General features: G+C 37.6%; 1 protein-coding gene across 2 annotated transcripts; it reads right to left on the bottom strand.

Moving 5' to 3' along the window:
• Positions 1 to 38,624: 38,624 nt before the first annotated feature.
• LOC142640461 (gamma-glutamyl hydrolase 2-like) lies at positions 38,625 to 105,059 on the bottom strand. Of its 2 annotated transcripts, XM_075814572.1 has the most exons (10): positions 104,550 to 105,059; positions 89,229 to 89,315; positions 56,848 to 56,937; positions 56,069 to 56,163; positions 54,289 to 54,349; positions 46,250 to 46,339; positions 46,092 to 46,154; positions 44,935 to 45,023; positions 38,907 to 38,999; positions 38,625 to 38,821 (listed from the first exon to the last, which is right to left on the bottom strand). In XM_075814572.1, exons 1-10 carry the CDS (start codon positions 104,991 to 104,993, stop codon positions 38,788 to 38,790), a joined length of 1,146 nt encoding a protein of 381 aa, XP_075670687.1. In that variant the 5' UTR covers positions 104,994 to 105,059; the 3' UTR covers positions 38,625 to 38,787. The 2 variants fall into 2 exon arrangements, with proteins under 2 accessions (XP_075670687.1, XP_075670688.1); XM_075814573.1 differs by lacking the exon at positions 56,848 to 56,937 and having other exon boundaries at positions 104,550 to 105,040.
• Positions 105,060 to 126,142: the final 21,083 nt, after the last annotated feature.

Here is a 126,142-nt window from a genome sequence, read left to right as displayed (position 1 = left end):
AAACAAAAAGGCTATTCAACAACATTTGAAAATTCTTGTAGTGCAAACTTTAGGCATAGGGGCATAAAAACACATGTCGATAGTATTACTAGATTCATAAATACCACAAGCTATTGCCATAAAGCCTTCATTTTGCGCTTCCTTGTCATGTCGGATCATGAACTTCGTCATCCCCCATAACATGGGCTACCACTTCACTAAGCATGTTAGTACTCAAGGTTGCAATCCTCCTTGCGTGGTCATTCTCCTCAATGGCAACGTCTAACTAATACCTCAACAATCTGTTCCTAACGTCTCCATCGCAATAGCTGGTTCCTTCGCTTTGAGACATCCCCCCTAGGCTTGATGTCGACATGGTAGGAGATGTCCACGATGGGGAAGCACCATACTGCACATTCCTACCATTATGTTGCAAGAACTCCATGTATGCATATTTTGCTTCCCGTCGATCTTTGTATGACCTGTGTTCGGCGTTTGCAAATTTATGAACTTGTCTACTTACTTCTGCCCAATTGTCGTATATGCCAGGAGCACGACCAATGAAAACAACATAGTATCTGCCACCCTAAAAGAGGAACATACAATAGGATTGTATGTTAAAACCGCATGAGCTATGCAGGGGTTAGAACTTACCAAGTTTCGATAATGAGCTATTAGATAAACATGTACCATGTCGCTCTACCAATAAGTGCCGGTGGACTACAGCAACCTTGACGTTGTTTGTTCCAAGATCTGACAAACAGTTGCATAATCTATAATTGTACAATGGTAAATTGATTAATCACAACTATAAAACTTGTGGGCATGTTACCTCTAGAAGCAAAGGAGGCTTCTCTTCTCCATGTCTGAATGTTTTCTTCAGCTCATACCCTCCAACCAGAATGAGAGAAGGCTAGGTACCATAACAAGGCCTTTTATAAAGGGAATAATACTCGACTTCTCTAGGGTCGAGTACAGTACTCGACCTCTCTAGGGTTGAGTTATACAGTCGACCCATCTGGAAACTCTTCGACCCATCGAGGATAGGAATGGCAACGAGTCGGGTTTGGGCTGGGTTTTTGCATACCCGGGCCCGACTCGCGGGCCAAGACCCAAAACCTGAACCTGGCCCGATTATTAATCGAGTTTTTTTCCCGGGGCCCATACCCACCCCGCCGGGCCCCATTTATCTTCTTGGGTCCAAATCTGGCCCAACAAAAAAAAAAATTTTTGAAGCCCATTAAATTTTTTTCCTAGATTCAAGTCCATTCAAGCCATTTAACATGCCCCAAATGCCAAAATTTGGCATTTAGGCCACATTATAGGGCAGCCAAATCAAACCAAATTATAAGTTAATCATAAATCAATAAATCACCTGTTAATTATACATCAATAAATCACAACTAAGATTTTAAATCAACAAATCACTTAAAAAGCTACAAAATAAATCCCACAAGTCTAAGAAATTACAAAATGTCTTATCCTCCAACCAACAAATGAAAAAGACTAAGAAATTCTTACAAAATGTCTTATCCTCCATAACCGGGTTTTTATCCGGGGCGGGTTTCGGGTCGGGTTTCGGATTTTTTTTATAAAACCCGGACCCGACCCGAACCCGCTTCAGGGTTTTTTTTTTTTTTTTTAAACCCATACCCGACCCTATTCTTTATCGGGCCGGGTAAAATTCGGCCCATTAGGGTCAGGCCGGATCTAAATTGCCATCCCTAATCGAGGAGTTTTCATTCCAACGGTCTCCCCACTGCCCAATTCGACTCCTATTCAACTCCTAAACGATTCCTATGTAGCTCGCCTGTGCAATTGGCGAGTATGTATAACTGCTGCCCACCGGTGGTTAGGGGGAAGTAAATAATACTCGATTTTCTTTGGGATGAGTTTTATCCTTGATTTTATCACGACTGAGTTGTTCTGGTAATCTATACTGGATTTAATAATACTCGGCATCTACATAATGGAGTAACTAATGATACTAGATCTTTGGGATTTCAATACTGTTAAATTATGTCATCTCTCCCACCCCCTACTCTCTGGGACCACTGACCAATTGTCATGCATGTACTGTGGGGTTCCAATCTGAACGTGTACCCTGAGTCCTCCAGTTCTATGTGATTTTCTCACAACTTCTACTGCTAGTTTCAAGTTCAATTGACTAGCTTCACCAGGTGTAATAATTGTTTGTTGTCCACATCTTCTCCATTTTGTGAACATCTCACCTGATAGGTAATAACTGATGATACTTGTAGTACAATTTATGATAACACAAACTTCTTTGTGTGTTGTAGTAGGAATGGGGGGTATCTAAACATAATAATGTAGTAATAACTGATAGGTAATAAGAAGAGAACAATCAAACACCTGATAGGTAATAACTGATGATACCCTCTAAAACAATTTATGATAACACAAATTCTTTGAATGTTGTAATAGGAATGGGGGGTATCTGGACATAATAATGTGGTAATAAGTGGTAGGGGCAAAGAAGAGAACAATCAAACACCTGATAGGTAATAACTGATGATACCCTCTAAAACAATTTATGATTACAGTGATAAATTCTTTGAATGTTGTAATAGGAATGGGGGGTATCTGAACATAATAATGTGGTACATGTTGCATGCTACGAATTATCTCCCTTATTTGCAATGCTTCTGAATTCTCATTTGTTTAACAATATCCTACATGAAACCTAAACACATTAATTTTACATTTTTCTTTTCAAAATCTCAGTCTGATGGACTAGATGATACAATTATTCAATAGTATTTTTTGAATGGGTTTTTTAGCTGCATGAACACCTAAACATAGGACATATATAGTTACCCTATGGTTTCACAATATTACATAGCATGATACAATTATTACTATTTGTGGTTCAGGTCCATTATGAGTCCGCATTACTTCTTCTACGTTTACTACGTTGGGGAGGCATATATTAATGATTTGCATGGGCTATCATACCAAGGTCCAAACCTAAAGCAAACGCTTATTGAAGTGAAACGTGGGATACACATGCGTAAACTGAAATGGAAGATAATGTCAGCTCTGGGGTTAGACAAGGATTCCTATGACATCTCCATTGTATTTCGGGCTCCTCAGCAACCGGTGGGTACCCAAGTTTTCTACAATTCAATTCAGTTACAATGCAACAATGATGTGGACATAATGTAGGGAGTGATAAAGCGGGCAGTGCAATTCATTGGGTTCTAAATTGTTTGTAACTGTTGACACTGTTGGGTTTAATGTCGATGGGGGTTCGCAGTATGCCAGTAGAGCTAGAGATCAAGAATCAGTTCTTGTAACCAACGTGTACCCTTCACTTATAGCTGAGACATCTTTGCCCTACAACTTTCGCCCACGCAATGCAGTTGCTATGGATAATATTGAAGACGCCGAAGTGTTACGGTCTATCCATACCTGTGAGGGTCGAGGGTATACTCACGGAAATGAAGATATTGAAACCTACTTGGACCAGGCAATTAAAATGGATGACAATCAAGATGTGTACGAGGAGCTCATTGATAATGATGGACCGGAAGACAATCTAGAATTTTTAGATGAACTACAAATTGAAAACAATGTGGATGCTTGCCCCAATCCGAACCCTAACCCCGAATGGTTCACATCAAACACATGGGATAACATTCATGACCTATCACCTTCTATGGAAACAGGTCTGATGAGTTGGTAACTGGGGGACGAACCGAGCAAGGGGATGGTATTCAAGAATAAAGCTACAGTTCAGCACGTGTTAACCATGTTCTCTGTGGGGCTGAATAAGAAATTTAAGTACATGAAGTTAGACCCCGAGAGACTGGTTGTAATGTGTGTACACAATGCATGTCTGTGGTCAGTTCGAGCTATCTGCAGCAAAAGGCACAAGACGTGGATGATCACAACATGTAAGGGTCCCCACACTTACTCATCACTCCAGGTGGATCATGATCAAAGGATGATGGATTCGAAGTTCATTGCCATCACACTTGAGTCATACGTACGGGAAGACATTTCAAGAACAATAGCAACCCTGCGTAGTCTTCTGCATGTGAAGCACGACCATTGGGCGTCTCACTATAAGGTTTAGGATGCAAAACAAAAGGCAGTTGTAGCTATCTATAAGGATTTCGATGAGTCATACGCAGAATTGCCTCTGTTTCCGGCGGCTTTAAAAGATGCAGATCCAACCACAGTGACACAGTTGAAGTGCGACAACCATGGTATGCTGGGAACTTGCACATTTAACTGTGCCTTTTAGGCTTTTGGTCCGTGTATCGAAGGGTTCAAGCATTGTAGGCCAGTGATAAGCATCAATGCAATGCACCTGTACGGCAAGTACAAGGGGAAGTTGTTGATAGCAATGGCAACGGATGCTAACAACAAGGTTTATCCGCTTGCGTTTGCCGTTGTTGAAAGTAAGAGCAAAGAGACATGGGGATGGTTCTTGGCATGCCTGACACAATTTGATACGGACCGAGCCAATCTTTGCATCATCTCTGACCAACATTCGGGGATAAAAGCTTGCTTTGATGACAGAAGTATGACTTGGTTGCAGCCTCCCCAGGCCCATCACCGGTATTGCCTCCGCCATGTAGCCAGTAATGTTAACACAAAATGGAAAATTCCGGAGTTGAAGAACTTGGTATGGAGGGCAGCAAGTGCAAATCAAGTCAAAAAGTTTGAAGCCACACTGGAATTAATTTGCAATGTCAAGCCGACAACACACAAGTACCTGCAAGATGAAGACAGACAAAAGTGGACCCTTGCACACGACAGAGGGCGTCAATATGGGGCAATGACAACCAACCTATCGGAATGCTTTAATGGAGTACTGAAAGGTGCATGCAGCTTGCCAATAACTACATTGGTGAGGTTCACCTTTTTCAAAGTGAACTCGTACTTTGACGCTCGTTATAATCTCACTCTAGATCAGTTGGAAGCGGGTCAAGAATGGTGCAAATATGCCATGGACAAGTTCAAAAAAAATCAAGCGAAGGCAAAGGACCATATGGTGACACGGATGTGCGCACAAGGGCAGTTATATCAGGTTGACACACCAGGTAATCCTCTGAGTAATGGGGGCGGACAACACACACATAGGGTTGATCTTCGGGGTATGACATGCACATGTGGGAAATGGGAAGCGTACAAGATCCCATGTTCACACGTAATAGCGATTTGTGCTAAGTATAAGCACGATGCGCAATAGTTTATTAATCCTTGCTATAACGTGACTCAACAGTACCACAGCTACGAACTGATATTCCAATCATTGAAAGACATTAGCATGGCCGGATCTAGAAGAAACTAGACTAGTGATGCCCAACCCACAATTGATCCGGAACAAAGTTCGGCCTGTATCCACACGAATCCGTAATGAGATGGACGAGGATGATAGGGAATTTCCGAGCTCCCTATGGATCAAGAATGGACTGCAGTCAAGATGTGGGTTGTGTCTTCAAGAGGGGCACAACCGTAGAACATGTCCTACTCGAAATGCGGAGTCAACGAGCGGTGGAGCTACATCATAGGTAAAGCTACCATTTCTTAACAACTTTTGTCATATAAATCGTTACGTGACTGTTAACAACTCAGTAGTAGTAAATTGTTCTCTATTGCCATAGTAAGTATTTGGTTTGAAGATGAAACAAACGTTGGTGTTCATGCATGGATAGGCGAATGAGTCCAATTGTTATTTAAATATGATGCTTGACTTTTAAAAAATTCATGAAATGAGGTTGTTCATGCAGTTCCATGAATCTGAGCATTGTTGTGGCTATGTTGCTTGTTAATAACTTATATAGGTCTATGAAACCTAACGTATTTGAAATTTTTACAGTAGGTATACCAGCCAAGGTGGATGGGTGATAACGGACGTACGTTGCGCAGCCAGGATGATCCCCACCGCTTGAGGAAGCACCCGAACCACACCAGTTGAACAGGCACATGACGAGAAGATGGTGTTATGTGACATTCTTTGCTTGGAAGTTGATACTAAGTTCTGTACTTTGTTATGTACTTATGTGGGGGTATTCTAGCCTTTTACCCCTATTTTTCAAAATATTTGGCAATATGCCCCTGTTTCCAAACTATTTAGGTTCGTGCCCCTGTTTTGAAACATAATTTTCTCAAAATCGAGTTTCAATGAAAAACTCGATTGATTTAAAATTGAGTTATGCATGATCAAACTTTAAAAAAAAAATTGCATGGAACTTGAGTTCCAAATAAAACACCGCTATAGGTCTTATAAAACGCAGCTATAGGTTTGGGGTGATCAAACTTAAAAAATAAAAATAAAAATGCATGGAACTCGAGTTCACGGAGCTCGAGTTCACACCGCTATAGGTCTTATAAAATGCAGCTATAGGTATGGAACTCGAGCTCCATGAACTCGAGTTCCATGCAATTTTTTTATTTTTATTTTTAAAGTTTGATCACCCCATACTCGAATTTCTACCAATCGAGTTTTTTTTATTGAAACTCAATTTTAATAAAATCGAGTTTCAAAACAGGGGCATGAATCTAAATAGTTTCAAAACAGGGGCGTATTGCCAAATATTTTGAAAAATAGGGGTAAAAGGCTAGAATCCCCCTTATGTGGTCATGAAATTTGTTAATGGCATTAATGTTATGTACTTTGGAGGTTTCACTGAGCTTCTCTAGCGAACAATTCAGTTCCATGTAAATTGTACTTATTACAAGCAGTGCATTCTGTTTAGTATGGTTTCCAGTGGTATTGCTTTGGTGGCAAAAATTATTTATAGCAGGGGCAATCTCAAAAGCAACTAGTTATTGCAACAAAAATTGTTTCATGAATTCTAATAAACATAACATAGCTGGCGTATTGATAAAACTTTTAGGTAGCTGACAACAAAAGAAACATTATTAGAGTAGTGATTAGTGTGGTAGGGTTTCCCAGAAAACTCGATTCTACGTTTATTGAGTTCGGTTATCGTAACTTGATAATACTAGGATCGAGTTATCGGTAATCCTGTGACGAATAATAAACTCGATACTACTACAATCAAGTTATGTGTAAGCATCATGAGTCAGAGAGTACTTGGTTTTAAAGGTAGCGAGTTCATAATCCTTAAACTCGATATTATTATCGACGAGTATTACCCTCCCTATCGCATCAGTCGAACCTATGGTCGCCCGATCGAAAAAAATGCATGACTAAGGCCAAACTTCTCTGTAACAATCGATTGGTATTCGACTGGTCGAATATCGGTCGATTATAAAAAACTCGACTTTTTGGGTATCGATTATTCAGATACTCGATTTTGGTAGTATCGAATTATTTGCATTCTCCATATTTGGAACTGTGGCACTATACACCATTATTTCTGGTGTTGGATTGCTGCACTCGACTCCCAACTGAAGCAGCTTCAATTGCTCTCGATTCTTGAGGTTCGAAAGCGACTTTCCGGACAAGTGACATCGATCCTCAACTGTAGTAAGGCTCTTTTACCCTTGATTATCATTCAAATTAACTGAAAATTCTACATTAATCTCCCTCAAAAAGCTGAAATTTTGAACCATTCAAGTTTGGGGATTTTCATGATTTTGGGTGGTGTGGTCTGAAATGGTTCATGGGTTTTTACGTATGCATGTTGTTCATATGATTTGTACGAGTTTGGTTACATAAACATAGCTAATTTGTAAAAGCTCATTGAATTTAGGGTTTATGTGTTCATATGGAATTTGGGGATTTTCATTGGTGTGGGTGTTTTGACATGAAATATGTAATGGGTTTTTTTGTATGGATGTTGTCCACACATTTTCTACCCTTTAATTGCAAAGAACTCATGATTTGTGAAAAAAAAGGGAAATTAGGGTTCATGTCTTCATATTGGGAATTTGGGGATTTTGATGAATAGGAGTAGTTTTGATCTGAACTGGTTCATGGGTTGTTGTGTATGCATGATGGTGACACGTTCTCTATTGTTTATATTCAAAATTTTCACATCTGGGTATACATGTTGGTTCATTCGCCAATCTTGTTCAGAGTGGAAATTGGGGTTTTGTTGAATTGGGTATAATTGCTTGAAATTGACCACCGTCTAAAGTTTGATGGATTGTTAGTCACTAGTTTTACACCCGCTATAGGATGACCATACGTGGGTTCGCATGTTTTTCAAATAACTTGACTGCATGGGTCAATGTTCATATATTTCCAGAAAATTGATCATTTCAATGCATTCATTCATGCCCCAATTGTATCCATGCATCATGTAGTCTTTTTCTCATGCATATGTACATTGTGTTTATGTGTCTCTAACGTAGTTCTGAATATTAGTTTTCTGTTGTGCTTTTGTGCCGTCTCTGTAGATCCTAGTTATGGCTCCTAAGAAGTCTAAAACCATTCAAACCAAAGTGAAAAAAGTGTTTGCGTCCTCATCTGAGCCTGCAATTGCGTTTGATCAAATAAGGTTTGAAATGGTTACAAACGAGAAAAGGTTTGAGAACTTAATTCAGTATAGGAATATTTGGCCAGAACGGCAAATCAACGTAGATGAATTACCTCTTTTTGTCCATAGGAATCTATAGTGTAGGAACTGGTTGTCTCCATATTCGTTCGGATGATAATCTGAGTACTTGGATTAGAGGTCAAAGTTTTGTCATAACTAAGAATGATGTATCCAATGCTCTTAATGTACCTCGTGTTTGTAGACCTACTTATCCAGACTCAAAGGGTGGGCGTCCTCCTATATCTGATGTTATGACTCTTCTTTGCGGAAGAGCAGTGACATGGGGATCTGACCCAAAATTTACTCGAGTAAGTTAACCGAGCTTAATTATATCTTCTTTAGGATAGCTTGTCACAACATCTTCCCCATCTCCCATGTCCATACTATTCCTATAGAGAGGTGTTTCTTTTTGTACGCCCTCCTCACTGATGCCTCCATTTGTTTTCCTTCCCTTTTTATTCAAACGCTTGCTAAGGTGCATAGGAGCAAGTGTAAGAAGCATGGTCTATTCTTTCCAGTTTTCATCTATAGGGTTCTAAACTTTTTACAGTTACAAAACTTTCCTTCCCTAGAGTTGATCCACATCACAGCCCCTATAGGAGCCACCTTTCTCAAACAGCGGAGTGCACAAAAGAAGAATGTTGGACAGAGTGTTGGTTCATCAAAAAGACCACGAGTACAATCCACCGCTGGAGATGTTCATGGTGAGGAGAGTCCTGTTGATCCTATAGTTACTGTTGCTGACGATGGTGACGATGAGGTAAATGTTGACAGCTCAGCTACGGAGCCCATCGTTCCTCCTCGTCTCTCTCTTCGTGCTATGATGGAGACCTTTATGACAACTCAAGTAGCTCATGGACAGCTTTTAGATGGGCTTATTGCTAAGGTTGCTGCTTTGAGAGTGGATTTTTCAGAGTATAGGAGTGCTTTTCCACCTCCTCCACCCTTTGACTCATGATGATTGCCTTTGGCAATACATAATAGACAGGGGAAGTAGGGATTGTAGCGTAGGGGGGAGAGTAGTTTTTGTAGCTTCCGTAGATTATATGAAAGTTATTTCATGTGATTTTCAAGTATTTGTATATTATTATATATACTCTTTAAGGTCCGCAAACATGGTTTTAATTTTATGATAATATGACCATATCCACAATGTGTGATGACTTTTATATTGAATGATCCTTTTCTTTACAACAATTTCTTAGATAACAACCACTTCATGTGAGGTTTAAATTGGGTAACTATTAACATGATACATCAAATATATAATAATACCCTCTAAAAAAAAGTGGCATAAATTACATTTATAAAAAATAGCGTAAATTACATGGAAAAACTTGTTTACATAATACCCCCTAAAACAGAGTAGCGTAAATTACATTAGAACAAAAGTAGCTTAAATTACCACTTCAAGCAGCTTAATTCCCTTAAAACCCAACACCAAATTGACCAATCATGCACACATTCGCTCCAGCCTGCAATGCCGAATAAATTCCTTGGTCACAAACCTCGCAATTGCACCCAAATTGTTCACAAATCTATAACCCAAAAACCAGAAAAAGTGATAACAATCTAAAATTACATTAAATATTTAGTTATTGGACCAAAATAGAGAAGAAGAATATATAAGTACCTGCACACATAAATAGAGAGAGTCTTGTTGAATCGAATCTTATCCAATACCTACACACGTAAATGCAAAACCAATCAGTCTTAATTCTCATACAACTACCTTAATTCCCTCAACAAAATACACTAAATTCCCAAAAAAAAAAAAAAAACTCAAAAAAGCAGCCAGTTCAAGCACAAACCCTCCTATTTTAAATCTCGAAGTCAACCACAATAATAAGCCATTGTGACAAGATAGAACCTAAAATGTTGTTGGAGCCTCTGACAGTAAATGTTTTCAATGTAAAGAAAAATAAAGGAGGATGTAGAGCTATATTAAGTGCCCGTTTGGTTCAACATTTTGAGTCCAAAAAGTCACTTTTTCAAAAAGCCAGCCCTTTATGTGCGTTTGGTTCAGCACAAAACGCAACTTTTTGGAAAAAGTTGCGTTTTGAGCCAAGGCATAAAACGCGCAATCCCTTATGGAGCTCTGGAGGTCCATTTTGCCAAAAGCCAGTGCGCATTCTAATGTATCCGTTGAACAATCTTGGGCAATTACCAAATTACCCTTCAACAAATCTGTCCATTCTTCTTTCTTCGTCTTCTTCAACGCCTCTCATCAAGCTCACTCACGCCTCTATCTCTTCCTCTGTATTTAAAAAAAAAAAAATTATTTGTCTAATCTGATCAACACAAAACAAATTAAAATCAACTCAAATCCCATTGGAAAACCCATCCAAAACCCAACTCAAAGTCAACCCAAAACAAAATCAACTCAAAATCAAACCCAAAATCCACAGAAAAAAAAAATCAACTCAAAATCCAAAATCAAACCCAAAATCAACTAAAAAAAAAACAACTCAAAATCAAACCCAAAATCCCAAAATCCTTATGTTTCAATCATCTTCATCATCATCTTCTCTGGAGTGTGAAAAAAAAAAAAGAATAAAGAAGGAAAGACGAAATAAGGAAATAAAGAAAAAAGATGAAAAAAGAGATGCAGTAGCTCTGTGGACAGATGAGTTCTTGCAGAAGAAAAAAAAAAAAAAAAAAAAAGAAGGAAGGAGAGCTCTGTGGAATGTTCTGGAGAATGGAAGAAGTGGCTGGAGTGGCTGGGAAAAGTGAGGAAAGAAGGAAAAAAGGAAAAGAGTTATACGTGGGTGGAGGAGAAAAAAAGAGTGGCAAAAAAAAAAGAAAACAAAAAAGGGAAAAAGAAGGAAATGCAGTAACGTGTGTGGAGGAGAAAAAAAAGAGGGAAAGAAAAAGAAGGGAATGCTATCACAATATTTTCACAATAAATTTTAAGTGGCAAATTATTATTAGCTAATATTAGTGAGAAAAAAAATAATTTTTATAGAAAGAGAAAAAAATAATTTTAATAGTATGGTCAAATTAAAATCAGTATCAATTTTTATCACAATATTTTCACAATAAATCTTAAGTGGTAAGTTATTATTAGCTAATATTGGTGAGAAAAAAATAATTTTTATAGAAAGAGAAAAATAATAATTTTAATAATACGGTCAAATTAAAATCAGTATCAATTTTTATCACAATATTTTCACAAAAAATCTTAAGTGGTAAGTTATTATTAGCTAATATTGGTGAGAAAAAAATAATTTTATAGAAAGAAAAAAAATAATTTTAATAGTACATTCAAATTAAAATCAGTATTAATTTTTATCACAATATTTTCACAATAAATCTTAAGTGGTAAGTTATTATTAGCTAATATTGGTGAGAAAAAAATAATTTTATAGAAAGAGAAAAAAATAATTTTAATAGTACGTTCAAATTAAAATTAGTATCAATTTTTATCACAATATTTTCACAATAAATCTTAAGTGGTAGGTTATTATTAGCTAATATTGATGAGAAAAAAATAATTTTTTTAGAAAGAGAAAAATTGATTTAAGTATATGAAGTAGTTAATTTAAATATGAAATAAACTCCCTTATATATACATTGTCCTTTTTGGTAATTTATCTCTCAAACTGTAACTTTTATAAGTGCTAGCCAAACACTCAGCTTTTTCAAAAAGCATTTTTTAACAGTTTTTACCAAACACTCAGTTTTTTGAAAAAGCATTTTTTCATTATGCACTTTTTAAAAACTCTACTTTTTCACTTTTTCAAAAAGCCCAACCAAACTCACCCTAAATGCCTTCAATTTGAAGAAGAGTGAGAGATAGAAAGTGAGAAACTGGCAGTGTACGTGAGTTTGTGGATCTTAAAGTGTAGAATTTTGAATTTACATATTTATCCCTATTAGTATTCAAACTTGTAGGTGGGTATGATGAGGGTATTTTGGGCAATGTATTAGTGAGAGTTAGAGTTGCATTTTTACCGGATTGTCCTTTAGTTTTGTCTCTATTTAAACATAAGGGTATAGAGGCATTTTTAAACTAAAAAATGAGGAATCCAAACAGGGGAAGCCCCTTAAATAATAGTATAGATAATAGTGAGCTCAAGCCACCAATAACAAAGTTATAACGGATTTAAAAGTCAGTTCATCGCTTTGACTAGCATCCTTGAAAATAACCAAAGATAAAAAATACCGTGAAGTTTAATGTTTTGTGAAGGACCAAACACAATTAAATAGATATAACAGTGAGCTCAAGCCTCCAATAACAAAGTTATAACCGATTTAAAAGTCAGTTCTAGTTGGGCTTGACTTCAAACTGGCGAGTCTTTGATTTAGCTCCCGTAATCGAACGTATATGACCATGATGTTTGATCGAATAGTCGAGCAAATATGTATTCAAAATCTGTAGTGTAACAGTAATTGGCTACGATCTGAAGAGATATTTTAGTGTTTCAGGTTGTGGGGCTGCTTAATTTATAAGAGTGATGGTTCTGAGAGTAAAGTCATGCTTTTAATGTACATATTTATGAGATGTGATTGTTTGATAGCTCAGGTTCAGGGTTGAAGATGGCTTTACCATGTGCTATTACTTCTAACCAGTAGTCTATTCGTGCTATGGGAAAAGTGCTTTGACTAGACCATAGATAATAAACACCGTGATGTTTAATGTTTTGTGAAAGACTTAACACAATTAATAATGCAGTAATTGTTTCAAGATGACCAAGTTCAAACTTTGTAGCACCAACTGTAGTTATACCGAACCACTTCAACGAACTACATGCGCCAACAGACGCCACATTGGATGCACAGATGACCCATTTACATCTAATGTTGCAACTACTGCCCACATTTGATGTGACATTGGGAACACTAAAAATCCTGTTCATATAGTGTTTTCCAGCCTGTATTGACATGACAAGCCCTGATAACTGAAATTGTAATGCTTGGACCATGAAATGAGGTTATAAATGCACCACAATAATGATCTTCTTTCTACCCCACTAACTTTGTAGATTGACTAAGCTATGAGTCGCAACGCCTCAACATCAAAGTGTACAATGCGAAACAAGTTTGGATTTACTTCAACAAATGGATCATCACAAGTTCGAGCAGATCAACAACTACAAACATACACGGACCACTATGGAGGGAAATGGGTTGGAAAGAAGAGAGATTTCTTTAATATGCCAATATACACGTTCGAGACTCTTGGAAGCGTCGAGCACATCATGGTCGGCAAACCTACAAAACTAAGTACCGATACCATCGCAATACAGTCCACCGTAGCAGAGCCACCATGGTCAACCCTGTACGAGAAGAGGTGTAAGTTGAAGGTGTATTGTCGATAGCACGGGTTACGAGTTTCTAAGGCACGCTCAGCCGAGTTACCTAGAGATGAACCTACCAACATACTTGCTCATTTTGAACAAGAGAACAATCAAATGCAAAGGCGACTAGACCGTTTTCACGCAATCCAAAAAGCTAGAAAGCATCTAAAGAGGAATGCGCAAGAGCGAGCCATCAAGTCTATTAATGAAATTACTGCGTTAGATAATGAAAGAGATATTTTTGACTTCTCAGATTCAAGCAATGATGATTTCCAAAAATTTCTACCTACGAACATTAGATATTGTTGTTAATGTCTACACATTCTGTACAATATAGAATGCTGTTGTTAATGTCTGACAAATGATAATTATGTACGTTCAACTTTTGCAAATCTAAAGATTAACTGTTCATTAGTTTTGGCTAAGTTTATATGAAATCAGTTTCTCATTTTTTCCCTACTATTCTTTGTTGCTACAGTGGGTTCTTGTGCTTTGGTTGGACAATGTCCTCTGCTTTGTAATGTAGGAAAAACCTTAGGATGTGAAATGCCTCCAGTTAGATATGTTAATGTTTCCAATATTCTGTTTGTGTAACTTGAAATGCTACACACATAACACTCATCACTCAAATTAGATTTATTGCATATTACTTGTAGAAAAGTTTAATAGATTCAATACATATAGACTCATCCAAACCACACAGACCAACCACACATATGATTCAATAATACGAATAATTCATTTATATGAGTTGTTTGAGTTGGTATATCATATACACGTATTCGTGTATCTTAGTTCTGCTAGTGTACTACCTTATATAGATACATTACATATAGACTCATCCAAACCAGACTAACCACTCACTCACTGAAAATCCATATGGCTCACACAACACACTGTCACAACGATATTTGGTTTACTTAGAAATAGGGTAAATGCCTCAAAGCTTGATCAACCTCTAAAATGTTTCATTCAAGTTATTGGTTTGTTGTAGCATTGCTCCAAAGCTCCCTAATGTTACAATTCTGATGATCGGAAGCCATTGATGTAAACCTTGGAAGCATAGTTTTCTTCATGTAATTTTACATTGATGTTGAGAAAATGTAACTACATTTTGTACCCGCAAAGACTCCCTGAAAAGATTGTAAGGGAATATGGAGATAGAACTCTCCAGTGTTGCTACACTCACTGCTCGTAATAGTAGCATTTGACTAGTGAGGTTGGAGAAGGCTAACACAGCTCGGCACTGTTCAACCAAGTCATGTTCGCAGTTCTGCATGTGCTGCTCAACAATTCGGAACTGTTGAACCCTGTCCAGTCATATCATCCATGCTCACGTGAATGCACAAATATGCACTATTTTCAAGGATGCAGAGGATCCCTTAAAAGTGTAAGCAAAATTTTGGAGGTGAGCTGTCCACCATTGCTACACTAATTTTCGTAGTACCCTGATCACAAGTACCCATCTCCTCTCACGTGAATACACAGATGTGCAACCCTTTGCAATACAACATTTTTGAGGAGACAGAGCATCCTTGAATTGGTTATGCATCAATTTTGGGGGTGAGCTGTCCATCGTTGCTACACTGATGTTTGTAGTGTTGCATGTGCTGCTCAACAGCTTTGCACTATTGAACCCTGTCTAGTCATATAACCTACACGCACGTCAATACATAGATATGCACCCTTTTGCAATGCACCGTTTTCAAGAATGCAGAGCATCCCTGAAATTTTATGATACATTTAACACAACTCGACGCTGTCTCATCATGTCATGTCAGATGAAGCACAAGAATACTGAATAGTCTTCATGTGAATAAATATGCAACCTCTTTTGTAGTACACATCACCAACCCACTGCTATAGCATAAGCTATAGCCATATCAAACAGCTGCCTCAGCGAACCACATGCACCAACAGATGACACTATACATCCAAGTCATGTTCACAGTTTTGCATATGCTCCTCAACACGTCGCCACTGAACAATACACTGTCTAGTCATATCATCTTTATTCACGTGAATACTTACCCTTACATATAGTCACATCCACGAGAATACTTGCCCTTGCAAAACCCCTATATAAAGTCCCATTTACATCTACCTTTGCAAAATTTCTACACATACCGAAGTCCCATTTACATCTACCCTTGCAAAACATCTACATATACCGATCTGAAGTCACATTTTCCAATGTCAATGCGTAATTGGATGCTACCTTGTTTTCCAGATAACTATAGAAGGGAAAGAGATTCCGACGAGGGAGAATACTATGCCAGACTGCGGCGGGAGTGGGACTTTCGTGTGAACGAGTCCAACGCTTTGCACGATGATCCCGTGCGACTTAGAGCGCCTCTTGTCTACCGTAGCTCGCTCACACTGCCACGGCAAAACATGCACCAATATAAGCATGCAATGACTAAAATAAAAGAAGAGAACAATCTTATGATACTCTGTAGGTCCAGGTATCACATGCTACAACTAGTGGAGGAGCTGGCCGCTGCAACAAACAGGCAATTCACTCCGGCGAAACGTAACAATGTCCTCAACTATGAGGACTACCTGTCAGAATGAATGTCTATGTGGTGTGTGTCTTATGTTTACGAGTTAAGTTAATAATGTTAGTAGCGTTAGTGTTTGATATGCAATGCATGCATATTGGTGGCATCATGTAAGACTATTTAAGTTTTCTGTGTTATGCTGTACATGCAACTGCCGCAGCCAACAGGTAACTCACTCCGGTGGAACATAACAATGTTTTCAACTACGAGGATTACCTGTCTGAGTGAATGCCTATGTGGTGTGTGTGTTATGTCTAGGGTTAAGTTAATAATGTTAGTAGCGTTAGTGTTCAATATGCAATGCATGCATATTGGTGGCATCGTGTAAGTTATTTTAAGTTTTCTGTGTTATATCGTAGGTGCCTATTGAAAAAGATCATGTGTGAGAATATTTAACTTTTATGCATTATGTGGGAATAATCTAGATTACGAATAACATGCATGCTCCTCACAGTCAATAATAAGGTTTACGTAGTACAAATGCAACAACGGTGACACACATACATATAAAACATAGTTAAGCAAAATAGTTCTCCAACAAAGTCTAATTACACCACGACACGATTACTCTTCATCTGACATCTCCACGTCTGACTGATACATGGGATCAGCAAGAAGTGATTGCATGAATTGTGCATGCTCGTACCACCCTCCCTCCACTAACTCTTGAATCTCGATTTGGGTTCGATATCGATTAAGACGTATCTTCATTCGATTATTTTCTTCTCTTATGCGGTTCAATGCTTTACGAAGTTCGTCGATCGTGTCTCTGGGCATTTGCGATGCGAGTCGCCGAGGCACTGGCAACTTAAAACCAACCAACTCATCATAAAACATTTGCTGTTCACGAAATAACGAAGCCCACTCTTGTCTTATGGTATTGTGAATGTAAGCACTATTTCACAAATTCGGATTGATTGGATAGCTGAACTCATCTTCCAATACCAAGCAACAACCCATAGTAGTGAACACATCGTGAGGCCTATAGAGTTGTGGGTTGCCAGAACCAAACATTGACACTAAATACAATAACATCAAATGATCAAGTTAACAGTGTGCATCAACTGTTGGTAAATAATGTAATGCTGCATAAGATGGTACACGACAAAGACATTCATAAATTTGTGTACTATTACATGCTAAAAATGAAATACTAACACTCAGATTTGACCATAAACATTAGACGTTGTTGTTAATGTCTACACGTTGTGTGGAATACAAAATGTTGTTGTTAATGTCTGACCAATGATTATGTACATTCAACTTTTGCAAATCTAAAGATTAACTGTTCATTAGTTTTAGCGAATCTAACTTATTTCATTTTTTGTCAATAAAATTTACACCGGCAAAGACCCAATGTACACACATAACACTCATCACCCAAATTAGATTATTGTACATTTCTTGTAGCACCAAACAACACCAAACAACTAATATAATCCTAATGTGCTCACATAACACTCATTCAAGAAAATACCAAAGCACAAGTAATACAACCTATCAAATGAAAATTCTTCTCTAAAAAAAACATACATTATGGTTGATAAACTTTTGTGATATCTACAACTACTTTTACCTACACAATAAAATTCTCTATGTACTTCAAAGAAGAAAATGAGTTTTTCACCTGAGATGATAGAGAGATAACATCAACTTCCAGGAGAAAATTCTGAAAATGAGGAGCAGCTGATCTCAAAATGAGGAGATTGGTATTGATGAGAATCTAATGTAATGCTGCATGAGAAGCTGATTTAAGTAAAGAGCAAAACAACTCGATTATCACAAAATCGAGTATAGGTTACTTAACTCGATCTTTCTTTCTTCAGGGTAAGCACGCGACAAGAAAACTTCACGTGCAAATAGGGAATTTGAACCCGTCAGCAACTCGATTTCTAGTTAATCGAGTTTTATCTAGTAACTCAGTTTTTTTATTGCCGAGTTCTAAACAGTGACGCGGGAATATTTTAATGCAGAAAAGCCAAAGTGGCGATCCAGCGTGGCAAGCACCTGACTAGAACTCGGCTTTGTAATAATCGAGTAGCATAAGTAACTCGATTTTAAGGTAATTGAATATTGAAACAGGGGCACGTCCCTATATAGTTTAGAAGCAGGGGCATATTGCCAAATATTTTTCCCAATAGGAGCAAAAGGCTAGAATCCCCTCCCTTGGTAAAAAGACTGAGTGTCTAACATAACATTTTCCTTAAGGCATCAACGTAATCTGTCACTCCCCACACTAGTTGGAACTCGAGAGTAGATAAAGTAAAAAAAAAAAGAGAGAAGATAATCAATCATTTAACAAGCTCGAATAGCAAGCAAGCTGACTTTGAGCCCAAAAGTGGGCTACTGGGTTCGTAGAGTAAGTGAGATCGTCAACTTACATAGGCTTGGCTCATGAGCTGATGAGCTTTTATATACTAAGAAAAAATTAGAAATATAACTTTTGAAGGGCAAGTGCCTAGTATACATACAGGATTAGATTAATTGACTAATATAAATACAACTAGAAATAAATCTGTAGGAATTATTTCCTTTTCAGGACTAGCTAAAAGGGACCCCCCCAAAAAAAAAAAAGTGCTTGTGGGAAAAATTGAGCTCTCTAGCTAAAGCTTGACAAAGGCTGATCAGGTAAATCAACCAAGCCGAGCCATGTTAAACCAATCTCAAACTTGGTGAAGAGTGCTTGGTCAAATCAGCTCGTTATACTCCTTGTCTGGAAAGTGGACAATTGCTGCCTAGTTAACATCCAGCCTTTCCCTGGAACTGGCAAGACACACATCTTCAGAAATACCATCAGTTTTATATGAACAAAATGTGAATCATCGTTTAGGGAAAACAAAGAAAAGTGAAATTTCTTGGAAGATAGTACTAAAATCAATCTAACATGGCCAAATAACAATCACAAATACATTATTCAAACTTTCATCATGATCTGAGAGACTGGGTTGGGATGTACACCAAGACTATAAAGAGAAATAAATTCACTTGTGTGCATTTATCAAAAACAAGCCCCATCCTCCATAAAACAGGGTTGGGATGTGCGCCAACATTAATGAATCAGCATGGTTCGATCACAGTTTTTGGTTTCTCTAAGGGAAAGAGGTCAGGTCAGTCCAAATATTTACAACCTAAGGGGTTGGGTCAGAATCTAACTAACCAACATGCTTGACTAAAATTTGATTGAATCCAAGTTATACATTTAACTGTTATAAATATGTGGCAATGTTTTAGTGGCGTGTAACCATGAGCCTGCACACACATGGTTAGCTACCCAATAAAACTTCATCAGTTTACCCTCATTCCCCATTCAATAATCGATGCCCTCCTGTACATCTCACCTCCTTCAGCCCTTCTCAACAGCACTGCCTTACAACCTCACCCATTGCCGCCAGAACCCAATCCTCTGTCTTTCATCTAGTCTCCTTTGTCTGCCAACTTTTCTTTTTCTCTCATCTTGTATTCTAACTCTCCAATTGCCTCTATTGTTCTGCCACAGAGGTGACTTAAACATTCTGCAGTGTTGCCATCATCATATTTATCAAGATCATCCAGTAATCATGGGAGGGACGAGATTGTTGATCACTTCTTCAATGATCACCACTGCCACCACATTGCATATATCCACTGAGATCGTCACTGTGCAACCAACTGAAAAGGGCTCAAGATGCTTTGGTTTTGGCTGGTTGTTGTACTGACTCAGTTCAGTGCCATTTTTTTTTTCTCTTTGAAAAAATAGTAGTGATAATGATAGATAAATAAAAACCTGACTGCTTCAAGCCTGGTGAGGCTTTTTACCCTCAAATCTGAATTGACTGAACCATGCACAGCCCTACACCATGGTACTGCTGGCACACCACCTTCACTACCACAACCAATGGCAAGTTAGCAACAAACCAACTCCAGTTCCTGTGGGAGCAACTACTCCATATGCTTTTTAACCAATGTTTTCTCAAGCAATTAGATGAACTTAAATCTTCTTTCCAAATCAAATGAGTTTCAAGTTTCTCTCTCCACATAGACTCTTATCTTCTCAAACTCCTTTCACTTATTAGCAATCAGTACTTATAAAAAAAATAAAATTATTCCCAAGAAGTGAGAGTAATAAAGCAAGCAAAGGAATCAGTACCTAATAGGCAGTGCTGTGTTTGATTTACAACAGAGCTTCTCTAGAACTTTTAGGGCCTCATCAACTTGACGTCCAATCAGCAACAACTGAAATTATGGAACAAAAGAGCTAAGAACATACATGAATTTAAGGACAAAATCAGTGACCGTAATTATTATATTTACTTTATTTTTATGATGTAGGAGAACTTTACTCAAATTAGTTGCACATTGTAGAGCATACTGTACAACAATCCTCACTGTTAATCTCACTCCACCCACCAGAACTAGTTGCTGAGTAATCCGAGGGATTTTAACCCCTGACAGGCTAATCTAAACACTCAAAGAAGTCCAAGGAAGCAAGGTGATCCACAGCCTCCATCCAATTAAATAATGTCTTCAAAAACAAGGATTGCAATCTAGCTATGGGCATCTCACTTCAATGTAGTGATTAAATTAGATTTTTGAGTATTGAATATTCCAAGTCTAAGAAAAGATAACCTAGCATATTTCTCTCTCTCTCTCTCTCTCTCTCTCTCTCCTTATTTTTCTATTTTTAATTAGCAGAATACACCATGATGGAAATAGTAAAGAGTTCAAGAAAAACAAGAATACAGATTAAAAGATTCAAAAATTGTGGTCTAGTTTCACCATGGGGCCTTCTTGGCAGCTTTCATAGGCTACTTTAATTATAATGATTCTTATTATTAAATTTCCATAGGTTAGAAAGTTATTTTTTCAGTTTTAATGAAGTTTAAAATACAGGTAGTTTGGTAATTTCCAGAGTTTTGGGAATATGTTGTAGTGGGCTATTCTAGAGGCCCATGAGTCCCGTTTTTATTTTTTGAGTCTTTTTATTTTTGGTTTAGAAATTTTTAATATTCTTTGTTATTATTAGGAGTCCTAGTCTTTTTAGGAAAAGGTTATTCATGAGTTTTAGTCCTAGTCCTAGAGCATATTGGCAATAGCCTATGAAGTGAAAGTGTGTTTTATGTATCCAATAAAAGATACAGATAGAGAGATTGAATTTAATAAAATTCTAACAGTATATTTTAAGCTTAGAGGTGTGATCGCATAGGTTTAATCTTGAATTGTTTCTCATTCAATTAACCATTTTAACCACAAACAGACATCAAACTCATTCAAGATCCAATCTTTTATTACTTGACCCTACATAAACGCTTAACTCATTCAAGATTCAAGAACCCTTTACGTGATCTCTCTAAGAACCTAAATTTAGTGCTGAATTCCTAATTGCTCCCTAAGCTGCAATAGTTTCATTATTGATATATGTTAGACTAAATTCAAGTATGATATCTCATTACTTATCAAAAAAAAAGTATGATATCTCATAAGGCTATACAAATTTACTAGCAAAAAATATATGTATAGGAATAAATGTTTACATACCAGTACCAAAGGAAGTAAGGCTGCCAATAATGGCAGTGTTGAGTAAAGAGCAAGTTGAAAATACTTAATTGCATCCATATAATAATCATTAAGCATTCCCCCATGCAAATTGATCAAGTCCTCACAATTTTCTTGAGGATCCGGCATTTGCAAGGGCAACAACCAGGTCTCCAAGCCCCCTTTGGCAAGAGAAAAGTAATTCAGTTAAACATTATATTCGCTCATAAACCAATAACTGTGACAAGATTTTCCAAAGCCTAAAAAGATAATTTAGAAAATATCCATCTTCTGAAAAACACAAGGTTTTTTTAAATTTTGAAAATACACTCAATAATTTTTATTTGATTTAACCAAAGGATTAAATAGAGCTCGGAACAGCCCCCAAGCATAAGAAACGAAAATAGTAATAAATACATTCACTTAATCTGACCAAAGTCAGATATGACTCTTAAGAACTTAAAAACACAATAAATTACTCGTTGGTCTAGGAGAAATAAAACATAAAGTCTAATTCCTAGGAGACAATAAAGACAAAATGACTTTCATCTCAAAAGCCTTTCACAAACAAAACTGGATTAGGCTACACTTGTGAAGGAAGTTCGAGTGCCGAACCAAGAAGGGAGATGAAGTTCGTATTGGTGAAGGATGTAGAAAAGCCCGAGATTGAGATCCCTATCGTTGAGGAGAAGGATATTGAGCCAAAATCAAAGGAAAAGGGAAGTCACTACCTAAGAGTCAAAGGGGACCTGAAGTGAAGCATTTTTGTCACCATTGTGGTGTTCGAGGGCACACAAGACCAAATTGTTTCAAGCTTCATGCTCTCAAAAGGGCTGATTCTCTGCATGCTCAATGAAATGCAAGAAGAATGCCAAGAGGAAAGCAAGCTAAGGGAGAAAATGATGGTCAACTCATTGGAGATGTCATGAAAATGCTTAAGAATATCTCATCTTGCCTAGCTAGCTTCACCCTGAGGTTTGAGAGTTATGTTGGCGGTACCCCTCTGTTTAAGGATCTCACCCAAAGCACCTATGCGGTGTGGGTGAAGAAGGGTATTCATGCATGATTTATCCACTATGTCCATGCATTAATACTTCCAATGTGTTAGGGTTGTAGTTTCATGCATCGTGTCATATGCACTCTTCTTACTTCAATGCTTCCTTCCTAGCATGTTTCTTTTAATGCTTTTTGTTTTGGTTGCTTTGTTTGTTGATCTTACTTTATTGTTTTTGTTTTTGAGTGAGTAATAATCCAAAAACTCACAAAAAATATAAAATCTCAAAAAGTTTGATCGCTTGTGTTATGTCATATCACATGTTGAGTTTGGCCCAGTATCTTCATACTAATGGCATAGTGCATTTACGAGCTTAGCTTGTTATGTATGCACATTTTAAGTGTGAGTGATATCTAGAAATCTTTGTTTGATTGTTGTAAACAAATCTTCAAGCTTGTCATAGGTGTCTAGCCAATAGTCTTGATTGATTTTGATACATGCGTAGACTTGCTCCTATATATCTCCTCAGATTTATTTTTATGTCAAAAAGTTCTTCAAAAGTCAATCTCTAAAAAGAAAAAGAACTGAAAAGGCCTTGCTTCAAAAACTAGTTTGACTAGGAAAAGGTAGAGCAAAATATATTCAAAATGTATGATGCTAAAGCCAAAGGCTTATTCCTCAAAGAAGTATAAAAAATTTCATCGCATCATTGCTCAAAAATTGAGTTGTATTGATCATAAAGTATGAAAAATGGAAGCCAAATAAAAAGCTTTCAATCAATGTAAACACTAGGGTGAGAAGTCATATATGTTCATTTCTATTAGTGAGATAGGTCACTTGATTTCGTGCTATTTGTGTATAACTTGATTGAATTGATCATTGAAGCTTCATATTAGACTATGGACTAATTTACACTTGATTCTCACACACAACACACAATCTAATGTTCAATGAAAGTCTATTTCATTTGTGTTATTGTACGTGTTCAAATGTGATTTGTGTATGCTCAATTGCTTGATAATCAAACCCAAAAAGATTTTTGAGTATTTTATTTGTTTTAGAAGTGATTTTTGTCACTTTGATCCTTGAAGTTTTTCTCAAAATGTCAAATTTTTAATGTTGAAAAACTTTGTGTTGCCATTTTGCGATTGCCTTCGCGAGTGGTCACAAGTCACAAAATTCTTAAGAAATTTCAATTTCTTAAAAATTTCAGGCAGAAAGTTTCATAAGTCACTCACAAGTGGTTAAAAAAAATGCAACTCAGACCTAACCCGCAAAAATTTGCCTTGTGCATCTGCACATTTCACATGTAGGCTCACAACTGGTTCACGAGTCACTAACTCGTGAAATGCAGAAAAAGACAGTTTAAAGGCTCGAAATTTCAGTTTTCAAAAACACTTTGTCTTTTTGCACTCTGCGACTCCCACGCTCTAAAACACAAATTTTCTTCCAAAACTTCTCAAAACCCTCTTGCATTTCTACTCTAAAACTTCTTCAAGGTAATTCTAATCTCTTTTAATCTTTCAATTCATTAATTTTGTCTTAGATTTCTTAAAACCTATGGTTAGGGTTTATTTTTATGTTGGGTTGGGAAAACTTAATTTCTTGCAAAATTTTTCAATTTTATTGATTAGGCTTTAGTCCCATTTTTTTTCTTGTTGATTGTGTTGGCCCCATGTGGCATTATAACATGTATTTAGGCAAGATTGTAACATGTTCATGCATTGTTCATCATATGTGTATAGCGTGTGCACACTAGGTGTTTGATAAAATGCCTCTATGATATTTTTTTTTTCAATCTTTTGGACTCTAATGAGTACCAAATTTTGGGGTTTACCGTGTTTACTCATGTTTGACATGTTTTGATCATTGCTTGTGTGTTTTACTCACTTTGCCCCATGAGTGCTTGTTCATGCATTGGTCATGCATTGCACATGCACACTTAATGCATGCTTGATGCTCACACCCTACCAGTTGACATGTTTTGCATTCATTCATGCTAGTTAAGTCTTTCTAGACCTAATAGCACATACAAAATGTTCATGTGTCTTTGTTATGCTCGTTTAATCATATCTTAGAGCATTTTTCTTTTATTTTGCTTGGTTTTTGAACTAACTTGTATCTAATCAAGTTTGCTACCATTTTTGTGTATGGCTTGTGTGTTTGCTCATTTTTGTAGATGTCCCCTTGCAAGAAGACCGCTGCCAAGAAATCTCTTAAGTGTTAACGATATGAAAAGGATCGCTTCCGAGATAGAGATGCATTTGAGGCATTCTCGGAGTACTATAAGGATGCAGTCATCATTGTGGAGAGAGAGGTGGACCTGAGGTCTCTTGAGGGCACCTTCATTCCTGATGTGTTCAGAGACCGCACTTGGGCTCCACTTCTCATAGGCTTAGTGGATGTGCATCATATCCTTGTTCTAGAGTTCTTCTCAAACGCTATTGTGGAGGGAGATCACCTCAACTGTTGGGTGAGAGGGAAGGAATTCACAGTTTTCACCATGTCTATCCAGAACTTTCTTCAGATAAGGCCAATGATCCCAGAGTCCTCTCTTCCCTATGATAAGAGAACAACGTCGATATCAGTGATAGCACTAGATTTTAGGGGAGAATGGAAGAAATAGTGCTTACTCACCATCAGTTTCTCTTCTGCTATGAGAACACTGGCGCATATCATGCTCTTCAACCTCTTCCTAGTGAGGACTTTGACAACTGTCTCTCAACCATGAGCATTGTTCCTTCATGACCAGTACCAGGACATAGACATCTGTGCTCACATCTACCATCTTCTTGCAAAGTGTGTCAGTAAGAAGAAGTCCCAGATGACTCTGCCTTTCCTGGGATTGATCATGTCTATCATGTGACATGAAAGGGTTCGGAGTCCCTCCGGCTTGCCAATTATTAAGAGGGAAGACCAGATTTCTGCTCAAACGATGACGAGAAGCAAAGCTCATCTATGTGGCCTTGATGAGGGAGAAAAGAGAGAAGAAGGTGAGGACATTGCTCATGAGGGTGGCAACACTGATGAAGACATTGACGACTTCACCCTTGAACTTGAAGATATGGAAGCCTCACCCTTGAAGCCTCAAGAGCAGCCACGGGCTCAGCCTTAGGGACAGCCACATGCACCACCTAATGCTCCTGATCACATCGATCTACTTCTTAACAGATTTGATTATTTCCAGCACTCATGGGAAGCTATGCAACAAATGTTGGATGATCAGTGTGCGTACACCACCATTCAGATGACGTATCTTCAAGAGCAAATCACTGCTCTCTCCACTTAGATTAGAGATTTGGCAAGCAAGGACTAACACCTTTGGCCATTTTGGTCAAAAAAAATGGGAGTAGTATTTAGTTGAGGGGGAGTATATCTTGAAGGGGTGCAGAATTTTGAGACTTTTTTACAGCTCTTATAGTTTATTTATTGTGCTTTGTCCATTTACATTGCTTTACTTTAAAACTTTTAGTACTTTAGTTTAAAACTCAATTTATCTTTAGTACTTTGTGTATCTTGGTTTTTATAGCCATTTCTTGATGCTTTTAGTTATCTATTGCTTCTTGCTTTAGTTTCTTTAATGTGCTTGTTGGACATGCAATTAATTTTTGCACTGCTCTTAATTGCTTGCGTGCCCGGATGATCATTGTTGACACCCTATTTTGCAAACCGCATTTAACCTCATATGGAGGGTAAAAGGGTAATTTTGCCTTGAAAATATGCATCTTGATTTTGGTCATTAGATCCATAATCTCATTTCCCCAAAATGATCTTGATGTTGTTATGATCAAGTTGACTGGTCATAAGCCTTAATCGGACGATCAGATTGAAAATTATCATCAAATCAAGTTTTAATGGCCGAGATGCACTATCACAATTTGAGTCCAACTATATGTGATTATGAACAATTGATTACAACTAGTTATAATTATAATCAATGTGAGATTAATGATGTTTCATAATTTGATCGGCTAAGACTACATTTTACGATAAGGTTGCACACACCTAATTAACTAGATAGTTAAACATTAATTATTCAATGAGTAATTTGTGCAATTATCTTTTAATTAGGGTAAATTTGGAACTAATTAAGTCTGAAATGGGAGTGATTGGAGCCTATTAATTTTAATTGGAAACTAATTTGGGACCTATTAATGCTAATTGTGCTGAAATTGTTTTCTAACAAATGACATTTGCTCACCATTTCATTGATGTCTCTTAGAATATTTTGAATCTGTGAATAAGGTTATTTTTCTTAGAAACTAGACATCCGGGACTTCAATTTGAGCACAAGAACAAGATAATTCTGATCAAAATTGAGTAAGATATGATTTTTTGAAGTTGGCTCTACATGCTGTTACAGTAACTATGGAAAAACCGAATTTTACTTGCTCCTCACTCCCAAGGGCTAAAATAAGGTCTAGGTTCATGATTATTTTTTAACCCTCATTGAATGACCTTCCATTCATATTTTCTCCACTACTACTATATAAATCCCCCTCTCCTTCATTTCAAAACATAGAAAACCCTCATCTCTTCCCCTCTCTTGAGTTCTAGTGAAGTTGAGTGGTCTTGTCATATCTTGGTCTTCATGAGACTCAAGGTATTGAGTGAGACTCACTCTTCCTCTCCTAACTCTTCTTTTCCTCCACCCTTAGGACCTCTACCAAGAGTCTCCTCCTCCATCATATGGATCTTGCATGAAGGTAAAATCTCTTTCCCTAACTTGTTTTTTTGTGTTGTCATGATGGGATTTTAGGATTAAAGCATGATAGTAACTATTTAAATTCCGTTGAATATGTTTGAATGTTCTTAAATGTTCTTATGTGTTTTTCACATGTTCTTGGTTGTTCATCACATGTTCATGCATAACACTAATTTTAATCTTAAATCCACATCAAAAAGATGAAAAACATGTTTGTTTCATAATTCTTTCAAATCCTTGAATCTAGGTTATCACCATCCACACACATTCACTAGAATTTATTTTTCAATCCAAATGCAATGCTTAATAAATTGAATTAGGATTTATCACATGCACACACATTAAATTCACTATGTAAATTGATTGACATATTGGATGATATGATATGAATGTTGGCCACCATAGTCTAGAAGACCGGTTTCACTGGGTAAGGTGGGTGTCTAACACCTTCCCACCTTGTAACATAGCCTCCGACCTTAAATCAAGGGTTAGGAGATCCAATGCTTATCCATGTAATTTTTCAATTTCTAGATTATAACTAGGAAACAAAACCATGTACTTTATCTTAGATTGTACCTAGGACCAAAGCCATGTAATTTCCTATGATCAGTGTAAATTCAATTTCAAATTAATAAAATGAGGAATTTTTCAATTTTTGTTTTCTTATTTATTCCAATAATTAAATAAGTGGCGACTCCATTGTAAAACCCTTAATCTAAAGGGTAAAATATAACTAGTCGAACTTCCATTTTGAAAGGCAATAACACGACTCTACCCATTCACGTGAGTTTGGCCCAACACCTAAAAAAGCAGGCCGGGGGGCGAGGTCTCTCACAATCATTTACTCGTTAAATGTTCATTGTGGTTATTTCTTAGTGACTATTCATGTTTGATCAAGTTATGCTATAAGTTCTTATATCTTTTGTTTTTTCTTGATCGCATTTTACTTGCTCTTTATACATGCCTTGTATTCTACTTGTCTCGTATTTAATGAAGTTATTTGTTATGTGAGTGTTTCAAGATACAGGTGTATATGGTTCAAGTGCTTCACATATTTTAGATTTAGGTATGAGTGAGTTTTGCCTTTGTTCTCATACTCACGTTTTAAGTCTAAAGTCTGTTTAGGAGTTTTGTCATGAAATAGCCAAAGGGGGAGATTGTAAAGTTGTGATTTACAACTATGCTTATGTTGGCTTTAATTCTGTATCAAATTTGATTGTAATTCTGTTCAATCATTTCCCTGTATTTTTGTGGGATCTAATGTAAGGGCTGTGTGTGAGAGTTTAGTGAAGAATCTGTGAAGATGTGGATTTCACGACTTTCGCGCGACTGTCTTGCGACTATTGACTCGCGAAACAAGCCACGTAAGAAGCATATGATAGAATTTGAAGAGTCCATGATAGGCTAGATTTCATGAGTCATTCCCAACTCAAGCTAAGTCGCGAGTGACTTGTAAAACTCTTTGCCAAATTGCTTTTTGAGTGTGACTTTTCTCATTCTTTACCAACACTATATAAACCCTCATTACCCACGAAATGTAAGGAGTATTTACAAGAAACTTTAAGAGAGAAAACCCTAGCCAAACACTTGAGAGTTAGAGATTGTTTACCCACAATTCTCTACATCATTTCTCTAGAGTTTCCATTTACTCTGACATCTCCATCTACAAATCCTTGAGAGGTTCCTAGTTCAAACACTTACCTCACCTATTTTGAGTGTTGAGAGAAGTTTTGGTGCCTATGGGAAGCATTGGAAGAAGCCATTGAGTGGCGGATGCAATCAGGTGGAATTGCAGGATCCGAATAACTAGTAAAGACAAGACTCCGAGAAGTCCATTGGTAACAGGAGCTTGGAGGGCTCAAGTACATTGATTAGATTAGGCTTGGAGGATCTTTTTGATATTCGTGTACTCCAATTTATTCATTAGTGGATCAACTTCGGCTTGGAGGGCTGCGGAGAGGTTTTTCACCAAGTACTTCGGTTTCTACTTCGATAACATGTCTCGGTGTTATCTTGTGTTTGCATCTCTTTACCCTACTCCCTTCCCTACTTTTAAAGCTTTTCATTGATTGCTTATTTTACTTGCTTATGGCTTAGAGTAGTGTTTCGGTTTATTGCGCTTCATTTATTCTTGTTCCGTACTTAAGATAAGTTAGAGTAAAAGCAATTAAGCATTTTTTTTATTTTTTATAAATTGGGGGGTCCAAACAAACATTAGTATTTTTACACTAATTGAGCTTTCATTTTCATTTTAGAGTACTCCTTTAGAAAGTTTCCCCATCCTATTCTTCCACTTCCTATCAACTAGAATGTCAAGGAGCTACCATAATGTCGAGACAAGAATGGTACGAGCATTTAATAGCAATTCATGACTCTCCCTTTCAAGTTTCAAATGCCAGGTGGTAGCGGGTCTAACAAATTCATCTTGAAGAGCCCATATATGAACCAAGACTTCAGTTTGCAACTAGATGACAAAACCAGTTCCCAATTGCAATCCCCCAAAGAATGTTGGCTTTCAACTGAAATGGTTCATTGCTTCTGTCCAGTATTTGACTCACTCTTCATTCTTGCCACATATCCTTTTGTACTAGCTTGGAGATGCAAGGATCTTGAACTTCCCACATTTTGTCTCACACCTCGAGAAAGAATGGGATAGCAAGGAGTCGAGGTTACAATTGAGATATTTTCATGGTGAAAACAAAAAACCAAATCCCATGTTAGTTTTATGTCCAAATGCTTTAAGCATGTCTTTATTTCAATTTGCAATTAGCAGGGAAAAGTTCAATGATTTGGACTTCTTGTTATTGAATGAGATTCTAGAGTGATGCAAATCTTAACATAACCTCTTTGTGGCAAACAACCGAATATTTGCATATGTTTTGAAAAAATTTTGGGATGAACCCCTTTTTCACAACGAAAAATCTTAAGGTGCAATATCTTGTCCTATTTAGGAAAAATTTGGCACAATTTTATAGCAAAGGTTTTTGCAACGAACAAAGCAAATACAAAACTCTTTTTCTGATACAATATTCACAATGATCCTTGAAAAAAGAAACCAATTTTGATACAAAGGCATTTGATACAAGGAAAGCAAACGTTCGATCCCTTTGGCAATTTTAAAGAAAAATTTGGCTTCTTGCCTGTCTCTATGGAAAAATCTGGTTCCTTGTTACCCAATTTATCATCTGTACAATTACGTGAAAGATAACAGCAAATGCACGCATGCCCTTGTAAGGTCTGGGACTCTTAAAGCTTAGGTGGATACTAATGCACAAGCGGTTTTGGGACCATCCTTCCAAGGGTTTCTCAATGTAATGTAAGTAGGCAAAGATCATGTTAGGATGTGTGCCCTTAAATCCTATTATATGATGCTATGTATGACATTATGTATGACTTAATGTTGTTTTTAATAAAGTTGTTTTATTATTATCTAAAATAATGGTAACATGAATATTGGAAAATTATCATATAGTCTATGAGATGCATAGTATGTGATTTATGTGATTTAGTCACAGAAGATATAAGTCACAAAGTTTTTTGTAAACTCAGAATTTATAGTTCGTAGTCGGTGATGAAATTGGGCATTTCATCTAGGAAGACTATAACGTATCAACTAAGATGATTTGTCTTGATCGTGGAAGTAGAGACTTCTGTTGACATGTTGATATGTTTTAAGAGTTAAGACATATTGAACTGGGCCACTGTGAGATTTATTATTCTACTAACGACTGTCAAATGAATAATAAATCTCACGACTTCTATTTGCATGAACTCTTAATCCTGAGAGAATAATGGACATGATCATGACATGTAGATTGCTTTGATATATCAGGAGTGAGATCTAAAGTAACGGTCAAAACCTCAGTATGTTGGGCAACCACATTTAGTGTTGAAGGAACATATATTCTCAAGATGTAATTCATAGTCTTTTGATGGAGATATAAAATATTCCATTGAGATAAGTTTAATGGGTTCAGTTCTTCAGAAAGTTAGGCCTAAACACTTTGGTAAGAAATTACTAAAGTATATGTATTTATGAAATTGAATTTCATAAATATATAATGAATAACTTTAAAGGATTAAACCGGGTACTCAAGGATTAAGATGTAGTAATTTTCAAAGTGGCAGTCTATATTCATGACTTTGTATTACTATGAATATTTTATGAAAGGGTTGCGTATACAATAAAGTCTTGGGATATAATTTGTTAATATGGCCTAGAGTGCAATTATATTTATATAGTGGTATTAAATATAATTAATGGTAACTTTGGACTTGTCAAGAGTTGACGGAAAAACCCAAGGCCCATTGGAGCTAGTGTTTTATTAGTCCATTTTGGTCTCACTCCAAGCCACACACTAAAGAACAATTGGAAAGGCCCAATAGGCCAGCCCAATTAGATAATCAGTTAGTTATAAAAGGAGAAACATACATAATTGTTATAAGTGATATAAGAAATGGTGTGTATGTGAGAGTGAGACACACTTTCATTCTCCCTTTGAAAACTGATTGAGAGACCACACATCTTGGGCGTAAAGTGGAATTGGAATGAAGATTAAAAGTATTCCCAAGTACTTCAATCTTTGGTTTTGAATTTCACCACACCAAGGTACACTATCTTGTTCTTAAATTCTGAAATTTACATAGTGCATGTTATCAATCATGAATGAAATAGATCCTTGTTTGTTGCTTCCGCTATGTGTTTTGTATGAGATACAAAACCAGTTTTTCCTACAGATCATACCTTCATTTGAGAATTGTTCCCCTGCAAATGAAATGCTTATGAACATGCTCCTATCATTTTAAAAATTTTGGCTAGATTAGTGCATAAGCTTGGCAAGTCACCGGAACGTTCACATCATGCTTAAAAATGTCGAATGAATCTCTCTCTTTACATTACAATGAAAGAATGCTTTTACAAAACTTGGCTTTTTACAATGCCCCCAAAACTTCACAATGGTCCAAAACTGGGCCCCTCTTTACAATTCCTTAAGGCAAATACAAAGAACTTCAATTTCACAAAACACAGAGGCTTCATTCTTGATGGCCCGACTTTCTTGAAAAAGATTTGGACTTTTAGTAACGTCCTCGATGTAGAGTTCCGGCTACTAGCCACCAATTTTATTAGTACACATTAACATGACAGAGCCATTAGTGTATGCATGCATGCCCTTGTAGGGTTGGAAACCCTTAGGGTTCAGGTATGATCTAATGTGCAAGCAATGTAGTTGCTCTTCCCGAGGGGTTGGTCACAAATGCTGTGCAAGTGAAGTAAAAAGAACCTAGAGTAGAACACCACTTTCCAAAGCAAGCAAGAATGCATAACCTGTCAAAAGATCTCACTTTAGATCAATTCAAAGAACATCACTGTCAAAAGATCTCACTTTAGATCAATTCAAAGAACATCACTAAATTGAAGAAGAAAGTCGGGTTAGAGGTGAAACTAACACCGATTCTAGAGTGATTATGAACAATGTTTAAAGTGGAAGTTCTAGTAAGACCAATAAGCACTTGAATGTGAATAAAAGTGTGAGTGGTTTTAAAAGAACAACTTCAAGAATTCCAACGATGACAATTAGAATATGTCATGTTTCCTTTGTGGAAAAAAAGACCGTTGCATTTGAGAATGTAAGTTCTTAAAGAATAAAATGAAACAATTGCCATTAAGAACATTATTGCTATGGTGAGATAGATATGTAATAATATGATCACTATATTTAATATGGCTGTAATTACAAATCTTTCCGATTGATGATTTGATTCAGGTGCAATGTTGCATGTGTGCAAATACAAGGCTTGATACAAGACTTATGCGAAGTCTTCCATACAAGAGTTCATGAAAGTGCATTGTTGAAGTGAAATTGAATTTTGGCAAGAAGTTCTCTTAAATAATGTTTTTTCATGTACCTAATATCAAGAAAAGCCAATTTATTATTTAAGAATGGTCTTGTCCAAAAATGGGATATTAGTAGGCAATGGATATGTTACTAATGACATGTTCAAACTGAGTGTTATTAATAAAGATGTTTCTAGTTATGCTTATATTGTTGATTCTTTTATTTGTGGCATGCTAGACACAAACATTTAAATTTCAAATTCTTGAAATTTATGTCAAAGCATGATATAAGATATAAGCATGATGATTTGCGTTGAATGGTGTATTAACTAGAGATGGTGAATATTTCTAAATGTATATTCTTCTTTGTGAGGTTTATGTCATAATACATCAAAGTGCAGTTCCTTATACACCCTAATAAAATTTTTTAGTCAAAAGAAAAGAGAAGAGAACTCTAGTTGATATGGTGAATGCCATAAACTTGAGTGCAATCAGCTAAGTTCCTACCTAATCAATGGGAAGAAGCTTTGCTTTGTATATGCTATGTGCATAATAGAATTCTATCTCAAAGGTATTTCATGTGTTATGAAATGAGAAAGTGACCAAATGCTTATCAATTTAATCTGTGGAGGTGTTTAACCTTTTGTAAAAAGATAGACCAAAAATGACTAATTTGCCAAAGAGCTATATAAAGTATATATGTAGCTTTTGTGTAAATTTTGTGGGTATGTAGTTTATTAGACTTAATGTCTAATATAAGAGTGAAATGAAAGGACATTGAATTTATTGAGTTTAAATTCAAAGATGATTTCAAGGATATCCGGATACCTACTTAAACATGAGTAAATGACTCCAACGTTAAATATCACATTAAGTGGTATTAACAATTTAAAAACTCGTTCACTAAGTGAACAAAGGTGGAGCCAAAGTGTGAGAAATGAAAATGATTTTATCCAAATTTTATTTCATGTGAAGCTCTTGTTTACTTTGTTGAAGGTAATAAAAGTGTAGTCTTAAAAAAATACACATAATATTCTTTGAGGGAAGTGATCCTAAAGTTTAGAGAAAGCTTTGTGCTTCTTAAAGATGTAGCTTTCTATTGTAAAAGCTATTATTAATGGGATTGACTCGATGTTATTTAATAATAATTTGGTCTCAGTGGATCTACCTCTAGTTTCAAAATCAATTAATTGCAAGTAGGTATTAGAATAACATGTAAAATCCTTTGGCCTAAGTTTAGTAGTAAAATGTTTGAAACAAAAAGGAAAAAGATAGATTACTTGATATCTATGTACTAGTATGTTGGAAAAATGCATGAAAAATACTTGTTTGTATCTCATACAAAGCATACGCAGCGGAAAAATTAACGGATCTACTTCATTCGTAATTGATAACATTTACTATGTAAGTTTCAGAATTAGAGAACAAGAAAGTGTACCTTGGTGCAACGAAATTCAAAACCGAAGATCAGAAGCACTTGGGAAGACTTTTAATCTTCACTCCAGTTTCACTTAATGCCCAAGATGTGTGGTCTCTCAATCAGTTTTCAAGGAGAGAATAGGAGAGTGTCCAACACTCACATATTCACCATTTCAGAATGATGTCTCACACCACACCCAAAATTTTGTATGTTTCTCTTCTTATATATAACCGATTATCTAATTGGGCTAGCCTTTTGGGTCATTCCAATTGGGCTCTTATGTGTGGCTTGGAGTGGGACCAAAAGGGACCAATAAGACACTAGCTCTAATGGGCCCTAGGCTTGTCTGTCAACTCTTGACAAGTCCAAAGTTACCATTAATTATATTTAATACCACTATATAAATATAGTTGCACTCTAGGCCTTATTTATAAATTATATCCCAAGACTTTATTATACATGCAACCCCTTCATAAAATATTCGTAGTAATACAAAGTCATGAATGTAGATTGCCACTTTGTAAATTACTACATCTTATCCTTGAGTACCCGGTTTAATCCTTTAATTTATTCATTATATATTTACGAAATCCAATTTCATAAATATATACTTTAGTAATTTTTTACTAAAATGGTTGGGCCCAATTCTCTGAATAACCAAACTCATTAAACTTATCTCAATGGAATATTTTGTATCTCCATTAAAAGACTATGAATTTCATCTTGAGAATACATGTTCCATCAATACTAAATGTGGCTACCCAACATACTGAGGTCTTGACCGTGACTAATAGATCTCACTCCTGATATATCAAAGCAACCTACATCTCATGATTAAGTCCATTATTCTCTCAGGATTAAGAGTTCATGTAAATAGAAGTCGTAAGATTTATTATTCATTTGATAGTCGTTATGAGAATAATAAATCTCACAGCGGTCCAGTTCAATATGTTTAAACTCTTAAAACATATTAACATACCAACTAGAAATCTTCATTTTCATGATCAAGACAAATCATCTTAGTTGATATGTTATAATCTTCACAGATGAAACACCCAATTTCATCACCGACTACGAACTACATTTTGAGTTTACAAGGAACTTGTGATTTACATCTTCTGTAACTAAATCACATAAATCACATACAATGCATCTCATGGACTAAGATAATGTCCCATTAGTTCATTTATAATAGTCTCATATAATTAAACAATTTAATTATTTACGACATGCCAATAAATTGAATTTTAGGGCATAAATCCCAACATAGTAACTATTTATGTTATTCGTTTGATATCTTTAAAAAACTATTCATATAATTTTAAAGAAATTCACTATATTCGATTATTACATTTTTATGTATGTAATTACAATGTGAATATATATGTGAATTTTGGAATGGCTGAGAACTCAAACTGTGGTGTTTAGAAACTCAAATTGTGGAATTATGACATCCAAAAAGTTTGGAGGTGTAATCCTCAAAAGTGTCATGGACTCTTAAGGATGCTAATGTGCATCAAAGATGTGCTTGTTAATAGTATTAAGAATTAACATCAAGGAATATTGAATCCATTGTGATTAAACTCTGTCATGTGTCAAGCACATGTTATGATCCTATTTTCAAAGTACTTCTTTGTGAAATAAAGAATGTACAAGTGAGTTCATTAAATGAACATTCAAGGATCAATAGTGAAAACATTGGGTTATGTGTCCACATATTATTTGAGTATGCATCATATAGATGTGAAGTAATTTTCTTAAATAATGATATTGGTAAGAAAGTTTGCTTAAATGACCTATGGGTTTGTACTTTCTTAAATAATTAAATGAAAATCTTTTATGAATATGAATCAAGCAAAGAAATATAGTAGAGATGTGCACTATATTAATCTCATTTTGAGATTTATGCTATCTCATTTTGTTGAGATTTGAGTAATCTCATTGTGTTGAGATTAGTGCTTTCTCATTTTATTGGGAATTGTGTTATCTTATTGTGCTAAGAACTTGCTTCTTAGATTTTAATATCATTAAAGAAGTAAAAACACTTTGATTCTAATATTAAAGAAAGAGATTACTAGAAGGGTGGATGCATAGCTTGAGTTTGCTAGTGTATTAAGTACATGTTGCATATCTAAAAAATTTTTATGCATAATTTTAGATTGCAAAAACTTGAAATTTTAAGTTTGATTTATGATTTAGTTATTAATCTTTAATCTTCTAGAAATTATGCAAGTGAGAACATAAGGAAAAAAATGAAATTCAATATTTGTTAAATTTACATCTAATAAAAAGATATTGAGTGAAATAGTAGTCATCGGCTACAAACTTTTTTAGCCAAACTTTGTCTTTTAATTATTTTCCTCACTTCCATTTTTCTCCCTCTATTTAAAGGAAAACAAACATTGGCATATTATATGATCAACCCCAAGGGGTTGGCTTAGTGGTTTTTAAAGTCTCATGATATCTTTGAAATCCTAAGTTTAAATCTTTTGCCAACATTTGGGGGCCACCTATTATTCCCTGTAATAACTTGGTACGTGTGGTAAAGGAGGACTACATATACCTAAATAAATAGTTAAATACTCGAAGAGACATGGTTGTCAAAATCGTGATTTGAATAGTAAGATCGCACGATTTTACAATCTCACCCCACCAAAACGTGTAAGATTGTACTAGGATTGTAAAAATAGTAGGATCATGTAAGATCGTATAGGATCATATGGGATCCTACCAAAAATTAAACATAAATTTGTTTTTTTTTTTATGGGATAAATTTTTTGTTTTGATGAAGTTTTAAAAGTTTTTTTTTCTTCATGTTGTGATGATCTGACTTTTTGTTTTTTATTTTATAAAATTATGTTCACTTAAGCAAATGTTTTTAGTTTCTAGTTCACTTGTAATCAAAATGAAGGAATGTTTATCATTTCTAAATGAAGAATTTGATGTTAATTTTGCTGTCTTTTAAACTATAATGCTGTTAAATTTGTTTGGTTAATATACTAATTTGTGTTCTAATATTACTAAAATATTATATATATATATATATATATATATATATAAAACTTTTTCAGTTATGCTTGTATTTGTATATTGATTAATTGATTTTTTTGAGCATGCTGTTTAATTGTTGCTAAGTGGTATAATTTGAACAATTGAGTGTGAAATTGTATCTTGATATCTTTTGCAGCTCTAGTATACAAATATATAATGTCTACATAGATGATGAAATAGTTGACGATGATTAGGAATTTAGGACAGTGGTTATAAAAACCTTAGAATATGAATAATTAAATTTTCACTTTACCTTAATATTCATCTTACTTTTAGATTTCATATCGTAGGTAATTTTTATTTGCTAACTTATTTTGGATTTCAAACTTTAAACTTAAAACTTGAAAAATATTTCCATATGTTTTGATAAATATTTGGGTATTTGGTTTCTAATTAAACATTTATTGAAGTTTTTAAATACATTGGGTCAAAACTTAAATATATTTGTTTCGTTAATATAGATTTAACGATGCATGACATGAAAATTACATCATATGATGCAAATCTAAGTTTTTTTATAGATGAATTTATAATTTACGTGATTATTCAACATACAAAGCCATTATCAATGTGTTTTTTTTTTTTTTTTTTTAAATCTGAAAATACGTAAGATTTTACGATTTACGATTCACAATCCAATCCTACGATTTACAATCCCACCTACCTTCAATGATTTTACATAGAATCCCGATTTTGACAACCTTGTGAAGAGATCTGGAGACCCTCATTAGTCAAAAAGAAAAAAAAAAAATACAAATTAAGTTTAGAGTATGTAGCAGGCCAGTGGGACGTATTAGTCTTCAATATATGGAAAGTTGATCAATGTCTACATTTGCAAACAACCTCACGTTGTCCAACTTTTAAAGTTCATAACAAATACAATGCACACTACGCATATATCAAATGACGCATACATAATAAATGACCTTCAAATTTTGGTTTGGTAGTTATGAAAAGATATAAACTTCATCGTATCCCTTCCTACAGTCAAGACAGAAAATCAAATTAAGTTAGTATGCCCACGTGAAAGAAATACAATGCAGTTTGCAGCACAAAATGGGCTTACCCAGCCTTCCCACAATAAGTGGGACTGTAATTGTATATGAGATTGTCGAGCACTCTTCGAGAAGGTGGCCTATTCAATGACTTCCTTGCCTCACTGCACCAAAATACCATGCTCAACTCACTCAGAGCAAACGTTTAGTAAAGAAGCACAGAATTTTGTCCAATTGCTCGTGTGAACAACTGTTCAATTTTACGCACAAGATGCAAAACCCAAATTTCAGTTTCAGCCAAGACCTGATGTGAAGTGGTGAAAGGTAAATTACATTTTAAAGCTAGAGGGCCAAGACACCCATTGATTTTTTGTTTACGCAATGTTCGATATTAGATGTCTTATTTAACAATAAGACACTTTACTAGTTGAGCTAACTAAAACCGCTATATAGTTTTATTTTAGAGTTTTGAGTAAGTTTTCTTCAAAGCTCAACATTTTAAATAATTTCATTTAAACCAACTAATCACATGATGTTTTTTTGATACAAGATAGAATTTCTACTCTAGCCTAATCTAAGTGTATATATGTGTGAAGCTCCCTCCTGGAGACTTGAACCCTAACCCTTACCCCCCACACCCCACAAGCACTCATACAGAAAACATGTGAGAAGGTTTTAATGAATTATTTTTAGAAACTATAAAATTTAAATGAAACATTTTGAAAATGTAAGGATTTAATGGGGTTAACAGAAAACATGTGAGAAGGTTTTAATGAATTATTTTTAGAAACTATGAAATTTAAATGAAACATTTTGAAAATGTAAGGTTTAAATGAAACATAACCAAATCAAAGGTTTAAAAATGAAATGTTTTTAGAAAATTTGAGAATTAAATGAAACATTTTGAAAATGTAAGGTTTAAATGAAACACACCCAAAACTAAGGTTTAAAAAGTAATTTACCCCCCAAATTAAAAAAAAAAAAAAAACTACGGAATAACATACCACCACACTTGTAATTCACAAAGAAAATCTATCTATAATCTATATATGAAACTAAAAACCTTTCACTTTTAATTCACTTCATAATATTGTGCTACAAACTTTTGAACTCTCACAATTTTACACATCATTATTCTTATATATCTTTTATAATTGAAATTAATTTCATTCTATATTTGAACTCTACTAGAATTTTAACACATAATTTTTTTTTTATAAGTGGATGAACTTGGATATATAGTTCCATATAGCCATAAACAAACAGTCATAATATATGCCTAATAGTAGAATATTTAATTCCATAAAAAATCATAATAAATGACAATAACTACCATAATTATGACATTTCATATTTAAAAAAATAATAGAGAGAAAATATCATATTATATTAAACTTTCACGTGCATTGCACAAGTTATTGACTAGTATTATTTATAAAACCGAAAACGTTTGACTTTTAGTTGACTTCATAATATTATATCACATAAGCCTTTGAGGTCTTACAATCCTAATATATATATATATATATATATATATATATATATATATATATATATATATTTATAATTATAATTTAAATTAGATTATAGATTGAAACCGTTGATTAGAATCTTAGCATATCATATTTTTAAGAGACAGGCTTGCGTGGGACTTGTTCTGGGGTATATAGAGATTTGCTTTGGAATGAGTTGGCTAGAGAGTTTCTTGGGGTATTCCTTGGTGCTGTCTGGGGGACTTTTATGTGATTCATTTCCTAGTGAGAAATTGGGTGGTTGCAGATTTAGTCAAGCAATGTTAAAGTTCTCTAAGTTTCATTGAAGGCCTGAACTTAATTGACCTACCTCTTGAGTGAGGGACTTATAAATGGACGAGTGGTTCTAATTCACTTTCGATGTCCAAAATTGATAGGGTTAGCTATGAAGCACGGGTGCGTTTCTGGATTCGGATGCGGGACTCGGCAATTTTTGAAAAAATAGGGTCCAAATGCGGCGATTAAAAAATTATTAAAAATATTTTTATTTATTAACTAAATAAAAATAACTATTAACTAAATAAAAAATCACAATGAACAATAACTATGAGTAATAACTATAACTAAATAAAAAGTCAAACCCAGGTCACAACATTATTACATTACAGCTAATATAAAAACATTAAAATTAAAAATAAAAAAAATCAGATCACAGACACATTGAGTAATAGTCAGAGCATGTGAGAGCTATAAAAAACTAAGATTGAAAACTTGAGATTGATACTTGAGGGGAGACGGAGAGCAGAGTGTGAGTGAGATGAGAGTTGAGACTCTTGAAAGTGAGATTGTGTGTGAGAGTGAGATTGTGTGAGAGAGGGGAGACGTCGTGGCGTGGAGCACAGAGACCAGAGAGTGAGAGAGAGGTGAAGTCTGAAGATGAGAACTGAGATAGAGATAATTGCGAACTGAGATTAGGGTTTTTGTCCAAACGGTGCGTTTCACACCTTTTGTTTTTGTTTTTTGAATTTCAACCTGAATCGGCCAGTTTGGTGCCAGTATCAGTGGTTGTGGCCGATACGAACTGATTCGGCCCAAATTGGCGCGAATCAACCTGATTCCGCGCCGTTGGCTCGACTTGGTGCGAATCAGCGCGTATCGCGCCAAGAAAAAAAAAAAAAAAAAAGGGACACAACACCAACGCGCAGGCAGCGGCGTCGCCTGCCGCACCCCACGTCGGACGCGGGTTTGGCGGCCGAAATGCCGCGTCGGTGCTTCATAGAGGGTTAGTGACCATGGATTGGGAAGAGCAATTCCCTGATGTAATCCAACGGGTGTTACCACATCCAATTTTAGAGGGAGAAATGGTGCGAGGAAAAAGTCCTTTCAGATTTGAGAATATGAGGTTAAAACAAATGGGTTTGTGGAAAGGGTACAGTCTTGATGGAGTTGATATTCTTCCCAAGGCAAGCCCTGTTTTGTGCTAGCTAAGAAGTTGAAGGCTTTAAAGGAAGACATTCATTGGTGGAACATAAGGGAGTTTGGAAATGTAGGGGTGAATAATAAGAGGTTGGAGGAGTTGGTTAGGCTAGATGAGAAGAACGGGATTAATGGGCTCACACTAGTGGAGAAGAGGGAAAGGGATGGAGTGACATCAGAAGTGAATCAGTTGGCTTTGATGGAGGAAATATCATTGAGACAAAATCTAGAGTTTTGTGGCTTAAGGAGCGAGATAAGAAAGTTTTTTCATCTGATGGCTAATTCCCATAGAAGGAATAACTATTTGGGTAATTTAGAGGTTGATTTTGTGATGTATGAAGAGGAGCCATAGGTGATTGACCAGTTGGTGGGATTTTATCAAAATTATATATGGAGACAAAGACATGGAGACCGATGGTGGATGACATGAATTTTGATAATATTGGGTAGTGGAGAATGGGTTGCTTAAATAGAGATTTGAAAAGGAGAAAATTCTACAAGTTGTGGGTAATATGGAGGGGGATAAAGCTCCGGGACCAGATGGGTTCACGATGACCTTTTTCCATCATTGCTGAAGGGTTGTGGAGAGTGATAATTTAGCTTTCTTTGTGGTGTTTCACGAATATGGTAAATTTGGGAAGTCCTTGAATGCTTCTTTTATTGCTCTTATTCCGAAGACACATAAAGCCTCTAATATAAGAGAGATTGATAATTTTGGTGGGTGGTGTCTATAAGATCTTGGCCAAGGTGTTGGCATATCATTTGAGAGGGGTGTTAGATGACCTCAATTCTGAATCTTAAAATGCTTTTGTGGCATCAGATTTTGGATTCAGTTTTGGCTGCAAATGAGTGTATTGATAGTTATGGAAACCCCATAGTACCCACCTCTTCCCTTGTTGAACACGACCCTCTCTCTTATCCTTACACTGCTGCCAAGGTAGCTAACCTTTATATGCAATTTATTTTCAAATTGCATGGCATGCCTTCATCCATTGTCAATGACAGGGATCTTGTCTTCACATCTAAGTTTTGGTCAGAATTGATGAGACTGCAAGGGGTTATCTTGGCTATGTCTTCTTCCTATCACCCCCAATCCGATGGCCAAACTGAGGTTGTTAAGAAAAGTTTGGAACATTATAGAAGAGCTTTTGCAGCAAATAGGCCACATTATTGGGTTGAGTGGCTTCCATTGGTTGAGTTCTGGTTTAACACAAACTTCCATACTTCCATTAAACTTACTCCATTTGAGGTTTTCTATGGTTATCCTCCACCCAAAGTTATGGATTATGTGCCTGGTACCACTCAAGTAGGGGCCGTGGACTTGTTGAAGGATAGACATTGGCTCTTGTCCTTGCTCAAACACAACCTCAATGCTGCTCAAGAGAGGATGGAATAGTATGCTGATAAGAAGAGATTGGACAGGTCATTTGCTGTGGGGGATTGGGTTTATCTCAGGCTGCAACCATAGCAAGCTTCTGTGCAGCATCAGAAACTAAGGAAGTTAGCTCCTCAATTCTATGGACCATTCTAGGTTCTGCAGAAGATAGGACAGGTATCTTACAAGCTAGATTTGCTAGAGGGCTCACTCATTCATCCTATGTTTCATGTGTCCAATATCAAAGCTAAATTGGGCCAACGTGTGCTGCCTAGGCCTACACTACCAGCTGTGAATGCTGCCTTGATCATCTACCCTAAACCTATGTCAATTCTGGCTGACAAATCACACCAACTAAGGAACAGAATGATTACTCAGGTGTTAGTGCAGTGGCAAGGTGAGAACAAGGATGATGCCACTTGGAAAAATTTATTTGATCTTCAGCAGAAATTTCCACACCTTGTGGGCAAGGTGCTTTAAGGGAGGGAGAATTGTTAGGATTGTGTATTAGTTCATTGAATTGAGGGCTGCTGTGGCTTATAGTAGTGCTGTTGTATTAGTTTACATTGTATACTTGTATTGATTGTGCTAGAATTGTATAACTATATTGATTGTGCTAGAGTTAGTTGATAAAGGAAGTTGGTAGGTTAGCCAGCTGTACAAGAGTTGGTTATGCACAGTTGGTTATAGCAGTTAGTTGCAGATTGTATAAAGGGGACTGGCAGTACTATTGTATAATCAATCTAGAATAATAACAATTGTTTCACTCTCTCACTCTTCTTTCTCTATATCTCTCTCCCTCTTTCTCTGGAGGCCCAGCTGTCCTTGAATTCAGCTACAACATAAAGAAAATACAACTAAGACTTTGTTGTTGTGGTGGTGGATGTGTAAAGAGGTTAGAGGATAGGAAAGGCTGGGGGGGTGGTCTGTCTTGCTAGATCGGTGGTCTAATCATAGGGTCCAGCAAAAAATATATAAATTAATTTAAGAAATCAACAAATAAATATGTGAATTAAAAAAATATATAGGCATGTCTAAATTACTAATTAAAATTAAGTCTAAAAACTAGCCATCTTATATAATTCATGTTATGGATAAAAGTTAGGGGCAAAACAGTAATATCACTATATGTACTCCTTATATATAAATAATATTTTGTGTTAGGGTTAAGTTAAAAAACTCAAGACATGTCTTCCCTCAACATGGTATCAGAGCATACCTTTATTTGTCGTTAACCCCACCAACCACAACCCACAAATGGTGTAATTGCTACTCCATATGTTTCGACAACAATCCAATTGCTGATATGTTTACCAAAGTTTTATGTAAGATTTGTTTGGGTTTATTATGTAACAAGTTGCGATTGCATGATATATACTCTCCAATTTGAGGGGAAGTATTATGAGTATAAGCTAGGGACAAAACAGTAATATCACTATGTACTCCTTATATATAAATATTATTTTATGCCTAAGGGTTAAGTTTAAAAAACCAAGACACATTTTGCCCTCAACAAAATTTCACAAGTAACAACAATAGATAGAAGTTTGCAACAGGCTACGTCACATGCATCATGAACTAGATGTAACCTTGCATATGGTTGGAAGAAGTTTATATAGCAATAGCTAAATCCCATTTATAAGGAAACAACCCCTCCCTCATTCAAAATCAAGTTTACTTAATAATGTGAAAAGTTACTTCTGTTACTGGTTAAACCTTGATTTTGAATTATTTTAAACGGCTAGGTTTTAGACACATTAAGTCACATGGCCTAACCTGACCAAAAAGTTTGCAACATGCTGCGTAACTTGAACTGCTTCCTCTGAGTGTGGAATCATTGATAAGCCCCATTCAAAAGCGTTTTTCTGCAGTGTATATAATCAATCATCTCATATATGAAATAAGACCACTGCATATATATATATATATATATATATATATATATAGAGAGAGAGAGAGAGAGAGAGAGAGAGAGAGCAGTGGAGGTGTAGATAAAGATCAGTTTGTGACTTAATTGCAGTTTATCAAAGCTGTAACACAGTACAAATCAGTTGACCATGACATACATGCGGTATAGCACCCAACTAAGTGTTTTAAGTGCAAATATATTCAACTCTAAAATTTTATCACTTGCAGGATAACACTTGCTCCCATTTCCTTAATGCTTGTGTTAGAATTATGGTTAAATAATTAAATTCACTATTTTCTAACAGCTTAAGCTTTGGGGATAATCGGTGATTTATCATAATATCAGAGCAGGAAATCATAAGTTCAATCCCTATCTTCGCTCTACCTCCCATTTAAAATGTTAAAATCCACACATGTTGAACCTCACTTTTTATGGGAGAATTTGGGCCCACAAATGAGGTGGGTGTTAGAATTATGGTAAAATAATTAAATTCAACATTTTCCTAACTACTTAAGCTCTTAAGATAGTTGATGATTTACTAGTTTGCATGATGAGGTAGGACTAGGGCCCACCAACAACAATCACTATTTGGACGCAAAAATTGATATGAAAAGAAGTAATAAACCATTCTTATGAAAGGGAAAAAGTAGTGTTCCTGATTTCAAACCTTTCATAAAATAGCCATTACTTGATACAAAATCCCCCAATTGGTTGTGGTGTCATTTTTTTCCCCCTTCTAATGGGGAAAAAAAGAAAAATTATTCTCAATTCATTTGTGTATACTGAATCAAGAAACAAGTTGAGGGGAAAGAAATTGAGTTCCAATCAAAAACTTGAATCACACTCGCCTGTAGGCTGTACACATCCACTTCATCTAAATTAGACTGTGTAGGCTATACACATCCACTTCATCTAAATTAGACTATTGTAGAGGCCAATGAGTTCTGGTTCAAATTCTGACAATCTCACAACTTAGAAAACAATCACACGTAATAAGATTATGGGACACATAATATAATAGTACCTCTGGATGCCATTGAAAGGCAGTCACGGGATAGCTGTGTGAATGTACTGTGGAGACATAGACCTGATATAATTATTACGAAGAGGTAAATGTAGTCAAATATTTAATGTGACTTTGTGAATCGATCTAACATAAAATAGCATGAATACATTCAGTACCTTGTTATCTTCATCTGTGCTGGTTGTCAGGACCTTAAAAAAGCTGGATAAATTCTGGTTCTCTTGAAACCTTTCAGGTGAGATACCATACTGTCCCATTGAGTAACAAACGTATAAATAAAGGGAAACACAAAAGAACAAAAGAATTTGCTACTCAAAAGTTTGCAAGAAAGAAGATCAGCAACATGGAGACAGGGTCCAAGATTTTACTCCAACTAAGGGAACGAATTTAAAACAACACCTTCAATCTAATTTAAAAGGATCTATCCATGCCAAATATTTTCAAATGTTATCTTTTATACCTCATTCAAACCATTTGGACTTAAGGTCAAAACCCAAATCCCTTCGATGAATTCTTTAGTCCAAATGAACCTTTCAAGATTAGGGGAAAGATGATCATTATTACATATTCCTAGACTGTACCAGACTCAATCACTTACTCCATAGAATTATTCCCAATATATGCAAAATTAATATAAAAATAATAATATGATGTAAGAGCATTCACATTGGGGGGTGTAAAACCCCCCTAAATTGTTATTTTACACCCACACATACCTAAAACTGGCTTTACCCGGGTATCTATTGTTAAAAAAATTTACCAACTTGCTACAGTGACATCTCAACTATAAGAATCATTGTAGCAAGTTTGTAAAATTAAAAAATAATTTTTTATTCTAACTTTATCTCTCCTCCTCTATCCTCACTCTCAACTCATCTGCCTCTCTCACCATACCTCTCTCTTCCCTCTTCTCTCTCACACTCTGCCTCTCTCACCTCCTCTCTCTCTTCTCTCTCTCATCCCTCTCTTCCCTCAAACCCAAACACCTACTACCATGGCCAACTTGGCCCAGGCGGTGGATCCGGCGTGGCCAACCTCAGCCTAGGCAGTGGAGATCGGCGTGCGTGGGTATGGATCACGGTGGGTTTGGTTTGTTGTGCAGCTCATGGGTTTGATTTGTTTTGGGCTGGGCGGTGGAGCTCATGGGTTCTAATGATTTGTTCAGTCCCTAGTTAATAGGTGTTGCTGCTGCTATGGGGAATCAATGGATCACCTTCTTCTTCATTGTAAGTTTTCTCACACCTTATGGTATGAAGCTTTTGTAGTGTTTGGGATCTAGTGGGTAATGCTGAGGTCAATTAGCTCTTTTTTCTATATCTGGAGAAACTGGTTTGGAGAGCATCCTTCAACCATTTGGAATATGGTCCCAGCATGTTTAATGTGGTTAGTTTGGCAGGAACGCAATACCCGCATTTTTGAAGAAAATGAGAGAACATTAGATCACCAAAATTCTCTCCTCTTTGGTACTCTATTTCATTGGGCTTGTCTTTGGGGGTGTACGAATTGTATTTCTTTATTTGAATTCTTAGTCTCTATTTCCTTTAGTTCTTGATTAGATTGTATTTGTTTCTTGCTCAGAGCGTTCACCATTGTGAACATGATGTTCAATTTTTTTTTTCAATAAAAGTCTTATTACCTATTTAAAAAAATGATTTGTTCAAGAATGGCCAGTGGCTCTAGGCTATGGATTTGCATGGGTCACAGTGGTAGTCTGATTGATTTGGGCTTGGGTTGGGTTGATTTGGTGTGGGTCATTCCAATGGTTTGGGTTGGGTTGATTTGTTTTGGGTCCCGATCTAGTGGTGGTGGATCATTTTGACCTGTGCTTGTGGCGGTGGATTGATGGGGTTTTGATATGGCTGGGTTGCTTCAGAGAAAGAGAGAAAAATGAACAAATAAATGAATAGTGTTAGTTGTATTTGAAAATAAGAATTGGGATATAGTGTGAATTGTATAATGGGTTGTTAAAGTATATAAAGTAGCTTTTTAGATAACAATATGAGAATTGTTTTTAGAAACTTGGAAGTGAATGCTCTAATACATGAGAATTGGCAAATGGAATGGAACAACTTTAGTGAGATTTCTTATGGGGTGACTTGGGAGATGAGACCAAATTTCATTTCCTTTTTTGGGGGGGGGGGGGGGGGGGGGGGTTTGGATATAAGGAATTTGAGACATGTCAATAAAGCTTTGCAAGGGAAATTATTGTGGCGATTTAGTATTGAGAGGGAAGCGCTATGGCGCCAAGTTATAAAGGCGAAATATGGTTGTGAATGTGGAGGCTAGTGTACTAATTTAGTCACTAGTGCTTATGGGGTGAGTTTGTGGAAAACTACTAGACGGGGTTGGCCTACTTTGTCGCGTTATATTCAACATGAGGTTGGTGATGGGACTCGTGTGAAGTATGGTGTGGGCAAAGCCCTTTGGCTGTTTGCTATCCTGAGTTATTCTAGATTAACCATGAGAAAAAGGCTAGTGTGGCTGATCTTATGGCGTTCAACAATGGGTTCTTCACTGGAATGTGCACTTCATGAGTGCTATGCAGGATTGGGAGTTGGAGTCCTTGACTGACTTCATGGATGCTATCTTTGGTGTATTGGTAGGGGGGAATGGGGAGGATAGGATGTATTGAAGGACATAATATTTTTAAGTTTTTGGTTACTATTGCCTCTTTATTGGTCCTAGTGATTAGCCATTCCCTTGGAAAAGCATTTGGACCAAAGTTGTTCTTTGTATGGACGGTAGCCTTGGGGAAAATTCTGACGATTGATAATTTGAGGAAAAGGGTTTTAATTTTAGATTGGTGTAATATGTGCAAATGTAATGGGGAATCATTCGATCACCTATTACTTCATTATTCTATTGCCACAGATTTGTGGTCCATGGTAGTTTGTTTGGACTGTGTTGGGTGATGTTGCGATCTTTTGTTGAGTTGTTAGATTGTTGGTAAGGTCGATGTGGTCTCCATAGGAATGGTGACATATGGATGGTTGTGCCCCATTGTTTGATGTAGTGCCTTTGGATAGAAAGAAATAATAGGAGTTTTTGGATGAAATAATAGGAGCTTTCGGATGAAGAAATTATGTTACTCTTAACTATAAGCGAAAATGATAAATTTTGTCTTATACTCCCTCGGTCCCAAATTGTTGGTCTTGTATTCCATTTTGGGATGTCTGCAGTCCACCAACTTTGAGTTCAAACACAAGCAAGAACTGACCAAAAGAGTTTGATTCCTGTATCAAGGTGTAAGCAGTATCGCCTTCCGTAAATGTGAAATTTTTTTTTGGATTTACTCCAACCACCGTGTGTTCTATATTATTCATCAACCATCAACGAAAAAACTGCAAATCCCGCCTATACTGATTCGTCAAAACTTAAAAAGCTGAAGAGAGCCTCTCGGTCTCTCAGTTGCGTGTGGCTTTACCGGTAGGGGCAAAGCAAACCGATGTAAATGGAGATTTGGTTATTCACCTGTGTTGTGCTTCGCCAGTAGTAGTGTCTTGCTGCCCCGAGAATATTCAGAATATGGTTTTCAGCTTCAGTTTTGACAGGGATAGTATTTTTGGCTCCAACATGTTGTCTGGTGGGTTGGTTTCGGAAGTTATGAGGTCGATGACTCTCGAATTTGTGCCGCGATTGGTTGGACCATCTTTTCCCAATCTTTTTCTGGGGTTTTTGCGAGCTGTGTCACTAGGTTTGGGAGTATCGGGTGAGGGGGGGTGAACTCTTTTTCTAGTAAGGAATTTTTTAGCCTTTTTGGGGAGGTCATGCTTGTGGAGGATGCAGCTGATTTTTTTATGGGTTTTGGTGAGAGAGAACTTCCAGATTGTCTTCCTCTGAGGATTATCTCTTCGAATGGGTCGACAACTTCGGCAGAATTGGAGGAGCTCATGGAGGTGTTGAGTATTGAGGCTAAGTTGGATGCTTCTGGATGAGTGACACATAGAATTCCTGGTTTCAGTAAATTGGTTGGGTTGTCCATGACCCAACATGAGAAGTTGTGCATTGCTCTTTTACAAAGGCTAGAAATTGGGATGGAGGCAGCCAATGTGTTACACAGGAAAGCTAGGGGTAGTCAAAAAGTGGCTAAATCCAAAAACAAGGGACGTAGAGAGCTGCGGAACTTGATCTCTTTGGTGAATTATGATGGGAGATAGAGTGTTGGTTTTGTGCTAGTGTCAGTAGATGGGAATAATTTTTTTTTTTATGAAGATAAAAACGATTTCATGGAATGTTAGAGGTTTAAATGATCCTTAGAAATGACTTGTGATGAAGGATTTGTTGCGGTAGTGGAAGTGTGATGTAGTTTGTTTACAGGAGACGAAAATTGCTAGCATGAATAGACAGCTAGTGTGTAGTTTGTGGAGTTGTCTGTATGTGGATTAGGTTGCTTTGGAGGCCGATCGAAGTGCTAGTGGAGCTTTGATTATGTGGGATAAAAGGGTTTTGGAAAAGATGGAGGCTATGGATGGTACTTTCTCAATTTCGGTTAAGTGGCAAGGGGTGGTGGACAGATTTATATGGGCAAGCTCAAGGGTTTATGGCCCAAATGAAAATAATGAGGGGTCACATGTGGGATGACTTGATTGGTATTCAGCAGTATTGGGGGGTACCGTGGTGTTGCTTTGGGGATTTTAATATTGTTCATTTTCCAAGTGAGCGCAGGGGTGAGACACGTATGACCCTAGCTATGGAAACATTCTCTGAACTTATTGAGGATCTTAATTTGATTGACTTGCCTTTGGAAGGAGTTAGTTATACTTGGTCAAGTTGTACTTATCAACCAGCGATGTCTAGCATTGATAGAGCTTTGGTTACTCTAGATTGGGAGGAACACTTCCCTAATGTTATTCAAAGGATTTTACCCCATCCTATTTCAGATCACAATCCAATTCTCTTGGAGGCAGGGGGAATGGCAAGGGGGAAAAGTCCGTTCAAATTTGAAAATATGCGGTTGAAGACGGAGGGGTTTGCGGATAGAGTTCAATCCTAGTGGAATCGGCATTCTTTTGTAGGTACACCTAGTTTCGTGCTTGCCAAAAAATTAAAGGCTCTAAAAGAGGACATTGTGCAGTGGAATCGCCAAGAGTTTGGTAATTTAGAGCGTCATAAGAAACAACTACTGGAGGAGTTGAAAAAATTAGATGCTAAGGAAGGGGATCTTGGTCTTACTAATGGGGACAAATGTTGTAGGGTAGATTTGAGATCCCAGGTGGAGCATCTTCTTTTTTTGGAAGAAATTTTATAGAGACAAAAATCTAGGATGTTACGTATCAAGGAAGGGGATAATAACACCAAGTTCTTGCACAAGATGGCTAAATCCCATAGAAGGTATAATCATTAGAGAATCTTGGAGGTGGATGGGGTGGTTTTTAAGGAGGAATCCGAGGTAACTACTTAGGTAGTATAGTTTTATAGAAATTTGTATAAGGAGTCTGAGGGGTGGAGGCCTTTTGTGGAGGGTTTGGAATTTGATTGTATTGGGGATATGGAGAGGGTTTGGCTTGAAAGGAAGTTTGAGAGAGGATATTTTTCAAGTTGTAAGAGACTTGGAAGGGGACAAAGGTCCAAGTCCAAATGGGTTTACGATGGCTTTTTATCATCATTGTTGGAGAGTAGTGGAGAAAGACGTCTTAACGAACTTTGAAGAGTTTTTTCAACATTGTAAGTTTGAAAAATCTCTTAATGCCACTTTCATTGCTTTAATTCCAAAAAAGAATGATGCCTCTAATATTAGAGATTTCCGGCCTATTAGCTTGGTGGGGAGTATAAAATCTTGGCTAAGGTTTTGGAAAATCGTTTGAGAATGGTTTTAGATCAGTTGATCTCTGAGACTCAGAATAGCTTTGTGGGTGGGAGACAAATCATTGATTCGGTTCTTATTGCGAATGAATGTGTTGATAGCCAAGTGAAGAGTAAGTTTCCTTGGGTCATATGTAAACTTGATATTGAGAAAGCCTACGATCATGTGAATTGGGAGGCTCTTCTGGATTTGTTGAATAGAATGGGCTTTGGGGTGAAGTGGTGTAAGCGTCTGTGGTTCTCTGTTTTGATTGATAGGTCTCTAGTTGATTTTTTTGGTAGCTCAAAGAGTTTAAGACAAGGGATCCGCTATCTACTATGTTGTTTTTTATTATGATGGAGGTTTTCAGTAGGATATTGTGAAGAGTGGAGGGAGCCAGTTTAATCCATGATTTCAAAGCTGAGGATAGGAGGGGTGGTAGGGAATGTGTTTCACATCTATTGTTTGCAGATGTGGAGAAAATTCTTCATATTCGGTTGTTGTTACTTAGTTTTTAGGCTGTAACAGGTTTAAAGGTCAATGTGCAGAATACTGAAATGGTTCCAATAGGGGAGGTAGATGATGTGCATGCCTTCGCTGAAATTTTGGGCTGTAGAGTTGGAACTTTGCCTATGTCTTATAAGGCATGCGATTGGGGGCTTTCACATAACTCTCCAATTTGGAATCCTATCTTGGAAAAAATTGAGCAAAAATGGTAGATTGACGCTACTCAAGAGTATGTAATCTAGTCTTCCTACCTATTTTCTATCGCTATTCACCATTCCTACTTATGTGGCTAATAGAATTGAAAAGTTGCAAAGGGATTTTCTATGGGGTAATTGCAAGACTCATCTAGTGGGATGGAATAAAGTTTGTGTGCCTATAGCCAACGGTGGTTTGGGTATAAGGAAACTTACTACTTTCAATAAAGCCTTATTGGGAAAATGGTTGTGGTGGTTTGGGAAAGAAGAGAATCGGTTCTGGAGGAGGGTGGTAGCTTCAAGGTTTGGAGAAGAGTGTGTGTGTGTGTGTGTGTGTGTGTGTGGAGGGGGGGGGGGGGGCGACGGACTTCTAAGCTAGGAGCTAGGTAGGGGAGTTCATGGGTGTGGTTTGTGGAGAGGTATTTGTATGGGCTGGGAGGATTTTAGCAAAAATACTCAGTTTGTTGTTAGGTTGGAAAATAGAGTGAGATTTTGGCAGGATGGATGGTATGGGGATCAACCTTTCCAATTGGCTTTCCCAAGGCTATATGGTATTGCTATTGACAGGGAGGCCTCTGTAGAAGCTTCTTTGTCAAGGCAGGGAGAGGAGGATAGAAGAATTTGGGATGTTCATTTTATTCGAGAATTTAATGATTGAGAGATGGATAAAGGGTTGCATTTTCTTCGTATCTTGAGAGCCAATACTCCTTCAATAGATGTTGGAGACCGGATGAGATGGAAGTTGAAGCCTAATAGGGATTTTGACATCCGGTCGTATTATAACAAGTTGCGAGATTCTCCTTTAGTTGTCTTTCCTTGGAAAGATATATGGAGAGTTAAGGTCCCTAGGCATATTTCTTTCTTTGTTTGGTGTGTAGCTTGGAATAAAATCCTAACGGGTGATATCCTGAGATTGAGGGGCTCGGATTTTGTGAACTGGTGCATTATGTGTCAATACTGTAGGGAGACGATAGACCACTTCTTCATTGTGAGATGACTTATCGGTTGTGAAGCTTTGTTTTTATAACTTTTGGATTGCTGTGGGTCATACCTAGATCAATTCCAAATTCGCTTTTTGGCTGGTGAAATTGGTTGAAAAAGCATTCGTCTCAGATCTAGAATTTAGTTTCGTTGTGCATACTATGGTGTATTTGAAAGGAACGAAATCGGCGGAATTTTGAGAATTTAGATAGTTCCGGTGATCAGATGCTTGCTTCTTTCAATGGAACTCTTTTTGATTGGTCTCAAGATTGGGGACTCACTACTAGTGATTCTCTCCTTTCTTTTCTTAACTCTCTTTCTCTTTTGTAATTAATCTGTTGCTTGGTTTTCTTTTACGTATTTTCTCTGTTTTTTTCTTCTTGTAATTTTTGGGTTTGCTCTGTGACTTTCATGCACAGAGTAGCTTTTTGTATGTATATCATTTTGACTTATCAAAAAAAAAAATTGTTTTGTTTATAAAATTAAAAATCATTAATTTATTGAGTTTCCTAATATGTCCTTTCCAAACACAAGCACTTTAAACAATAAAATTTTTTTGAGAACTTTGTTTAAGGCGAATTTTGGAAACTTCTATCTTTTTAATAAGGAGACAAAACAATAAATGATGTTCTCTTACAAAGATGGCTTTTATAACAGGACCAACAATTTGGAATGGAGGGAGTAACTTCTTTAATGATTTTTATAAATGAGCCATCAATGATCTGGAACTTACACGATGGTTTTGCATGACAAGACAATCTGTACTCATTTTTTTAAGCAAAGTTGGAGGAAATCTGCAAAAGAAAATGGATATCAAGTTGGAATAATTAGTGTAAAGAATCACATACAAAATAAGTATAGTAATTCACCTCCTAACATTACAATATAAAGCTCAGACAAGTCAGAAAATCCCAAAAAGAATAAAGTTCAGCACCTATTTTTCCCAAGGCCAGCTTCTAAAAACCAACCATAACTCCACATTTAGAAGTTGAACTCTTTCACCTATACCTTTCAGTCCGCCATGCAAACCATACACTTTGAGGATCCACTTAAATTGAAGAGATATTGCATTGTGTAATTGGAACACATACAAGCTAAACCATACATGAGACATTAAAGCTTACCATACTTAACGGATAAAGCACGTTCAGAATTCAGAAGTTTTATACTTTTTTCTTTTTTGTAACTAAACATTATTATAAACTGGTGAAGCCATGCCAAGAGTCTTGCAGAAGTGGCACTGCCTGGTTCTTCACATGGAGATAACCAAGGTTCAAATGCCTCCTCTCCCACTTGTTTTAAACAAGAAACTAGTGAAGCCAAATCTAAGCTAGGTATGCAAGGTGAAAAGTAAAAACAATGCAAGAGAATGCATCAAGGCCCTATCCAACCAAGACTCCACTTTTACTGAAAGACATGCAATGTCTTCTTAGGGGGAGTCAAGTGACAAACCATTTCTGTGACCAACCTGTCCCTTCATAAATTATGCCTAAGAACCCAACTCTTAATAATGATGATGTGATGCAGCACATACCAAATCACTGATCTGTTTTATTCACTGCAAAAGAAGTGGACTTCAAGTCACGAAAAGAAAGGAGAGTCACAGAATCAAGTCCTAGCTTATCTCCTTCAAAAGGTATTTGTGCAGATGGAAAAACTTTAGGGTAATATCTCATTAAGGCTTCAAGCTAATTTATTATATATTCCCTTGATGATGTCATCATAGTTCAATTACCTAGGAACTTATATATTATGTACATTTTTTTTTAGATAAAAATGTTGAACATCTCTTATTTATGCTTTGCTTGGAAGCAGTGTTAAGCTTGAAAATAAACTTGGGAGAGAGTGAGGCTGCTCCCATTGCAGAAGTCAATGATATCAACAGCTTGGCAAATGTGTGCTGTAAAGAGCGCTGTTTGCCTATGAATTATCTCAGTATGCAATTGGATTCATCATTTAAGGCAAGAGGCCCAATGTTTCTATAGAGAGTTTAACCTACGTTTACCATGCATAGGAACAATTTGAAAGAAAAAAAAAAAATCAATAGTTTGGGTTCGTTTAAAGCTTTGCTGGCAGCAAATATGTAGATGTCTTTGTGTCGAATCAGATACAGTTCAAACACATAGCTCACTTTCCCTTAAATGAGTCACAGATGAGAAAGGCCTATGTAAGATTTGGTCTAGCTTTTGGCCTGAGTAGTTTTTAATTTTATTCTTCTACTACTTACAGCATTTTTTTTCAGCATCTCCTGCTTCTATCAACAACTTCGAATGTATATAATTGATTTGATAGTCAGGTTAACGACTTCTTTGTGAAATTTCTTAATTTTTTGTCAATTCTTTGCAAATATTTTACTTCTCAATTCTTTATATTACCCCTTTTTCTTCTAACAGTTTTAAGAAAATGCTAACATTAATATGCTTATAGTCATAATACATATGGAAAATGCCATAACCCTTAATGAGTTTTAACATATCTATATCAGTTGGCAGATATAATATAAAATTATATACCTTTGAAACACAGTTCCTTCAATATGTGTGTTTTCCATAAATTGAAGAGTAGATGCCTGATCTGTTGCATTAAATGCTTCAAGAATATTATGGTCCTATTATCAAGAAAAGAAAAATCATAAAATAAAAACATATCCTTTGAAAAGAATTGTTGAAACTTCAAAAATTTACAAATCAAATCAACAAAATATGGAACAAAAATTATTCCATTTTTCATCATGAATGCAAATCAAAGTCTACCCACCCATCCAAGGATGATAACAAGTAGTCTTGATTCCAATGCCAAAAGGACCACAGCCACCGATTTTGTAAACCAACATAAGCCTAAATAACAAATGGGTAAAACCGTACGATTCCCTAAGGTGCAGTACATTAGGTTTGCCAATTAAATTATCTAATTGTCCTTAGAATAGATAACATTGCTCACGTTTTATTGGTCAATGCAATCATGTATTTGAATTTAATTGGAGAACTTAATGTACCAGACCCAAGGAACTCAAAAAAAATTACTAGTAAACAGTCTACCCATGTGAGGTTAACCACTTGATAACGCATATAGGTATCCCTTAAGAACAACACATCACATAATTCTGCTCTTGTCAAAAATTTAATAACTTGAATCACCAACAATGATAAACGAAATTGACTAAATTGACTATTCTGACACTGCACATCACTAAGGGTAAAAAAGAAAAAATAAAAAGGATATGCTACTTTAACGAATATAGACAAAAAATAATTTGCAAAATTTATCCAAATCATGAGAAAGGATAGACTACCTTGCTGATGATCATTGTTAATATCTCAAAACCTAGGCATATGGCATATAATGGGAAATGGTCACCGGCATCATTCCTCTCTAACACTTTCTGCATAAGCAGATAAAAGATAGGTCATTGACTCATTGAAAGAGATCCATAAATAACACTTAGAAATAACACATCCTTTTATTTTCTTAATAACTTTGAAATGTAAAAAGTTCATAGGTAAAAGGAGAATCTCAGCATGCACTTTTTTTCATTGGTATTTGATGAATTAGTCTTCAAGGAAATCAGATGTATATTTTGTATTTGCAAATTAAGAATTAATGAACCAACCATAATTACCATTTCAGAAACGGAAAAAGGAAGAATTAGCAAAATTGAACCCTAACCTGAGGACAAAATTGGACCCGAACCCAAGATTTTGAACCATTAGGGAAAACGGATGGTTCGGGTCAACCTGCAACCCAAATTGACCCTAAAGATTATATGAAAAATCAATTTTATGAGCTCTTGTTGATGGCAAGTGATCTCTTAAGCATTCCTATAAGTGTAGTTGCTTTTGAATCAACCTTTAGCACTGGAGGTAAAATTTTTACTCGGAATCATTCTTGTCTTTTGCTCCAAAACGTGGAAGCTTTAATTTGCACTCAAACTTGGTTATATGGATTTAAAGGTAACATTTAATACATTTATAGAATAGTCACAGTTCTAAAATTTTAGTTCTTTATTGACTCTTTATATTATATGTATGTAAATCCGAATTCTTTTTCTTTTTTTTTTTCTTTTTTTGAATGAATGAAAATGATCAAAATTTTGTATTGTAAATGAAAATGCTAGCGAAATTAGTCACCAACTTAAGATGCAATTCTCAAGTATAAGTATTTCACTGCTAGATCTACTACTAACATTGAGTAGATTAAGGTGCAATTCATATTAAATATTTACTTATTTTTCTTTGCCTAATTTGCTATGTTTTATTCTTAAAGAGTTATCTTTTACTTCTCTTTCTAGGTAATTTAACTTTATAATTTTTTACATGCAACAAGTGCACCTGAGGAGGTTGATAACTCCATATGGTCCACAACATTTACATTTTTTTTTTTTCCATTCCTATGTGGTGAAGGAAAATTTTGTGAACATTAGATTGTGTAAACTTAAGAATTTATGTTTTTTTTTTTTTTTTTTGATAAATAACAAAATTGTACTTATCAAAATAATAATAATACATAAAATCTTAAGTTTACACAATCTAAGATTACACAAAAGAATTTATGTATTATTTAAATTTTATTTATTAGTATTTTTCTATTTGTTCTCTTATTTGTATTGAAAGGATTATAAAAACAATATGATCATATTTTATTATTACTATATTTTGCATGTAAAAAATACAGGCCTACCCAAACCCGAATGACCCAACTGTTATGCAACCCAATAGGACAAACAGTTTTTGATCCAAACTTGATCTTTTCCATTTGCTATGTTTGGAAAAAGAAGAAGACATGAGATGAAATTGAGAATGTGTGTTAGCTTAGCTAGTAAAGTCTCTACTTATTGTCCAAACCAAATCCTGCTTGCAGCAAGGGAAGAGGTTTTTATAGAAGAGCTACTACTACTTAGGCAGCAACGGGAAATCGGGTCTTGCAGGGGGTTGGGGGGGAGGGGGGGGGGAATTAAAATAAAAAGGTGCGAAGGTGCTTTATGGTGTTTTCCTATTGACTGCATGGAAGAACCAATACAACATTTCATTATTTTCTTTGAAATAATCACATATACTTCAAAAAGCTGCAACAGTGAACAATATGTTGAGAAAGAAAGTTGTGTCTATGAGAAATCATTATTGTTGATTGGTTGTAAAGTTCCTCCATAACTTAACAGTTTCAGGTTTGAAAAACTGTGGTTTACTTTCCAAAGTTTAGACTGCTTCCCACACTTGGACAGGATTTTTTTTTTTTTTTTTTTTTGGTTACATTAAAGTGAATTTGAGGCACAACGTACACAACACTTCTTAATGTATTTATAATTGAAATACAAGCAACATAATCATTCACTCAACTCAGCGTTACCATTCAGTCTTGTTTAAATCAATATTCAGAAAAATAAATAAAGCATGGGCTATGCCTGAATCAATTTGGAGGAGAAGATTTCTATCCAAACCATATGAACCCCTCCTTCCCAAGAAAAAATAAATTTAGCCAAAGGTGAAAGATGACCCTAAGGCACCAAAGTCCTTGTATCACTTGAGGTATGAGGCGCCAAAAAGACGCTTGCTTGAGTGAAGCAAGGCACAAAACTCTAAATATAGTTAATATACATATAATGAACTCAAATCATATGTATCTGATACTTATTAAGCACGCTTTGAATTTTTCAATCTACTAGAAGGCTCTATTAACAGGTCTCCTTGGAGCAAGTGTCTTGCACCAAAAACAACAAGTCTTGGGTTTAAGTTCAGAAATCAGCCTCTCCAAAAAAATAAATTAATAATAAAAAATAATAAATTTGAGCACAACGCCGTATGATTTCATAGGTTCACTACTGATTGTTAAGGGAATTGTTAAGTATATTACCAATATACCCATTCTTTTTTTTTTTGATATGTAATAAGAGTAATATTATTAAAAATAAAAAGGAAGAAAAACATAGGGTGTTCATGACAATGAACAACAAAAGACAATAGAAAACATAGAAAGCATAGAAATCAAGAATCTATTCTAAGGGAAGAAATAAACTCCATGATAGAAGAACAATTCGAGAGACCCCAACACCTAGACCAATCAAAGAGAGTCTGTTGGCACAAGTCTTGAAACTGAACCACCAAATTCTCAGTATTCTCGAAAGGGCGACAATTCTGTTCCATCCAAATGATCCACATCAAACATCCTGGGACCAAATTCCAGATATCAGAATTATGTTTCCCAACCCATTGCCACCAACAAAATAATAAGCTAGCTATAGAACTTGCTAGCATGACCCAATGAATCCCAAAGATATGAAGCATATGCACCCACAAAGTATGAACGGTAGGACAAAAAAGGAGATGGACCAAATTTTCCTCATTGCAACCACACATACAACACTGATTCACTAGAGAGAGGCCCTAAAGCATAAGATTACCCAATGCAAGAATCCAAGAACGAGTTGCTGTCTACATAGAGAAAGCCACCCTTTTAAGAACCTTTACTTTCCAAATGCCTTTCAAAGGAAATAAAGATGTAGGAGCATCCTGAATCTCTTGATAAAAAGATCAAGTATCAAACTTCCCGCTTCCATTAAGGCACCAACGTAGACTATCACTCCCATCAACCCTAGGAGTTCAAGATTGTATAAAAGCAAGAAAAGAGAAAGGATCCCCTAATTCCCAGTCATGAAAATCCGTATCAAATCTCAAGTTCCAAACTCTATCAGTCCCATTTGTCTGAACCAAAACCTCAAAAAATACAAGTTTCCTTATTATCCGAACATGCATATAACTAAAAAATAGAAGATTATTAGTGGATTCTCACCAACACACCTATCATGCCAAAATTGGATACAAGTACCATGACCTACCATGAAAGCCAAATGCTTAGAAAAACTCTCCCACCTTCACCAATACTTCACCATAGACCACAACCATGTGCCCTCCTGCATACTTTAGTACTCCACCCTCCTTTGCCCTGTCCATATTTAGTAACAATAACTCTCAACCATAGATGAGTAACTTCATTGCCAAACCTCCATAACCATTTCCCATTTACCTAATAATGCTTGATTAAAACAATATACCCATTCTTTCTCTTAACATACTTGTGTATTATTCTTCATTAATACAATTGACTTATACCAAAAATTAATTAACAAATAAATAATAAAATTGTGTATTATTCTTCATTAATACAATTGACTTATACCAAAAATTAATAAATAAATAATAAAAAAAGGAAAAAAGAAATCACAACCAGACTCTTTTTGGAGTGTATAAGATAAAGAAGCAATCAATCTGTAGTAGAATCATAAATTTTCTCAAATAAGAAAATTAAGACAAAAAGGAAAATCAGTGTTCCCACCCTGAGAAGGGTGATTTTAATGGGGGTTTTGTAGAGGATGAAATGGAGCCATCGGATTGGGTGAGAAAGATGGTCAAGGGTTTTGGTAAGTATGTGGGTTTTTCTATTTCCTCCTGTGTGAGTCAATATACTACTTTCTTTCAACAAATTGAGAGAGCCTGGGAGGAACAAGCTGTTGTTGCAAGCCCACGTCGGGTGAGAAATTCAAATCAAAAGGGTATGAGGGAATTACGTAATTTAATTTCCACTATTAGTTTTGATGGGCAGCCTAGTAGAAATATTAGAGGCAATTTGAAATCCATTGGGATGGGCTTTGGTCATTGTTCATGACTTTGAAACTCCTATCATGGAATGTGGGGGGTTTAAACAATCCTCATAAGAGGGATATTGTGAAGGATTTACTTGAGGAGTGGAAGAGTGATGTTGTTTGTCTTCAAGAAACTAAACTAGATAGTACCATCTCTACCATTGTAAAAAGTCTATGGGGCAGGCCATTTGTAGACTAGCTTTGGATGCTATTCACACAGTTGGGGTGTACTGTTCAAGGGCGTATGGACTGAATGATGAATAGCTTAGGCATGCGTTGTGGTTAGAACTTGATAGTGTGAGATCACAGTGGGATTTGGATTGGTGCTTGTTTGGTGATTTCAACATTATTAGGGCAGAGCAAATTGGGTGTTCTTAGTTCAATCCAGCCATGTTTAAATTCTCAGATTTTATTGAGAAACGGCTTTTGATCAATTTGCCTTTGGTGGGGGGTGAATATACATGGTTTCGTCACTGTTAACCCTTCCATGTCCAGAATTGATAGACTTTTGGTGTTAGTAGATTGGAAGGTACATTTCTTAAATGTGACCCAAAGGCTTTTTCCTCGGGTGATGTCAAATCATTGTCCTCTTCTTGTGGAGGTAGGAAGCATGCTGAGGGGGAAGACTGAAGAGTGCTTTTAAATTTGAAAATATGTGGCTTAAAGTGGAGGGTTTTGTGGATAGGGTTCCTCAACAGTGGAATGGATATCACTTAATGGGCCCCCCTAGTTACGTTTTAACTTGTAAGTTGAAGGCACAAAAAGGGGATTTGAAGCAACGGAACAAGCATGTTTTTGGGGATGTCTTATAGGAAAAAGTGCGTCCTAACTGAGCTGTTAGATCTTGATTCGAAAGAAGGATGCAGATATTGATATTGAGTTGCAGTTAAAGCTGATATTGATTTTTTGGTTCTTTGGAAAAGATTTCTTGGAGGTAGAAATCTAATGCTCTATTTATAAAAGAAGGGGATAATAACACTCATTTTTTCATAGACTTGCTTACTCTCATAGAAGAACCAATCATATTAGGGGTGTGGAGGTAAAGGCTATTCTTTATGAGGATGAGTCTGATATTCCGAATCATGTGGGGGATTTTTATGAGAAGTTCTATCAAGAGCCAAAATCAAACAAAGAGGAACGACCTTCTATATACACCACATCAAACAAAGAGGAACGACCTTCCATATATCTTCATTACGGTGGTGACCAAAATGACCTTGTCAGCAAGCAAGCAAGCAGCCCAACAAAAGACATTGGCATAACCCAACAAACTTCAAATAAACCAAAAACCATATCCCACTACTCCAAAGCAACCGGGCAATGAAGGAAAAGATGATCAACACCTGGGATGCACGGACGCGGCACCGGAGGTGCCGCACCCGCGTCCGACGCGGCGGGACTCGCCGACGCGCGAGGGACGCCGCTGCTCGCGCGTCGGTGCGGCGTCCGGCCGAGTCGGCCACGTGGCATCTTTTTTTCCCCGCCGACTCGCGCCGACGCGGCTTGAATCGCGCCGACGCGGCGCCGATTCAAGCAGATTCGGGCCGATTCGGCCAGAATCGGGCTGTTTCGGCCGTATCGGTCCGTATCGGCCGGTGACCGAAACGGCCGAAACGGCCGAAACAGACCCGAAACGGCCGAAACAGGCCGAAACAGGCCTCTAATCATGCTGCAACCTCCGAAATCAGCTCTAAATGAGACCCAAAAACCCTAAATCTATCATTCCTTAATTTTATTTTGAATATTTGTTGCTTCTTTTGTGTTTTCTTTTTGGTTTTGTGTTGTGTTTTGTGTTTCTTGCTTTTTTCTTTCTTTGTTTTGTGAATCAAGGCATAGTAAATTAGTAATATGTTTTTTAAGAATATTTTAATAGTAAAAATATATAGAAAATATAAATAAAAATATTTTTAATAATTTTTTAATTGCCGAGTCCCGCCGCACCCGCACCCACTTTTTTCAAAAATTGCCGAGTCCCGCACCCGTACCCGCACCCGTACCCGTACCCGCACCCGCACCCGTGCTTCATAGATCAACACTTTCACTATTACATTTGCACATATAACACCAATCCAAAATGCAAACCTTTCTTTTCCTTAAATTGTCAATTGTCAAACATTTCCCCAAGGCTGCAGTCCAAACAAAAAAAAAGCCACTCTGGAGGAGATCTTCTGCTTCCAAATGCTTTTCTAAGAGAAAAACTGATCACTATGGCCAACTAAGAGATGGTAGTATGCGCTAACTGTGAACACCTTACTATTACAAGGCAGCCAACATCTCTTATCCTCCCCGCTCCCCCTCACAGGAGTGCTATATATGGTATTGATGAAGCTCCTGAAAGCTTCCAATTCTCGATTATGCACATCCCTACAAAACTGAATCTCCCAATGAAGGACTCCATTGGTGTACCTCATTAGATCCGCCACACTTACCGCTTTTCTACAGCAAATCCTATATAATTCCGGGTAGCGATCAGCGAGAGAAGAAGTTCCACACCAACGATCTAGCCAAAACTGCACTTTTGAACCATCCCCAATTTCATACATAATAAATCGAGATAAAGAGTGCCACCCTCTTCTAATATTTTTTGTCAACTTACATAATATTTAATATAACATCCATCTAGAAATAATTTTTTTTACATCCCAAAAGCAGTGCATACACTTCAAGTCTTCAACCCACATTCAAAATAATATAGTTCAACAAAAATATAATATTCATCTCGAAATAAGTTCTTTACACTCTTAAAGAAGTGCATACACTTCAACCCAAATTCAAAACAACATTTTTTTTTTTTTGGTAAGTAATCAGAAAGCTTTTATAAATGAAAGAAAGTAAGTCATACAAGAAGTTCATGATGATGAACAACAAGAGAAAAGCTACTAGAGAGATAAGCTAAGAGAGGACATAAACACAGAGAGAGAAGAACAATTAGTAAACCCCCAACAACGAGACCACTCTAAGAGACTACGCTGGCATAAAAGATTTAGCTCAATCAAGGTCTTCTCTTTGTCCTCAAAGGAACGGCGATTCCGCTCCAACCACACAATCCACATTAAGCACCCTGGAACCAAGTTCCATATGTCCGACTTATCCTTTCCATGCCACTGATACCAACAACAGATCAAATCCGCCACCGATCCTGGCATAACCCAAGGAATCCCAAAGGCCTGAAGCATACAAGACCATAGGGCGTGTGTAACAGGACAATGCAGGAGAAGGTGGTTAACCGACTCCCTATCCTTGCAACACAAACAACATCTATTAACCAAAGTCCGACCCTTAAGCATGAGGTTATTCAAGGTGAGAATCCAGCCATGAGCAGCAGACCACAGAAAGAACGCCACCCGCTTAGGGATCTTAGGTTTCCAAACCCCCTTCCAAGGAAGCCAAGAATTCGAAATACCCCGGATCGCGAGGTAATAAGACCGAGCATCAAACATACCATCCCCTTTAAGCCTCCAGTAAAGGGTATCTCTCCTACTACCCTGAGGAATACGAGCTTGGATAAACCGGAGAAGAGAATATGAAGCCACCAACTCCCAATCCTCAAAAGCTCTATAAAACGTTAAATTCCACACTCTAACAGTCCCCCCTTCTGGAATCCACAAAACCTCTGAGATACAGGCATCCTTGACCGCTGAACACTCATAAAGCTCAGGATAGAGAACTTTTAGAGTAGCGTCACCAATCCACCTGTCATGCCAAAATCGGATACGAGTACCTTCCCCCACTACAAATGAAAGATGCTTAGAAAAGTTCTCCCAACCTTCGTTAATGCTTCTCCAAAGGCCGCACCCATGGGACCTCCTGCTAGCCCTAGACCTCCACCCCCCTTGACCCTCGCCATATTTTGAAGAAATAACACGACGCCACAGGTGGGTATCTTCGAGGCCATATCTCCACAACCACTTCCCTAATAAAGCCTAATTAAACGACACCACCTTTCTTAACCCCAATCCACCCATCTCGACGGGAAGACACACCTTATCCCATGCCACCAAAGGATATTTGAAACCCCCCTCCGAAGACCCCCAAAGGAACTTCCTCTGAATATTTTCCAATCTAGCCGCCACTGCTTTAGGAATAGTAAAAAGAGATAGAAAGTAAGTCGAGAGACATGAGAGAGTACTCTTAATTAACATGAGCCTCCCACCCTTAGATAAATAGAGACGCTTCCACCCAGAGAGCCTCTTCTCCATCTTTTCCAAGATAGGATTCCAGATCAAGGGGGACTTAAAAGAAGAACCCAACGGCATCCCCAAATACTTCATAGGCAATTTGCCTACTCTACATTGAAGCACATTAGCCAAAGCATCAATATTATTCACCTCCCCCACGGGGGCAATCTCGCTTTTCCCCACATTGACCTTCAAACCCGTAAACGCCTGAAAACAAGACAATACCAGCCTAATTGACAGTAGCTGCTCCCTAGAGGCCTCACAAAATAAAATGGTGTCATCCGCAAATAACAGATGGGAAATACTCACCCCAGCAGAGTTCACAGCTCCCACCTGGAAACCCCGAATAAGGTTACACTCCTCTGTCTTCTTCAAAAGCCTACTTAAAACCTCCATTATCACAAGAAATAATAACGGAGACAACGGATCCCCTTGTCTCAACTCACGAGAGCTACCAAAAAAACCCTCAGGGGAACCGTTAACAAGGATAGAGAAACGAACAGACGTAACGCAAGCTTTAATCCACCTCCTCCATTTCTCCCCAAAACCCATCCGGCCCAACAAATAAAACAGGGCTTCCCAGTTCACGTGATCATAAGCTTTCTCAATATCCAGCTTGCAAACCACTCCCGAAAATCTGCTCTTCAACCTGCTATCCAAACATTCATTTGCAATAAGCACTGAATCCAGAATCTGCCTTCCGCCAACAAACGAATTCTGAGTCTCAGAGATGAGATTATCCAAAACCCTCCTCATCCTATTCGCCAGCACCTTAGACAACAGCTTATAAACACTACCCACCAAACTAATGGGGCGGAAATCTGTAATGCTAACGGCTCTACACTTCTTAGGGATTAAAGTGAGGAACGATGCATTCAAAGACCGTTCAAACGTAGAATGCCGATGGAAATCTTCAAAAAAATCCATTACATCCCTTTCCACGACACTCCAACAAATCTGAAAAAATGCCATGGTGAAACCATCAGGATCAGGGGCTTTATCCCCCTCCATCTCCTTTAGAACTTGGAAGACTTCCTCCTTTGTAAACTCCTTCTCTAAGGACACCCGATCCTCCTCTTCAATACGGGCAAACTCTAACCCATCCATAGAAGGACGCCCCACCTCAATTTCCTTATACAACTCTTGGTAAAAGAGGACAATTTGAGAGCGAACATCATGCTCCTCCTCAAAAAGGATACCGTTCACCTCCATCCTTTTAATTTGATTAGCATTTCTATGGGAGTTTGCTAATCTATGAAAAAACCGAGTATTATTATCTCCCTCTTTCACGAATAAGGCTCTCGACTTTTGCCTCCAGGAAGTCTCCTCAAGAGTAGCCAAGTGCTCTATGTCTCCTTTGAGTTGGAGTCGCCGAGTCTGATCCTCACTTGAAAGACCCACTAGCTCCTCTCTCAAATCTAACCCCATCAGCTCAATCAGCATGTTCTTCTTTCTAAAAGCCAAATCACCAAACTCCTCCCTGTTCCACTTTTTTAAGTCTACTTTTAGAGCCTTCAACTTTTGAGCCAAGATGAAACTTGGAGAGCCCTCAAAACTGTAGCTATCCCACCACTGCTTAACTCTATCAACAAAGCCCTCATCCTTTAACCACATGTTCTCAAATTTAAATGCACTTCGACCACGCCGAACAACACCAGCTTCCAGCAGAAGAGGGCAGTGATCTGAAAGAACACGGGGAAGCACTCGTTGGGATACATTCTCGAAGTGCTCCTCCCAATCAAGAGAGACCAAGGCCCTGTCGATTCTTGACATAGAGGGAAGACCGGAATCTCGAAACCAAGTGAAAGAAGCCCCCTCTAAAGGTAAATCAACTAAGGAATTATTCTCTATGAAATCTGAGAATGCGAACATAGCAGGGCTGAAAGTCTCACATCCAAGTCTCTCACTTGGGTATTTGATAATATTAAAATCACCTACCAGACACCACGCCACTGGCCACCTCACCTGAGACAACTCCCCCCACAAATTAGGCCGCTACCCATTGTCATTAGGGCCATACACACCTGAACAAGCCCACACAAAATCATCCCCCACTCCTCTCAATAAAACACTGATAGAGAATTGACCCACAATAATATCCAACTTCTCAAAAACTCTCTTATCCCAAATCAGCAAGACCCCACCTGAAGACTGCACAGCATCCAAAACAGCCCAATCAGTGAACGGACTACCCCATAAACTCCGAACAAAGACCCCATCAATAGACGAAACTTTCGTTTCTTGAATACACACTAAATCGCACTTCCACTCTTTTAGAAGGTTCTTACACACCTCTCTCTTCCAGGGATTATTAAGCCCCCTTACATTCCAAGAAAGCAGTCGTAGCGTCATTTAAAACTACTAGCACCCCCAAAGTCAGTCAAAGAGTCTCTGCTCTTACTCCTAGCAATGGCACCCTCATAATTGACATATTAAATCAGCCCCTTAAGCTCCCTAAGGCCTCGTGTCCCTGATTTAGCAGGTCTCTTAGCCACCTCTTCGTCATTCACCTTGAGACAGTCCTGTTCTAGTATGCTAAAAAGGGCCAAACATTGAGCTTCATGTCTCACAATAGGAAACCCCACCAATTTACAGAATTTTTTCATCAGCTTGGATACCCAATCTGAGTGTGGACCAGATACATTCCTCTGTGCTCCCTCTACAAAATCCTGAGTCAAAGTACCCACGTTTGGATCAAAAGGAACCCAAAGAGACAGAGGTTCACAGTCCAGCATGCAATTATCGTTCTCTCCACTGCCACAACCACTGACCACCCCCCCACTGGACTCCCTAGGAAGAATAGTGAGCCCAGATTCTGCCTGAAAATCCCCAACGGAATCCACCTCTTCCACGTTTGTTTCCCCTTCCCTAAGCTGATCCTCCAACATTTTTCCCAAGTCTTCAGTAGGAGTCATACCATTACTCACCGGCCCATTCCTTACCAACTCCGAGCCAACCACCAAGTCGCCGGTGATACCCAGCTCCAAAAGCCCGAGCCAATGATGCGAACCGGTATCTGGGCTCGAAAGCCCAGACAGCTCCTCGCCGGCGCCGATAATAGCTTTATCGGCGCCGCTAGGGGCCTCACCCACTATTCCGGTCCCTGGGTCTTCATCGCGAGCCGTCGCCGGCCTCGCCTCTTCCTCCCTTGAACACGAGCCCACTTGACCCACTCTCGGAACCAGATCCTCCATCGGCATCTTAAGTCTGAATCCCAAATCATGGGCTACTGGAACTGGATTGGAGCTCTGGCGGTGGGCTGGGTTCAACGTTTTTGGATTTTGACGTGGCCTCCACACTCTACTGGGCTTGGCTGGAACAATGGGGCTGGAGGGAATAAGCTTAATGGACTTTGAGGGTTTAAGGGAGTTTGGGCCCACTTCATTTACCTCAGACCACACAATAGCCCAACTCCCATCTAACCCACGTTCCAATCGCATAAAGAGGTCCAGCGTTTGCTCAGATTTCATCCCATCACTTTCAATTTCCTTTACTATTGACAAAACCTTCGCCCCTAGAAGCTCCCTCTGACCGAGAGTACTAGCCTTGCAGGAATCACGGTAAGCACATCTTGAATCTGACACCATCTTCTTTCCAACCTGCTCCCTCTATCCTGGTACACTTTTCTTGCTGGGATTGCGACTGCTTTCTGACCAAATCTTCGCCCCTCCTAACGCAGATTTCATCTTCCCTTCCACCCCTCTGCCGGTGGTATTATTCCGATGCCCCACCACCACCGATGCATAGGAAGATGAAACATCTGTGTTTGGTTTCCCTATGTTTTTCTCACCGCCTTGGATAAGAGAGCTGTCACCCTCCACCGGCGCCTCCACCTCTGTAGCACCCTGAGTTCTCTGGGAAGAACCCTGACTGAAAAGAGAGGTTGGTCTCAATATCTTCCTCAGGTTAATGCAGAAATAGTGCCAGCCACTTCCCAATCTTCCTTCTGGTATCACTATCGTACCCTTCCGACGACCATGAAGAAGTTCTGATACCATTAAAAACTTACCATGTGCATTTGACCCCAGTTGCAGGATGTACACCAAGTTACCTTCTCTAAATGTTCTAGCATATTGATCAGGTGATTTCTTAGAATATAAATCCTCCAAATGGAGCATGAATCGATGTGCACTCTCCTTCCCTAGAAAAATAGAGCGCATTGAAGAGTGTCCTCTCTCAAAGATCCGTAAAGAGAAAAAAGAACCCCCCTCCACAATGGAAAACTCAAAAGTTTTGGATTCAATGAAGAAAAATGTGGAACCACCCATGACAGATTCAAATATCTACCTAGGTTTTCTAGAAGTTCAGCAACTACCAGGATTGACTAAAATCAATTCTAGACCAAAACAACATAGTTTAACAAAAATAACATAGTTCAACAAAAATATAATATTCTTGAAACTCGCCAAATGCTAAGTATCAATATTGAAAGAATTAGAGCAAACAGTAGACTAATCCTGACTATGACTACGATTATCATCCATAGAGAGAGAGAGAGAGAGAGAGAGAGAGAGAGAGAGAGAGCAAATTTTTGAAACTTTGAGCTTGAGAATTGGGCATGAGATTATAAGATAGTAGAGTGAGTAGTACGGCTGAATTTATAAGAAGGTTTAAAGATTTAGGGTCTGTAGGGTTTAGAGATCTAGAGTTTGTAAAGTTTCAATTTTCAATTATATCCCTTGTAATTGAAACTCGCCAAATGCTAAGTATCAATATTGAAAGAATTAGAGCAAACAGTAGACTAATCCTGACTATGACTACGATTATCATCCATAGAGAGAGAGAGAGAGAGAGAGCAAATTTTTGAGACTTTGAGCTTGAGAATTGGGCATGAGATTATAAGATAGTAGAGTGAGTAGTACGGCTGAATTTATAAGAAGGTTTAAAGATTTAGGGTCTGTAGGGTTTAGAGATCTAGAGTTTGTAAAGTTTCAATTTTCAATTATATCCCTTGTAAATTTTTGTAATTACTCACTTTTCATTTTAAATTTAAAATTTATGTTGGATATAAAAAGTAATTGACAAATCTAAAATAAAATGAATATTTATTTGTTATACAAGTTAAACAGGTTGTATTAAATAGGTCATTTCGGGTTGACACAAATAAATTGGCGTGTCAAACGTGTCTATTGTGGATTATGCGGGTTGACCCGCTTATGACACGTTTCTTATCGTGTCGCTTTCAGGTCGACCCGTTTATGACCCAAACCCATTAAGGTACAACTCTAACCCGCAAAAACCCATGTAGGGTTCGTGTCGTGTTCACGGGTTGGGTTGAACATTGACAACCCTACTCTTATTATAATTGATTGGCTGGTACACTTACTGATGTGTTTCTTGGAAGAGCATTTAATGTGTAAAGGTGCTTAAAAGGGATGGGATACTAACCCTTGTTAACCTTTTTAAGAGAGCTCAGTCCCTAGTTAATTGGTGTTGCTTGTGTCGGTGTGATGGGGAATATATGGACTATCTTTTACTTCACTGTAAGTTTGCTCAGGCTTTATGGAGTGAAGTTTTTCAGGTGTTTGGGGATGGGTAATGAAGACGGTTTTCTCTCTTCTTTTTGCATGGAGGAATTGGTTTGGGAAGCACCTGTTAAATACCTGGAATATGATTCCAGCCTGTCTACTGTGGTTAGTTTAGCATGAACGTAATACCCATATCTTTGAAGATAATGAGAAAGTCTCTTCTTTTTGGTACTCTGTTTCAATGGGCACATATTTGGAGTTTTACGCAATATATTTCCATTTCTGACTTCTTACAATTTGTTAGTTTTAGCTCTTGAGCTTTTTGTATTTGTTTCATGTCCAGAGCGTTCATTATCGTGAACATGATGTTCGTTTCAGTCAATAAAAGACTTATAAATAATCCCAAAAAAAAAAAATAGCAAAAGAAAGAGAAGACTCCTTGAATAGCTGAAGAAATTTACCTTCCATTGGAATAGCAAATGAGAAAGAAAGAGGAGAGAGAACACTTCTAAATAACAAACTCAACTAGGTAATAATCAGTAAAATGTAGAAACTGAATACAAAACCAAACTGACCTTTATATATTATGATACTGACTTGAACTGCCACACAAACCATAGCAAGGCAGATCAGATAGTCAAGTTGTGGAGGGTGGGTGGGTTGAAGCACAGTCCTCGTAAAGATCAAGAAATGGGCTTAAAAAATTGAGCCATTACAAGTAGCTTTAAGATCTCATCTTGTCCAAGCTAATTATAAATTAGACTAATCACGAAGGTCATACCCAATATACAAGGCTCCAGTTTCTGTGGAATCTAGGAGAGGTCATTGGTAGACAAGTTTACCCCCAAATTTGGAGAGGTTAATTTCCAAACTCGAATTTGCAACACATTGCTTTGGTGGAAGCACTTGCCATCACACTGAAATTAGACTAAAGCTTTGTTTGGATTGCGTCTGCATTTTCACGCAGACGCATTTTTGGTTGCTTTTTTTTTTTTTAATTCCAGCGCCTGGTGCACTGTTCATGGGACATGAACAGTGCATTTAGGCTTATGAACAATAATTTTAAAAGTGAACAGTAACCGGAAAATGATTTTTTATTGTTTTCAGTTTTCAGCAAAATAAGCGGTATCCAAACGCACACTAATCATGATCATGCAAAAATTAAAGGCTCATTCAACTATCATCCCAAGTTCAGCCAACTACCAGCTTAGCTTGGACAAAGAGACTCATTCTATGACTCAATGCAAATTCAAAATTTATCCTCAGGAGAATACCTGTGAATCTCCAATACCAACTACCTCAATCTAAGGGCCAAACTAGGACAGCTTAAGCCCCTCAATTTCATTTCCCACATGGCTTTTGCATAATGTATTATTAAAAATAAAAACTTTCTTCATATGTGGTTGACCTCTAATTCCATCCATTATTCTTTTTTTCTTTTTTTTTTTTATAAATAAATGGGAAATCAATTGAAAGAATCTTAACTAGGCACTTTATGGAAGCAAATTTGGGAGACAACAGCCCTCGAGTGGACTTTCCCCCAGAGCTATATCTATATCCTAGAAGGTAGCTACTGGAACTCTAACGGAAGGGACGGAGTAATGTGCCTCACTCTAGCCCTTCTATCAATATTCTTCTTTTCGTGCTTACTTCAATACTAAGAAAGAAAAACCCGAACATGACTTTTTCTTTAGTTAAAACCTGCAAAAGTGCTTTCCTCGGTTGGAGATAGGAGTGACCGGCTTCAAGGTATCTGAGAACAAACTGCCAGTTGCAGCAGTCTTGTCTTCTTGCTTTGGAGGGCAGGATGAGAACCTCATTAGCCCAAGAAAGGTTAAAATTAGTACAGAATCATGATGTGGGAAGCACATTTAATAACTAATGTCAATTATGATGTGCAAAGCTCTAAAAAAAGAACTAGCAAGAGTGGGAGAGTGAGATCAAACTCATGAATTTGAAGATTTTATCGTGGAATGCAAGGGGAATGGATAGAATGATAGCTCAAAAGAATGAGTGTAAGGAATTTGCTTAAACAATGGAAGGTTGATCCAGTGTGTCTACAAGAAACCAAGCTACCAAGCTAAGTATATGTCTAGAGGTTTGTTAAGGAGTCACGGGGTAGTCATCATGTAGATGCTTTAAGGGATGTGAACGGTCTATTCTTGAGATTAAATCTCTCCTTTTTCACACTTTGTTGGATTGGAGTGTAGCTTTTAAAGCTCTTCCTTTCTCTAATATGCTAGATTTTCTTGAGCATTGTAATTTGAAAGGGTGATTGTACTAACCCCAGTGTACATAGGCATTTCCTTTTTGATCAATAAAATTTTGTTACTTATCAAAACAAATTGGGGCTTCTGGAGGTATTTTGTTGCTGTGGGATAAAAGGGTTATGGAGAAGGTGGATGAGGCGATGGGAGATTATTCAGTCTCTGGTGAATTCAAAATCTTGCCTTCTGGGATTGAGTGGGCATTCACTAGAGTATATGGGCCAAATTCTGATGCTGATAGGAGTTTACTTTGGGAGGAATTAGCAGGGGTTTGTAGTTGGCAGTCTGTGGCTTGATGCGTGGGGGGTGATTTTAATGTGGTTTGTTTTCCTAGTGAGACGCTGGGCACGGAGGCAGTTACCACAGCAATACAAGAATTTTCAAATTTCATTTTCAGTCATGGTTTGATGGACATTCATATGGACAGTGGCCTTTTCATAGGGTCCAACAACCTCTCTCGGTCTCTTCTAGACAAATTCTTATTTGCACCAAATTTGGAGGAGCATTTTTCGTCGATGATTCAAAGGCACCTACCATGCTTATTGTCATACCATTTCCCTATCCTTTTGGAGTATATTTTCTACAAAGGGGTCAAAGTCTGTTTAGATTTGAAAACATGTGGTTGAGGGTTGATGGCTTCATTGACAAGGTCAAAGGTTGGTGGGATTTTTATGAATACCACAGCACACCTAGTTTTGTATTGGCTAACAAACTAAAGGCTCTAAAATTTGACTTAAAAAAGTGGATTGAAACAAATTTTGGTAATATTTCTTAACAAAAATGCTAAATCCCTGATTGTCCCAAAACCTTAAAGCTATGAGAAAATGGCTAATTTAATCACTTAACCATAATTCTAACACTCCCCCTCATGTGTGTGCCTAAACTTAATAAGTGGGGAGTCCAACATGTGGGAATTTAACATTTTATAAGGGAGGAAGAGTGAAGACACGGATCAAACTTAGAATCTCCTGCTTTGATACCATGTTAAATTGCCGATTCTCCTAAAAGTTTAAGCTATTAGAAAATTGTGAATTTAATTATTTAACCACATAATTCTAATACTCCCTTACGCGTGGTCCCAAACTCCCTTTTAATAAGTGAGATCCAACACATGATGGGAGGTAGTGCGAAGGAGACAAGGATTAAATTCAAGACCTCTTACTTTGATACCATGTTAAATTACCAATTGCCTCAAAAGCTTAAGTTATCAGGACACGGTGAATTTAATCATTAAACCATAATTCTAACAAAAAAAACACTCAATTAGGTTGCATTGAATTTATAGATGAAATTGAGGAGTCTCAAATGTTGTTGGATGATGAAAAATTGCAATGTGATAAGGCCAAAGTGGATCTTGAAAAAAATCATGGTGATGGAGGAAATCAGTTGGAGACAAATATCCCGAATGTTGTGGTTGAAGGGGATAAAAACACGAAGTTCATTCACAGGCTTGCAAACTCTCATCATCACAAATGACACCATTGGGACATCGGTGGTGGAGGGGTAGGTGATCACTAATGGGGCTAAAATTAAAATGATGATAGTGGATTATTACCAGGCCTTATTCTCGAAGCCAGGAGTCTGACAGCCTCCGTTGGATGGGTTAGAGTTTTCTGCTATAGAGGATGAAGACTCTTGCTGGTTGGAATTTACAAGGATGAGGTGTCTAATATGAATGGAGATAAAGCAATGAGTCTAGATGGTTTCACAATAGCTTTTTTCTAGCATTGTTAGGGCATTTTATAGGCAGATATATGGAGGTTTTCCACTATTTCCATGCACATAGAACTTTTGAGAAGAGTCTCAATGCTACTTTTATTTCTCTTATTCCAAGAAAAAACCTAGGGCTGCGGAGATCAAGGACATTGGTTCCATTAGCCTCAATCTCAATGCTACTTTTATTTCTCTTCCAAAAAAACCTAGGGATATAGAGATCAAGGACTTTGATCCTGTTAGCCTAATCACTTGGGTCTACAAGATTCTGGTGAAAGTGCTAGTGAACAGGTTAAATATGGTGTTGGATAAGGTGGTGTCAAAACTCCAAATGCCTTGGTAGGAAGAAGATAGATTCTAGGTTCTTTGTTGATTGCTAACAAAAGTTTAGATAATTGCATAATGTCCGGCACCGAAGGTGTTATGCAAGCTAGCTTTATTTGGAGAAGGCATACAATCATGTGCATTGGAATGTCCTATTACATATGCTCTGATGTTATGGTTTCGCCCCTAGATGGAGGCAGTGGATTTATTCATGTATTTCCACAGTCCATTTTTTGTGCCTGTGAATGACAGCCCCTCTGGTTTCTTTCATAATTCAAGGGGATTGAGACAATGAGACCCTTTGAACCCTTTTTTTGTTCACCATCATAAGGTAGGATGTTAGAGAGAGTAGGGAGGGGCAATTATATATTGGGCTTTTCAATTGATGGCCACTCTGCTAGTCAGTTAGTCATATCTCATCTTCTCTTTGCAGACAATACTTTGATTTTTTGTGGGGTGGATACAAAGCAATTTGGCACTTGAAAGCTGTATTTACTTGGTATCAAATTATCTATGGGTTGAAGATTAATTTGGGGAAATCCTAATTGGTTCTAGTTGGTGATGTTCCTAATATGGAGGTTTTGGCTGGTATATTGAGTTGCAAGTTAGCTCAGTTACCCATGACATAACTAGGTCTCCCTTTAGACTCTACTTTCAAAGCAAAAATTATATGGAATGGTGTGCTATAGAAGATGGAGAGGTGTCTCACTGGTTGGAAGAGAATGTATCTATCTAAATGGGGTTGAATTCTGTTGATCAAGAGCCCCCTATCCAACCTAACTACTTACTTCTTATCCATGTTTCCTGTCCCGTTAAGTGTAGCTTAGCGTATTGAAAAATTAAATTACAACAGGATTCTTTGTGGGGAGGGATAGGAGATGAGTTTAAGTTTCATCTAATCAGTTGGAGAAGAGTTTTTGATCCAATTAAAAATGGGTGGACAAGGCATTCAGTTTGGTCATCTTAATCAGGCTTTACTTAAGAAATGGTTGTGGTGGTTTGCTACGGAAAGGGATACTTTGTGGAGAAGGGTAGTGGATGCTCAATATGGCAATATGGGGGAGGGGGGAGGGGGGGTGCTCTAATGACGTGCAAGGGACATATGGAGTTGGCCTTTGGAAGAATATTAGGCGACGGGACAATTTCCATCGTTTGGTCTATTTTAAGGCAAGGGATGGCTCCTCCTGTATTAAATTCTGTCTTGATCCTTGGTGTGGGAGAATTCCCCTAAAAGACAACTTCAGAGATATATATGGTATTTCTTGCAATAAGGATGCTTCAGTGGCTGAGCTATTATCTCTCTTAGGGGATAATTTACATTGGAATGTCAACTTTGCTCAATTGGTACAAGATTGGGAGTTGGAGTCAGTTGCCACCTTTTTTGATCTAATCTACTCTAGTCTAGTGAGTGGGAATGAAGTAGATAAGATATGCTAGAGACAATATTAGATCCTTTTATAAGGTATTACATCTTGTACAAAGTTTGGTGTTTGGAGCCTTGGGCTCCAACAATAATAGGATAATTACATTAGTCCTTGTCATGTGCAATGCATATGACTCACTTAAACCAACTAAATGAGTCATGCACATGACGAGACACGTGTCATCTTCTTATTGATAGTAGGAGCCCAGGCCCACAAACATGTTTGGAGCTAAACATTTTCCTTACATTCCACTACCCAATCTCCTTTTCCTTAGAAAGCTGTATAAAAACCAAAAGTGCCAACAAAGGTTTATTACCTATCCAAAAAAAGACGGGGACTCTATTGATCAGTGCTACATTTGTAAGATAGACAGGGACTCTATTGACCATTTACTTACACACTACCCCATGGCTAAAGAATTGTGAAATTCGATATTTCCGTTATTTGGGGTTCAGTGGGTTATGTCGAGAGGTGTTATTTTTTTTGTTTTTTGGTAAGTAATAAAATATATATCAGAAAAATGAGTTACCCAAGTATACAGGAAATATAGCAGGTAATCAATCAGTTACAAAAATTGCATAAATCTAATAAATCAAAAATAGAAAATAAAGAAAGATTTTTCAAGGAAGACAGCCAGTCCAAAAAGATTCTGAAAAAGAGTATCTTTAAAACTCCAGTTATGTCTTTCCCCCTCCAAATGTGCCACATCAAGCAATGGGGATAACCATCCAAACATGAACATTCTGATGACAACCAAATCGACCTTGCCAACACGCTAAAAGCTCAACAACAAATTTTGGCATCACCCAATCAACTCCAAATAAAAACCCAAAATCATAGACAACAGGTCTAAAGCAATAGGTCAATGTAGCAAAAGGTGATCAACATATTCACCATTACATTTGCACATATAACATCAATCGGAAATCCTTACCATTCTCTACCTTAAATTTTTAATTGTCAAAATTTTACCAAAGTTGCAGCCCATATAAAGAAGGCTACTCTCGACCCTACCTTTGAGCCCCGAATGATTTTCCAAGGGAAAGGATGATCACTAGGAATTCGGCAATAAACTCCAACCTTGAAGCCTTTTTCTGGTCTAGTTTCCAACACATCTCATCCTCCCCAATCCCACTAATTTCCATACCATAAATGCTATCCATGAAGGTCTTCAAGGACTCCAATTCCCAGTCTTGTATGGCTCGTACAAAGTGTAGATCCCAGTGAATAATCCCATTGGGAAACTGCATAAAAATTAATCTTGATATATGGCCCTCATTGATAGCTTTATCCAACATTTTACCCATTGTATCCATCACAATTACAAATAGCTAAGGAGACTAACAGATTACCTTATCTTAACCCCCTAGAGCTCCCAAAAACAAAACCACTAAGGAGAGCCATTAATCAAGATGGAGAAGTGAACAGTAGACAAAAGAAGATCCACTACCTACACTTTTCAGAAAAAACCACAACACTCTAACAAAAGAATGAGAAAACTCCAATTCACATGATCCAATTCCTTCTATACACCCAACTTACAGAACACCCCTAGTTGACCAGACTTTAATCTGCTATCTAGACATTCGTTGGCAATCAAAACAAAATAAAGAATATGCCTCTCCAACAAGAAAGCATACTGAGATGTTGACATATCTCCAAGAACTACACGCAACCAAATAGCCAGAACTCCAACAATAAGTTTATAGACCCCCCAATCAAACTAGTAGGCGAAAGTCCCTCACTTCCATTGCCTTAATTTTTTTGGGATGAGAGTGATAAGGTAGCATTTAGGCTTTTCTCAAACTGACCTTTGTATTAGAAAAAAGTCATAGAGAAACCGTCTAGTCCAAGAGATTTATCACCATTAAAACTCCTTATAACGTCATGGATTTCTGCTTCCTCAAAGGGCTTCTCCAACCATACTGCCTTTTCCCTAGAAAGCCTAGGGAACTCCAACATATATGGGAAAGATCTATGGACTTGCTGCTCAGAATATAAACTCCTATAATACTGGGTGATGCATTCAGTAATCATATCCCGAATAGATGTCAAGGCCCCATCAACCATAACACTTGTAATACTGTTATTTCTTTGAATAGAGTGGGTCATGGATGAAAAAAAAAGTATGAGTAACAAGATTTATTGATATAAAAAAAGGGACTCCCTAGTACACAAGAAGTGTCCTGGGGTCAACAAATCAAGTAATGTAATTATATAAATCAGGTAGATCAAGAAATGAAGAAAATGATTGGTTTCGCAAAGCTAGCAACCAATTGAATAAGGTTCTAAAGAAATGAAACTTGAGGTTTGGCATGGATCTCTCATTATCTTCAAAACACCTGCTACTACTTTCCCTCAAAGACACCACATTAAAAAATGGAGAACAATTGTCCATATATAACCATTTCGATGACAACCAAACCTACCTTGCCACCAAGCTAAGAGCCCCATAAATAACTTTGGCATAACCCAACTTACTCCAAATAAACCCAAAACCATAGACCACAAATCCATAGCAACCAGACAATTAAGGAAAAGATAGTCAACCAATTCACCATTACACTTGCACATGTAACACAAATCCAATATCCAAACATTCTTTTTTCTTAAATTGTCAATCATCAAACATTTCCTCAAAGCAACAATTCAAACAAAAAAAACCACTCGATAAGGGATTTTCTACTTCCATATGCTTTTTCAAGGGAAACAATTCATTTAAGCCAACTAGAAGACAGTAAGAAACGCTAACCATAAACCCCTTATTTTTATCAGGTTTCCAGCTCATTTTTTCCTCTCAAAATCTCCCTTACAGGAGAGTCATATATGGTATCCATAAAGTTCAACAAAGCCTCCAATTCCCAATCATGGACAGCCCTAAAAATACTTACATTCCAATGAAGAACCCCATTAGTGAATTTCATAAGCTTAGCCACACTTGCCTCCTTATCTCTGCAAATTCTAAATAGTTCAGGATAGCTAGCAACAAGAGAAGTCTCCCCACACCACCAGTCTCGCCAAAACTTCACCCTCAACCCATCACCAATTTCATATAGAATATAACGGGACAAAGAAGGTCAGCCCAAAGTAAGGGTGTTCACCAAACCGCACAAACTGCAAAAACCGCACTAAAACCGCCAACAAAATGACATAACTGCACCGCACCGCACCGCACCCTCTCTATATATTAATATATTTATTTCTAATATTAGATATATTATTAATAGTTTAATAACCCTAGTTTTCAAAAGAAATAGTTTGATAACCCTAGCAAGTGTTAACTAGGAAAGCCAGCTCAAAATATAGAAAAACTAGCTCAATAGTTTAAAACTTGGGCCAAAACAAAGGAAAAAATTTGTTTTAAACTGGGTAGAAAAAACCCAAAATTTGAAAAATATACCGACTTTAAGCCATTCAAACCGCATCTTATATACTACACCACACATATGACAACAAAAATGAGGTGCAGTGTGCTTATGGTTTTGGCTAAACTCAAAACCACACCGCACTGCACATGTAACCACAAAAATAAGGTGTAGTGCAATTATGGTTTTAGCTAAATCGCACTGCAAAGTGCGGTGCTAAAAATGGCCCAAAGCCAAACCGCACTACGAATACCCCTAATCCCATGCTAATATATTTCCACAAACTAACACCAAAGGGACCAGGAATTGAACTGATACACCAGCCACCCCATACACATCCATATTTTACTACTTGGCGCCAAAGATCATCCCTTTCAAGCCCAAATCTCCACACCCACTTCCCACACAAAATTTCATTAGAAAGTCTCAAATTCCTTATCCCCAAACCACCTGAAGAAAGTGGAGAACAAATAGTGGTCCATCTAACTAGATGAAATTTGGGTTCATCCCCTAGATCACCCCATAAGAAATTCCGCTGGAGTTTTGCAATTCATTTAGCCATAGAAGCAAGGATAGGAAAGAGAGAGAGAAAATAAGTAGGTAAATTTGATAAAGTACTGTTAGACTTGTGGTTAAGTGATTAAATTCATCATTTCCTAATAGCTTAAACTTTTGGGACAATCGGTAATTTAACATGATACAGAGCAGGAGATCCTGAGTTTGATCCCTGGTTTTACTCTACCTCCCATTTAAAATGTTAAATTCTCACTTGCTGAGTCCCCTCTTATTAAGGGGAAGTTTAGGCCCACAAGTAAGGAGGAGTGTTAGACTTATGGTTAAGTGATTAAATTCACAATTTCCTAATAGCTTAAACTTTTGGGACAATCGGTAATTTAACAAATAATTTTAACTAAAGTAACTCTACCTCCCTTGGATAAGTACAAACATTTCCATCTCGCTAATCTCCTTTCCACCTTCTCCAAAATCAGGTTCCACATTGTCTTATCCTTAAATTTTGCACCCAAAGGAAGGCCCAAATATTTCATTGGACAAGTACCTTGTTTATAGCAGAGTGCCAAAGGCCATTCAACAATAACTCAATATCATGAACCGATCCAACATGAACCGACTTACCCATATTTATTTTTAGGACATAATCAGCCTCAAACCTGAGCACCATACAGAGAATCCGAATCTGATCAAGGTCAAAATCACAAAAAATAAGTGTCATCAACAAAGAGGAGGTTTGACACCACCAAAAATCATCCCTCTAAATCACCCACATGAAAACCTAACATGTGACCTTCATGGACAACTTTATCCAACATTCTTCCAAGAGCTTCCATGACAAAACAAATAACAATAGAGACAAAGGAGCACATTGCCTTGTATAAAACTTCTGAAGCTCTTGAAAAAGCCACAAGGAGAACCATTAATAAGAACAGAAAAACAAACAATAGATAGACAAAATAAATCCACCGCCTCCACTTATCAAAGAAACAACTATGCTCTGGCAAATTCATAAGTACAAGGTCAAGAATCTGCATGTTCAGAACAAAAGCATTCTGAGAAGCTAAATGATATCTCCCATTACCGTGCGTAGTCAAGTAGCCAAAACTTTAGCAATAATTTCATAAACCCCCCAAAACCAGACTAATAGGGTGAAAGTCCCTGACTTCTACTGCTGCAATTTTTTTTGCAGTGAAAAAAAATTGTATTATAATCCCCATCCCTCAAATGTAGAACCCTAAACTACTGTCTCCAACTAATCTCTTCTAACAATGTAGTCTTTTCAATTTAAAGGCAAAGCCTTTCCTTCTCTAATTTCTCCTCACCCGATAGTGGGTGCCTTTCTACTTTAACATCCAAGTCATTCAACTCACTCCACAATTTATGTTTCTTGACAGTGACATTACAAACTCCATTTCATTACACTTTTTTAAATCCAATTTCAGCACTTTCAACTTTATGGAAAAAATATAACTAGGAGTCCCCTGAAAATAATAAGTCTCCCACCAAGATTTCACCTTTTTCCACAAACCCCTCTCTTTTAACCACGTTTTCAAAACGAAAAGGTCTATGCCCTTTTTGTTGATTCCCTCACCACAAAAGAACAAGAAAATGATCAGATAAAACTCTAGACAACCTTATTTGAGATATGCAAGTGAAATAATCATCCTAATTGCTAGCGAGTTGGTCAAGCAATCTTATTTTTCCACAATCTCCCCATACTCCTCTTCTTTTTCAACAATCTTATTGCTGGCCGTATCAATTTGGTCAATATGTACCACACCCTTCGCCGGTCAACCCCACTAAACCTTTGGCCAATAAGGACCTAAAACCCCCTATTACAAAGCCATCCCATCCTCTGTTCCACAATATAGACCTCTTCTTAACCTAGGGTTGACAAACGGGAATTTAGCTTCTTTTCATATTGACTCAAAGGCCTTTTCTTTGGCTTTTGATGGGGGTCGAATAGATTCTTATTTCATTAATGAGCACCGGGGTAAGTTCCATGGATCTATCTGTGTGGAAAGGTTGGCGTTGGATTGGATCATTGCATGCTTGGCAGAATTATGTCAGTGGGACTTCAGTAAGCAACATTTTTTCAAGCAGTTCCGCGAGAATTATAAAATTTTGGAGTTTACTAGTAGATCAAATAAGGGTGGTATGTTTGCAAAGATTTCTGAGTATCACAATGGAGCAAAACGAGGTTGTTTGCGTGTTCCAGAAGGTGATTAAAAAGGCTATTGGACTACTCTAGAAAAGAAATTGTGTGAATTTCTCTTGGGAAAAACTGAGTCTATACAAGGGAAAGAGGCGGTAGTTGGTGGTGGTGGATTTGACAAAACCACCGGCAATCTAAGATCACAAGTTTGGCAAAAATTGAATGACTACGTGAATTTGGGGAGTGATTTACTCTCAGGGAAGTAGTTTCCTAATCTTACTAGTAATTTTAAATAGAAGGAGAGATCAGGGGGATTTAATTTTAAAAAAAATTCAAATATTTCTACTTAGTTAAGAGCTAGCCGGCTTGTACGTGAAACTAATTGGAGCTGAACCCAAGCCCATTTTTCTTCAAAAATAACAGTGGATTTAGAAGGTGGAGGTAGAAGGTCTGTTTGTTGGGATAATAAAATCCAACCCATTAGTGAGGGTCCTATCTCCTTGGATACAAACCGTGATCTTGGGCCTCCCCACCAAGCCCAGCGCCGCACTTCTAATAAAACTATGCGTACCTCACGTGTAGGGGATGCTATTCCAAAAGTGGGTCATAGCTCCTGGGCAGTGGGTGAAGGGTCAGGCAAACTTGGGCTAGAACTGAAGACATCGATACCGCCCCCGGACTCTGGTGCCGAGGTGGGTCTTGTCTCCAACGTGGTTCTGCATCCCAATGGACACATTGATGAGGGTGAAGGGTCAGGTAACCATGGTTCTGAGTTGAGGACAAGGACACAACCTCTGAGCTCCAATGCCGACGTGGGTCTTGTCTCCGACGTGGGTTCGCACCCCAAAGGACACATCGACATGGGTAACAACGTTGCTCCATCGGTAGTGAGCTTTCCAACCTCATTTTCAGCCGATGAGTTTGCCGATTCATTTCGGTGACACAACTTGGTGAGCCCGCATCGTTTTTCTCCTCTTTCCAATTTGGTTTCTAATGAAGAGGTTTTAATGTTAGAGTGGGATGAGTCTCTGTTGTCAGTTAAGGGTGAAGAGAAGCCAAAGTCACTGGTTTGCCATCCTTTGGCTCAATGGGATCCTAATGGAGGTCTGGTTCTAGCTATGGAGGAGGGTGATTTTGTTGAGGTTCAAGGGATAATATGAAGCCTTCAAAATGGGTGAGAATGATGATCAAAGGCTTTGGCAAGTATGTGGGCTTTCCCGTTTCATCTTGTGAGAATCTATGTATTTCTTTTTTTCAAAAGCTTGAGAGAAAGTGGGTAGAACAGGTTGTTGCTGCAAGTACACGTCGGGTGAGTAATTTAAGCCAAAAAGTATGAGAGAATTAAGAAATTTAATTTCCACAATTAATTATGATGGTCAATCTGGAAGAAATACTCGAGGAAGTTTAAAATCCATTGGGACGGATCAGTGTTCATGAATTTGAAACTTTTATCTTGGAATGTCCCAAAAGAGAGTAATTGTGAAGAACTTGCTGACAGAGTGGAAATGTGATGTAGTTTGTCTACAGGAGACAAAATTGGATAGTATCATTTCTGCTGGTGTGATGAATCTGTGGGGTAGCCCTTTTGTAGAGTGGGTGGCTTTGGATGCTAATCATACTGCTAGGGATGTATTATTGATTTGGGATAGAAGGATGTTTGAGAAAGTTGATTGTGTAGTAGGAAGGTTTTCAGTTTCTATGTTGTTGAAGGGTGTGACAGATGGATTTGAATGGGTTTGTTCCGAGGTGTACGGACCGACAAATGTTAGTCTCAGGGATGCTCTATGGGCAGAACACGATACTGTAAGGTTAAGGTGGAGTTTGGCCTGGTCTTTGTTTAGTGATTTCAACGCTATCAAATACCCAGTAGAGAGGTTTGGTTGCACTTCTTTCTCCTCAAACATGTCTAAATTTTTGGATTTCTTTGAGAAACATTTTTTGGTTGACTTGCCTTTGATAGGGGGTGATTTCACTTGGTTTTGCGGTTCCAACAACCCTTCAATGTCTAGAATAGACAAAGTTTTGGTTTCAACAGAGTGGAAGGACCACTTCTTGGATGTGACCCAAAGGCTTCTTCCTCGGGTGTTATTAGATCATTGCCCTCTTCTTGTGGAGGTGGGTGGTATGTTGACGGGGAAGAGTCTTTTCAAATTTGAGAATATGTGACTGAAGGTGGAGGGTTTTGTGGATAGAGTTCGCCAATGGTGGAATAGTTATCACTTTGTTAAGCCCCCTAGTTTTGTGCTAGCATGCAAGTTGAAGACTCTTAAGGGGGATTTGAAACATTGGAACAAACATGTCTTTAGGGATGTGTGTTTTAGGAAAAAATACTTATTGACTAAGCTTTTGGATCTTGATTCAAAGGAAGGCCAGCAGGTCTTATCTCAAGAAAAGGAATCAAGAAGAGTTATTATTAAAGCTGAAATTGAATTTTTGGCTTCTTTGGAAAAGATTTCTTGGAGGCAAAAATCAAAAGCTTTGTTCATAAAAGAAGGGGATAATAACACCCGGTTTTTTCATAGACTTGATAACTCTCACAGACAAGCTAACTCTCACAGACAAATGAATTTTATTAGGAGTGTGGAGGTAGATGACATGTTGTATGAGGGCAAATCAGATATTCTAGATCATGTGGTGGATTTTTATAAGAAACTTTACCAGGAGCTGAAATCCTGGGCTATTGATGGCTTAGAATTTGATTGTCTAGATGAGACTGAGAGGCTCTCACTGGAGAGGGATTTTAAGAAGGAGGTGATTCTTGAGGCATTAAAAGAGGCTGAGGGAGATAAGGCCCTTGGGCCTAATGGGTTTACTATGGCATTCTTCCAAAAATGAGTGTAGTGGAAAGAGATCTTATGGCTTTCTTTGCAGATTTTCATAGACATGGCATCTTTGAGAAATCTCTTAATGCCACGTTTCTTTGTTTGATCCCTAAAAATGTCAATGCTGTTAGTATTAAGGACTTTCAATCTATTAGTCTTGTGGGCAGCTTGTATAATCTTCTGGAAAGGTTTTAGCTCATGGGCTAGGAGGTGTTTTGGATAAGCTCGTTTTTAACTCTCAAAATTCTTTTGTTGGAGGGAGAAAGATTCTCGATTCAATCCTTATTGCAAATGAGTGTCTGGATAGTAGAATAAAGAGTGGGATTCCTGGTGTGATTGTCAAGTTGGATATTAAGAATGCCTACGATCATGTGAACTGGAATGCTCTGTTCTACGTTATGGAGAGGATGGGTTTGGGGAAGAGGTGGCGGAGATGGATGAAGGCTTTCATTTCTACAGTTAGGTTCTCGGTTCTTGTTAATGGTTCTTTAGCTTGTTTTTTTGGCAGTTCTCGCAGTCTCCGTCAAGGGGATCCTTTATCTCCACTCTTACTCTTCTTGGTGATGGAAGTTCTTAGCAAGTTGCTAAAGAAGACGAAAGTGGGCGACTTCTTGAGCGGATTCCATACAGGCTCCCATGTGCAAAGGGGTTTGAAAATCTCCCATATTCTTTTTGTTGATAACACTATCTTATTCTATGATGCTTCTAGAGAACAATTATTATATGTAAGAAAGGTGTTGATTTTCTTTAAAGCTATCACAGGTTTGAAAGTCAATGTTGGTAAGAGTGAGATTGTGCCAATAGGTGAGGTAGGTAATTTACATGCTCTAGCTCCTATGTTATGTTATAGGATGGGAAATCTACCTATGAATTACTTGGGTATGCCTCTTGGGGCACATTACAAGGATCCCTTGATATGGAATTCAATTCTAGAAAAAATAGAAAGGAGACTTTCTGGGGTAGAAACAGTTATATTTGTATAAGGGTGGCAAACTTACTTTGTTAAGGAGTACTCTTTCAAGCCTTCCTACTTATTTTTTATCTCTATTCACTATTCCTCAAGCTATAGTAGCCAAATTGGAGAAGATACAAAGGAATTTCCTTTGGGGGACTTCTGATGAGGTCTTTAAATATTCTTTAGTCACGTGGGAGAAAGTTTGTTTACCAATGGAGGAAGGTGGTTTGGGGATAAGGAGGTTGAGATTGTTTAATCAAGCCTTGCTTGGTAAGTGGTTATGGTGCTTTGGGAAAGAAGTTCACAGGCTATGGTGTCAGGTTATAACAACCAAATATGGAGTGGATAGTGGGAGTTGGTGTACTAGGGATGTTCGAGGGACCCATGGCTGTGGACTGTGGAAGAATATTAGAGCAAGATCTGAGAGTTTCTTTAGACAGGTGGAGTATGCTGTGGGGGAAGGCCATTGTATTCATTTTTGGTATGACCCTGGAGTGGGCCTATCCCTCTAAAGGATCTCTATCTAGATCTGTTTTCTTGTGTTGTTTCCAAAGAAGCTTGGATTTCTGATTTGGTTGTTTCTAATTTAGAAGGGGTAATAGAAGCTAGAATTTACAGTTACGTCGAGCTTTTCATGAAAGGGAGGTAGAAAGAGCATTCTCTCTGCTTAAGCATCTTTATTCTAATATGCCAAGGGGTGAGGGAGATGATACATTGACTTGGAAGTTGAATCGTTCTAGGGTCTTTGATGTTCACTTTTACTATAGCTTGCTAATTGACCCCAATGGCTTTTCTTCTATCCCTTTTCCCTGGAAGTGCATTTGGAGTACAAAGGTACCTAAAAGGGTGTCTTTCTTTTTATGGACAGTAGCTAGGGGTAGTATTCTTACCATTGATAATCTGGTTCTTAGGCGCTTACCACTGGTTAATTGGTGTTGCATGTGCCAGTGTGATGAGGAAACTGTGGATCATCTTCTACACCATTGTAAGTTTGCTTATGCCTTGTGGAGTGAAGTTTTTTTGATATTTGGAATCCAGTGTTTGATGCCAAAGACAATAGCCTTCCTTCTTTTTGGCTGGTGGAATTGGCTGGGAAGCATTCCTCTAATTTTTGGAATATGGTTCCAGCTTGTTTGATGTGGTTAATTTGGTGGGAACGTAATAATCGTACTTTTGAAGATATTGTGAGATCAACAGATCTTTTGAAGCCTATACTAGTTGGGACCTTATTTCAGTGGGGTAAAATTTGGGATTTTACACAATGTATTTCCATTTATGAATTTCTTCTTTCTATTCACATCTCTTCCTGAGGTACTTGTATTCATTTTAAGTACTGAGTGTTCAATATCGTGAACATGATGTCCTTTTTATGAAATAAATCTTTGATTACCTATCAAAAAAAAAAAGCCTATGGTGATTTGGAGCATGATCCCTTACAACCTCATGTGGAATATTCGGCAAGAGAGGAATACTCATACCTTTAAAGGAAATGAGAAATCAACCAATGACTTTAAGGGTCCGTTTGGTTGGAGGAGTGGAAAAGTGGGAGGATGGAAAATTAGTGGGAGAATAGAAAAGTGGGAGAATAGAAAAGATTTGGTTTTCTCTCATGTGTGTTTGGTTGGAGGGGTGGAAAAGTGGGAGGGTAGAAAACTTTTTTTTTTTTTGTTAGAGAGAAAGGAGGATGAAAAATGTAGTTTATATAAATTGACTATTATGTCCTTATTATATAATATATAAGAAATAATGGGAAAGTGAGAGGGGTAGGTGAGTGTAATAAAGTGAGAGTATTTGTGTAAATTACACCATTCAGCATCTTTTCCTCCCCATTTTCCTCCCAATTTGGGAGGATAAAAAAATGTGGGCCCAGAGGGATTATTTTCATCCCCATTTTCGGTCTCTCTTGTTTTCTCTCCTGAACCAAACGGTAGAAAATGTTATTTTTCACCCTATTTTCCTCTCCCTATTTTCAATCCTCCCTGTTTCACCCCAACCAAACATACCCTAAGTTGTCTTTCCTCCTGATGTTGTTAGAGTGGACAAATGCTTTGGGTGTCTTTACTTTTGTTTCTTTGGCTGATTTGCTTGATAGTTGTACTTTCCATGCTCCATGGTTTTTGATGTATTGCTGGTTCCTTAGCATGGTGCATGTGTTCTCTGGTTCCTTGTATTGTTCTCTTTATTTTCGATGAAGTTTTCATTAATGTGGTTAGTTTGGCAAGAACGTAATAATCGTATCTTTGAAGATAACAAGAGATCTCTAGATCTTTTAAAACATCCTCTTTTTGGTACTTTATTACAATGGGCTCATATTTGGGGTCTTACACAATGTATTTCAATTTCTACTTTCTACAATCTGTTAGCTGTTGGCTTTAGCTCTTGAGTTTTTTGTATTTTCTTTTTATTGCTTATCAAAAAAAAGTAACTAGGTACTTTCATGATAGAACGCTTGATATAGGAAACTGTACTAAATATCACTTTGCTTATCTCAATAGTAATTTTGCTCAATACATTGCAACCGCAAACCTCAACCACTTTCCAGTTATGTGAATTACACACCAGAATAGCACATTTCTAATTTGAGGCAGGGACTAAAAGGAAAACTACAAGTATATCAACTTTAAAAGGTGGGAACCATAGTGAATGCACTCAACCCACTGTACTTGGAAAATACAAGTTCTCTCCAACAAGCATTGCAAATGTCATGCAGAAACCTTTTTTTTTTTTGGGGGGAGGGGGGGGGGTATAAATCCAATTCTTTTCAGCCTGTCAAAAGCTGTGAACCCCATGCAGGTTCAGACTATCACATAGTTCAAGCCACTCCTTGTATATATAATGCAGATATGTAATTATTACCTTAAAAATCCTCTCAACAACTTTGTAGTACAGACCAGTTTTAGCCCACCCTCCTGTGAAGAGCACTCCATTGACCAGGTTGAGCTTCTGTAATGCAGCTGTATGTCATTAGCATGACGCTATAATTTTCTATAGGTAATGTTACAAACAGAGCCATGGGTCTTGACCCATGAACCTTGCCCTCCACCTTACTCTTACAAGAGAAAAGGTGTTGTTTGAGCTGGAGCTCAGAGCAAGCAGAGATAATATAAGTGCTGAAATATGTAATTTATCAACATATCAAGTTTCTCCAAATAAATAGATAACAGTAATACCGCAATATCAAATTATCAAACAAATTCAAAGGAACCGAGCCAACAGCCAATATGCACGCCAACGACTTAAATTATTGGATTTTGGATGAGATAAAATGAAATAACTAGTCCTCTCTTGATAGTAATGCATAATCTATAGGTTGGTCTAGTTAAACTCCCCCAGATCCCCAGGTTTTTGGGACTCTCTGATAGGTAAAGAGAAAAAAAGGAAAAGTACAAGATGTTCATGATGATGAACAAGAAGAAAAAATAGAACAAACAGCACAACAAAAAGAGGGTAATTAGGAAACTAAGCTAAGGGAAGACATAAACTCAGAGAGAGAACAATCAGTAAAACCCCACCAACGAGACCACTCCAAAAGACTAAGTTGGCATAAAACCTTTAACTCATCCAACGTCTTCTCATTGTCCTCAAAGGAACGATGATTTTGTTCCAACCACACAATCCACATTAAGCACCCTGGAACCAAATTTCAAATGTCCGAATTATGCTTCCCAAGCCACTGATACGAACAATATAACAAACCCACCACCGATCTTGGCATAACCCAATGAATACCAAAAACCTGAAGCATAAAAGTCCATAGGGAATGAGTAACAGGACAATGAAGAAGAAGGTAGTCTACCAACTCCCCATCACAACACATGCAACACCAATTAGCCAAAGGGCGACCCTTAAGCATTAGATTATCCAAAGTAAGGATCCGACCATGTGAAGCTATCCACAAAAAGAACGCCACGCGCTTAGGAATCTTTGGTTTCCAAACACCCTTCCAAGGAAACAAAGAATTCAAAGCACCCCAAATCGCATAGTAGTAAGACCAGGTGTCAAACTTACCATCACCTTTTAGCCGCCAACAAAGAGTATCTCTCCTATCACCCCGAGGAATACAAGTTTGGATAAGCTGAAGTAGAGAATAAGATGCAGCTAACTGCCAATCTTCAAAAGCTCTAAAAAACCTTAAATCCCACACTCTAACAGTACCCCCTTCTGGAATCCACAAAACCTCAGAGATATAAGCATCCTTGACTGCTAAATACACATAGAGCTCAGGATAGAGATCTCTTAGAGTACTATCACCAATCCACCTATCATGCCAAAAACGGATACGAGTGCCTTCACCCACTACAAAAGATAGATGCTTAGAAAAGCTCTCCCACCCTTCATTAATGCTTCTCCATAGGCCACACCCATGAGTCCTCCTGCAAACTTTAGTACTCCATCCCCCTTGACCCTCACCATATTTTGTGGAGATAACTCACCGCCAGAGATGGGTAACTTCATGACCATATCTCCACAGTCATTTCCCTAATAAAGCTTGATTAAATGACACCACACTTCTTATCCCCAAACCACCCATCTCAACAGGTAAACACACCTTTTCCCAAGCCACCAAAGGATATTTAAAACTCCCTTCATACGACCCCCAAAGAAAATTCATTTGAATACTTTCCAATCTAGCAGCCACAGCTTTAGGAATAGTAAAAAGAGGTAAAAAGTACATTGGGAGACTTGAGAGAGTACTCTTTAGTAACATGAGCCTACTACCCTTAGATAAATAGAGACGCTTCCACCTAGATAGTTTCTTCTCCATTTTCTCCAAAATAGAATTCCAAATTGAAGCTGCCTTAAAAGAAGTTCCCAACAGCATCCCCAAATATTTCATAGGCAAACTGCCCACACTACATTGAAGAATATTAGCCAGCACATCTAGATTATTCACATCCCCAACAGGGACAATCTCACTTTTTCCAACATTGACCTTCAAACCCGTAAAAGCCTGAAAACAAGACAACACCAACCTCATGGACAGCAACTATTCCCTAGAGGCATCACAAAATAAGATAGTGTCATTAGCAAATAGCAGATGGGAAATACACACACCAACAGAGTTCACAGCTCCCACATGAAGACCCTGGATAAAATTACACTCCTCTGTCTTCTTCAAGAGTCTACTTAAAACCTCCATTATCAAGAGAAACAAAAGCGAGGATAGTGGATCCCCTTGTCTCAACCAAAGAGAACTTCCAAAAAACCTTCAACAGATCCATTTACGAGGACTAAAAACAGACAGAAGTAACACAAGCCTTAATCCACCCCCTCCATTTCAATCCAAAACCCATTCGGCCCAACAAATAAAACAAGGCCTCCCAGTTCACGTGGTCATAAGCTTTTTCAATATCAAGCTTGCAAACCACACCCGGTATTCTGCTCTTCAACCTGCTATCCAGGCATTCATTTGCAATAATCACTGAATCCAAAATCTGCCTACCGCCAACAAACGAATTTTAAGTCTCAGAGATGAGATTATCCAAAACCACCCTCAACCTATTAGCAACACCTTGGACAGCAGCTTGGACACACTACCCACCAAACTAATGGGGCGAAAGTCCTTAATGTTAACAGCATTACACTTTTTATGAATTAAAGTGAGAAACGAAGCATTCATAGACCGTTCAAACACAGAATGCCGATGAAAGTAATCAAAAAAATCCATGACATCCTTTTCCACAACACTCCACATTTGTGAAAAAGAGCTATGGTGAAACCATCAGGAACTAGGGCTTTATCACCCTCCATCTCCCTTAATACCTGGATGACTTCCTCCTTCGTAAACTCCTCTAAGGATAACTGCTCATCCTCTTCAATACTTGCAAAATCTAACCCATCCATAGTAGGACGCCCCACCTCAATTTCCTTATACAACCCCTGATAAAAGAGAACTAACTAAGCGCGTACATCAGACTCATCCTCATATAGAACACCATCCACCTCAATCCTTTTAATATGATTAGCATTTCTATGAAAGTTTACTAATCTATGAAAGAACCGAGTATTATTATTGCCCTCCTTCACATACAAGGCCCGAGACTTTTGCCTACAGGAAATCTCCTCAAGAGAAGCCAACTGTTCTGTGTCTCCTTTGAGTTGAAGGCGACAAATCTAATCCTCATTTGAAAGACCCACCAACTCCTCTCTCGCATCTAAACCCATCAGCTCAGTCAGCAAGTTCTTTCTAAAAGCCAAATCGCCAAACTCCTCCCTGTTCCACTTTTTTTAAATCTGCTTTCAAAGCCTTCAATTTTTGTGCCAAAATGAAACTTGGAGAGCCCGCAAAACTGTACCCATCCCACAATTTCTTAACTCTATCAACAAAACCCTCAACTTTCAACCACATATTTTCAAATTTAAAGGCACTTCGACCATGTTGAACAACACCAGCTTCCAACAAAAGCAGGCAGTGGTCTAAAATAACACGAGGAAGCACCCGTTGGGATACATTCTCAAAGTGCTCCTCCCAATCAAGAGAAACCAAAGCCCTGTCAATTCTTGACACAGAGGGAAGACCAGAATCTCTAAACCAAGTGAAAAAGGCCCCCTCTAAAAGTAAATCAACTAAAGAATTATTCTCTATAAAATCCGAGAATGCGAACATAGCAGGGCTAAAAGACTCACAGCCAAGCCTTTCACTTGGATACCTGATAATATTGAAATCACCTACTAAACACCATGCATGGGCCACCTGGCACGCACCTGAGATAATTCCTCCCACAAAGTAGACCGCTGCCCATTATCATTAGGGCATTACACACCTGTACAAGCCCAAACAAAGTCATCCACCACTCCTCTCAATAATACAATGACAAAAAACTGTCCAACAATTACATCCAACTTTTCAAAGACCCTCTTATCCCAAATCAGCAAAACCCCTCCCGAAGTCTGCACAGCATCCAAAACAACCCAATCAATGAAAGGACTATCCCAAAAACTCCAAACAAAAGCAACATTGATAGAAGATACTTTTGTTTCTTTAAAACATACAATATTACACTTCCACTCTTTTAGAAGATTCTTACAAACCTCTCTCTTCCAGGGATTGTTAAGCCCCCCTTACATTCCAAGAAAGAAGTCATAGAGTCATTTAAAACTACCAACAACCCCCACAACAATCAAAGAAGCCCTGCTCCTACTCCTAGAAGAGACACCATCATAATTAACATAAGAAATAAGCCCCTTAAGCTCCCTGAGACCTCGTGACCCTGAGTTTGCAGGTCGCTTAGACACCCCATCATTATTCACCTTGAGACATTCCTATTCTAGAAGGCGAAATAGAGCCAAACATTGAGCTTCATGTTTCACAATAGGGAAACCCACCATTTTACAGAAATTATTCATCAACTGGGACACCCAATTCGAAGGTGGCCCAGACTCTGTCACCTGTGTTCCCTCTACAGAATCCTGAACCAGCAACACCTCACTAAGATCATTAGGTTCCCACCGAGACAGAGGTTCACATTCCAACACAATTATCTTTCTCTCCACTGCCACAACCACTGTCATCCACCCTACTGGTCTCCCACGGTAGAAGGTGCAGCCCAGAATCCGTCTAAAATTCCCCAACAGAATCCACTAACCTCTGTTGCGTCGTATCATCATGAGGACTACTCTGTTCTTCTTCATGAGCTTCCCCTTCCCCAAACTCAACTTCCACCCCATTACCCAAGTCTGAGAGAGGAGAAAATCTATTTTGAACCACCCATGGATGCCGACAAAGGATCAATGGCACCTCTTTCAGAATCGAAGGCTTAATCACTGCCATTGCCGAGCTAACCACCATATCACCCGTGAACCCAGAGACTCGATTACCTAATCCATGAATTACCTTGGCACTAGAGCTCGTGCACCAAGACAAAACAGCTTTGCCGGAGTCGAGATTAACTACATCAGAGCTACACCTTGATGCCGATTCTTTTTCAATCACTAGATCACCAAAAGTCATCGTCGCTGATGATTGATTTCACACTTGAATCACTGGCTCCGGTGACTTCTCGGCGTGAAATCCACCATCTGCTATGACATCGACCACCCTTGAAAGCTCACCATGATGACCCAACTCCTCATTTTGATTCAACGAAGCTTTGTGAAGGGAAGTGGACATCACCGCCATCGCCGACATGTGGGCTTTTGGTGGTGGTGGGCTCGGGTCAGCTAACGAGGAGCTCTCACCCACTTCCATCCTAATTGGGCCTGTGAGCTCTAAGTTAGGGAAGCCCACTTGTTGGTCACAGTTGGTGTCTAGGCCCACCAAATCCTTTATTTGAGCCCGTGTGACCCATTTAAAATTTTTTACTCCCCCTTATTGCTATCCCAAGAAACCCGTCTCCTTCCTTTCACATCAACTTCCACAATTAAACCACTCCCTGTCCAACATGATCCCCTTATATCACTCCTCTTCCCATTTTCATCAGATTTTGAATTCAAACTGAATCTTACTAGGATACGTTTCCTATTTTCTGCCAAAATTTGCTCACCTAATTTTGTATCCACATTAATGCACTGCTCCCTCCTATCCCTTCCTCCCACCACCCTTGTATCAGCTTGCCCACTGGAATATCCCCCACTTTAGCACCTGTAAGTTTTGGATTCATCGCCAACAACCCCCTTGACTGATTCTGCCTCTCCACAAACTGCCCCTGAATCATATTTTTATCCTTATCCTTCACAACCCTTGGTTGTACCTGACCCTTCAATGTCTCAACAAAAGACCGAGAGGAATGGAACCCCGACATTCTCCTCTGTGGCTGAGACACAAATTTGGCCTGGCCTGAACCACCTAAAGCATATTGGCCAAGTTCCAACATCTTCCTCAGTTCAAGCCCAAAGACCTTCCAACCATTTTGTGCTATGCCTCCAGGAATTATGACAAATCTTCTAAGCCCGCCAACTTTGAGTTCAGACACTAGAAGGAACTAACCAAAGGAGTTTGATCCCCGCTGCAAAGTGTACGCAGTATCTCTTTCCCTAAGCGTAAAAAAACTGTTTGGGATTGATTCCAACCACCGTGTGTTCTATATTCTTCATCAACCATAATGCTGCATTCTTGCCCATGAATACTGACTTCATGAAGTGTTTGCCTCGTTCAAAAATACTTAAGGAGAAAAAATTTCCTCCTTCCTCAACCACCAAGTGAAAAATCTTAAATTCAATGAAAAAACTACAAATTCCACCCATTGAACTCAGCCCTTTCACCACCAATGCCCACCACCAGCTACACCACCCCTACCACCTAGTGTTCCTACCACCTAGTGTTCACCAGCTACCTTGATTCATGATGATGAACACACAAAAGCATAAATAGTAAACGCAATATTTTTTTAGGATAGGTTTGGGGAAAAAGACACATACAAGTACTCTGCAAATCTTTCAAGTTGTATAATACCCATGCATCCCCTTAAGACAATCAATATCAAACTAAGTTTATTTATTAAACAATCCTTCCTCTCTCTCTCTCTCTCTCTCTCTCTCTCTCTACATACATACATACATATATATATATACTATTATTTAAGGGGTTTCCCCTATTTGGACCGAATTTTTTTTTTATTCCAAAATATCCCTATAACCTACGTTTAAGTAGGGGTAAATATTGGTAAAAATGCTTCTTTAACTCCCATGTAAAACATTATCTTCAAAATAGGACCACTTACTCTTAAGTCTTACCTAAAACATTTCTACGAAATAGGAATTCAAATCTGCTCTAATTACTCCTATCAAAACACGTTACTTAGAAATTTTAAAAAGAGAGTTTCTTTCTTTAATCAACTTTTTTTTTTTATAGTCATCTAAATTCATGTCTTTTTTTATTTTAATAGCCATCTAAATCCATGTCTTGGTTTTCTCCCTCAATCCCCTTATCCGGTTATCCAACTTCCATTTTTTTTCCCTGAATTATCCAACTTATAATTAGTTTCTCATCCACGTTTTAATAGACAATTACCACTCTTTTTTATAACAGTTTTTTTTTAATTTCAAAATTAAAAATAATAATAATAACTCCCAAAACATTATCCAACCAAGCTACCATTTTCTACTATAAAAGAAGATTACAGTATATCAATCAAAATTCAAAACTAAAATTCTATGCTTATTTGAAAACAGAAAAAGAGGTAAGTTTTTGGTGAATTGGCCCAATGCTAATTTGTTACAGAATCTAAGTAATAGAGGTGAGAAAATTAAATTATTGATTTTAGGCATTTACTTTATGATTTTGATGTGTTTCTTAGCCGGTTTTTATAAATATTTGCACTCCCTCTCTTTCTTTGTGATAAAGTGTGTAGTTGAATTGCTTCTCTATAAAAAATCTTGATGTGAAAACTTTTCAAAACTGGGTTGTTCCTATCTGATTATTAGCGGGCATTCTCTCTTTGTTACAATTTCTTAGTCCTTATGAAGCTCTAAAAAACAAATATGTTAACTGCATCTGCAAGTTTATTTAAGATTTAAGAATTGGGGCTAGATATTAGTTCAAGTTTATTTAAGCTTTAAGTAATAAGGTGGGTTTGAAAGATAAGGGTGATGTGTTTGATGTTCCATGCACCAATTCTTTAAATGTATTCCCTATTCAAGATACTCATGCTATCAGGAGTGGTATCAATCTAGATAAGGGAATAAGAGCCCGAAGTGCAACAAAGAAAGTGGAATACGTTTGGAATGATTTATGGTCAACCAAAGCACAGAAGAGTGTATAGTAAACCTGCTCACATAGTTATTATAAATTAGATTCTAAAAACAGTTATATAAAAATTCAAATGGTATACGTCTTTGTAAACAAAACAAAAAAAACAAAAAAAAAATATATATATATATATATGTATATTTCTTATTAGATAGATTAATTTGCAGCCCTCTGTTTGTGTCTTTGTACCTTACCCGTTGGAACTGTTCTTCTCTAAGGGTCTGTTTTTGATAGTTAGATTGCACACACTAAGAACTCTTTGACTTCTGTAATCAGATTCTAAGTTAGAATATAGATATTTGCAAACTTCTGCTTTGTCCATTTCCTATTTTTAATTTCATTTTTATTTTGAGAACGAAGATGTAACATATGCTATGCATATAAGGATTAAAATAAAATATTGGGTCTTATGAAAAAGTTCCAAAATTCTTTGATATGTCGGGTTGACGAATGCACAAATTTATTGGATTGCATTAAGGAAGTGTTGGAATGGAATATTAGATAAGTTCGGGTGAGATTCAAACCTCACATGAAGTGGTTGTTATCTAAGAAATTGTTGTAAAAAAATTTCTTTTGTAACAAAAACTATATTTATCATTTGTGATTCTATGTAAAATTCAATTTACATTTTTTTATATTTACTAATTTACTACTCCATCAAAAATGTTATGTACCTTTTCTCAATTTTAAAGGTAGTTGATAAATTTTAAATTTAAGCTCTTTTTAACTTTTGTTATGGATGTGTAGTAAGTGGCTAACTTTTAGGATTAAAAAACTAAAATTTTGAATTAAACAAAAATTGATAACTGTGAGCTTTTCCTTTAACCAAAAAAAAAAAAAGGAACACCACCACCCAAAAGAAAAAGAAAAAATGTGGATGCACCATTGATCTAAATTTTAGGATTTAAGCACTTTTTAAGCATCCTAGAGCCTTTCCTTTAACCAAAAAAAAAAAACTAAAACAACAAAAATTTGAGCTTTTACCGGAAAAGAAAAAAAAATAATAGATTCTAAATTTTAAATTTAAGCTCCTTTTAGCTCGTTGTTATAGATGTGTAGTATATGGCTAAATTTTAGGATTAAAACACTAGATTTTAGGATTAAACAAAACTTGATAACTGTCATAAATATATTTATAAAAAAAAAAAAAGCATAATAAAAACAACAACAACAACACCCAAAAAAAAATTTTAATTTAAATTTTAAATTTAAGGTCTTTTTAACTTTTGTTATCGATATGTAGTAAGTGGCTAACTTTTAGGATTAAAAACTAAATTTTTGGATTAAACAAAAATTGATAACTATGAGCCTTTCCTTCAACACAAAAAAAAAAAATAAATAAGTAGTTGCAAATTTTTAAATTTAAGCTGTTATTTACTTCTTTTATGGATGTGTAGTAAGTGGCTAAATTTTAGGATTAAAAAACGAATTGGAGTTCGGAAACGTGGCTATAAAAAAAATACAACTGTGGAGTGATTGGAATGCTTTGGATGCAAAAGAGGAAGTGGTAATTCTATCAGAAGAGGAGAAGTTAGAGAACGCAAGGTTTCAAACAGAATTTAAAAAAATCAGCCTTTTGGAAGAGATTAGTTGGAGGCAAAACTCATGAATGCTCTACTTGAAGGAAGGGGACAGCAACACAAAGTTCTTTCATCAAATGGCTAACTCACATAGAAGAAACAATGCAATTACTAATCTCAAGGTTGATGGGGTCCTGACTTCTGATTAAAAAAGTATAGAGGATTGCATTATTCAGTTTTATAAAAATTTATTAACAGATCATAAAGTCTATCGCCCACATCCGGATGTGCTGAATTTTCCTAAAATCTCTGATGACAAGGCTGGCTGGTTGGTGAGGCCTTTTAAAGATGTATAAGTTTTTGGGGTAGTTAAAGACTTTGAGAGGGATAAAGCTCCTGGCCCAGATGGTTTCCCTATGGCTTTTTTCCAAGCTTGCTGGGATGTTATCAAATCAAATCTCATGAAGATTTTTCATGTTTTTTTTTAGAGAGGTCAGTTTGAGAAAAGTTTAAATGCAACCTTTATCTCCTTGATTCCCAAAAAGTCAAATGTAGTAGAGGTGAAAGATTTTTGGCCTATTAGTCTGATAGGGGGGGTTTACAAAATTATTGCTAAAGTATTGGCTAATAGGTTGAAAGAGGTGATTGAGGATGTTATTTCAGAGTCTCAAAATGCTTTCGTTAGGAATAGGCAGATTCTAGACTAATGTCTCATTGCAGATGAATGTTTGGACAATAGGCTGAGATCAAGAATTCCGAGGGTGTTATGCACGTTGGATGTGGAAAAGGCTTATAATCATGTGAACTAGGGTTTCCTAATGTATATGCTTGAGCGGATTGGGTTCCCAGAAACATGGAGAAAATGGATTTTTTTCTATATATCCACGATCGATCAAATTCTCAATTTTGATTAAGGATCTCCATGTGATTTTTTTGAGAATTATAGAGGCTTACGACAAGGTGATCATTTGTCTTCATTATTATTTGTTGTTGTTATGGAGGCAGTTAGCAAAATGATGGATAAGGCGGTGACGAAAGGTCAATTGTCTGGATTTAGTGTGGGTACCTACACAGGTGATCACTTACAGGTAACTCATCTTCTCTTTGCAGATGATACGTTGGTTATGTGCAATGCTGATATCGACCAGATGCTGTTTTTGCGCCTGATTTTGTCATGGTTTGAGATTGTATCAGGATTGAAAATTAATTTGGATAAGTCTGAACTAGTTCCTGTGGGAGTGGTTCCAAATTTTGAGATGCTAATAGATGCATTGGGTTGTAAACAGGGCTCACTTCCTATGAAATATTTAGGCCTTCTGTTGGGTGCAAAATGGAAAGATAGAGCAGTTTGGAATCCCATCATTGAGAAGGTGGAAAGGAGGTTAGCAAGATGGAAAAGATTGTATTTATCCAAGGGGGGAGACTTACTCTCATAAAAAGTACTTTATCCAATTTACCTACTTATCTCCTTTCCTTTTTTCCAATTCCGGCAGATATAGCATATCATATAGAACAATTTCAACGAAACTTTCTTTGGGGTGGTCTTGGAGATGATTCTAAACGTCACTTGGTGAATTGGTCCAAGGTATGCTCTCCTATCCAATCTAGGGGTCTAGCAATTCGAAACTTGAGATACTTTAATGAAGCACTATTGGGAAAATGGTTGTGGAGATTTGGGTATGAGAGAGAAGCGCTATGGAGAAGGGTTATAAGGGCTAAATATGGAGCTGAGGAGGGAGATTGGTGCTCTAATTCTATTCCAGGCTCCTATGAGTTTATGGAAAACTATCAGTAGTGGTTGGTCTACATATTCTCGCTACATTCAGTTTCAGATTGGAGATGAGACAAAATTACCCAATGTCCCCCTTGGACTTCAACAAAAATCACTAACACCCAATCATCGAACTTTTTTCCCACCATTTGCTCAAGAACCAAACAGTACGCATAACATAACCACTCAAAAATCCCAATACTCAAAGTTGTTTGTTATTAAAGGGCCTTATAGAGAAGATTATATTGATCAACATAGATTGATTCAGAAATATGCTTGTCTTAAATTTATGTATTTAATAACAACCAATCCAAACAAAATCAAACAAATAACATTTGAAAAAAGAAAACATAAAATCTAAATCTTTCTAAAAACGAAGAATAATAATTAGTTATAAAACGGCTCAAAATATGGGTAGTGAATAGTAGTATATCACAACGGTTGGCAAGGCCTATTGGGCCAATTACAATGAAGAGACCTTAAATTCACAAATCGTCATTGTCCCCTCAGTACACATAAAGCTAAACACAAACATAACAAAAATGTTGACCTTAAAAACAAATGAGAATACTTCGATCTAAAACAAGCAAAAGAGAAAGAGAATCTCACAAATTGTGTGGTTCTAAGCCCTAAGTTCCTAACTCATTGATAGGGAAGTTTTGTTGAAATCCAAGGGAGATGTTGTGGGGTAATTTGTCTTAATGATATTTTTTTTTCCGATATTTCAGGACATGTGTTCAGCCTTTTTTTTTTAAATAAATAAATAGTTTGGTCCAAGTCAAATACCACATCAGCATTCCTATTAGGCCACATATGATATAAACTTACAAATAGTTAGACATAGACGAAAGGACATAAAGTTGAATGTTTTGCAAAGATTAGGGACAAAAGATGAAACTTTTATAGTTTAGGGACAAAAACTGATTTTTTGGTAAATTTTAGCCACGAAAACAATATTTTGGCCAAAAATTATTATTTCATAATATTTTTATATGTATATATTAAGAGGATTCAGAAAGTTAGTTATTGTTTTTTTTCCTGTCAAAAATACCCCTACATTAATTAACCAACAATTTAAAAATGAGATTAAAATAGTAAATTGGCAAAAGAAAGTTAGTTATTGCTTTTTTTATTGTCAAAAATACCCCTACCTAAAACTTAAAAATTGGTTAAAATAGTAAATTGACAAAAATAATAAATTCTTACATCTACGTTGAAATGTTTTCCTTCTTCTAATAAACTCCTAATTTTATGTTGATTTAAATTCCTACATCTACTCACTAACTCCCTACAAAATAGGATCACTCTTTTGTTAATTTTAAAACTCCTCCAATCTACAAAACTCACCCCAAGTATTCATCACACCCTTAGATTTTTTTTTTTTTTTTTTTTTTTGTGATTGGAAAAAGTAGAAATCAGATATTATGAATGTGTTTCATAGTTTTCATGCCCATGCTGTGTTTGAAAAGAGCCTCAATGCTACTTTTCTTGCTCTCATTCCTAAGAAAACTGATGTTATGGATGTCAAAGACTTTCGGCCTATTAGTTTGGTGGGAGGGGTGTACAAGAATATTGCTAAGGTGTTAGCCAATCGAATGCGTAGGGTGATTCACGGCCTTATTTCTAAATCTCAGAATGCCTTTGTGAAAGGTAGACAGATTTTAGATTCTGTTCTTATTGATTCTGAGTGTTTAGACAGTCGATTGAAGGCAGGGGTTCCAGGGGTGCTGTGCAAACTGGATATTGAGAAAGCATATGATCATGTGAATTGGGAGTTTCTCATGTTCTATTACAGCAGTGTGGCTTTTCTGCAAAGTGGAGAAGGTGGATCAGGTGTTGTGTATCAACTGTTAAATTCTCCATTTTGATCAATGGTAGCCCTTCTGCCTTTTTTGGGATTTCTAGAGGACTTCGGCAAGGTTACCCTTTATCCCCTATTCTCTTTGATATTGTCATGGAGGCATTGAGCCGTATGTTGGCTACAACTACTACAACAGGGCAGTTTTCGGGCTTCACAGTGGGGAATGCGACTGGTTCCTTAATGATGGTGTCTCACCTTTTGTTCGCGGATGATACTCTTGTTTTCTGTGATGCTGATAGCAATCATATAACAACCTTGCGTGGGATTCTCTCTAGATTTGAGGAGATGTCTGGCCTAAAAATTAATTTAGGAAAGTCTGAATTGGTTCCAGTTGGGGATGTGCCTAATCTTCATGAGCTAGTGGAGATTTTGGGTTGTAGGGAGTCGGCTCTTCCGCTGAAATATTTAGGTCTCCCGTTGGGTGCTTCTTTTAAAGATAAGACGATTTGGAATCCTATTTTGGAGAAGATGGAACAAAGGTTAGCTGGTTGGAAGAGGTTGTATTTATCTAAGGGGGGCAAGGTTACCCTTATTAAGAGTACTCTCTCTAGCTTACCTACGTATTTCCTTTCTCTTTTCCCTATCCCAGACAAGTTGGCTAAGAGGATGGAGAAATTACAAAGGGACTTCCTTTGGACTGGTATAAGGGATGAGCATAAAATTCATTTAGTAAATTGGTCTAAGATATGCAGGCCAGTGAAGAATGGAGGGATAGGCATTAGGTGTTTGAGAAGGTTTAACTTTGCCTTATTAGCCAAATGGTTGTGGCGCTATGGTTTGGAGAATGATGATGCCCTTTGGAGAAGGGTCATTGGGGCGAAGTATGGGAATGAGTGGGGTGGTTGGTGCACAAAATCTGTATCTGGGGCTTATGGTGTTTGTTTGTGGAAGTTCATTCGGAGTGGCTGGGGGAATTTTTCCAAGTTCATTCGGTATGAAGTGGGTGATGGAACCCATGTGAAGTTTTGGGATGATGTGTGGTGTAGGAATCGTCCGCTTAAGGAGGCGTTTCCAGATCTATATAATATCAGTAGGACAAGGGATGTTTCAGTCTCTGAGGTTATGTGCTTTGTAAATAGGAGAGTTTCTTGGGACATTCAGTTTCGTCAGTTAGTGAATGAACAAGAGTCACAATCTTTGGATTTGTTTATGGTTTTGATATACTCCACAAAGGTGCGGGGTGTTGGTTCTGACGTTCTTTGTTGGATGCCAGCCAGCAGACGAGGTTTTAAGGTGAGTGGGTATTACCACTCTATTTCCCCTTCTACTGGCAGTTCTTTCCCTTGAAAAATGGTATGGCAATCGAAGATTCCTCCTCAAGTAGCTTTTTTCTCTTGGACTGCGGCTTTAGGCAAGATTCTAACTATAGACAACCTTTGGAAGAGACATTTTGTTGTCCTCAAGTGGTGTTTTTTTGTGCAAAAGGTGTGGAGAGTTTGTAGATCATCTCCTCCTTCACTGTCTTATAGCCTTTGAGATGTGGAGTATGATCTTTAGCTTGTTTGGTGTTTGTTGGGTGATGCCTCAGAGGGTAGTGGATTTGTTGGATTGTTGGACATGCAAATTCAGGCATCATCGTAATGTAGTTATTTGGAGGCTTGTGCCGCACTGTTTGATGTGGTGTATTTGGCGGGAATGGAATTCAAGAAGCTTTGAGAGTCATGAACGGTCTATGATTGAGCTTAAGTCTTTCTTCTTTTTTACTCTTCTCAAATGGTGTCTTGTTTTACCATCTTTTTCATGTATTTCCCTTCCTGTGTTGTTAGATCATTGTAATTTAGTTTCTTAATGTTTTGCCTTTTTGTACCTTTCCTATGTACCAGGCTGTGTATTTTTATAAAATTTCTTTATTACTTATCCAAAAAAAAATATAGAAATTTTAAATTATAATAAATACAAATTATTAATCTTTACCCAAAAAAGAGAAGAAACTTTGAGCACGCGCTCAGTAATTAATTATTCCTTTTATAGAAAAAATACATTTAATATATAAAAAAATGTATTTTAGCAACATTCATTAAGAAATTCATTCAATTAAGAAATCTATCTGCACCATAGGCGTATGAAAATATATCTCGAATTAAAAAATAAAGAAGGCATCAATCCCTATCCATCCATCTCCCTTGCCGTCAAAACTCAAAACATGTCAATTAGCACAAACGCCTCCTAAGGAACTTCATCATCGCAATATACTCAAAAAGCTCATCATCTACCTAACCTGAACCCTAATCTAATAAATAAATAAAAAGCCCAAATAATTCTTTTTCTTTTTCAAATTTCAACTAGCATAATAAATAAAACCTTGAAGGAAGAAGTAAGGTTAATTAAATAATAATACCTGGAAAAGAATGTGGGAAGGTTCATTATAGATGAGAGGAATAACACGAGCACCAGCGGATTCAACGAATTTGACATAGGAGGCCGCAATGTAGGAAGCGTTTGTGGCATTGCTGAGACGTCCAGAGGCGCCGTCGCCCGGGTGGCTCAGAATTCCGATGACCGGCCGGTAGTTGAGATTGGGATCTGGAGCGATACAGGTGGTGGTGGAGTCGGCGAGACCGAGTTGATGATTTTGAGTTGGGAGAAGAATCGTTGACTGAGCTTTGGCGAGACTGAGTTCTTTTGAGTAAGAAATGAGGAGAGGGATCCAGAGGTAGTTCCAGATTTCAGAGTAAGAGGAAGAGGAAACGACGTCGTTCTTCGGCATGTCTGAGCCAGTACTGGAAGATGAAGACGAAGATGAAGATGAAGAGGAGTACTGTGGAACGGCGTCGTTTGTCATTGCTTGTAAATTATAACTTTGTAATCAAAAGCAGTAAAGACTTAAATTGAAATTTATAAAGTGAATTTATGAATGATGACATTTGATACTACCTACCTAAAAGAGAGAGGAACGGTGGGAGTGGGACTCATTTTGGGGCTGTTTAATAAATGTGTTAAATTATAAGCATTTTTACTTACTTTTTCACTTAGGTTTCTTTTGTTTGGACTGAAAACTCTTTCAGAAAATCATTTTACGCGTTTACGTGTGTTTGGCATCTACGAAAAATTCGGTCAACGAAAAATCATTTACGGTTTGATCGGAAAATACGCCCCTTCAGACGGAAAATCATTTACAGTTTTATTTTACCTTCAAACAATTTTCGGAAACCACACCAGAGAGTTCGAGCACACTCCTCACATGATCCAAAACCCATCTCCAAACTATTTCCAGAAAAACCCATCTCCAAACCATTTCCCACGGTCCAAAACCCATCTCCAGAAAAACTCATCTCCAAACTATTTCCAGAAAAACCCATCTCCAAACCATCTCCAAACCATTACCTTCAAACCATTTCTAGGAAAAAAAAAAAAAAAAGGAAAAAAGAACTGAACCAAGATCAACTCAACACCGTGCAATCTCACCGTTCGGGTTGTGCCTCTCACCGCCGATCAAGCAAAGATCGATCCCCGCAACGCGATCTCGCCTTCGCCGTCCATCGCGTGATCGAACCTCCGCTGCATATCTCGCCTTCGCCGTCAATCACGCGATCGAAGCCTCCGCCGCGCGATCGAAGCCTTCGCCTTCAATCGCACGATCTCTCCTCTCTCTCTCTTCCTTCTTCTCTCCCGGATTTGATGATTTTTTTTTTTTTTGGTTTTATTTGTTCTGTGTTTCTCTGAGAAAGGATTTTTATATATTGATTGGAAGCTGAGAAAATGTGAGCAATAGAGAGAAAATGTGTTTTTTATAATATTTTCAAGGACACAACCAAACACTTGAAAATATTTTTCAAAGTATTTTTTAAAATGCCACCAAACACCTAAAAATATTTTCTTTTCTCGAAAATATTTTCACCTGAAATTATTTTACATCCTGAAAATATTTTACACCAAAACAAACGCAGCCTTAATCTGCATTTTCAAAAAATACAAATAACATTATTAGAATAATATTACTAAACAGCGCCTTAATAATTCAGAATAGAGACGCATTGGGCATTGGCCATTTGGGATTAGAAGCACGCAAAATGGGAGAAAAGAAAAGAAAAATGGTTTTACTTTTACCCAAAAAAACATAATCTTGCATACCAAAGGAATATACAAATTACAAACAAACAAATAAGACTCCTCCATCATTTCAATAAAGAAAAATGAATTGAGTCACTTGTGTACCAACCAAAAAGCAGTGACTCAATTCATTTGGAGTCCTACTTGTGTTTTTCTTTTTCTTTTTTTGTAAAAAGGGTAATAGAATCAAGGAAGTCAATACTATACCAAAGGACCTTTCATATTTATCATGAAAACGAAATATTTCTGTACCGGTTAATACCGGTATACCGTTTCGGGATTACCGCTAATTTCATATATTTATATATGTTAAGTTAAATCCCTATAATTTGTAAAAGAAATTTAAATTTAGAAATAAAAAATTCACTTAATATGTTAAGCTTTAGTTAAAGTGTGAGCTAATTAGGGTCTGTTTGGATAGAACTTATTTTGCTGAAACTGAAAGCTGAAAACTGAAAACTGAAAACACTGTAGCAAAATAATTTTTAAATGTGTGAATAGTATTGTGGGACCCATTTTTAATGAAAAAGTTGATGAAAAGTGAAATTTGTGGGACCCATAAACAGTAATTTTGTGTACTGTTCATAGCTAAAAGTCAATATGTGCGGCTGCTTTAAAAAAAAAAAAAAGTCTCCAAAACGTGGACGTGGGCTGGACGTGAATCCAAACGCCCTCTTAGTAATATTAGGCCATTGATGTATATACTATTTACTATTTAGTTAATAATAATAGTAATAAAATTAATGTCTTTTCCTACCTGCCGTAGGAAACTTCTAAGGTTTTAAAGAGATTTTAATTAAAAAAATAAAAATTTTTAAAACTTTGAATTATCAAGTTCACATGGGTTAGTGTCCTATCAAAGGCACACTGCCCAAACTTCAAGTTTAAAGGCCATAAAAGCTACACATGTCCTCCAAAAAATAAAATTTAAAAAGCTATTACTTGAGTCTACCGTCCATAACCATAAGATAAAGTAAGAAATAGAAAAGAAGGAAAAGGTCTGGCTTTTGGGACTTTGCGTGAAGAAGCTTAAGAATAAAAGCTAAACCATCAGTACAGGGTTGGCACTGCTCAGACAATGCTTTAAGTACACAAAATTAGAAGTATCCTGGTACAAGAGCATTAACATATTAGCAAGAGGAGAATTAAAAACAACAAAATCATCCTCCATGTTAGCACAAAATCTGGCAAGAGCATCAGCCATTGCATTTGCTTCTTTGTAACAGTGCTGCACCTGGTGACGAGGGATTCTACTAAGTAAAGCCCTGCAATCATCAACAAGAGGGGATAAACATAAGGAAAAGGCTAAGTTCCCATTTATCATATCAACAACTAAGAGGGCATCTAATTCAACAATAACTGCAAGCAAGTGTATGTCTATGCATAGCTTAAGCCTATCCCTAAGGGCCCAAAGCTCCGCTATGACACTAGTAGTGATACCGATGGACTTGGAGAAGCCTCTGATCCATTTCCCATTGTGATTCCTAATAACACCTCCTCCCCTAGCTACACCTGGATTGCCCATGGACGACCCATCAGACTTAAGCTTCACCCATCCATGATTTGGGCTGATCCAAGACACTTCCTTAACAAGCTGCCCTTTTAAACTACTTCCTATCCAAACCAAGGAGGTTGTACTCCACAGCCTTGTTGGGAGTGTTACGGAAGAGATGATAGTTGACATGGGTGTTTTTGAAAATCTGGTTGTTCCTCTGAATCTAAAGTTGCCAAATGGCAAGCAGAAAAAAGGCCTCCCAAGAGCATAATGGGGAGGTACCTGGAGAGAGCTACAACAATTCATGCGAAGCTAGGTTGGGAGATCCATGCTATAGAACTGATGAAAATCAATGGGAGGGTGGGTATTCTGCCAAAAGGATTTTGCAATGATGCAGTCACGTAAGACGTGTAATATGATTCATGAGGGTCAAGACAGAAACTACAAGCATTCTCAACAGGCATACCCCTGAGAACAAGAGTGCTATTAACTGGGAGACAATTCCAACACATTGCCAAAGGAAAATTTTGATTCTGGGGAAGGTGTCTGCATTCCAAAACCAGTGATCATGGAATGGAAGCCTTAGGTTAGAAGCGAAGTTAGCTAAGAAATAGACATTTTTTGGGTCGAAATCTCCATTATGTGAGGAGCACCAAATGATAGAGTCCTCCCTAGTGGATTCGTGATGGACAGGCATGGCTTTGAAAATCTGTAGAACTTCAGGGGGAACAACAAAGGAGATAGAATCTAGATTCCAAGCTTTGTTAATAAAACATCTTTCACCCTAATCTTATCAACCTCAAAGCTTAGAGGTCCTAAAATGAGATTCCTTAGTACACCTAAGGAGCACTAGTGGTCGTACTAGAAGCTAAGGTTACTGTTGGAACCAGCTTGCCACCTTGTCCCTTTAGAAAAATTTCATTCCCTAATTTAATCCCAACCCACGCAAGAGAACAACTTTTGGGAGAGGAGAAGTTCAGCTTGTTCTTCTTCTTGAGAATGCAAGCCCACAAGGAGTCTTTTACCTGATGGAACTGCCATCTTAATTTGGCAAGGATCGCAATGTTTTTAGGTTTAGCAGCATGGATCCCTAAGCCCCTTTCCTTCTTTGGTTTAGCTATTTTCTTCCAACTTAGAAGGTGAAGCTCTTTCCTTTTCGTAGGGGAGCCCCAGATGAAATCTCTGCTGATCCTATCCAAGGAGTTAAAGATTCTCCTTGGCAAGGCAACCCCATGCATAATTTACGAAGGAATGGCAGTTAAGGTGGCCTAGGTTAGCACTACTCTCCCTACAAAGGACAACAAGTTGGCCTTCCAGCTCACCAATTTGGACTGCATTTTCTCAATAATGAAATTGTAGTCTTGGGTGGATGATCTCGGTGCTTGAGAGGAAAGCCCAAGTATTTCCCCAAGTTAAGGGTGGAGTGAAACCCTAATGTCTTAGCCAATCTATCACAATGGGATCTAGATATATTAGGGGAGAAATAGACTCTGGATTTTGCAGCTGTCGACACCCGGACCTCAAACGGCTGGAAAACCACCATCGGGCCTTCGTTTGACCACCAACCGTGACGACGCTCCCGCGCGCACAGGGCCCGTTGGAGGCCCCTCTCGATAACGGTGTGGTTCAAGTGGTACTTTGAGTGCTCTCTCTCTCTCTCTCGATGAAGGAAGGTATTTGTCTACCTTTGGAGGTATGGCGGGACTATTGGCCAAATTTTAGGTGATTACCAAAGGTAAGTGAAGTCGCCACCAATCATTGGGTTTTTCTAAAGTGTGATTGGTCATCTGTTTCTAGTTGATTTTATTAACAATCCTAGGCTAAGAAAAATTGCATTTTTCCTAATCTAATGTGGATAGCAAAAAAAATCTTGAGTCCGAAAGTTTGGTTACGTGTGGGGAAGGTGTTAGGCACCCCACAACGTTTGTCCAAGGATAGTCCTTTGTTTTGATAAAATCTTAATTTTCAGAGATTGACAGTAAAAAACATGATTTTGGCATTGGCTTTCGGGGCTTTGCATGCATAGGGGGCTTCGAGGTTTGGCTTTTGAATAAGTGTGGTCCTAATCTATGCTTTCCTAAGGCATTCAAGCAAAGTACTAGATTTCCACGGCGAAAATCCGGTGACATGTCACCTTACTTTCACGGCGAAAATTAGGCATCACTTTGCCTTAGGTGATATGGACTGTGACAATCACACCGGAAGGGGCGAGCAGGTATATATATACATACATCATGCACACTACAAGCACACAAAACAAGAAAGTAAATGCCTACATCTCTAGAGCATGGCCCAAAATATAGGTGCAGGAAAGTAAATAGGGGTCACCATACTCTAGAGATGAGGACGAATGGTACATGGCATGATATATCTAATACAACCCATCTAAGAGAGAAATGAGGGAGGAAGGAAGGTGGTTTAAAAGAGTACATAACCAAATAGGAGAGGCTAGACCCTTAAATCTACTGAACATAGCCGCTTGGCTTATATTCACATGCTCGCATCCTCGCTTTTTTTGCTTGCGTCTGGGAGACCGTGCCCTAGCTCCATGCGTCCTCGCTCCTTATGTGTACATGCGAAGGCAAAGATAAGAAACCAGCAAACAAGCAATGGAAGGAAAAGATGCAAAGAGCATATGAAAGAGGCATAAAGCAGATAAGCATGATAGACATGGCAAGCTAAGAAACAAGAAAATAAGTAAACAAGCGAGAAGGAAAACAAGCAAGAAAGCAAACAAAATGTGGTGTTCGCAAGGGACAAATGTAGGTTTGGATCAAATGTCCATAACTTCATTGTATTTAAGTATGGACGACATACTAGCAAGCAAGACTCATGCATGGACATGAAAGCAAGCGTATAAAGATGCATAGAAAGCCAAAGGTGACACAAACAAGCATGGTAAACATAGCATCACGCGGAGCGACAAAGGGAAGGGCACGCATGGAGCAACCCGGCATTCGGAGGTGCCTCCCAAATGGTTACATTCGTACAATGGCCTCATGGGTGTCTAATGTAACCATACAAGGTCAAGCCCGCGAAGGGCACCAAACATGGAAAAGCCTGGAACTAGAGAGGCTAACACAAGCATAAAGCATAGAAACAAGCAAACATAGACATGTAAATAGGAATGATCCAAACCCTTTCAATATGGGCCATGGTACATGGACGATGACAAAGACCATAGGGTCTAGATTGGGTCCTAACCATGGGCCAAAATACAAGAAAATGCGATAAAATGAACAAAATGGCTACAATAGCACATGGCACAACAAACAAGGTCTAGGCCTAAGCACATAAACATAACGTGAAGCTCGCAAGCATATAGATGATGGCATAAAGCATGTAGAGAACATCGATCTAAGCATGTAAACACACCGATCTACACACATAAGCATGGAAATGCGCATGTAAGCATGTGGATATACATCTAAGCATGTGAATGTAAGCATAAAAGCATGGAAGAACACAAATCCAAGCATACAAGCATGTGAAGGCATAGACATAGGCATATAGGCATAGAAACATGCATGTAAACATGTAGATTTAAGCAAGGCATGGCAAAAAATGTGATATCAAGCATGTGAACATATAGACCAAACATCAACACATAGAAAAGAAAGGATCTAACATAGAAAACATAGAACAAAGCATAAAACATGTAAGAAAAGGGTAACTAACATGTAAACAAACATGGAAGCATATGGAAATAAACCAAGAACATGCTAGAAGCAAGGTAAAACAAGAAACATGCTAGATAAAGCAATATATCATGTTATTAAAACAAGAGAAACCAAGATAAATGCTAGGGAAAGATTTAGAGAGTTAGGGGTGTGGATAGTAGCTAAAAAGCTACATCCACACCCCTTAACCCCAAATCCAAAGTGTAGAACCAAGGAGAGGAAGATTGGGTGTTAGAATAATACCTTGTATTTTTTGTGAAGAAGGACGAATCAAGAGACTTTGATGTGTTTTTTGTGTTTTTTATGTGTAAAATGTGTTTGGGAGAAAGGAAAAATGTGCAGAAAATGTCCACGCATAGAGCAAAACCCAAAATAGTCCCTCTTTTTCTAGTTTGGAGAAGGGCCGCCACCTTCAAATGGTCTCGGATCAAGTTGATCTTGACACCCCTGAAAAGATCTTGACTTCCTGTTTCTAAAAAGGTATGGAACTTGAAAATTCAACGATTGAATCAAAAGTTATGGCTTCCGAAAGTTAGTGGTGCATCGATCGGTGCGTTAGCCCGGTTTTCATGATATCTCGATTGTTCTAACCGATTTTGACCCATGAATAGTCGTTGGACTAAGAATTTGATAATCTTCGCAATGGCATTAGCTATAACCCATTCTGACGGCTGGATCAAAATTAGGGTTTCTAGGGCCGTTGGGAGTCAACTTCGGGTCAAACTTGGTCAAATTTGCCAAAAGTCTCAAAAAGTCTGGGTTTGATGTAAAACTATGAAAGGTGCTATTTTGAGGGGATTTTGACTTTGTTTGACTTTCGGTCAACCCAAGGTTGACCAGGGGCATTTTGGTCATTTTAGCTGAAAATGACACTTTGGGTGCTCTGGTGTCCAAATGGGTTGCGCCACTTCATTCTGGATGTTTTAGTGGCCCCATGGAGAGAAAATAATATTTTTGAATATTACGGAGTTCAACACGCAAATCGAGGGCGGACAAAATACTGTATCAACAGCAACACTAACCTTTTGGCTAGATAAGATCTCAAAGATCGCTAAAACATCTCGGATACTTTGACAGTTTTTTTCATCTGCTTTGCCAAACAAGATCAAATTGTCCGCAAAGAACAGATGAGAAAAAGCAGGACCATCCTTGGAAGCTTTTACTAGATCCTAGAGTTTGGAGGAGCATTTATCATTAATAAGGTAATTAGACAAAGGGTTCCCCTACCGGATGCCTCTAGAAGGGAGAAAGGGGGGAAGAGCACTACCATTAAAGAGCAAGGCTATGGAGGAGGTGGAGACACAGCTCATAAAGAGCTCAACCAGAGCAAGGGGAAAGTTGACTAAGAAAAAGCACATCCTGAATAAAATTCCATTCAAGCCTATCATAGGTTTTTTCAAGATCAATTTTAACAGCCATGCAGCCACTAATACCTTTCTTGAGGGACATTGAATGAATGGGCTCTTAGCCTATGATAAAATTATCCAGCCCTCTTTTACTAGGAACGAAGGCAGTCTGAAGGGGTGAAACGAAGGCGTCAAGGTGAGGGCAAATCCTATTCACAATAATTTTCATGACTCCTTTGTAAATGGTGTTACATAGGCTAATCAGTCTATAGCTGTTAAGGCTTTCGGGACCATCACATTTAGGAATAAGAGACACAAGGGTTTGATTAAGGTTCGCTGGCATAACTCGATTTCGAAAAATGTTGGAAACCTCATTGATAACTGAGTCCCCAACCATGGACCAAGCATTTTGAAAAAATTCAGCAGGATACCCATCTGGGTCAAGGGCTTTGAATGGCTTAAGAGACCATAAAACCTTTCTAATTTTCTCTGATTGGACAGTTCTAGCTAGGAGGTTGAAGTTATCATCAGACAAGTGGCAAGGCCAGTTGGAAGGAACCCAGTGATTTCTAGGGGCAGAAGTCATCTTAGAAGTGAAAAGGTTGATATATCCTTGCCTAATGAAGGTGGCAACCTCAAAAGCCTTAAAGATCCAATTTCCCATGTTATCCTTAATGGACATGATTCTATTTTCTTCTTCTTTTATTTATTGTGGAGGTATGGAAAAATCATGTATTTCTGTCTCCTTGTAACATCCAATTGAGTCTGGATTTTGCAGCCCAAAATTCTTCCTCCATTTGGAGAATGGATTGATACTCACTTGTAAGCTCTCTATCAAGGTTAAGGAGGAAGGAGTTCAGGCCATCACTGAAGGCTTTTTGGATTCCATGGAGTCTAGCTTCAATCCTTCTTTTCCTATGGAAGATATTACCGAAGGTTTCCTTGTTCCACATTTTCAATTTCCTGGTGAATACTTCGATAGTGGGGAGAAGGGGGGGCGAGCCATCCCACACTTCCGGGAGTAGACAGGGTTAAGAGGGATGGTTAGTCCACATGGCTTGAAACTAAAAGGGCCTTTGCAAGCCTAGGTTTTGGTCTTGGACTAGACTTAGCATGATTAGGCTATGATCAGAATGAATCCTGGTCAAATGTTGCACAATAGCTTTTGGATAAAGGACTTGCCAAGCAACATTGGAGAAACAGTGGTCAAGCCTTTCAAGAATTAAGTCAGTAATGTCCCTCAAATTGGAGCAGGTGTATCTAAGCCCACAAAAGCCCAGATCCATCATGCCACAATCATCCAGACACTCTTTGAATCTCAAAGCTCGACTAATGCAAATCGGGTTCCCCTCAAATTTGTCATTGCTAGAGAGAACTTCATTGAAATCCCCAAGCATAACCCACGAGAGCTTATGGAGTTTAGCCACAACAGATAAATTATTCTAGAGACAAGAACACTCAACAATTCTAGGACTAGCATAAATAGCAGAAATAATCCAAGAAAGGTTAGAAGATCTCACCTTGACAATGGCATGGATTTCCTGCTCTGTCAAGGCCAGTTTACCAATGTCCACCACCTCTTGGGCCATAGAAGCCAGATGCCTCCCGCATAGCCATAAGTATTATCATGGAGTGCCCCTTCAAAAGGCAACTAATCAGTAATTTCTTTTGCTCTATCTCCCCCTACCCTTGTTTTAGTAATGATCATAATGGATGACTGACGAATTCGAATAAGGTCCAGAACTGATCTCCTGAAGTTGGCATCGAAAGCACCTCGAAAGTTCTAGATGATGATATTCATTGAGAAATATATGAAGGGGAGTAGGGCATTCCTCCTTATATAGGAGGGCCAACCTTTGCTCTATCAAATTCCATCCCACCCTTCTCAGGAAGGTGTTGGTGAAACCCTCCCCTGGGGATATGGATATCAAATGCTTCATGACTCCTAATTCCCTTTCCCTTTGACCTAGCAAGAATGAGAACTTCACAGTTAGGTGGAAAACTTGCAGCAGTGTGTAATAGCTCTTATTGCCCCACATGTTTAGAGCTACCTGAGGGCCCTCCAACATTCTTCTTTTTGTGAGCTCCACTCCTTGATCCGATCCGATCCGTTCCAGATTAGCTCCAGCAAAGTTGATGGCAATCCTCTCCAAGCAAAAACTTTCCCCTCTTGAGGGGTTGGAATGTTCGTGAAAAAGACCCACCAAAGATTTTTCCATTCTTGCCAAGCTGGGTCCAGGGGTAGAAACATAATCCTTTGGCTCAGAGGGGTTAGGGGAAAAATGTGACTCCATGCTGTCAGAGGTTCTTGATCGAACCACATTATCACATGGGTTGGGTCTGCTTTTATCTGGGCCATCATTGCATCCAAGAGGGGCATGATCTTGCCCTTGAGGAGGATTGCCCAACATTGGGGTTCGAGGGGCATGGGTCTTGTCTTTATGTCCATTAAAGGATAAGGCTTTCTTTCCATGGTTGGGAGAGGAACGTTGAGAAGAGATAGAATTAGATGAGGATGGAGCGGCGAGTTTGTTTAGGGAAAAGGGGGAGGCTGGAGAATTAAATATGAACTTATCACAAGTCACGTCCTTACCAGAACCAGTGTCATAGGAACTCAAAAAAAGTTGAGCTGGCTCAATATCTTAGGTGGGGAGGGGACACATGTCCGAAGACAAGACGTGGCTAGAGCAAGAATCACTTTTTCTCTTGGCTTTAGGCTTATTTGTGTAACCGTCGGTATTGGTCCCCATGCTTCTATCCCTAGGGGAATGGACCCATCTAGGCCATTTGGTCCAGTTATTGATCTGACTAGAGTTAGAGTGATTCGTTCCACTAACTAGATCCTTCCTTGGTCCAATTTTCCCGTTGGATCTTTTCTTAGTAACAACGATCAATGGACCATATCATCTTTGGTGGGAGCTGGTTTAATTTTGACTCGGGCTTCAGAGGGGCCCTCATTCTCCTTATTAGGCATTGACTTAGCATTGGCAGGTTCTATAGGGGCACCATGTCCCTCCTGCACCAATATGGCCACCTATCTTGGATGAAAGTGTTGGAGTTTATGCCCTAAAATCCAATTTATTAGCATGTTATAAATAATTAAATTGTTTAATTATATGAGACTATCTATAAATGAACTAATGGGACATTATCATAGTCCATGAGATGCATTGTATGTGATTTATGTGATTTAGTCACAGAAGATGTAAATCACAAGTTCCTTGTAAACTCAAAATATAGTTCGTAGTCGGTGATGAAATTCAGCGTTTCATCTGTGAAGACTATAACATATCAACTAAGATGATTTGTCTTGATCATGAAAGTGGAGACTTCTAGTTGGTATGTTGATAAGTTTTAAGAGTTAAGACATATTGAACTGGACCGCTGTGAGATTTATTATTCTCCTAACGACTGTCAAATGAATAATAAATCTCACGACTTCGATTTACATCAACTCTAAATCTTGAAAGAATAATTGACCTAATCATGAGATGTAGGTTGCTTTGATATATCAGGAGTGAGATCTATTGTCATGGTCAAAACCTCAGTATGTTGGGTAACCGCATTTAGTGTTGATGGAACTGTTGACACCTCATTTTGCAACCCGCATTTAACCTCACTTGGAAGGTAAAAGAGTAATTTTAAATTGGAAATATACATCTTGATTCTGGTCATTAGATCCTTAATCTCATTTCACCAAAATGATCTTGATGTTGTAATGATCAAATCGCCTGGTCATAAGCCCTAATCAGACCATCAGATTGAAAGTTATCATCAAATCAAATTTTAATGGCCAAGATGCATTGTCATAAATTGAGTCCGATTACATGTGATTATAAATAATTGATTTCAATTGGTTATAATTATAATCAATTTGAGATTAATAATGTGTTATAATTTGATTGGTTAGGACTACATTTTATGGTAAGGCTGCACACACACTTAATTAATTAGATAGTTAAACATTAATTATTCAATGAATAATTTGTGCAATTATCTTTTAATTAGAGTAAATTTGGAATCAATTAAGTCTGAAATGAGAGTGATTGGAGCCATTTGATGTTAATTGGGAGCTAATTTGGGACCTATTAATGTTAATTGTGCTGAAACCATTTTCTAACAAATGACCTCTGCTCACTATTTCATCGATATCTTTCAGAATATTTTGAATCTGTGAATAAAGTTAATTTTTCCAGAAACTAGACATCTGGGGCTTCAATTTTAGCACAAGAACGAGACAATTCCGATCAGCATTAAGTCAGATATGATTTTTCGAAATTATCTCTACAGGCTATTACAATAGTTACGGGAAAACTGAATTTAGGCTTGCTCCTCACTCCCACCAATCTCTACATTTAATGCTCCACATTTCCCCCAAGGCTAAAATGAGGTCTAAGTTCATGATTCTTTGTCAAACCTCATTAATGGTCTTCCATTCATATTTTCTCCACCACTACTATATAAATCCCCTTTCTCTTTCATTCCAGGACACACAAAAACCCCATCTCTTCTCCTCTCTTAAGTTCGAGGAAGTTGAATAGTCTTGTCATATCTTGGTCTTCTTGAAACTCAAGGTATTGAGTGAAACTTACTTTTCCTCTCCTAACTCTTCTTTTCCTCCACCCTTAGGACCTCTACCAAGAGTCTCCTCTTCTACCATATAGATTTTGCATGAAGGTATAATCCATTTTCCTAACTTGTTTTTTGTATTGCCTTGATGAGAGTTTAAGATTGAAGCATGATAGTAATTATTTAAGTTCTTTTGAATATGTTTGAATGTTCTCATGTGTTCTTCATATGTTCTTGGCTGTTCATCACATGTTCATGCATAAACACTAGTTTCGATCTTAAATCCACATCAAAAATATAAAAAACATGTTTGTTTCATAATTCTTTCAAATCCTTGAATCTAGGATATCATCATACACACACATTCACTAGAATTTATTTTTCAATCCAAATGTAATGCTTAATAAATTGAATTAGGGTTTATCACATGCACACACGTTAAATTCAACATGCAAATTGATTGATAATATATTAGATGATGTGATATGAATGTTGGCCACCATAGTCTAGAAGACCAGTTTCACCGGGCGAGGTGGGTGCCTAACACCTTCCCACCTTGTAATATAGCCTCTGAATTTAGGTCAAGGGTTGATAGACCAATGTTTATCCTTGTAATTTTCAATTTTTAGATTGTAACTAGGAAACAAAGCTATGTACTTTTTCTTAAATTGTATCTAGGACCAAAGCCATGTAATTTTCTTATGATCAATGTAAATTCAAGTGAAAATTAATAAAATGAGGAATTTTTCAATTTCGGTTTTCTTATTTATCCCAATAATAAAATAAGTGGCGACTCCATTGTAAAACCCTTCATCTAAAGGGGAAAATATAACTAGTCGAACCTCCATTTTGAGAGGCAATAACACGACTCCACCCATTCACGTGGGTTTAGCCCAACACTATAAAACGGGCTAGGGGTGCAGTCTCTCATAGTGGCGACTCCACTGGAGATATTGAGGGCTAGGCTTCAATTAGGTTATGGTTGTCAACTATGTTATTGTTTGTTTATTGTTTTTCGTATATAATATGTGTAGGGGCATTGGGCCCAGTAATTTATCAAGGATGGCCCAACAAAGTCTTTTGGGCTAGAAACCCAAATTCGAAGACATCAGAACGATCTTGGAGTATCTAAATGTCCAATTACGTCCGAGGAGTATATTTGTCCTCGGATTGTTAAGCCGAGGACATAGGAAGAGAAGTTTAGTGTCCCCGGGTTATGTTATAAAGAATCCTACGACTACGGGAATACACAGTACACGTGGAGGACAATAGAAAGAGCGGTGGAATATCTAAAGTAAAGCTGCTACCACCGCCCATACATTAAAAGCTCTGTAATTGATACACTGACTACATAGGTGGAAGGATGAGACCTGAGCATGGAGTTTGGAACTTGGTCCCTAACCCCAGCGGGCTTTAGGGAAGAATTGATGGGACAAGTATTCGAAATCAGGATTGCAACAATGAGGTGGAAGATGATGAAGAGAAGAGAAGAAGTATAAATAAGAGGGAAGACATACGAAGAAAGGAGAGGCTTTTTCAGGAAGAAAAATGGCTAATAGTATATGATAATCAAGGATTGTATCCAAATTTGGGGAGATATTTTTATAAACTATCCTCGGGTTTTGTCCGAGGAGGAATTTTCAGTCTTACTCTTGCCAACAACTCTTTATTTTGTGCCATTGGGCCCAAAGCCCGTTCTTTTCCTCATTATCTAAACCATCCTTGAAATCTAGATTACAAACCCATCCTCTACAAATTTAATTGTATAAAAAGGCCTCTCAAAGCCCATTCCCTTCCAGTCATAGTTTGGGAATTTGAATTGTGTCCTTACAATATGTCTAATATGTTATTATGTTGCATGTTATGCATCATTTGCTTGAATGAAATTTATTTTATTTGTGTGCTAGCCCGGAAGCCTGGTAGTATTAGTCGTGGATTGTGGTCTTCTTGAGACCCACATACCTAGTGGTGAACCTACCACCCATCGCGACAAGGATCATCATGGTTATGCCATGGTGGTTCATAGGGACAAACTGTATCGTTCGGACCAACGCGGCGCTCCTAGTGTCACAAGTTGGGAGGTACGACATCCTAGCTAGTGGGGACCTTTAACCTACCTTCTACCCTTGTTGTAATGACCCATAGAACCTACCTTTAGGTCGGTCCATGTAAATTGCATTGCATTATGCATGTGTTTGGCCGTTCTTTGAACCATGATGAGTCCAAGTCCAACGCTTGAGCCTATCATAATTGTTTGAACCATGTATGCTATGAATGAACCTAAGCCCAAATGCTTATGATTGAAGCTTACTTGCCATGGAGGCCCAATTTGTTTTTATAGAGATAATATAACATGTGTGCATGCAGTTTTCCAAGTGCAAGCCCAATCAATTGAAGGTGCATGCCTTTAAAGTTCCAGCTTAAGTCAACCAAGCTCATCGCCAAATTCATTTGCCAACCCAAACTCATTTCTTGTAGCCATGGTTGAAGAGAATACATCGAATGAGCTCATGACCAACTTCCATGAATTGTTCAATACTTTGGTGGCAAGCCAAGCCAAACTTCATGAAGAGTTCAAGACTTTGAGTCAAAAGCTCAAAGGAAAAGATACTACCACTTTCCAAACTGATGAAGTTCAAGGTCCACAATTGACTGAAAGTGAGAAAAAGTTGAAGGAGCGCTTGGATCATATGAAACAACTATTTCAAAAGTTTCAGTGGAAGGAAGATGCCATGAACTTCCATTCTCTTTCCCTCTTCCCACAAGTAAGAGCTCCACCCAAATTCAAGATGCCAAGCTTGGACAAGTTTGATGGAACAGGCTGCCCCAAAGCCCATTTGAAGATGTACACAAGGGCCCTCCAACCCTTGGGAGCTACTGAAGAACTTTTGGCCCAAATGTTCCAAAACACACTAACTGGGGCTGCTCTTCGTTGGTTTTTGAATCTTGAAGACTCTCGAATCCCTACTTGGGAGGACATTGCGAGTGAGTTCTACAAGCAATACAAATACAATATAGAAGTAGACATTACTAGGCGTGATTTGGAGACCACCAAGCAAAAGCCCAAGGAATCTTTCTCAAAAAATCATTTTCTTGTTTTTTACATATATAAAAACAGATTTGATTTTTCTAAAATAAAAACTAAATTTTTTACCACCAAAACAAATATGAATTTTCTCTCCAAAAAACCACTTTTTTTTATTACAAACAGATGGCATTTTTTACAAACCAAAAATCAATTTTTATCACTAAAACAGATCTGAATTTTTAAACAAAGAAGAGGATTCATTCATAAATAAATTTGTGTGATTCAGTTTTGTTCATATATACAACATGTCATTCATAGCATGCATAAATGATACATTGGTCACAAGAGCTAGAAGACCAGGCTCTGTCTAGGCGGAATGGGTGCCTAACACTTTCTCATTCCATAACCTAACCTCTCAATTTAGGTTTTTGGATAAGTATATCTAAGCCTTATCTTTATTTTATTTTGGGTAGAATGTAACTAGGACAAAAAACCATGTAATTATTTGGTAGTTTGTAACTAGGACCCAAAACCATGTAATTGTCGATTTTTTAAATATGTATTTTTTTATTCAATCAATGAGAAGGATGCCATTTAGTCATGTATTTTATATTTATTTTTTTCTTATTTTTTTATATAAAAAATAAGTAGCGACTCCATACCACTTACCCAAAAAGAGAGGTGCCTTAAAAAGCACTCCAAAAATCTTTTTTTTTAGAGGCACTTTTGGCAAGGTCTCTCACACGTACGCAAACTTTGAGTCTGCGTACGCATGTAGGAAGCATGCGCACGTAGACGCGCCCTAGAACCCTAACCCAGAAACACAGAAACAGAGCAGAAACAAAAACTAAAGAAACTTACAACCTAACATGCTTTGAAACAGAAAGCTACTAAACCCTAGGCTACCTAAACATGTTACAACATAAAAAAAGAAAGAAAACAAAAGGAAAACATAATTAAAACAAGGAAATGGAAAGAAAAGGGTTAGAGCTTAATAACTCAAATAAGAAGCTTTTCGAGCTTGATTTTAATCGTTCCCCTCAGTCAATTTTTTCACAATCAAATACAAAAGTTATTAGTAATCTTAAAACTCGAAGATCAAGGCTAGAAAAGGGTCCCAATTAGAAAATATTGACTTAAGGATGTTTAGTGAAAAACTCCTTTGACTCACTATTTCTAGTGAATCTTGTGTTTTCCCATAGGATTTTCTATTTGTCTTTGAAATATACCTTGTTAGGCTTTATATAGTTGAAAAATGGGGGTTTGGAACGGCTCCCAGACAATGTGGAATTCATTCTAAACCTCAGCTTTAATGCAAAAAAAACTTGTCTTTCATAACTTTTGGAACCTTAGCTGCGTACACAGGCTAGTGTATGCATATGCATGCATCAAACCTGCGTACGTATACGCGTGTATGCGTACGCAGCACTAGGGTTTCCATGGCATTTATTTTCCAAAAATAACTTCATTTTTGGAATTTTATCATCATTGGGGAAACGGGGGCTCAAGTCGTAAGGGGTACAAAATGCAGTGTCTACAATGCCCCTCTTTTGATTCGTGAGTTTCACTAATAGAATCAAAAGAATAAAAGACAAAACATTTTGTTTTGAAATATGGCTCAGGCCCAACCCACGCACACAGCACACAACATGCATACATGTGGCGGGGTGCAACTTTGCAGAGTTGTGTGGGATTCGTATGTCTGAATTCTCACCTTTGTTGCTCGAGAAACGAGCAATGACAGGTTCACTATCCCTAAACCTATTTTGTCAATTGCAAGCAAAATGCGAGTAACTCACTATCCTAGAGTCACTAAAAAAGAAAAACAAACATGGCCAATGGCCGTAGCCATTAACCAAACAAGCAAAGTGCTCAGATGAGCTTAAAAGGATACATATTTGTGGTGTCCATTTAGGGCTCTTGCCTCAAACTTCTCCGGGTGGCTTCCACCTTTGGATAATACTTGTCTTCTTTGTCTCTATCGCTACCTGTTTTAGTGAGGCTTTTGCCTTGGGGTGACTTTGGTCTCTATCTCTATATCTACCTCTCTTGTTGTGCCTGCATATTCAATTCCCTCGGGATATGTGCACAAATTTTGGCTTGTATAAGGTCTGTGCCTGCATATTTAACTCCCGGAGGATATATGCATAAGTGTCATATTTTTATATAGGGTATGTGCCTACATATTCAATTTCCGGAGGATATGTGCACAAGTTCTTGGTATGTGATAAAGGAAAATAACTTTGCCAAAGGATGTGTTGGTGATGACTCTGACGTACGAGGAAGTCTTTGATGGTATGTAGTTCAATGTGAAAATTTTCTTCTTCTTCTTAATGACTCACTGGGGAACTTGTGCTGACTCCACCTATATAGGGGTTTTGTTAACTCTAAGGAGAATTTTCTTCACAATCCTCGAGGGGGTTGCCTTTGTGCCTAGGACCCATAGGGAAGTCCTTCCATGATACTATACTTTATTAGGGATTTGGTTGATGATCTTAACTCACAAGGGAGTTTCCTTGGTGATTTTTGATCTACTGAGGGATGTTCTTGATGCTTTCAATCCATTAGGGATGTTTTGAGGGTCCTTATGTCTTTTACCCAATAGGGGAGTAACAACCTAATTTTTGAAATGGTCCAGGAACCATATACATAACATCCTCTCGAGAAATGACCTTTTTGATCTTACTACTAGAGATATGGGTTCCAAGTTTAGGTACAGTTTTAGGAAGGAGTTAGGCACCCAAAACCGCCCAACTCTAAGGTTGGTTTCCTCTTATTGTGTCTTATGTCTTAACCTTATTAAAGGCATACTAATATTGCATTCTAACTCTCACACACACACTATCATAAATCTAAGCATACAACATGACATCAATCATCCCAAAAAGACCTAATCATTCATCTATCATGGCATATCCTAACATACATCTATCATGGTATCTCCTACCATACATCTATCATGACATCTCTAACATACATATCATCCACCTATCATTCATCTAACACCATGTCATCATATCATATGCAAGGCAGAAACATAGGCAATAAACAAATCATGGTATTATCAAGAGATCATTGAAAACATTAAAAACACAACATGCTTATTCATCATATCATGTTCATCAATCCTAAACAAGATTACAAACAAGATGCATGTACATGTGAATGCATGACTTATCTTACTTATCTTGCTGCATCTCAGCACCTATGGCATTAATGCATGAACATGTGAGTGTGTGTTCAGGGTATCGAAACAAAGAAACAAAAGATAAACCTTAATAACATGTGAAGAGCAAACAAATGATCAAACAATGAAACAGAGATTTAAACATACAAAGGAAGACTAGAACAGAAGCATATTTATGCAAGGAAATGAGAAATAGGATCAGATAAACTAGGGTTAGGGTTTCTAGGCAAGATCATGTCCATGCATGAACAAGCCTACATGCACATAATCTAGCCTGCATGCATAGGCAGGATTATGTGCACATGGAATCCACCCCAGAAACCCTAGCAACACAGAAAACAGAACATGACTTCAAAACAATAAATCTAACATCCTAAATGCTTTAAAACATAACAACTACATAAACCTAAACTATAGAAACACATATAAACATAAAACAAGTAAGGAAACAAGATTAAAATTTAATTAAAAGCAAGAAATAAAAAGAAAAGCTTAGAACTTAATACCTCAAAACAAAAGCTCTTCAAGCTTTATTTTTTACCATTCCCTTTAGTCAAATTTATTCACAATCAATAAGAAACGTGATTAGTAATTTCAAACTCAAAGACTAAGGCTAGAAAATGCCCTAATCAAAAGAAAATTGACTTGAGGATGTTTTGTGAAAAACTCCCTCTTTGATTCACTATTTCTAGTGAATCTTAGTGTTTTCCCTTAGGATATCTGTGTGTTTTGAAAATGTACCATGTATGGCTATTTATATTGTAAAAATAGGGGTTTGGAATGGCTCCCAAATGATGTGGGTTTCGTTCTAAATCTCAGCATTAGTGTAGAAAACTTACCATTTTTTTTATATTTTTGAAACCCTACATGCGCGCGCAGGATCAGGCTTGTGTGCGCATGCATCATGGCTGCGCGCGCAGGCTGATTCCTGCGTGCACATGTCGAGGGCTTCCTTTACTTTACTTTTCCAAAAATAGATTTATTTGCTCATTAAAAGTTATATTTTTTATTTTAACATTTCTCAAGTCAATTTAATATTTAATTAGGCCCTAAATCGACCTTGGGTCTTAGAATTTCAGCATCATTGGGGAACAGGGGCTCGAGTCATAAAGGGTACAAAATGCGGTATCTACAAATGCCCCTCTTTTGATTTGTGAACTTTGCTAACAGAACCAAAAGAATAAGAGATAAAACATTTTGTTTTGACATATGGCTTGGGCCTAACCCACGCACACGACACACATTACGCATACATGGGGCGGGGTGCTACTTCAAAGAGTTGTGTGGGATTCGTATGTTAGAATTCCCACCTTTGTTGCTTTGAAAATGAGCAATGACAGGTTCACAATCCCATAACCTATTTTGCCAATTGTAAGTAAAAGGCGAGTGACTCACTATCCTAGAGTCACTTAAAAGAAAAAAACAAACAAAGGTACTCTTACGAGCTCAAACAACCAAACAAGGGTACTCCTATGAGCTCATATATATATATATATATATATATATATATATATATATATATATATTTGTGGTGTCAATCTGGAGCTCTTGCCTCAAACTTCTCCAAGTGTGACATTGGAGTGCCCCAAGATCTAGCAAGCCTAACCTAATGTTAGTCTAGACCCAAAAGCTTTCCTTAAAGACCAGAATAACAACCCATTATTTTAAAACGGTTTTTTTTATTAATCAAGTCAATTTTTCTTTATTTAGTGTCTCCTAGGTCGACAAGTAATTTATTGTGTTTCTAAGTTTCTAAGAGTCATATCTGACTATAGTCAGATTAAACAAATGCATTTATTATTATTTTTCATTTTCCTATGCTTGGGGGGCTGTTCCAAGCTCTATTTAAACCTTTGGTCTAAATCTAATAAAAAGTAGAGTGTATTTTTAGAATTAAAAACCTTGTGTTTTTCAGAAGATGGATTTCTTTTGAATTACCTCTCATCCTTTGGGTGGATTCATTTGAGTGGCGAGTATCGGTTTCTGTATTTCTTGGGTGATGTTAATCTGTATCCCATAGAGTGGTGAGCCAAAATAGTTCTGTATCCTTAACTAAATTCCTTGGGGTGGTGCTATTTGTATACCTTTGGGTTTACTTAAGTGGTGAGATTATATATCCTTTAAATTATTGATTTTTTTTTCTTATCCCATAAAACCATAAAATACAAAATATATTCATCCAACCTATTTCCATTTATTATATCGATTAAGTTTGGGTTGCTCCTTACAAATCTAGTATTAGTTTGTATCAGAGCTTTGGTTCAATGGCTAGATATAATCAACGTGGAAACAATGGTGAGATACTTGAATAAGATCATCGAGATTTTGAAATGGAAGATTTAAGAAGACAACTTCAGCAACTCCATGAGCGTTTAGAGTTTTACAAGAATAAAGGGTGAGGTCCCAGATATCATAATTTAGAATCTAATGTTGTTAGCAATGATGAAGAGGAGAATCCATTTCACCATGCCTCTAGTCATTCCTCCGGTAGGAGCACTCCACCCTATCCTCGTCATCTCAGAAACTTACAATGAGGTTATGATATGAAGGTGGACATTCTAGAATTTGAAGGGAAA

This window comes from Castanea sativa, chromosome 6 (genome assembly GCF_040712315.1).
Source record: "Castanea sativa cultivar Marrone di Chiusa Pesio chromosome 6, ASM4071231v1".
In the NCBI taxonomy this organism is placed as follows: Eukaryota; Viridiplantae; Streptophyta; class Magnoliopsida; order Fagales; family Fagaceae; genus Castanea; species Castanea sativa.
The sequence above is the reverse complement of the archived record's forward strand: the minus strand, read 5'-3'. Positions and strand labels throughout refer to the sequence as shown.

Coding starts and splice junctions, on each gene's coding strand:
- LOC142640461 (XM_075814572.1), bottom strand. CDS start 104,993: ATGACAAACGACGCCGTTCCACAGTACTCCTCTTCATCTTCATCTTCG. Junction 56,164..56,847: donor TAACAATGATCATCAGCAAG/GTAGTCTATCCT, acceptor TCTTGATAATAG/GACCATAATATTCTTGAAGC. Junction 45,024..46,091: donor CCTTTCAATGGCATCCAGAG/GTACTATTATAT, acceptor TATACACTGCAG/AAAAACGCTTTTGAATGGGG.